This window comes from Aythya ferina (assembly GCF_964211825.1).
Source record: "Aythya ferina genome assembly, chromosome: 5".
Classification (NCBI taxonomy): Eukaryota; Metazoa; Chordata; class Aves; order Anseriformes; family Anatidae; genus Aythya; species Aythya ferina.
Window position 1 is genome coordinate 49,448,433 of NC_140301.1, and position 116,096 is coordinate 49,564,528.

The 116,096-nt window shown below is 38.4% G+C and overlaps 1 protein-coding gene across 10 annotated transcripts; it reads left to right on the forward strand.

Moving 5' to 3' along the window:
- Positions 1 to 1,320: 1,320 nt before the first annotated feature.
- On the forward strand, positions 1,321 to 104,444 carry UNC79 (unc-79 homolog, NALCN channel complex subunit). Of its 10 annotated transcripts, none has more exons than XM_084519949.1 (52): positions 1,321 to 1,454; positions 5,429 to 5,549; positions 11,403 to 11,707; positions 15,080 to 15,250; positions 17,714 to 17,806; positions 18,917 to 18,972; positions 19,602 to 19,731; positions 21,343 to 21,407; positions 23,225 to 23,313; positions 24,494 to 24,534; positions 25,776 to 25,804; positions 26,842 to 27,071; positions 27,359 to 27,530; positions 28,581 to 28,811; positions 31,035 to 31,225; positions 32,097 to 32,220; positions 33,173 to 33,313; positions 34,437 to 34,658; positions 35,269 to 35,496; positions 36,192 to 36,333; positions 36,738 to 36,817; positions 36,901 to 37,049; positions 37,575 to 37,732; positions 38,160 to 38,341; positions 39,608 to 39,809; positions 41,370 to 41,549; positions 42,610 to 42,675; positions 44,753 to 45,039; positions 48,634 to 48,816; positions 49,670 to 49,832; positions 52,991 to 53,143; positions 54,638 to 55,867; positions 58,220 to 58,327; positions 62,974 to 63,090; positions 65,086 to 65,169; positions 66,358 to 66,460; positions 68,320 to 68,460; positions 70,163 to 70,201; positions 71,353 to 71,465; positions 71,552 to 71,637; positions 72,585 to 72,758; positions 74,525 to 74,593; positions 75,222 to 75,332; positions 80,811 to 80,915; positions 85,497 to 85,574; positions 88,728 to 88,817; positions 91,833 to 92,008; positions 93,677 to 93,863; positions 95,480 to 95,677; positions 97,290 to 97,367; positions 103,270 to 103,311; positions 104,088 to 104,444. In XM_084519949.1, exons 1-52 carry the CDS (start codon positions 1,433 to 1,435, stop codon positions 104,286 to 104,288), a joined length of 8,136 nt encoding a protein of 2,711 aa, XP_084376075.1. In that variant the 5' UTR covers positions 1,321 to 1,432; the 3' UTR covers positions 104,289 to 104,444. The 10 variants fall into 10 exon arrangements, 9 of the variants coding, with proteins under 9 accessions (XP_084376075.1, XP_084376080.1, XP_084376077.1 ...); XM_084519954.1 differs by having other exon boundaries at positions 54,764 to 55,867; XM_084519951.1 differs by having other exon boundaries at positions 52,994 to 53,143.
- Positions 104,445 to 116,096: the final 11,652 nt, after the last annotated feature.

Genomic DNA, 116,096 nt, shown 5'->3' on the forward strand with positions numbered 1-116,096 from the left:
AGGGAAGTGGTGGAGTCACCATCCCTGGAAGTCTTCAAAAGACGTTTAGATGTAGAGCTTAGGGAAATGGTTTAGTGGGGACTGTTAGCGTTAGGTCAGAGGTTGGACTCGATGATCTTGAGGTCTCTTCCAACCCAGAAAATTCTGTGATTCTGTGATTCTATGTCCATGTATAAATATTCTAGCATTCATATAGGATAGGAGGGGGGTATTATAGCCCCCCTCTAATACCTCATAAGTAGATATACCCTAATAAATGATTGCATATACAGACATGTTTCTACCCAACAGTAAAGAACAGCTACTCATATGTGCTACTTGTCAAGGTCCAGATGCCACCCACCCACCTTAAGGCACCTGTAAGTTTAAAGATGGATCCTGTAAATCACCAATGCCTTCTGCAATTGATGATAAAACCAGGCACTTTTGGAAGGGGATTCAGATCTCAAATGGGCTGAGCAACCTTCTGAGCTACACTGCTGGATACTGCCATGGATCGCAGGGTTCTTCATTTGTATACTACTGACAGTTTAAACCAAAGATAGATGAACACATGTCCATAGGTTTGTGTACCCAGTAAATTTTATGCTTTTTAAGGGGCCCATTTCAGAACATTTCCTATCCTTTCTCGTCCCTATTGCTATACCACTAGTTCCACTTTGGGAAGGAAGGAGATCCTGCCACCTCTGTGGCACGATTAGTTCCTGGCGATCCGGGTTGTTGGCTCGCTCACAGGACTGGATGGCTTTGTGGCAAGCCTGCTGCTCCCACCATGACTGGTCCCACCCCGACTGGTGTTCGCACCTCACCTTCATGCGGTGCTGACGGAGCCCGGGGCAGCACCCACCGCATGGGAGCGGTGCCAGAGGTGTCACCCTCAGGCCCGGGCTCAGCCCCCAGCTCCTTGGCGAAGGGAAGCCAGGCGCACCACTGTCCCCAAGACGCCGGGCGCGCTATGGAAACAAATGAGGAAAACAAGCCGGGCGCACATCCCGAGTTGCGCCGTGACAGCCCGAGGGGAGGGGAACCAGCCAAGGAAACAACATCCCCGATTAAAGCCGTATTTATTGAGCACCATGCACAGCCTCACGAACAAATCCCTGCCATGTCGCCGCCACCCGCGGCCACCTCAGGGCTCTGCAGCGCCCTCAGAGCCCTGCGGGGACACCCTGCCGCTTCCCGGGGGGGCTCCTCAGCACCCCCCAGCCCCTTTGGGACAGCGTTCCCCGCTTCAGGTGCCTCAGGGCGGCGGGAGGCGGCTGCATCCCTCGCCTCCTTTAAGGCCCCGCTCCCGCCCCGGCTCCGCCCGCCGCCGCTCCCCGCCCCGCAGCCCTGCGGCAGCGGCTCCAGCCCCAGCCCGGCTCGGAGCCGGGGAGCTGCAACCGGGGGCAGGGAGGTGCGGGGGGCCGAGCGGGGCCCCCCCGGCGGCAGCATGTCCACCAAGGCGGAGCAGTGTGAGTGGCGGGGCCGGAGTCCGGGGGCCGGGCAGTTGGGGGGGAGCGGGGGGCGCTGCCCGGCCTCCCCCAGCCGTGGTGGGCATCCCGGCAGCAGCCAGGGGGAGAGGTGTTTTTTTTTTTTTTTTTTTTTTTATAATTAGGGGGCTGCCGCTTTTCTGGCTCTTTCCTAGCCACCATGTTGGCGAGGCGCGGTCGTTTCGCCGGGCCTCTGCCCCCCCCGCCGCCGCCGGTCCTGGTGGCAACCGGTGCGGGGCTGCCGGTGGCCGCGCCGCCGGGAGCCGGGCTCGGTGCCCTCCGTCCTGCCGCCGGCTCCTCGGGTCACCGGGAGGCGTCCCGGCGCTCCTGCAAGCCGGTGCTGAGCTGCTCTAAGGAGGAGGATGCTTGTGTTTTGTCCTTTAGGGCTTGCCGCTTGTTTACCGTGATGGATGGTGGTGCTGTTCAAGTGTTACGTGGGTGCTGGTTTGTTGCTGTAGGGATGTGTGGCTGGCCTCGCAATTAAAGGACGGGCAATGTTCCGGCCGTGCAGCAGCCCTGAGGTGTGCAGCGCTCAGATCTGCACCGCTCTGCGCTGCCTTCCTCCCACCTGAGTTCTGAACTTGTGTCCTTTCCTTCTAATTATGCCTCTTTCACATTGCCCTGTGGGGGGATTTCTGCTGCCCCTTGTCCTACCACTGTCTCTGCCGTTTTTCTTCTTTTCTGTTTTGCCTTCCGTTCCTCCATTCCTGATGTCTGTGGTCTGCTCTATTTGAGCTTCTCTCTCATATTTTTCCCTGTCTTTCCTTTTGATCCCCTTGTACTGTTCTGGAGACTGCGTCTTGGCTCTGCCACATCAGTGTTGCTCTTTGTTTTAAGATTTCTTTGGGATCCAGATTGCAGATCTTTCTTCTTCCTAATGCTTTTTCATGGTGCCTCTAGGTAGAGTATTCAGTTAGTGGAAATACCCTGTGCATTATAACTTCTGTATTTTGTTTACCAAGGTTGCTCTCCTGACTAGTTATTATGGCATTACCAGATGTCTTTCTCTCTATATAATGTTAAGATTCACTCACCTGCAATTTTTGACAAATGGTCTCCAACAAGGATTATGTTGGTGTACGTGCATCACTGTCAGGCAAACCTTCAAACTCCAACTGTTGCTGCTGTTGCTTCTGCCCTGATTGACTGACAGATGAGAACCGGAATGTCTCAAAAAGGAGCCACAAGTTACAATGTATCTGAATTTACCAAGAACAAAACACTGCGAATGAGGAAACAGACCAGTCAATTCAGAAGAGCAAAAAGGCACTGGTCTAAACGTGAATCCATGGCCACCCCACGGCACTTTGGCAGGTTGTATGAAAAGCAGGTAAAATGGTGGCAATGTGGGAAATCATCTTGAGAAGCTTCCCTTCTTTGTGACCACACACATTTTGAATTTCATACTAAGAAATATTGACAGTGGCTTTCATCATTTGACTCACCTCCACAGCATGCCTGAGGTGTTCTTTGTATCAAAAGAGAAATGTTCTTTTCACCTTAAATGACAGTAACTAGCATTTAATTGTGGTAAGTAATGTCCTGGGAAGGCCTGATGCCCACTGTGTTCTTCTCCAGGACAGAGAGCAATCAGAACCATTTTTACAGACTCATAATGGTTTCACTCTTGATTTTGGTAAATGCTTGCATGGGGGCTAGGAAGTTCAGTTAGGTCTGTGTAGATACTAGAGCGATACCTAGCAAAACATCATAGAATAATCTTTTTTTTTTTTTCTCCTTTTTCTTTTTATTTATTTTTTATTTATTTTTTTTCCTCTTTATATGATGATCCTATAACAGTGGCAAAGGAAGTATTTCCACAGAATGATTCTGCATTTTAAAGTGTATCTCTGGGTGCTCAGAAACTTAGAAAATCAGGCCGTTGACATACTTCTGTATCTTCGGGGCTTCCCGAGTTTTGCTCTGGGGCCTCCTTTCAGAAGTGTCTTAGTGTTCTGGCACGCTGTGCTGAAATGGACAGAGTTCTGGGCAGCTCTGGGAGATGAGGCCAAAGCCTTGAGCCTAAAGCTAATGTTAATATTTAGACTTTCTAACTAATAACTAAGTCTTTCTGCTTTGTTATTTTAGCTTACATAATTGTGTGACAGTGCTGAGTAATAGAAAAAAACAGATTTAATTCTTTATGCGAAAAAGATAATTCTAGATTTCCTATACACTTTATTGAAAGAAAGTGGCCCTAGGGAGGTGGACAGTTTTTTGAAATACATATTGACCGGAATTCTGACGTCATCTTTAGCATTTAGCTAATCCAATTCATTTACACATTTCTGGCAGCAGACCATGGCAGCCACAGTAAACTGTGCATCTTACTGTGAATTTTTCTGTGTTGGGTTTTAAGATACATGATCTGTTTCCTTGCAAATATGCCTGGTTTCGTGGTCTTTTTCCCTAGCAAGCAAAGATAATCTCACAAAATACATTTATGAAATAATTATTAAAAACAAACCTAGACTAGATTACAGATACCTTCACCATAGTAAAAGATATACAGTTACCTTTGGAAAAAATAAACACAAAACTGACCTGCACTGTGGGGATCAGAACTGAGATAGTGGGCAGAAAGAATGAAGCATGAGATGAGAAAAAGCAGACTGAAATAAACTTCACCTGTAATCTGGAGTGAAACCCCTGATGTTCAGATGTTATTATCCCAGTAGTTCTGGAGTCTTACAGGAAGCTAGTTCTGACTGGTCTTCCAGAGACGTGGGTAACATACTGCAAAGCATTGTTCGTGTGCCCCAGGCCTGTGTGGTCATTTGGGGGGTTCTGATCTTACTCATAGCTACTCTGAGACAGCATGTGCCCACAGGACAAAACTTCGTCTTCTGGTTTTCTGGGAAGCAAAGAGAAGTGAAGTATAATTAAAATCAATTGATGACACCTTAAAATAATAAGTTTTTAAGGTAAAATGCTTAAAAGTGGGGAGAAATAAACTAAGGATTCATAAGCAATCTTATTACTTTTGCATACGTATTATGTATGGTAGTCTCCCTAGTTTACTTGCTATTTTCTATTAGGCCTCAGCCCTATTGAGTCCTGTAATGGGCTTTCTCCCTGTGATGAAGCAGGGAAGTAGTGTGAAGGAGATGTTTGTCTGTAGAAGCTTCACTTCCTGCAGAATTTGCAAGGGTATGGTCAGTACAGCTGGAAACAGGGGAGAAAGGCTGATCAGGTTAGGGCAATCGAGTGCTGGAAGACTGGGTTTCCCAGTGCAGTTGGTTAGTCTTAAGTAGAGCAGAAAAGAGTTCTGAGTGTGCTCGATTATCTCAGCATGAGACTGGCTTGTGCCAAGTAGGCAATGTCAGGCATCACAACTATGGTGAGTAATCATTCTTCCAATACTAAACAGGGATCTTTGTTGGAAATTGAGAATGCTATTTCTAAAACAAGTAGTCTCAGAAAAGTTGTAGAGCTTCTCCAGCTCTTTGAAATCCCCTCACCTACTTGATCAGACTTCCTAAGACACTTAAATAAACAGCACAGATCTTTTCATACCCACTATTCATTGCATAAAGTAAATTTATGGCATGAAGTAAATTATATAAGCTCTCGCTGTCTTAGCTTTTATCTCTGCTTTGGCTACAGAAATACATGAACCTCCTGTGATCCAGTGAGTCACTTTTTTTATAATGAATCTTGAGATCTTTGGAGACACAAAGATGTGCAGTTTTTATTTTTATTTTTTCATTTGCTAGCACAAAGACAGTCTAAAACAGATGCAGACATTCGCTGCCTTCCTTGCCTTTCCCTTAGCACCTGTGCACTGGGATGTTCAGTATATTCAGTTAAAAAGAGTAGAAAGTTTTTTACAGTTTAATTCTTAAATCTAAAATCTAAAAAGAAAAATCAAGAATGGTAGGAACAGACATGATCCCCTTAACATGTGCAGAAAGCTAAATGCAAGTTTCTGTGTTTGTTTTTTGTCTTCTATGTAGTTGCTTCCAAAATCCGTTACCTTCAGGAATACCACAACCGGGTTCTCCACAACATTTACCCTGTGCCCTCTGGAACTGACATTGCAAATACTTTGAAATACTTTTCTCAGACACTATTGAGGTAAGTTTTAACTAATGCTGTTGAAGAAAAAAAAATGCTAAAGAAGTGTAGGGGGTATTCATTTACTTTGAATTGATTGCAGTATTTAATGGGTCAATGTTCAACCAGAAAGTCAGAGCATAATTGAAGAAACGAATGGTATAAATTCATCTCTTCAGTGGCTGTTGCCCAATTTGCCCAGTTGAGCTGCTTATTGAGTGGCTGATTCTAAAATAAACTTGGTTGATTACACATTTGCTTGGCCCTCCTAAGACTTAAGTGAATGTACAAATATGCTGAACCTGTAAGGAAAGGAGTTAGTGACCTGTAGATTTGTAAAAGTATATACTTATGACCTCCTTGACAGTCCTGGTGCTTTGGGATTGTAGAGTAATGAGCCAGAAAAGCAGGACTAGGTTCTGACTGTGCCATTGTTCAGCTGGTTTCCAGGTTTGGGTTCTGGTTCAGTCCCTTATAACAATATGAACAGACATGAAATTTGTATACAAATCTGGATATGGATGGAAAAACAGATCAGGATTGTTCTGACCAAGGGGTTTGATCTAGTCTAGTATTTAGTGATGATATATAGTGCTAAATACCATATGATTAGAGAATACATTTTGAATAGGAAATACTGCCTCTTGTCTTTCTAAAAAGATGTGAAAAAATGTAAGGCTCAATTAGGAATATATATGCTGCTTTTTTCCATAGTGCCTACCTGGTTGTTTTAAAATTTAATTTTCAAATTGGTTTTAAAGTGGCTTTTGACAGTGAAGATATAATTTTTGTCTGTCAGGTTTTGATTGGTATTAGTTCTTATATCCAGAAAAATACAGTTAAGGCTGCATTTCTCTGTATAGCTTCCTAATTTATACCTAGGAAGGTTGTCAGAAGCTAGTTTGGAAAAACAGCATTTGCCTTATTTGATAAGGAAACATTAATAAAATACAATTTACTATATATTTGTACACATACTCCTATGATGCATACAAGTGGAGAAGCAAGTTTAAACTTGAAAGAATTTCAGTAGTTTGTTCTAACATTCATTTAATGCCAATGTAATGCAATAAGATTCGTGACCCTGTTTATGAGAAGACACAGACAAAAACACTCATTGTCAGTGGAATAGCTATAGTACTGCAATCTTAAAAACACAAAACAACAACAGAAACAACAAAACCTAGAACCAGACAAACAAAGAAACCCAGCACTTATATTAACTTCTGAAAATTTCAAGAGTGGAATTGTTTAACCACTTAAATTTGTTTGCCTTGTCATTGAGAGTGTTGAATAAAACTGTGACAACCACAAGGGCTTTTTTTTTTTTTTTTTTTTTTTTAAAGATTAAAAAAAATGAATTTTTGTCTCATTACACTGTAACAGTGGTGAAAAAGCGTTCAAAGAGTCCTTGAAAAGAACTCTGAGATAGGGTTTTGTTCCCAAATCAGGGTGTTTTAATGGATTATTTTGTACAACAAACACATTTCAATCGCATTTAAGGAAGGCTCTTACTTAAAACAGCCTCTGCTTAAATGTTGTGAACCTGCAAGTCTGACTTTCTTGGTTTAACAGCTTAATTCTGGACATTTTCTCTCTTCTCTTCTCACTGTAACTACCAAGTGTTAGCTACGATGAGATCCATTTCTTTCTGGGCAGAAGTCAATTGAGACAGGGTAGATTTAGAAACTTAAGAAGTATCTCCATACCACCCTGCTGCCTTAATCTTCCGAAACAGTACAGCTGACATGTCCTGTGTGACAAATTCTTCACACTCCATTGACAGTGATGTTTCTGGGCTTGTTGAAGAAGCTTGATAATTACCAGCTATGAGAGCAGATCAGAATCAGGGTAGCAGTTGTACAACTGCTTGGCTCCTCTTCTTTAATTTGTGCTTGGAATGGGACTGAACCAAAATCCTTCATAGATGATGCTGAACCTCATGGGGCAGAAATGCTGTTCATATGTTGTACATAGATTTACACGGTTCACAAATGGCTTTGTCCTTTCCGATCTTGGATCTGATCAGCATCAGCACTAGAAGGATTCCAGAAGTTGCAGCCAGGACTTCGATCTAAATTTATTAAGTGGCCTGCATTCTGATACCTCAGCCAGGTCAGATCCTGGTGACTGGGGAATTTGAACTGTGGGCAAAGCCTTAATGCTATGGTTGAACCAATACAAGTTTATACGCTTGCTGATACTAAGAAAGAAGCTGGATAAAAAAGCAAAACAAAACATACCCTGTATTTAGTGTGGCAGATGGAAAGAAGGAAACTCCCACCCACTGTATGCAGATCTCTGTAAGATTTACCCTAAAACTAAACAGACTGGTTAAGAACTTGTCTTTCTGAAGAGTCTGATCAAACATTTCTTTGAACATTCTGCATGCTGAGTCTTCTTTCTGCCTCCTACACTGAGACTCCATTGCGTAAGTTTTAACATCAGTGATAGAAGTACGTGATGGAGAATAACCTTTCCAGTTTAAGACAGAACATGTGAAATGATTTTGGACTGATCAAAGAATACTGATCAAACAACAGCAAAAACACCCATTGATTTTGAGAGATTTGGGTCTGGCCTTCAGAATAGGTTGCTTGGGATCATCTTCTATTTCAAAATAACTTAAAAAATATTTTCCAGTTTGATGCGTACTCTTATTGCAGCTGAATTTTTAGGATAAGTGTTTCTTGATGAACACGTGTAGTTAAAGGAGTAATGTATACTCCTCAAAGGAGTAACGTATAGTCACAGAAATTCCATATGATGATTGGGTTTTACAGGTGTAGCATTTACTACTTATGATACTTTTTAACTTTCCATGTAATGGGAATGTTGAATGTGTTCTTTTCAGTAGGGTATGCCCACTGTTTTGGATCACATTCATATCTGGTGTCATTCTGCTAGCTATAGTTGGATCATGCAAGGGATTAATTTGTTCCTTTGCTCTGTATGTAGCCTCAATATATCACATGCTTGGGGTGGGGGGATCAGATGTGAAATGACTGAAAAAAAATCAATTCCTTATTTCTATGAACAAACATTACATAAAATCACCATACACGATGCATAGCACATTGATTCATTTAGTTCTTAATTTTCTCTTTGAGCGAAAACATTCCTTTACATTACAGCATGAATTTGTTTCATGCCCTGCTCATTTTCAGTGTTTTTTTTTCCCCCTCATCTGAGGAGTGATCTAAGACTTAAACATATTGCAGAACAGCTCATTCTTTCACATTTTCTTGGAGAAAGGTCTCCACATGTACTTCTAAGTAAAATGTTTTACATAAGGGATAGTTATAAATGCCACTACCTAATTAATGATCAAGCTTGTTTTGCTGCCTTGGTGAGATGCAATTCTCCTGTGGACATTTTAGGAAATCTTTCCTGGAAGATGGTAATTTTGAGATAGATAGATAGGAAAGGTGTACAAATCTTGAAACAAGCCCTGATGGCTTTCATGCATGTCATGAGGCAAGTTCAGTATAGAGTCATGATCAGGTTCTCAGCACGTGCTTTGAGCAGAAACAGGAACAAGCTATAAATATTGGATCATGGTCTTAGGGGGACTTCCTAGATTTTCAGCTTTGACTCTGATTTATTGCCATTATAACATATTGTCTGAAAGTTTAATATTATTTTATCCCTATATTTGGCATGATTGGAGCTGGAATTTGGTCTCACTTCTGTTCCTGAAGTGAACAGAAGGACGCCACTGTCAACATATAAGAATATGTGCCTTGGTTTCTAATCAGACGGGCAATAGCTCCATGTCAGAATAGAAGGGAAGCCTATAGTGCAGGCTTTGCATCACTGCCTTACACTTTTCAAAGCAAGGATTAAATAATACAATAATGTTCTTTCTGGAAGTAAGGGTATTTGAAGTGATGTGTTGGCAAGTAAAAGGATGGATAATTGGTAAAATCTGTTAGAAGACAGAGATGGAATATGATTTAGTATCTTCACATCTATAAGCAAGAGCTGCAGAGTATGGCAAATTAAAAGTCAAGCAAATTAAAAGTTAATATGAAAAAGAGGAATCAGCACTCTGGTCATTTGTTTTTTAAAATCATATTAGATCTTGGGTAATTTCGTGATACAATTTCATAAACACTGTAATAACATTCATCACTCTTCTTGTACTGGACATTGGGTAACAGAAACCAAAATAATTGCCAAATACATAAGGTGTAATAACAATTCAAAAAAAATATCTTAAAACAGACAATTTGACTGTAATCTCTGACTGAAAGTGTGATATGAGATCTGGCTTGTAGTAGCCACTTGGCATAAGACTGTACCTGTGAAAGTGTTTTATATATTTGGTAAATGAATGGCACCTCCTCTTATAAGCACCTTGGCATGAGTTTAGCTTACTTGTGTGAGTCGTTGCATTGACACAGGTGTATCTTTGCTAAGGTGATTATATGGCAGGGATGTCTGTACTGGTAAAGGGGACTGAGATTTCCAGAAGTGCTCCCTCTTGACATAACTCTGCTCTTCATTAGTCAGTGGAAATTTTAATCCCACTCACTTGTCTTAACAGTTTTAATGCTGACTTTGGGAGTGGAGTTAAACCAACAGAAATCACTTTTGGAAATCCTAATTGCTGAGAGATGCGAAATGTGCTTAAAAAAACAAACAACATTGTGTGTGGTTTAATATATTTAAAGTTGTACTATAGGCACATATTAAGATTATGGGCTAACACTATAATTGCCTGATAACTAAAATACAGCACTGCTTAAGTGACAATATATATCTACTTAAAGTAGTTATTAATTTTTCTTTATTAGAAAATTAAATTAACATGCTTACAACCATGTTTACAACATTCTTAAAACAACATAACAAGGTGGTTGACGTATAGCCTCTATTTTGATTCCCACTAAATCCTTTTTATTTTTTGAAATTATCTCTCCTTTAGTTTATAGTGAGTTTTGTTGAATAATAACGTAAGTAGCAGCAGGAATGTATGGTAACATACTGTCTGATCTGCAGTTACGTAATTGGTCTTGCTTGCTTAGCCCTTAGATTTTGAAGGTAACTATTTACCCAAGAAGTGTTTGTATTTGTAAAGTAAAATGTTTCTTCCCTAAACATGAGCAAAATTAAAAACACATAAACAACCATTATCATTAGCTCACAAACATATGCTAAAGACCATCTACTATATATTATTTTACAACTTTTTGAAATGTAGTTTAGTTAACATTTTAGAAATATTATATTATTTCTAAATCCATGTGCCTGTTTAAACTTCATTATCTCAAATGATACTGACTGAGTGGTCATGAAACAGTATCATAAAATACATAGACATTATTTTAATGCAATAAACATGTGATTTTTAAGACTATCTTAACAAACACACATGTTTATTCTTTGCTAAAACATGTTTCTGCAAGTGCCACACCTATATTTTACATGTTTTCAGTTAGTTGGCTCAAAGATTTCATGGCGGGGGGGGGGAGAACACTCAAAATCCTCAAAATATTCTCAGTGCAAAATAGCAATCTGTTTTGATACAGCTATTTTTCTGTAGTGAACACTTTTAATACCTAGAATTTTTCTTAACTGTGAAACATGGGTAGGGCACTGAAACATGCATTTTTATATTTTTGCTCCTTATGAACCAGATAACACATGAGATGCAATGAAAATTTCCATAGATGTCAATTTTTAATTCTTGTATCTTGAAGCATGAAAATGAATGGTTGCTAGATTTGTAGATACACTGGTTTTGGTAGCAATTGCATCTTATGTGGGATGTATCTGGTGTTTTATTATTTGTTTTATAGTGTCATTTCAATGTAATGTGCTGTTCTTTGTGTCTTTGTTGTCTCTTTTTTTTCTTTGTCCCCCCAACAGCATTTTGTCCCGCACAGGGAAGAAGGAGAATCAAGATGCCTCCAATTTGACAGTGCCCATGACCATGTGTCTTTTTCCTGTGCCATTCCCACTCACCCCATCTCTAAGACCACAGGTCAGTTCCATCAACCCTACTGTTACTCGCTCCCTCCTTTACAGCGTCCTGCGAGATGCTCCATCTGAACGTGGCCAGCAAAGTCGTGATGCTCAGTTATCAGACTACCCATCTTTGGACTATCAAGGACTTTACGTGACACTGGTGACACTGCTGGATCTAGTTCCTTTGCTACAACATGGTCAACATGGTAAGCAGGCCCTTGAACCCTTCAGTACGCTTAACTTCAGTGCCGTGAATCCATGAATGATGCATAAATGCAGTAGAAGAGATGGGCCTAAACTGACCTGGATCTGGATTTCAAATCTACCGGGATGTTTATATCCAAGTGTTTGGTTTGTCTTTTTAAAATAAAAGATTATTTATTTATTTATTGTGAACTGTGGATTTGGTTTTGAATTCTGAAGTTGTCTGATTTTCAGTGATATTTTGTGAAGTGTAACTAAAATAATACAAATAGGTCAAAAAAAAAAAATATCTGGAACTTGAATTTGGATCTGCTGGGATATCTTCAAACTGGTCCTATTGGGGTGGCTCTCTAAAGAGGCATGCATTGCTTGAAAGTGTATACATGTCCAATAAGGAATATGCAGATTTAGTGTTTTGGTGAAGGTCCATCTCTGAATAGAACATAAGATATATTTGATTGAAGAAAAACAATGGCTCTAGAGATGGCTTTAAAATATTTCAGGGTAGAAAGGTAGCAATATCTCTGTCTAACTTGCTGAAAAGCAGTATTTTCGTATGTTTTGAATTGGTTCAGCACTAGATTTCTGTGACTGTGTTGTGTTTATATTGTTTTATTCTCAAGTTCTGCAAATGTCTGGTTTGTTAGTCTCTGGCTTTTCATACTGGGGTACAGGAGCTGAGTATTTTTCTCATGTGGTAAAAGTCAAATATTAATTTTCACCATGATATCAGGGTGTATTACATCAAGATGAACTTATATCAGTGTATATAGTTCAGTATAGGAAGTATTGTCATCAATCTCATACACTGCTAAATTCTTTAGCAGGAAATTCTGTTAAATGCTGATTTTCTTTTGAGTTGGCAGCAGCATGTTTTGAATCAAAGATTGCTGCACAAAGAAATGTTATGATCTTGGAAAAAAGGCACTCTTGGCAAATTATAGACCTGTTGACTTTTTCCAGAAATCAAAGTTAATTATCAAAGCAATCTTTTTCTAAGTAGATAACATGGTGGTAATTAACAACCAATGGAGACTTGTGAAGAAAAAATAACACTGAACAAACATAATTTTGTTTTATGGCAGGACAGTGGTTCTCCTGCTGTGGTTTTCTTGTCCTTAGGCAGGCTTTTGTTGCTGTGTCACTTGACATCCTGATGGGCAAACTGGGACATACGGTCACCACTTTAGTGAGGAAAACACTCCAGGAGCAATTACTCATGTCTCATGTCAGTTGGAAGGTATACCAAGAGGGAGTTTTACAGGAGTCTGTGTTGCATCTAGTGTTAATAAATATTTTAAATTTTTACTTGGCTGATAGCAGTGAGAGAAGATGACAATTTACAGGGGATATCAAGATGGTGAATAGCATGTCTCTTATATGAGATTTGATTCAAAATAATCTTGGCAAATTGCATTCTGTTTTGAAGGCTCTTCAAAGAAGAAGTGTAAAATATTATATTTAAGCAAGAGAAATCAAATAAATTAAATGAGGGAAGTAATAGCTTGAAAGTCATACTGCGAAAAGATCTGGGTGTTACAGCAGATCTGAGTCTGACCATAACTCACTAATGTATTAATATTATCCTAACAATATGTAAACACATGCTTTATTAGACACCCAAAGCATTTTTTATTTAGTTAGTTTAATAGCCCTAGCAAGACGTCAGCTGGAGTACAATTTTCAGATTTGTCCATCTGGTCTCAAGAAAGGCATGGACCTTTTGGGAGGAGTCCAGGAAAAAGAAACAAAAACGATCAGAGGTCTAGAATCTGTGAAGAGTGAGGAAAAACTGAAAGAACATTGTTTAGCTTAAAGAAAACTGGAGGGAGACATGATTACAAACATGTAAAGATTGCTGCAAAGAGAAATAAACAAACTATTTGTGTTTAGCATCAGGATAAGGAGTAATGGGCTTGAATTGGAGCAAAGAAAATTTCAAAAAACAGTTTTACAGTAAAGATGGTTAAGCATTAAGAATTGCCAGATGAACGAGTAAAATTTTGTCTTGCAGATTTCTAAGAACAGGATAGATAAACGTCTGCAAGAAATAATTGGTTGACTCATGCTTGGGGCAGGGGAAGGTCACCTGCTATTTCCTATGGTTCCGTGTACAAAGAATTACATTTTGCTGTGGAACTTGTTATTTATTTCTCCCTCAGCGTAGAATTTGACTAAAATATATATGTGTGTGTGTGTGTTTTTTTTTTTTTTTTTTTTTCTTTCGTTCTTTTTTTAATCTGAACAGTCTGTATTGGTTGGGTAAGTACAACTGGTGCACTAGATGCTCCTCAGCTTGGGTCCTGTCAGCCTATACAAAATTGTCAATGCTTTGGCGACAAATATGTATTGCAAGAGCAAATGCTCTCTGGCATTAAGGGTCTAGTTGTTGCACAAGACTAGAATGAAGTGTTAACTTCATATTATGACTCATGATGTTTACATCTACAGCTACAGATCTTTGAGAACTTTAAAAGGCAGCTTTAAATCATCCTAGTTATACAGATGAAGGTCAAGACCTGTGTGTTACACCTTGAGGTTGCAGAGGGAGTCAGTGACAAAAGAAATCCCTCTTTTGCAGGCAGAAAGCCTTATGATGTATTGTAGTCACCATACAGGTTCAAACCTGGGGTTTATTGGGTGCTGTAGTCTTTCTCAGAGGGTTATTGGTCCCAGCTCAGTTCCTCATGTGTAAGATGCCACAATGGCCACTTACATGGCAACTTGTCTGCTCTATTTGGATATTGAATTAATGCATGATACCTTAAGTATCCCTTCCAAAGCATTATATTGTAATTAATCAGAAAAATCTGGAAACTATTTATAAATGGCTTATTCTTTTTAAGCTTTGGGCATTTTTGGTCTCAATGGCTTCCCCTGGAAATAAAATCCACTGTTTAATCACATACTGTTTGCAAAATGCAGTGATGTTCCCTCTAGTTTCTATGTGGGAGGCAATTTGTAGCTTTCTTAAGGGTAATTAAGATCAAAATCTGATTTTGTTGAGAGATAGTATGGGATGCTTTTTGCAAAAGCAGGCCTTCTCATGCTGGAATACTTATCGATTCTGATTGTAATAACACCTTTGCTTAAATGCAGGCTGCTTTATATAGGTGTGTTGATTTTATTGGCTATAGTATTCATATTCATTCCAAACTATTCTAAATGCTGCTGAACAGCTGTTTTCTTCTCTTTTAAGAAGGGCTTCAGTGATGGGTGAAGTCACTTGTGTGTGACTATGGGAGTTAAGTTTCTGAAATACTTTGAGGGGAAAATTTGAATTTAAATGTAACTTTTATGATAGATCTGTACAAAGTACATAGTCATAATTGTTTTTCCATTGTAATGATTATGTATTTCATTTTATTCAACAGATCTTGGGCAATCAATTTTTTACACTACTACATGCTTGCTTCCTTTTCTCAATGATGATATTTTGAGTACTTTACCCTATACAATGATTTCAACATTAGCTACCTTTCCTCCATTTCTGCACAAGGATATTATAGAGTATCTCAGCACATCTTTTCTGCCTATGGCTATCTGTAAGTAGAACTTACTCTAGTATTGTTATGTTTCAGAAAAGTGGTACACTGCTATAATGTCAGACTGTAAGAGTCAGTGTGATCTGTCATAGAATTGTTATGTGACACCAATATACTGTATGTATACAAAAACAATTCCATGGAACTATTTTCAAAAGGAAATACTTCATATGTATGTATTATGATGTATTGCTGTGAATTCTTTCTTCACTTAAAGAGTGAAGATAAACTGTAAAGAAATACAGTTTTCAGACTAACAAAACTTTCAGTGCTGGTAAAGGGGATCTTGAGTACAGAATTGATGGGCAGAACGCTGCTAAAGTGATACATGCAATAGCAACATGTATAATTTTTGCATTTGCACTAAATGTGGATGTACAATAATGACTCTTATCAATGTAATGATACCATGATCAATGATACCATGATGAATTTCTGGTTTTCTCTTTCTCTCTTTTTTTCCATTTAATTTCTGTACTAGATAGTAGTGCACATCTTTGGTCCCTAAGTATTAAAATTGAATCTGACAGTGGCTTCCTCTTTTCTTTTGTTTTGTTAATTTTCCCCTCAAGGTGTGATAGGACTTTGTAATTTCAGAATTCCTGAAGACTATGAATCCTGAAGTGTGTTCTGAGTACCCATCTTTGTACCTGATAAAGCTTGATGGGCTTACAATAGTAGCAGAGAGATTTAACCATGTTCTGCAGACAAAAACATTAAGTTTAAAGTCAGTTTTACCCAACAGATGTTTTATTGTGAGGGTGATCACTGGAACAGGTTGCCTGAAAGGTTGTAGATTCTCAAAATGCAGCTGGACGAAGTCCTGAGTACCTGTTCTAGTTGACCTTTCTTTGAGCAGGGGGCTTGGACAAGATGATCTACAGAGGTCTTTTCCAACATCAGCCATTCTGTAATTCTATGAGAATGTCTCCTCCTTACCTGCATAGCAGACCTTTATGGAAAAAACATGAATTTTTGTACAAAGATCTCCAGTGATGCCACTGAAGAGCATGGAAAATGTTAGAACAAAGAAAGAAGTGTGGTCCAGTGTTTCAAGACTAAGATTTTGTGGAAACTTACACGTAAGGTTTTCTTTGGTCAGTGTTCTTTGGAGAAGTTTCTCCAAGAAGGTCCTCTTTGGATTAAGAGCAGAAAGTTGCACTAAATGTGTTCTCCCCATTGTTGCACTAAATGTGTTTTTCCCAGCTCAGAGGAGCTGATGTAGGTAATCTTCACATCTCCAAAACTATTCTCCAAAACATCTGATTGAGCCAGATCCATAGCTAACATAAATAAATGCTTTGCCCTATTGTGTGTGGATGACTTTCAAAAAAGGTTGAGGTGTAATTAAGAGAGCCATAGCAATGCTGGGACATGTGGAGAAATACCAGACAGAAAAGAGAGAGTCTCCCTTTTCCAGTCATGTGTGTTCTTAAATAGCATCCTGGGCTTTCTCTACTGGGAATGATCTGTCCCTTCACAAGGCAAGTGTAGAACCTTTCCTTTTCCTTGTGTTCAGCTCAGAATCAACTGAAAGGGAAGGGTGCAAGAGATTGTATAAGCAGCTGAAGAGCCAGATGGGAGGGATGAAAGGATCTCACTGAACTGTTAGTTACAATTATGTGCTTCTATCCAAAATGCTGGCAGACAGGCTTGGGATAGAGCTGTAGAATGCGAATGGGGAAGATACGTTCCACATTTCTGTGTAGGAGGTTGCCTGCAAAGCCATATTGCCATGATACAGTTCTGCAAATAAACACCTACACTGTGCAGGGTTATTCCAAGTTCCATATTCAACTATTACTAGTTGATACTAACCATGCAGTAGCAAAGGAGAAAGAACTCAAGCCCCTTTCAGTGAGGTCGTTACAACAGCTTAGCTGCACTGCAGTGCTACTGTGTATCCTTAGCACAATTCACAATAACAAGGGGGAATGATTTTTCTGGTATGTAGCTCTAACTGCAATTCATACCATGTGGTCCCTGAGAAGTAATCTGTGCCATACGCAACAGCCATCTACCGCCAGCACCAATCCTTCATCCGTATACCTCAACAGCAGGCTTTCTACGTTTCTTGTTTCCTTACCCTCTACTTTCTCCTCGCCTTTCCTATGATCCAAGTAGTAGGTGCATGTGACTATATGACTGAAATTGCTCTGACCAGTCTGTGGGTTCTGAAGCAGAATGCCTCAAAAGATCACCTTTTTGGGTTGATGTAGCTCTGAGGAAGAAATCTCACTAATCTGAGAGACCAGGTGTGTGGTCTGTGAAGCAATGCCATTTTCTTAGTCATATTTTTCTCGTAGGGGTTTCACCCCCACCAATACAGAATGGTTCTGTTTATTTTTTTAATTACATGGTACCTTAGAATTTTTTTTCATCACTTGGAATCAGAGTTATATGCTCTTTTTGCCTATTTTTCCTTGTACACTAAAAAATCTTTTTTTCTCCTTTTCTTTTAAGTGGGCTCCTCAAAAAGGGAAGGTGTTCCAGCACATGTCAATTTATCTGCATCATCAATGTTAATGATTGCAATGCAGTACACATCAAACCCAGGTATGTAAACATGCAGTATGGTATAATCCTCTGTGAAACTATGAGTCATGAAGTTCTGTGACAAATGTAATCAAAAAAGTTCAGTGATATAAAATTCCATCTCACAATCCAGTGCAGGATAAAAAATAAATGGTTTCAGTCAAAACTTGTATTTCTGAGCATTATGCTTGAAGTCATCATTATGTAGATAAGATCTCATTGTGGTGAAGAATTAGGATTGGACCCAGGATTGAAGAGTCTGGTCTTCTTCTGCTTGACATCAGAAAATAGTGTTGATTTATAATGTCAGTGTTGGAGGGAAATCGCTATTAACTTTTACTATGAAATTCTATACTCAAAGTTTGTCTTACGTTATGATTCATATCCCACCAAGTTCATGACTGATACCATTTTTCAAAGATGGCAGGTAATGCTGGCTGCAGGCTCAGAACAGAACTATCATTAATCTAATTGTAATTAGAAGTACCTAACCATAAATGCCATTCTCTCACTTCAGTGCAACTCCAGTTAATTCAGTGGGGTCACACAACCAAAACAAAACAAAATTTAACCTGAGGTATCTGTCATATTTCATAGTAGTCAACTACCTCCCATTTTATGTTTTTACTTAACTGGGTAGATGGTGTGTGTGAGGAGGAACCCCACACTGCTGTATGTGCATGAGACGTGTCACGTCATGCTACCCCTTGGCACGCAAAGGAATGGTGTGCTGTCATGTGTGACTTCTATTGCTGCCTTACGATGAATGACAAGATACACATTTACAGCTTTATACAGTGCCAGAAGGACAAATTTTAAGTGAATTAGCAGATATTCCTAAATGAGACGTATCCGAAAAAGATCTCTGTTGCTCTACAAAGAGCTGTAGCATTGTAAGGCTTCTCAGCTTACTGCATTTCTTGACAGAAACAAACTAGTAATATTTTATTTCTGGTCTTTTGTAATAACTCTCTGGGCAGTGATCCTTCAGCAAACCCTTTTAAATAAGAAGTAATTAAATTAAATGTAGAGTTTTGGACTGTCAAAGCAAAGCCCGTAAGTTAATTACATCACTTCTGTAACTTGAGTTTCCACTTCAGTATTATGTCTATACTTTCTTTTCTCTCTTAGTGTATCACTGCCAGTTATTGGAATGCCTCATGAAATATAAACAAGAAGTATGGAAAGTAAGTTTCTGATCATATATACATCGTGGAAATTACTGGATAGTAATGAAAACCAGATGACTTGAAAATTGGACTGATTATGTGCCAAGAATTCTTAAATGATCTTTATATCCAATCTTCCTGAGTTATGGAGAGGAAGGTCCCTCTGATTTTTAGTTTACAGAAGCAGCTCTATCTTTTGTAGAACAAAGCCCTTTTTTCCTACATACTACGTAGCCATGGCTCCAAGTGGCAGAAATTTTAATAACCACCAGTCTTCTCAGTTCATGTGGGACTGAACTTTTCCAAGGACTCTGAGTGAATATTATGAGTATGTGAATCAGAGAAGGAACCAGTTATTTAGCAATAGCACAGATTGTTGCCCCATGGCTAGACAGAGGCTTCATTCACTATATGTTAGTGTGTGGGGGGTCATAGCTTTTGGATGTTTCATTCCAACTCAGAGGCCAGTTGTAAACATATTGTTGAAGTTTGTAATCTAGTCTACTTGTAAGAGGTTACAAAAGAAAATTTGTAGGGCATGAAATGACTATTTTATTTGTTCAGGTATCTTTCTGAAAGAAAATAATACATACTGAAGGGTGTTTTTTACCTTGCAAAATAAACATATTGTACATGTCTCTCCTTAGGATTTGCTATATGTCATAGCCTATGGACCATCTCAAGTTAAACCTCCAGCAGTACAAATGTTATTTCACTATTGGCCCAATTTAAAACCCCCTGGGGCAATCAGTGAGTACAGAGGACTGCAGTACACAGGTCAGTGCAGCTTTTTTGTATAAACCAAAATGAACATAAAGTAAATGGTGTGATAAGAAGAGATTGGACTGTGCACTTAGTCACATGGTCTGAACTTTTGGGTAGACCTGTGTGGTGTCAAGAGTTGGACTTGATGATCCTTAAGGGTCCCTTCTAACTCAGGATATTCTATGATTCTATGAATCTATAATTACATGCTTGCAGTTTTAAAATGTATTTTGAAAACTTTTGTTCTGTAAATTGGTAATTCTGTAAGTATATCAATACAATATCTATTTGTCTGTGTTTTCAAAAGATGCTATGAAAAATAAAAAATGTGATTGTGGCTAATAAGTATGTTGTGTTACTCCAAATGCTAACTAAAGCAGAACAGAAGAAATAAATACAACATTCCAAATGGTCTGTGAAACTGCTTTCTTTGCCTCAAAAGGGTTCTGACTTATGCTCCTTTCAATTATGGCTTTGATTGCTTTTGTTGTGCCAGCTTCTATCTCTGCTGCTGTTGCTAAGGCTCTTTATCTGGCTGTTATTGTCAAAAAAAAATAAAAAAAAAAATCAGGTGATGTCAGGTGAAGCCAGTATAATGGATAAGTTCTCAAGGCTGAATATAGTGAGAGAAAATGTTAGACAAACTCAGCAGTGTAGCTGGAGCTGAGAAGGCAGACAGTACAAAGTCCTTTGTCTACCAGACTCTCTAAAGGTGCTGATGGGGTTATGCTTCAGTGGTTGTGACTCTCCAGCAGCAATTCAGAACTTACTTTTCCCAATTGAATGTCTCAACCTGTCAGTTTCAAACAGTCTGTTGTGTAGCATATGTTCATTTTTAAAATTTACAGAATACAGTATTTTAAATAATGAAAATGAAGGATTGAAAGAGACCTTAGAAGACCCACTAGACTAACTCAAGTACATCTAGGAAGTTCCTGATAGAAGTTTGTACGTAAAGCCTTCTCTTGAAAGGTTGATAGATTTTCTTGACATTTTTTTAAATCATATTTCTTTTACTGCTTTTTATCTCTTGTTTCATGGAACCAGGTCTGTAAGCTAAACTATACCATCTGACCCCTACATAGCACTGGGTAGACTGGAATCATCTTTTTCTATATAAGTTTTCTGTTAATGTATCCCAGGAAGAGTTGTACGTTTTCTGCAATTGCATGGCATTTTTTCACTTCAGGGTATTTCATAAGGCATCCAATTGATGCTGCTGAAACACACCTTTGTTGTTTACTTCTTGTCATTGCAAAAATAAGTCTCCTGTGGCTAAACTGTTCTTCCTTTATTATAATTGTTTTCATTTAGCCTGTGAATGTTATTCAATGTATTGAGTTACTCCTACTATTCTGCTCTGGGAGGGGAACAATAATTAATTAATTCAAAACATAGTGAGATGAGGAAGGGCCTACAAAGGTTATGTCTATGTCTTTCTTTTTTCTTTTCTTTTTAGGTTGTTTATTGTAGTTATTAGGCTTCCTGAGGAATGGCTAGGTATTTTCTTGTATTTATGTAGTACTTATACAAGAGGATCTTGTTCTGTATTGATACCACTAGACACAAAGAATACAAATACCTTTTCTCTGTTGATTAATCTGCTGTATTTTGGTTTTGCAGCCTGGAATCCTATTCATTGCCAGCACATTGAATGCCACAATGCGATTAACAAACCGGCTGTGAAGGTACTGCTGTTTATTACGAGGTCAAATTTGAGTATCTGGAGGCAGGGGAGATTGCACTTTGCCCCAGCTGTATGACCTAGTGATGTGCAGATGACTTAAGGGCAGTAGCTAAGGGTACAGCAAAGCCTTTCAACACTGAAGGTGCCAGAACTATCTGAATATATTCTTTGGATGCCTAAAGCAAGATAGAGTATTTCCTTCAACAACTGTGTGTCAAGTCGTGATACTAAACATGAGTGGTTACAGAGCACTTCATAAAAATTCTAAGCTGGCTTCTGGCTAATCCATTTAAATGTTTTCCTGAACACATGTATGTGTGTAAAATATATACGCAAATCTTTTTATATACATGAAATATTACATCAGTTACATAGGTATATGTTCACCTTGTTATCAGAATGAGGCTATACAATGCATCTACACTTATTCCTTTGCTTGGAATGTGTCTGAAAGCAAATGGCTACAAGGCTTTACTTGCCTCTTTTACAGCCAATGTTTAAGAGGGGGTAAATGATAGCTTTCCTGCTAATACACAAGATAACAAGCAAAATGGTTTGCCCAGGATCATAGAGCTATTCAGTTGTAGTGACAAGAATAGAATCCCAAGTCCAGTGCATTCTACATTTTGGCATACTAATTAGTTAATTAGATTTGGATATACTTAAGTATGTAGATACAACCAATTTTCCCAGCATCAGTTCATATAGTAACATAATTATATTAGTCAAAAAGTTCTTCAGTTAGCCTTTTCCAGAGGTTGCTATACTGATTGTCCTAATGGTGATGCATCCCACAAGCCCTGCAACGGACCACTTTGATGCCCACTTCAATTATTCTCTGTGATCCCTTTCCATAGGAAGAAAAGCTGGAAGGTGTTGCTTCATGTTGTAATGATCACTACAATGAGACTAATCACTGAGCAGAGCAAACCAGAAGCAGTCATGCTTCTGTTGTGTGACTGAAGCAGTCATGATCTGTCACCACGTGGAAGAATGCAGCCTGTTGTCTATTGGATAGACAAACGTAAATTTGATTTACAAAGATGAGAAACATTCAAAAAGGCATTTGTCTTTATAAAGCACTTTGGTGGAGTAAGAAACATTTTAAATGGTTAAGATACTGTGTATGCATGCTACTTTTCAACTTTTCCTTAAGTAGTACAAAGTGCTTAAACAAATGCATGTTTAAGCATATTGGCCTGTAATTGACTGACATGTAGAAGGATAAAAGCTAATGCAAGACGAGGTACATTCTTTTTAAGTTTGGACATAAGTTTTAAGTTTGGCAGCCTATGCTGCCAGGGTAGCTACTGGTCCATAGTCTTTATTCTGTCACTGGAATTGTGCTGGGTAGTTAACAGCTATGATGACTGAAAATTAGATTTTGCTGGAAGAGGCATATATTCAGAGAGAGAAATCTGGACTTTTACCTTGCCTTGCCATGAGCAATGGGTCTTCTCAGTGACTGAGTCTTGGAAAGAATAAAAAGTGTGTTGTGACTATGTAATGTTAATACATATGAATGTATAACACAAAAGATACTTGTCCTTGAGAATGTGAATATCCAATATTGATATTGGAACATGCCTTGTTCTTTTCCCATAGGCTCTCATTTTCAGTTACATCCTTTTCTTTGTTAGAAATGACTTGAGATTCTCTATTGCCATATGCTTGGTATCATCTTTCTGAATACTAAATGCTCTAAACAGTTACCAAAATGTTAATTACATATTTTGTACTAGCATTAATGCATCAAACACTTCCTCAGTGAAATCCCATGGGCAGATGTGTTAATCCTTTTCCTTCTCTGTGTTTCAGATGTGCATTGATCCATCCTTGTCTGTGGCTTTGGGTGATAAACCACCTCCCCTTTATCTTTGTGAGGAATGCAGCCAGAGAATTGCAGGGTAGGTATATATACTAAGAGACAGAAAATGATCAGGTATTGTCAGTTAAACGTTGCAGTTCAGAACAGTCTGTTACAGAAGAGTGTTTGGCTTTTTTTTTTTTTTTTTTTGTATGATTAGCATATGATTTGTATAGTTAACCCCACGTGAAATAAATTGAGCATAGTGAAACTCAGTATGAATAAGGATTACAGAAACTTACCCCACATGATTAGCACTTCTAGCTTGGACAGTAATGAGCCTTAAAGTTAAGATCTCTGAATGAATAGATAGTGTGAGATGAATTAACTGTGATAGGGGAATCTTGTTAATGTGCAAGCTTTTGGTTATTAATTATTTTCTTTCTCCACATCTTTTAGTTGTCATTAAAAGTATGTTACAATGAAAGATCACAGAGACTTTGTTGCTCTTCTGTAGTATGTGCTTCAGATTATTCTCTATCACATACTGTGAAGCAGCAGAATAAAGAATTAAAACTGGTCCAAGCCTGTCCAGTTCATGAAAGGACTATATCCTGAAATTAATTAACCTCACTTACTTTTTTTTAATTGGAAATTTTATACACGTTTTTTTTTTTTTACAAGATCTACTAATACTTAAGGTGACTTCCAATCATTAGTTCCAATGGGCAAGGTTACAGTTAGTTCAGAATCTATATGTACATTATTGTTTTTGTTGTTCGGCCTCAGTTTAACAGACACCTTTGCATCATACCAGCTGCAGGAAGGAGCAGTATTGTGGAAATCATTTTAGTTTTTTAAGTTACTGATTTAAAGCTGCAGGTTAAGTAATTGAATTTAGTAGAAGTGTAGCTTCTGCGGAGACTTACAGTAAATGGTACAAGTACAATTTTTTTCCATGTTTGTCTTTCACTCTTCACTATCATTTCTTAGTCCTCAAACTTTCAGGGTGCACACTATTTTCATTCAATAAATTAGTGACTTAAAAGTAATTTTTAAAAGCTTTGAGCATGAAATATCAGTCTCAGAGTGGTAATTTTCAATAAGTCAGGCACAACAGAGAGAAGTAATGTAAAACAGCTTGCAATTTATGAAACCATGTAAAAATGCTTCTTCAGAATAAAGTCATCCTACCACATTAATTTAGGTAACTTTCCTATGTGCAAAAATAAATGAATGAAAAAGAAATGAAAAGCTAATTAGATATATAATTTTTATAGGGATCACAGTGAATGGTTGATTGATGTTCTTCTACCACAAGGTAAGAGGTATTTCAAGGGTAGGTGCAAACTAAACATAATTGTACAACCCTATCCTCACTGATTTTTTCTGCATACTGTATTACTTGAAATGCTGCATTCTATTTTAAAGGAATATTGTAGAATTTTGAAGTAGCTTGTATTTAATGCTGCTTTATGTCTTTAAAGTACTATAGAGAATTAACTAGTCCTCTACTTGAAATAGTATGCAACTCGTCATGTGTGAGTAAACGAAGACAATTGAATAGATTTTCAATTCTTGAAGTGTCCATAAGTGGGGCCAAATTTTTTAAAAGTATCTGTGTCCAAAAATGGTCTGGTTCTTTTGGTAACCTGGCTTTGATTCTAGAGCTTTTAAGGCTTCAGAAAATTGACTGCATGAACAGAAAGTTTTAGAGAATACCAGAAAAGGATATAAAATATTTTTCATTGATCCACTCATGGTCCATTGACCAGTGAAAGTGTTTGGTATTATCTACCAGAGTGCAGACAAAACTTGTTGACAGACTAAGTAGAATTTCCTGGGCTTAAAGGAGAGTCACATATTCTCTAAATTGCAGTTTTCAAGGGCAGAACAAAGACACTCCCCTCCCTCTCTGTTCTGCAAACTGAAAAGTTTTAGGCAGTGGAGATTTTTCTTGCCATCTCTTTACACTTGTAACATAATCCAGATTACAGAATGTTTAATTTATTTAAGGGAAGTACTCAGCCACCTACATTTACTGAATCGGATATTGCTGGGGCAAACGACTGTGTAGGTACTGACTACAGGTTGAATCTGAAAACATTTCTCTGTGGAGTTAGGGGCCACAGACATGGTGGCTACATCTACATTGTGAGTCTAAATGCACTAATCTTTCTTCCTGCCAGCTTTCACAGTCAGTGTAGGCACATCTGACCCATGTCTCTCACAGTATGCCAATCACATTAGCATACCAACAGAAGTACTGTTACAAGTCTGTCTATGAGGCAGAAGCATGAGCAAGGTGGATGGGATGCACAGCACACCACACTTAATTTACCAAGGCTGTTCTTTCATTTCAGTGCAGAAATAGCTAGTAAGCCCAAGTATACAGTATCATACCTCATGCAATACAAAAGATTTAGAGTTTTCAGTTATATCTGGAAGCACAAGTTTAGCCTCAGCGACTTCCTTGCAGCAATTCCATTTTGCCATGGTTGCCATAGTAAAACAGAAGGATCGTCATTCTGTGTTGATGTTTTGTATGCCTTCCCCTTACAGCTGAAATTTCTGCTATATGTCAGAAGAAGGTAAGATAAAGTCATTTGTGTGATGGGGCATGATTTGATGTTGTGTGTAATGTCATTCCATTCCTGTGTGGTGCATTCTTTTTTGTACCATTCCAAATTTTCACAATTTATCCATGTATGCATTTGTTGGTGGATGGGAATGATTTAGCAGCAAGACTTCTTTTTGTTTGAACTACTGATATTTGATTGGAGTTGAAGGTTTTTATTGAAGTCATAATTAGTAAGGCAATCTAATTATGCAGTTGAGCTGAGTTGTGATTCTAAGTCTGCTTCTGAGGAAGATACAGCACAAGATGAATTTTAAATCTAAGTGTTTTATATGTTCTTGTCTTTCTGAAGTCCCGGGTTAATCCAAAGTTGGACAAAACTCCTATTGTAAATAGTAAATAGTTTTAAATATATGGACTGAAAGTCTTCAATGCTGTAAAAAGACTGCTGACAAAAAGAATCTGCTTGCAAAACATACCAGCTACTATGATTTAATAACAGTTTAATAATGAGGATTACAGCATATAATATATTGGAGATGTGGTGTGGTAAAGAAAGTTTTTATGTTGGGCCAGATTACCAGAGGGCAAAAGTGAAGGTAGAGCATATTTCAGAGGTTTGGACAGTTACTTATGATAAGCCAGATTCTTACGTAGAGTAAACTGATGTGTCAACATTGATTATACTCCTAAGGATCTGTCAGTTGCCATATGAAACTTAGAGACATTACAAGCAGAGGTTAAGAGATCTACTGTAAAATTTAAAGGTTGCTCCAAGCCAGAAAATAGAGGTTGATGACTTAACTTTTGGTTTGGCCTGTTCCTGAAGAAGAGCAATCGTGACATTTAAGTCCAGGCCCATCATTAAGGGCTGAGCTCCTCTTGGAAGCTCAGTGACACTTGGTTCAGGATTCTTACACATTTGTGCTTATGCGTAGTGAATTTGGAAAGAGCCAGCACTTGAGCCAGTTCCTCACTGCAGACTCTCATCACTGCTTTCATTTCCACTGCCTGATACTTGTGTCCTAATAAAATCTCTCTATTTTGCAGAACTGTAGTTCCCATGTCAGAAGAGCTGTTGTTACGTGCTTCTCAGCAGGATGCTGTGGCCGCCATGGCAACAGGCCAGTGCGCTATTGCAAAAGATGCCATTCAAATCATCACAGCAGTGAAGTTGGGGCAGCAGCAGAAACCCACCTTTACCAGACCTCACCACCCCCAATCAATACACGGGAGTGTGGGGCAGAGGAGCTTGTGTGTACTGTAGAAGCTGTCATCAGGTAATGTTATTGGTTATTCAGCATAAAAATGTAAAGCAGGATTGGGTTTTTATCTAAATATTGTCTGCATAGTGCCAGGGTGCAGAACTCCTGCTGCTGTAAGCAGAGCACCAATCATCTGGGAGTGTTGTCCTCATGGAAGTGTTCAGCCTTCAATCTAATCTTACTTTATTACTGTTCTCAGGAAAATGTTGACGTCAGATGTCTTCATCTATAATTATCCTTGATTAGATACCTGTATCCAGTGCAGAAAGGCTGTATTCACTGACCACAAACTTGTTTTGTAGCTTGCTGAAAGAAGCAGAGTTCCATGCTGAGCAGAGGGAGTATGAGCTCAACCGCAGGAGGCAGATGGGCCTCTCTTCTTCCCATCACTCCCTGGACAACACAGACTTTGATAATAAAGATGATGACAAACATGACCAACGCCTCCTAAGCCAGTTTGGAATCTGGTTCTTGGTAAGAAAATATTTTTCTTCTATTTCTGAAGCCTGGATGTTATCTCTGTCTTTTTTTTTTTCTTTTTCTTTTTTTTTCCCCCCATTGTCTGAATTTTAGTTGGATACTTTTCTGATTTGTAGGAAAAACGGAGTTCTGTGATACTCTCGGACTTGGAGATTACAGAACTGGTTTGGATGGACCTTCTGAATCCTCTATTGAGTGTATAATAGCTACTCACCCTCTTCAGCTTTTTATTATCTCTCTGTCTTCTGAATGTCATTTGCTGAATGTTCTCTGCTGAATGCCATTATTTTAACCCTAAGAGGCAATCCCCTTTCCTTTTTTCTTTTTTGGATTCAGTGCAGAACCTGACTTGAAAGTTTCTCGTCTCTAGATGGTAGTAAAAGCTCATCAGTAGATCATTATGGGTTTAGCAATGTGGTTGGTCTGTGAATTCATGTACAAACTTGGTCTCAGCTTTGGGACAGGTTTACAGTAAAGATACTGTTCCAGAAAAAAGTAAGTTAGGAGACAGAGAGAAGACTACTGTTAATCATTCTGTGAGAATTTTTGAGGTCTTAAAGCTCATATTCCTGCCCTAAATGAGGACAAATATATAACCCTTTTGTAAAGCAAAGATCGCTTATACCAAGTAAACATCCTCTTTCAGATTTTTTGAAACCTTTCATTTGGTTTATCTTTACAATTTCTACATTTTGTATGTGTGTTTGTATCATATATTTTACTGGACATTAGATGAACTTTTAAAAGTAATTTCAAAGCTTAAACCAGAATGTTTCAGTTTGTTGCAGCATTCTGTATTTAAATTTTTAGTGTTGAAACTGAGAAACAAAGAAATTCAATGCTTAATTTTTTCTTCTTATTGCTATTTTCTGGTTATGGAAATGTTTTTTCAATTATCCTGTGCCAAGCTCTACTTAAAACTGATCAGCTCACTTGCTGTCTATGTAATCTGCATCCATGTATCTCTGAAAATATGCAAAATATAGTAGACAAGCATTTCAAGTTTCCCACCTTTAAATCTAGATTTGTGTTTCTGTCTTACAGGTGAGCCTTTGCACTCCCAGTGAGAATACACCCACAGAGAGTTTAGCAAGGCTGGTTAGCATGGTATTCCAGTGGTTTCACTCTACAGCTTACATGATGGATGATGAAGTTGGTAGCCTGGTTGAAAAACTGAAACCCCAGTTTGTTACTAAGTGGTTGAAGACGGTTTGTGATGTTCGCTTTGATGTCATGGTTATGTGCCTCCTTCCTAAACCAATGGAGTTTGCCAGGGTGAGGGTAATTTATCTGAAGGTTAATTTATTTGCCATAGACATTAATGTAAAATAGAGTAAGTCTATTTCTTCCCCAACCCTCTCAAGGCAAAAGAAATATTGGTAAAGGAGCAGTGGAGTTCAGGAATTTTTTCTCTTATAGCTTTTCTGGTTTTACTGTGCCAGAGGTGGGGGATTATTTACAGTAATATGAAGACAGAGTGGAAAAATATTTTGGGGATTGAAAGATACTGTGCTTTTTCAATAGCTGTACATCTCCATTATGCTGCCAAAGCATAAAAATTTCTCTTGAGAAACAGGTTTCACATGCCAGCTTCTAGGTATGCGCCTGTCCTTTACTAGTCTGCTTTACTAATATGTTTCTCTGTTCTTTGCATACTTCATCTCTGCAGCTGTGAAGTAAGATTCATGAAATCACATGGTTGTAACTGAAGGGAATTTTGAGCATACTGATAACCTGTAGCTTTGGATAACAAATTTCAGTTAAGAGACTAGTCCGCCGTAGTATGCCTTACTGCTGATGGAAGGAAGGAGACTTACCTGGAAGGTCATTCAGGGTGCCTAAGTGAGACTCCTGCTGGAATCACTCCTAGAAAAAGTCTTTCTTACCATCTCCTTTAATTGTGAAACAGAACTTACCACTTAACTTGGATACTGAAGGCATGCATGAATATTCTGCTATAGAAAACTAGATATCAGGATGAAAATAGGAACTTTGTGAGATGTGTAAGACTTTTCCACATTTATTGCTGCCAGCTATAGATGTGCTTTTGCAGAATTCAGAGACAACTTTCATTTCATGACCTTCTTATGTTAAATGGCCAATCACAGAATCCTTTAGGTTGGAGGAGACCTCCAAGATAATCAAGTCCAACCATTAACCTAGGATTGCCAAGTCTACCACTAAATCCTGTCCCTAAGCACCTCATCTCCATGTCTTTTGAATACCTCCAGGGATGATGGCTCAACCACTTCCCTGGGCAGCCTGTTCCAATGCCTCACAGCCCTTTCAGTGAAGAAAAGTTTTCTAATACTCAACCTAAATCTTCTCTGGTGCAACTTGAGACTGCTTCTCCTAAGACTTGTTCTCTAGACCCTTCACCAGCTTCATTTCCCCTCTTTGGATACATTTTGGACATTTGTTTTATTTCATATAATTCAGTGGCTAGTATAGGAAGAGCCATAAAGACTTGGTGTGATACATAATATTATCAGGGATGAAGCGTGCATCCATAGATTTTTCATGACCTTGTAAATGGGATTTGCTGTGCAAGTGCAGACCAGCATATGTGTAAGTCTTACTCTGAACCACCTCTCTGAAGATAGACCTTGTCTGTGTGGGAAGATTGGAGGACAGCTGAAGGAATTTGAAAGGTGAATGGATGCACTGGTGTTAGAATTGAAGAAAGCAGATCTTGAGTTTGAGACTAAGGAGAGAAAGGGCTGAACCTCATGCTGTAGTCTATTGTGGACCTTTTTCTTGTCTTGGATCCAGCCCTTTTAAAAGTTTTATTACCCCCCACTGCAGTGCTGAAGACTAGACTGACAACTTGCCAGATTTGCAAAGGTTCACTAGAACATGAAGACAAACAGCCATGAAATTAGCTGTGATGAATGGAGAAAAAATAGTTTGTTGGCTGAGATTACCAGTAGTTGCTGCCAAAACAGCAGGCATCTCTAGAGCCATTAGTAAGGAACAGCAGATGTGAGCTGAGGTCAGTTAGAATAATTAGTCTCTGTAGACTAGTTATTTATGTACTCAGAAGTATATTTTTTGGCTTCCTTCACTCAGGACCTTCCCTCAAAGAAATAATAACAAACAAAAAAAAACAAAACACAAAAGGACTAAACTTTCAAAAAGAAAAAAAAAAAAAAGATCCAGCACTCTAGTGGCCCAGAGCAAATACTTTAAGGTGTAAGTTTGACCAAACAAATCTGTCCTTCACTGAGAATTGTAAACAATTGGGGGTTGTTTTGTGTCATGGCCTGGAAGTAAGCATACTTCATCTAAATCTTGGACAGTGCTTCTTAGGTTGTGGGTGAAACTAGAGAGGAAAAAAACAATGTAATCCCCATGGCCGTATTCTCAATTCAGGCTGGCAGGTGCTGATAATCATCCTTCATGATTTCTGGGCTGCAATATGCTGAGCAAATTGGTGCTGGACCAGTTATAGGGATTAGAAATATTGCTCATCAGTATCATTCCTGGAAATGCCCACAGGTTGGTGGATACTGGGACAAATCGTGTAGTGCTGTGACCCAATTAAAAGAAGGGCTGAATCGAATCCTTTGCCTGATTCCGTACAATGTAATAAACCAGCCGGTGTGGGAATGTATTATGCCAGAGTGGCTGGAAGCTATAAGGACAGAAGTGCCTGATAATCAACTGAAAGAATTCCGGGAAGTGTTAAGGTATGTAGGTATTTGTAGAAACCACTTTATAATTATTTATGTTGATTTTTGAGGGTATTAGTGCAATAAAATGTTGACAAAGAATAAAAATGCCATTCAGCCTGCTCTCTGGTGTGCAATAGGCAAGTGAATGCTGCTGAATTTTGCATGAATTATATTTAGACTAGAGCAGTTCAGCTTTGGGAAAGTTTCCTTTTATTGATGCTGATATTCTTGAATCAGCTTCTTTGCTCTGAACAAGGCACGCTTTCCATGGCTTCCTGTAGCATGATGAAGGAAGCATTTTTCTCTTTCTGGCCAGCTGTTGAGGAGATACATTGGGGATTAGTAGAACTAGCACTGAAAGAGAGTTGATTTTTATTGATTTAACTACTATTTTCCCCCATTGAGCAAAGAAAATACCAGAATAGGGGTGGTGACTGCTGGAGTCATAATTTCATGTTTGGTGTATACCTTTCACAATCCAGCTTTGCATTGCTTTGTACTGCGTAAAAGGCTCTGAAACTGCCTGTAATTTTGCATTTGTAGGGACTGATGAAAATGTGTTTAGTGTGAATAAGGAATAGGGATGGAGTGGTAAGATGAAAATTTTCCCATACATTGGATTTTGAAATCAAGTGTAACTGGGCAGATGAGATGTAGTACAAATTCTGAAGGTGTATCAATAAATTCAGGGTGATAATAGTCAATCAGGACAGGTGGTATCATCGACCTAGTGCAACTCCCCTGGAGAATGAGGATGCAAATAAAACACCAGAAGTGTCATCAGTGCTGGTTATGAGATTGCCTTTCTATTATTTTTCTGTTTTCATAGTTTACAGTGTGTATGTTGTAGTAATTCAGTGATGCTTTGTTTTGTTCTCCTTTTCAGCAAAATGTTTGACATTGAACTTTGCCCTCTTCCTTTCTCCATGGAGGAGATGTTTGGCTTCATTAGTTGTCGATTCACAGGGTATCCATCCTCTGTGCAAGAGCAAGCGTTGCTTTGGCTGCATGTAAGTGTACTCTCTTGACAAGTCATGCTGATTGATTTATGATTTTGAGAGGAAGAAAGAAGCCACTTACCAGGGATTATGGAATCTTTCTGCCCCTTGAGTAAGGTGGTTGGTAGACAGGTCCTGGGAATTATTTTCCCTTTGGTTGTGTCTTTAGGGCCATTCAGTTATCTCTGACTTTCTGTCAGCAGAACTCCTTAGTCTCCACAGAATTTGGTCTGTAAATTCCAAAATAATTCCAAACTGTAGAAGCAGCTGTAGTCATTGCCACATCTGAAGAACTGGATCAGACTATCACTGTACCCACCACACTTTCTGCTTCTCTGGCAGTCTCATGGTCTATTTGCCTATTTGTCAATATTCACTGGCATTCACCCAATATTCGTATTCAAATACTACAAGAAAAATCATGTCAGCTTTGGGGACAGTCAATTCAAAAGGCTATAAAATTTTCCACGGCACCTCAGAATAATACCGATAATCTTCATTATTCATTCATATTACCACTGTGATTTGCAGATAACCTATCTTGTCAATATATTGACGTCTGTAGGCTACCATTCTGGCTGGATTCTTAGAATAATTACAGGAATCCTATTTTAGGTAATAATGAAGATAGTTATTCATACAAGTATTTGTAATATTTTTGCTTCACATAAACTTTTTTGTGGAACAGTTTCACATACCTATGTGTTTGTGCATAAAACTGTTCGCAATGTGCACCAAGCATCATGCCAACAAATATTTTGAAAATGCAATGTTTTGCCACTTCTCTTTTGCCCTGATTTGAAGAGAAACCTAAGGTCTCAGCTCACATGAACAAATCCCAAAATTAAATGCATGAAACTTGCTGAACTCAATATGATGTGATAAATATGCTTATAAAGTAGCTGATATTTTTATCAATCTCGAAACTCATGCTTTTTTTTTTTAACTTATTGTCTTTCCTCAGGTGTTATCTGAACTTGACATTGTTGTTCCTCTTCAGTTACTAATCAGCATGTTTTCTGACGGAGTGAATTCTGTAAAAGAGTTAGCAAATCAAAGAAAATCCAGAGCCAGTGAACTGGCGGGAAATCTTGCAGCTCGGAGGGTAACATTTATCCTTCTTATTCTTTTGCTTTGAACAATTTTCCTAACCGAATGCATGTGAAGAATTAAAAAGTTTTATTTATTTATTTATTTATTTTTAACCAACAGTTAGAGTGAATTTTTGTATTGAGGTACAAATTTGGTGGGCCTAGGGATGTTTTGGGAGGATGACAGACCAGAACTTACTTCTGTTTCCCTGCATTTTTTTCCCCCTCCAAGAGATGCAAAAATTGATGCCAAGGAAACTTGTCTGTCTGGAAGAAAATGTTTGCAAACATCTCCTACAGAATGCGTGAGGGACAGCAGAAAGGGTGCTCAAAGGTCAGCTCTTTAGATTTAAGGACCTACGACCTACAGCATCTAGACGATTGATGATTCTTTTCTTGTAGTCCTTCTAAACTCTGATGTAGCTCAGCAGAGAGTACAACTAGCCTGTAACCACTTCCAGACTAAGCAAAAAAAAAAAAAAAAAAAAAAAAAAAGGAAAAAAGGACAATCTTACTATCTGGTATTCCAGAGCATAGCTGGCCTAAAAATAGACTTTGAGTTACTTAACTGTTTATCTCCTTGGAATAACTGAAGGTTCTGATGGTGTTGTAGGTGGTCTGTATGGTGGTTGAATGTAAATCTGTGCAGAAGTGCATGTCTTGCTATTGTTATATCTAGTTCATTTCCAGCTACCTGTATCCTTGGTGTAGTCTTAGTTATACTGCTGCGAGTACTGCAAGGCATCCACATTTATTAGCTTCCTGCTATTGAAGTTGGTATGTCTGGATCATGGGGAAGATTGTTGTAACTTCATGACCGCTTTACTGTCTGCACCAATTTTCTGTTCTGTTTATGATGGTAAAATTCCTTCTTAGTGGAAATAAGGTAATGAATGACAGCCATTTAACCTAAGAGAATACATACATCTGTGCAGAATATGATTATTGTACTTATACCATATTTTATCATTTAATGGCACTAAGGGACATATATAGATTCAAAAAAAAAAGAAAAAAAAAGCTACCAAAGGAAATGATAAGGTTTTCAAAGTTCTTGACATTTACCAGTCTTGTATAGGATTAGATTGCTTAAATGCCTAACATTCATTTGGACATGTTTATTTTATATGTCTTCAGGTAAGCGTTGCTTCTGACCCTGGGCGCAGAGTTCAGAACAACATGCTGAGTCCTTTCCCAAGTCCTTTCCAGAGCCCATTTCGGAGTCCAATACGTAGTCCTTTTCACAGTCCCTTCAAGAACTTTGGACATCCCAGTGGAAAGACAATTGACTTAGACTGTGAGGATGATGAAATGAATCTTAATTGCTTCATTCTGATGTTTGATCTCATCCTGAAGCAGGTACTTGCAGAAGAAAAACATCCATGCTGAGGGACAGTGAAGTTCTGCAGTCACTTTTGTCTCTCCTTTGGTCCTGTATTGAGTCCCTTTATGCTGAGGGAGTGGCATGAAGTACAAGGCATTGAAACCTTTCTGCAGCTTTCATGTGGCTTTACCCATACATGAGTTGTGGGTTCATGGTCAGTGAAGAGAAGGTAGATACCTCCACATCATGTTAGGTGGCTCATATCAATGAAATGAACTTCTCCTTGGAGATACAGTTATTGCTACAGACTAGAAGCAGGGGCTTGTTGATGGCCTTAGATTAGATGCATAATTTTTGGATAGGTAAAGTTATACATTGTGAATCTAAGCCCAAGTGTTTTGGATAACTGTCTCCAGGTAATGTTAATTTGCTTATGCTTGAAATTGTCTAATTACCTTCAAAATCTTACTCCAGCTGTTCAAGCTTTGTCCTGAACACCAGTGGCAATTTAAAATTGTGAGTTGCAGTTTATCTCAGTTCTCATCCCAGTAATGCAATTCACTGGAACAAATGTAGGAATAGGCAGGACTGCGCTCTATTTTTTTAAATAAATAATAAGTCCTTATTCTTTTCACTCCCTTTCAGATGGAACTCCAGGATGATGGTGTCACTTTGGGCTTAGAGAACAGCATTTCAAAAGATATAATATCCATCATAAACAATGTATTCCAGGCACCTTGGGGTGGTTCTCACAGCTGTCAGAAAGATGAAAAAGCAGTTGAATGTGGTCTGTGTCAGTCCAGCATTCTGTGTTACCAGCTGGGTTTTGAGCTGCTGGAACAGCTTGCTCCAAAAGAGGAAATCAGACTTGTGGTAAGTACAGCAAGAAAAAGAACCTCTGTTACTGGCACATAACTCCTCTACTTCATCGTGCTCATTGCATTGTGATGGCATGGAAGAGCTTGGAGGTTAAAGCAAAAATGGCATTGAATTTAAAATCTCCTGGGTTTGAATTGATTTAAAGAACACAGGGAAGATGGCAATATTCATCCAGTATGAATTCTTCTCCCTGTCACCATTGTCTGCTTTGGAAGTACACTCCTATGATACCATCTTAAATAAAATGTGAAATGTTAATACGTAGTGCTTTTCATCTTTTAAAACCTAAGAATGGGTATCTTCAAATGATTAATGACTTTGAGAGAATCAGATGTCAAGTGGGCAACTTAAAAAATCTTAGTTGATGGTTGACTGTTGAAAATGCTGAGAAAGGAGGACAGGTTAAGTGAAACCAGTGTGATTGGATGCCCCTCAGCTCCAATATGCATATACAATAGCTGTTAAGTGCTATCATATAAATCCATGTTTGAAACACAGTCTTATTGTCAATCCATTTGCTGATGCAGAATTTTAGATATGCAGGTGATTTGAATGCATGAGTGTACATGGAAACTGGACAGTGTGTCATTTGGGCTCAGCTTATCCACACTAAATATTAAACAAGAGGATATGGCTTAATGTATACAGAAAACATCAGTAAATGAATTTAACTTACTATGTTCTTAAAGGAGCCCACAGATAACCTTGAGGATAGTCTTCTGTATACTAGACCTGAGTTTATTATAGGAACTGAAGGAGAAGAAGATGACAAATCAGCACCAAAACATGGAGAAAACCCAGGAAATCACACAGAGACCACAGAAAATGCTGGTAGGTTCAGGGTGAGAAGACAGAGTATTTAAGTGAGGCTTTAAATGAAACATTTCACTTGTATAGAATACAAGGTTTTGAAGCATTTTTTCAGGTCCAACAATGCATAGTCACTTTTTTTTTCTCATGCATTTAATTCAACTTATCAATAGGAGGGCTGTATAATGTTGGCTGCAAGTGTGACTGAGTCTCAAAAAGTGTTAGAAGAAATCGTGGCTTTGTGGACATATAAAGTAGCAAAACATTAGATGCCAAATTCTGTGCAGTTGTAACTCAACTGACATCAGTGTTACTGATAGCAAGAATTAATTTACCTCTGATTACTTTCACATTCTCTAGTTTCACTTTGAATTAACAAATGAAGGGAATTTGTCACCAATTTATGTAACTTACTTTTTTAACAGCAATAAAGAATGACACAGAAAGAAAATTTTGTTATCAGCAACTTCCAGTTACCTTGAAGCTCATATACACAATACTGCAGGTAAAATTAATGACGTTTGTTTAGTTTGAATTTTCAGTTAAGCAGTTTCACTGTGTTGAGAGTAGTGCATCTTGCTTACACAGGAAATGTCAAGATTTGAAGAACCAGACATTCTTTTTAACATGCTGAATTGTCTGAAGATTCTTTGTCTTCATGGGGAATGCCTGTACATAGCAAGAAAGGACCATCCACAATTTCTTGCCTATATTCAAGATCACATGCTGATTGCAAGGTAGGTTTTTATCACAAGTTTTGTCTTCATACTTTTTTGATTCCCCAACTATACATTCATTTGTGACATTAAAGAATTTGCAGGTTTAGTAGGGAAAACTAACAGAAGGTCATAAAGAAGCGTGGATATCATAGTGATTTGTGAATGTATGTCACTCATGATGTCAAGGTGGTTGACACGGCTCGTGTGCTGAACTTGGTCATGTTGAAAATGCTGATTTATAGCACAGATTATGTTTCATGGCTGTTGTGCCTTGAATTAAGCAAAATCTTGTTAAATCTAAAATGTTTCAATGTTAGCAATATTTGAACCTGGATTTTCAAGAAAAACTGTTGCATTTGAAGATTTCCAAGTGGCTCTATTCACCTAACAGCAACTCTGCAGTATTCTCATTAAGGCTCAGGATGGCTTATAGAGATTTTCACAAAAAGTGCATTCCCTCTAACAATACAGTATGGGCTTTTAGAAGAAAGTATGTCAAGGGAGTGCTTTTATAAGCGTACTTGCTGTGTTTGGTCTTTCCAGCTTATGGGGAGTTGTGAAGTCTGAATTCTCTCAGCTTTCTTCTCTGGCAGTCCCACTACTTCTTCATGCACTTTCACTTCCCCATGGAGCCGACATTTTCTGGACAATCATAAACAGCAATTTTAACAGCAAAGATTGGAAGATGAGGTTTGAAGCAGGTAAGCCTGAGAAACATATGCTATTTAGTGCTTGTTGCTTCACTGAAGAGCTATAGCTTTCTCTGCTGTAATTGATGAAACTTGTAACGGGTGATTACATCTTTTTGCTGGTTTGGGGAGTTTGGGAGGTAGTTGGATGCAAAACTATGGCACAAAAATGCAATAGAATAGAGGAGACTATAATGCATTCTGGATAATCAGAGCAAGACCAAACTCACAATAACACCTCCCAGCTGTTCTTTGTTGCTACTTTCTAAGATGTGCATATTTCTAGGAGAGATATTTTTATATATTTTTTATATAAAATTTATATATATATATTTTAGAGATATTTTTTAATAATCTACGATTATTAAGACATGAAGGGCATAAAGAAGCCATTGTCTGAATTAATATTTATATTTTCTTTCTCTGGGGGCTGCTACAGTGGAGAAAGTGGCTGTGTTGTGCAGATTTTTGGATATCCACTCCGTGACAAAAAACCACCTACTGAAGTACTCTTTGGCTCATGCATTCTGCTGTTTCCTGACTGCTGTGGAAGATGTCAACCCAGCAGTAGCTACAAGAGCTGGACTACTACTTGACACCATAAAGCGGCCAGCTTTACAGGTAGGTTCATTATACAGGGGAAAAATGCATTGAAACAGGAATTTGAGTTTTGACCCAACATTTGAAATGGCTCACGTGGACAGTGGCATAGTCACTGCTAATACCTCTTTAGACAAGCCTTACAGGTCTTGGTATTTGACATATACACAAAATAGACATGGGAAAGATACTGCCTGAGCCCCAACTTTGATGACTACGAAGGATTACTATGACATTTGAGCTGTTATCATAGAAAGCTGTAAATGTTTTTATAATTTTAAAATGTACTGACATTTTTCATTTTAAAACTAAACGGTTTTACAATTCTCATTACATCCTGTTGAGCTGATAGTGAGAAAATACATTCAAGCAAAACCAAACATGGCCTTAATATTTGCAAGACTTACTTAGACATATAATTTTAAGCATGTGAGAGGCCTTGCCAATGAAAATTATCATGATTAAAACAAAGTGCATATAAAAATGGATCAAAGCCTACATAAACAAATAAGATTTTGAGGGAAAAAAAATAAAAAATCTCATAGTATAAAATTCAATTCTAGTTCTCTAGAGGATGTAATGAAAATGTATTTTGAAAAGTTTAGTGCTGCTGCCTATGAAATGCTGTTAATACTTGTTAATTTTATTCCATATAGAATCTTTTCGAAATAGTTTCCAGAGAACTTGAATTCTTTTGAACTAAGAAAAATAAATGTATAGTTCACTGAGGAACAGAGACTGGTCCCAGCATCCTGCAGTTACATATTTAATGTCTGGATTTACTTTTCAAACATAAGTCTTTACAGTATGCCTAAAATTCTAGTGCAGATAAAATACAGAAGCATTTTATGACTCAAATTCCTTCTGATACATTTCACCACGTAATCTTTTCTCTGTTTGGGATTGGCAATTCATTATTCTTCTAATCAAGGGCTTGATACGGTTGCATAAAGGTAAGCCTTTTCTCACACAGGGATACATGAAAAGAATACTTCGATACTGCAAATCAAATGTGTAGTAGAACAGAACTTTTGCTCATACTTTTATATTCCTCAAAACCTTGGAAACTTCCCATTATAAACATCATATTTGTTTATCTCCTTACTTACCTTTTCCTTTGATATCAGTAGCATTAGTCCTGAATTAAAGGAGAGGGAAAAGAAGCTAAATCTTTATCCTTTAAAAATTGTGGGGTGAAGTTAGAACTTTGACCCTCCTTTGCTATAAAAAATTGTTTATAGTCTTCACATCTCAGTACTGTGTTGTTGTTGTTTTTTTTCTCTATAGGGTCTTTGCCTCTGCCTTGATTTCCAGTTTGACACAGTTGTCAAGGACAGGCCCACAATTCTTAGTAAGCTTTTGCTACTTCATTTTCTAAAAGCGGATATTCCAGCTTTGAGCTGGGAGTTCTTTGTGAATCGCTTTGAGACCTTGTCTCTGGAAGCACAGCTTCATCTGGACTGCAACAAAGAATTCCCTTTCCCAACAAGTAAGCAGAGTCCAAATCAATCTGATCACCTTTTATCAGCTTCTGGAATTTCAGCTGCGTTCAAGGGTCTGAGAGAGATGTAGGCCTCCCTTGTATAAATTGTCTGAAACTAAGTAATCTTGCAGGACAGAAGAGAGTACCTCAAAGTGAGCACGTTTTGAATGCCTGAATGCAGATTAGATCATATTCCATTGCACCTTTGGGCATCATATTTTACTCTCAATAGGATTTGGTTGCCAACCTTGGTTGAAACATGGTATGGTTCTGTAATCACTCAACTGCAACCTGCATTAACCCACTTGTTCTTCTGTAGATGCTTTTATGCTATCAGCATTGCTATTCTCAAAGGTCATGTCTGATCCTGTTCTGTAATGATATGTACAAAGATAGCCCTAGGAGCTGCATGGTCCTTGAAACACAACCAAATACATGGGGCACAGCACAAGAGGTGCACAGATTCTTAGAGCCAGTGCTCAGTTAGCTATTCCTGTAGTGACTAAAGCAAAAGTTTATCCTGTTTGAACTTGGTTTCTTGATGAGATACCATGTCTCTCTCCATTCACTGCTGGGGGAAGGGGGCTAAAAATAATTTGTGCATGATTGTTTAATATGCTGCGTAATGGAAAACTTCCTTACCCAAGTGATGGACCATGAGGCAGACCTATTTCCATGTGATTTGCTTGGAGGAGGTGGGAAACAGCTGTTTGGACAGCATACGCTCCCTCAGCAGCCTTGTGCCTTCTTCTATGCTTTCATGGAGACCTAAAAAAGCCTAGGGACTCCTGCTGCATCCACATAAGAAGTGGAGCTGCAAACATATTTTCTTCTTCATATGTGAGTACCTTGGCACAAAGCAGGGATCTACTGCTGTGGCCTGAGAAGGGAATCTCAGCAGTGGTTTCTAGCTCCTCTAGCTGCAGAAGTAAGGTCAAAAGATACTTTTCAAGATTACTTTGAACCTTTCTCTTTGCCTTTTCAAATGCATAAGTGGTGCAAGAGATGGGGTCACTGACTTTAGTCACTCAGTTATTAAAACTCAGTTTGAAGGCACTCTAGACATAAGTATAGAAAAGTGTTAGTGACTCCATTAAGGCATGCAGAGATACTCCTCGTAACACAACTGTAAACGCATAATCACCCTCATAGCATTTTGGGGGCACTGATCCAGGATGATAGGTGTAGGTAGGACATGAGGTCAGTTTGAGGTAAAACTGGAGGCCACATTTGGATTTGAGTTATCAGCACTAAATGTGATGTGTACTCAAAATAGAGGGCACCTCAAATTCCCATAGCCTGAAATTCAATTTGGTTCAGGAGTCTGTTTTTGTCCAATTTCACAGAAGGAAGGGACACCATTATTTTTTAAACACAGTTAATCTCTTTGGGGTTTTCAGAATGAGAAGATGCAAATGAGTTCCTTGCAGATGGACCCCTTGAGCCCATATGAAGCTTTCTTGACCTGAGTGGGACCTGGGGCCCAGTTGCATTTGGCACTTGGAAGCATTAGGGCCTCACCATGCTGTGGAATGAATCCTAACTTGGTCAATTGCATTTGCAAAGCTATCACTGCTGTCCGGACAAATGTCGCCAACCTCAGTGATGCAGCAATGTGGAAGATCAAGAGGGCTCGTTTCGCACGTAACCGTCAGAAGAGTGTACGTTCCCTGAGGGACAGTGTGAAGGGACCAGTGGAGTCAAAGAGAGCGCTCTCCCTCCCAGAAACCTTAACCACCAAAATTCGTTGAGTATCTATTTATATTTTTGTGACAAGCCTTATCTTCTCTCTTAGGTTTGTATCCTATTGCTAGGTACACAATGGAATTGTAAATATTTATCTAAACAGGATAGCAAATCTAGGTTTTTGACTGATTTGGGCAGTATTCAGATAATAAGTTAGTGTGTTTGACAAGGAACATAGACAAAACGTTACATTTGTCCTGTGTTTGTTTAAAATGCTGGGACAAAATGCTCCAAAAGTAGTTTGTGGATAAATCCTAATTTTTATTTGTGGCTAATAGTAATTTTGTCTAAAATAGATAAAATGTTTATAGAAAAATTCCTTGGTTACACTGATGAATAATTGCAATTAACAAATTAGTATGCAGTATGTGCTTACACATCTTAAAAAGAATTGTTAAGTTCTCGAATGTTCTGTTTGGAATCTTCAGAATTCCTTTGTCAGGAAAACAAGGAAACAGTGTCCATGCAACACATTCTTCCTGCCAGCTTGCATAGGAGGGCCTAGGTGCTCAAAAATCATAGGCCTTTATGAAACAACGTACAGATATTATTTGGAGTAAAACTAAAGCTTACACACAGTGTCATTTAGAGAATTTCTCAAGCATGGAGTTATCTTATATTCGTATTGGACCTCTTGCATTGCTCCTACCCCTATATGGGAACTGATAAAATGTTCAAACCTAGGCACTAGTGGGCTGTTAGGTTAAAAGGTTTATATATTTTCTCCAAACCAGGCAACACCATATTTTGGAACTCTTACATAATCCTTTTTGACCCACTTCTGGTCCTGCACAGGTGCTCCTGTGGGATGACTCTTCCACCAGCAAAACCAAATGATGGAGAAAACTAGAGTTACACAACAGGGTGCACAAAATCTATATAGTACAGAAGTGACATTTCAAATGGTTACACTCACTGCCTGACAACAGTGCATGAGTAAATGAACATAAATATGCTAGTGCTGAATGTATGCTGAAGTTTAAGTCATGAGTGCTGCTTATTTAAACAGAGCTGTTCTTGTTTTTTTGTTTGTTTGTTTGTTTGTTATTTTTCTTTTAAGCTGTGAGCTTGACCAGACATGAGCAGTCTGCTCCAGCACTTGGCGGAACACCAGAGCAAACACCAGGTGGGTGTGAAGAGGAGGGGAGTGCTTTAAAGGGAAAAGCAAATGAAGACACTAGTGCTTGCTTTCTAGCTGACTCATGAGATAAACTTATGCAAGATGAAAGCTATTTTCAAGATCTACACCCTTTTGGAAACAAGCACAGCATGGTTCCAAAAAGTGTAAATTGCAGTTTTGTTCTAGATTTGTATTGAAAGTTGTCCCCAGTTGTATGTACTACTTCAGGGCTGGCGGATGTTGTTCAGAAGCAGCCAGCTTTTGCTGTCAGTGCCTCACCCTCAAAAGGCTATCCTTCTCTACCTGCCCACTGTTTATTATTTCTTTCTGAAATCTTAATGTTGTTTTTTTGAAGGTTTGGCTTACGTTTGTTAACACTTTGCAATGACAGTACTGAGCGTATCTCATCCTTCTAAGGACCTAACCAACTACGAAACATAGTCTGTACATCTGTGGTAGAAAATAATTTATTTTATGCATACCACTTAAATGAACTAGTCCTCATGCTCATCTGTTTTTTCTAGATCTAAAACTAATCCTTGCACAATCCAAATGCAAGATCAGAATTTAAGCTAATCTTACTTGTACGGTCAGTCCTACAAACTTCAGCTTAAACAATTATTGCAAAAGTAAGGGCTATTTCCAATACTTGAAAAGACTTACCCATTAAATGAAAACAAATAGATCATTTTGTAATTCTGCTTCATACCAGCTTGCTTTATCACAATAATTCATTGTAAGATAGATTTTTAACCACAGATTAGAAAATACATCTGAATACATTTTAGGACCAATGTTAATTAATAGTAACAGTGTTTACAGAACAAACTAAAATTAATGATGTAATAAAAACTTAATTTTAAAATGTGCTTGCTTTTGATGCTGTCAAAATAGTATTATCTGTTCTTGGTTACCCTAGCCAATTTTAAAAAAAATTCACATATAATGCATATATAATAGAACTATCATACAATTACATATATATATTTTATTTATGTAGGCATTTAATTTAAATTACTCTTTTAAAATAGAACAAGTTGGAATAGTATTCCTCATTGTGCTCTAGCCATGCACATATTCAGAATGATTTAACAAAAAAATCTGATACAATGAAGTGTGAAATAGCTGCTGCTTTTCATGATTTCAGTTGCTATTGTAGGAACTGTTAGGCACTAACGATCTTTAATAATAGAAAAGGCCTTAAACCTAGGGTGAGATGGAAGAGGGTAACTCCAAAGGCAGGTCTGAAAAATAACAGGTAATACTGCATTTAAAAAATACTGGAATTTGAAAATGAAAATTCATGTCCAATTAGCAACTGTTATGTGCAGTGAGTCTGTTCTACTCGGGCAGAGAGTGACAGCACGTCAGCTTCATTGTGCTTTTTAAGTAGCTTCTAGTCTTTCACCTGACAACAATGCAAAGTACTACTGTTTGATTATTTCCATTCAGTGTTTATAAATGAAGTCTCAAGATTCTTCTCTGGGAACAAGCCACCTAAATTTTCACATATTACATAGCGTCTCAAACATAAACCATTATAATGCCTACGTTTTGGCTCAAGTTATCTGAGAGAAGTATGGACTCAATGTTAAAATGGGGAATTTTCATTTTTTTAATCATTATTGGGTAGAATTTTCCCTATTTCCTACCTTTGCCATTTGCTGCATTCTCAACTGGTGAAGTCTAATGTCTGCTGTTTGCTAAGGAAAACTGGAAACTATGCCAGATGAGAATTTGATGACCATGAAATTTGATTCTCTTTTAATGCACATGAAAGTAAAGGAATGGTAATATTCAGCTTGTCAGAGGGGCACTGGAATGGGAAGATAAGCAGTTCTGGTAAATATGGGAAAGCTGAAAAATGTAATTCAGTATACTTAGTATATATTACTGTGATGTTGAGACTGAAGCAATAGAGGAACAGTGCCCTCAGAAATGCATGCCCATCTCTCCTGTGACATCACCCAGGTGTATTTGGGCAGAAATGGAGCAACTGGCTCTGGAAGAACTTTGTGATGTATTGTGTATCCTTCTTGCAGTCTTTTCCAGTGTCTGATACCATTGTCTCTTGTACTGATAGGACAACCCTCCCCAGAGAATGATAATACAATAAAGGACCTACTGCCAGAGGATGCTGGGATTGATCACCAGACTGTTCATCAGCTGATTACTGTGCTAATGAAGTTCATGGCAAAGGATGAGAGCAGCGCTGAGTCGGATATCAGCAGTGCTAAAGCTTTTAACACAGTCAAGCGCCATCTGTATGTCTTGCTTGGTTATGACCAGCAGGAAGGATGCTTCATGATTGCACCACAAAAAATGCGTGTTTCAACCTGCTTTAATGCCTTTATTGCTGGGATAGCACAAGTAGGTGAAGGCTCTTACTATCTCTTGCAGCTATTTCTCTTTGCCTGTTGTTGAAATGGTGGTAACACGGCTGCTTTTGTACCAAAATAAAGGCTGAGTGCAGTAATCCTGCTTAAACCTTCTTAATGCATCTTGAGTTGGTGAAATGAATTTGGGAGCAAGGACTTTCTTGTTTACTCTTAGAAGGCTCTCTGTAGTCTAACCAAGTGTTTCATGTAGAGTTTTTCTCTGTAGTTAAAAAGTAAAGGGTTGAATTATTTATAGCTCCCTATTGGTACACTAAACTTCCTGCACTGGTGGCATTGTAATAAGGGTTGTGTGTATGTGTGTGATTATTATCACTGTATGAAAAGTTGGAGACTGCTCCAAACCTCTTTGCTCTCTTTACCTAGCCTACAAATGCCTTGCTTTCCTCACATGTCATTCCGTCCTTTCATTCAGGAAGACATGGAACCTTACAAGAATGGTCTGTAAGCTTTTTGACGTTCCTTGTTTTGCAGGAGACTCATTCTCCTCCTTCCTTAGAGTGCACCAGAGCTTTCTGTTCTCATCTTTTTTTTTTTTTCTTAGGGAGTGGAAATGATGAACTGCCTGTACAGCTGTGTTAAATTAGCACTTTCTTGCCTTGTGCCTTCTTGTCTCCATCTTCAGAGTAAGGAGGACTGTAATTTCTTACCTCACAATGCTCTTCTAAGACTTAATTCTTACTGATAGAGCAGTTTGTAATGCTAGGCTGGAAAATATTTCACACTTGCAGAATATTCTTTTTATTTGTGATGAAGCGTAATCATCACTTCCACACTTCCTCCTTATCACAATGTACTCTGATCCACTCATCTTGAGGCATCATTACTATATATTGGTAATGAATAATCTTTCACTTGTAGTTTTAAGCTAAAGAGTGTAAAAGGAATTCCAGGCCTATTATACTGTTTTGAGAGGTGCCAGTTTAGATCACAGGACATTATCTTCCACATTTTTCTGTGTGTTTTCCAAGTTTGGGAAACTCAAACTTCAGTGACCATATTTGACCTGATTATAAGAAGTACTACGTAACACAGTCATCAGTCTTTTCCTTTCGTCTTCCTTTGCCTTTAAAATGTCTCAGGATAGCCAAATTCACCATCACTGTTTGAAAAGCTTCATAGTTGAATCTTGCCTTCCTTGAAGTGAAATAGAGCGTGTATGAGGACTTAAGTAGGCCATGATTTGTCTCCATGTCTAAGGCATAAAAACTTTAACTTGTATTTTCAGGGGATTTTTTTTTTTTTCTGAGCTGTAGGACTGCTTTCTGATGAAAATCTTCGCTGCAAGAGAAATACTATTTGAAGATGCATTTACAAAATGAAAACTCAGTATAATAACTCTTAGAGGTACATTTCAGTTACAGCCCTCTCTCCTAGTTATAGAATTACAGACACCTCCCACCAGGCCAGGCTGCCCAAAGCCCCACCCAGCCTGGCCTTGAACACCTCCAGGGATGGGGCAACCACAGCTTCCCTGGTCAGCTTGTGCCAGTGCCTAACCGCTCTCGGAGTGAAGAATTTCCTCCTTGTATGTAATTTAAACCTCCCCTCTTTTAGTTTAAAATGTTACTCCTTGTCTGTGGGCCCCCTTTAGGTATTGGAAAGTTGCTGTAAGGGTAATAAAATAAATATTATTTATTGTATAAATATATATAATATTATTATATAATATATAATATTATTATATATTTGCTTTCCACAATTAGCTCCACAAAGGGTAGGACTGGACTAACTTGCTGGTTAAAGAGTTTTGATTCAAAACTAGGTTGTAATGGCCAATTCAAGGAAAAAAATCAAATTTTTGTTTGTGTCATAAAATCTGAATATTTTGAGTCCTTGAAAGCACACAATTTCTAGCAGTTGAAGTGGAAAAACGTTGGTGTTTGAAGGCAGTTCGGCGTTGTCCCGCATGGTGGCAATGTTGTACAGTCGTGTCTGGTGGGGAAGTACAACACTTACGGGGACCTACAATGATTTGCCAGGCTCTGCCTCCCAGGCTGAGGTCTGCTCAGCATTTGTAACATCATTTATTCCACATCTTCCTGTGACATCTTAAAAAAAATATGTCTGCTCAGCTTAGGACCATCTGTGTTACATTACGTGCTGTGTTAAGGCAGGGTTCTGTCTTCCTTGTATGGATGATCTTTTCCTAACCATGCTATAAAACTGTATCTCAGCCTGAGAGGACCATATTTGGTGATTATACATCATCTGTTCAACAGGCTAACCCTACAAGGATAGATAGAGATGTAGAATTCATCTGTTTAGGTCCATGCATGTAGCAGGAAAATTTGAGGCAACTTACAGGGACAAAACTCTAATCAGCTTGTTCAGTAGGGAACTTGAGAGGTAAGCTTTGTGTTTGTAAATTAGGTCCCTTGTTCTAATAAAAGCACAACTAAAAAAAATAAATAAATACAGACTTGAAGGAAATGGTTGATGTGGAAGAAACTGATGTTTGTGTCTGTTTAGGTATACAGGGCTCCTGATAAAGCACCAACTCCACTTAAACTGCAGGAAGGTGATAGATCTTAGGGGATGTGCTGGAGTTTGCTTTGTTGTACCTTCCTAGACATCAGCCATTCTGGGTCAGCGCCAGAGAGAAGGGATCCTTGATATGATCCAGTTCAGCTGCTGATTCCAGGACATACGGCTTTAAAGAAAAATAATTAATGTTGAAAGACTGTTAGGAAAATAATCAAAACTAATAATTCTCTTTCAATAGAAGACACAAGACTGTGTTAGGGCAGTGAGAATATACGCCTATACTGTAGCTAGTCATCAGGATTCAAACCTGTAGGATAGGCACCAAATAGCATGATGCTCATCAGTGTTCATGAAGGAGGCAAGGCTTATGGCTAGTAGTAATAACAGTAACCTGTCTTCAGCAACACTCCCACTTAAAAACAACGAACATTTTATTTATAGCAAGATATTTTTCATCAGCTTTATTCTTGGATCATCCTTAAAGAGTTGCATGTTTAGACTTTCTGCATAACATTACAGCTACAATGGAATTCTTGGCTCATTACCTGATTCCAGAACATGTGGTTTAAGAAAAAAAACAGATAGCATTGCAAGACTGATGAGAAAATAACGAAAATTGTCAGTGCAGCGTTAATTGAAAAAACAAACTGCCACCACCAGATAACCCACAATTGCATCTTGTCTGTTAAACATGGGATATATGTCTAGCATGGTTTTGTCTGTTAAAGTGTGATCAACTTGCGCCACAATATAAAGCTATCCCAGCGTAATATATGTATGTATATATGTGCATTATGTATGTATGTATGTATATGCATATGTATATACATTAAAAGTTAGACTATGCAAGATGAAAGGCTTTCTGAATGCATCTTGTTTTGTTTCATTTTACCTAACTAGCTAAAAATAGAGCCTGACAAACTGGCAGAATTTTTTAATTGCTGGTAAGACTTTCTTAAAAACATTTATTTCTTTTCACTTAACTAATATCTAAACTACATTACTTATTTTGCTTTATCAAAAGCTATTACCAATGGAGTTGATTTTAGTGAGCTAACTCCTGTGCTGATGTTCTTTTCAGGTGATGGACTATAACATCAACCTGGGAAAACATCTTCTTCCTTTGGTGGTGCAGGTACTGAAATACTGCACTTGTCCTCAGCTAAGGCATTACTTTCAGCAGCCTCCTCGCTGCTCGCTGTGGTCCCTCAAACCTCACATTCGGCAGATGTGGTTAAAAGCTTTACTTGTTATTCTCTATAAGGTAAGTGGTCTTAAAAAGGTGGCATCTGCCTTAAAATCCACCTTCAGAGTGAAATTTAATTACAGGGAACAATATCTGTACTGCAAATGCTATAAAGAATACGTCTGATTTGCATTAAATGTTTAAGTGTTTCATTTCAGTGCCTGAAATAGTTAGGCTTTCATCTGTGCTACAGACCTGTTACTCCTGCTGTCTGTATTGTCTTTCCCATTGTTACCTGAAAAAAAAAAACAACAAACAAAAAACAACGGATATGCAAAGAGTAAAATTCTATATGAAGATCTAAGTGCTAATTAGAAAGGTCATGAATAGTATTTAGGGTAACCTACCCTGTTTTTTAAAACAAATTTTAACTTTTAAATGAGGGGTCAGCTTAATAGCTTGTAATCTTTAAGTGATGCTTTTTTTTTTTTTTTTTAGGATCTGTTGTTAAAATATAGTGTGTTTACACACTGAAATGGAGCTGTGAATACTTCTGATATTTCTTGCAGGTTTACAGGGCATAGAAGGAAGTAGAGATGCTAGAAATGAATGTTAAGATGCAGGTTGAAATACAGTGTTGGGAGAAAAGTTTTGATAAGACCTTTTGCATTATTATAAATGGTTGATTTTATCATATAAAAGTCAAGGAAATTATATATTGAATCTTATTAATAGAAAATCTTTTCAAGTGTCTGCACAAAGCTGAAAACAGTCCTGCTTCTCAACATGTATTTAGAAATCTGCGATCAAAGAAAGGGAAGGGATATCTAGCTGACAATATTCTTGTCATTTTTCTATTTTACTGCTTAAATGCTTATCCATGGAGAAAAGTTGGGTTTTAAGCTGAAGTTTTTCCTCTTTCACTGAACAGTACCCCTACAGAGACTGTGAAATCAGCAAGACTGTACTTCACCTAATCCACATCACAGTCAATACCCTCAACGCTCAGTATCACAGCTGCAAACCCCATGCAACTGCTGGTCCTTTGTATAGTGACAACAGTAACATAAGCCGATACAGTGAAAAGGAAAAAGGTACTTTAAACACTCTCATTTATCTTACAGTCATTGATTTAATTCATTAAGTCTCACAGATGTTGTAGAAATGGGTATATGTTGTTTGAAATTTAGGACACAGTAGTCAGAATTAAGGCCAAGGCATAATTTTTGTATCCAGCTATAGCCATCTATAATAAAAGAAATACGCTTACTGTTTCTTTGTAGGCTAAGCATAGCACAGCAGAGTAACTTTTATCTTGAAGGGAGCGTAGTTTAGGCTGAGTAGCTGAGTCACCATGCCTGGGTAGTGCTTAGCCTTTAAGTGAAAATTTTTACTGGTCATGCTCACATAAAAGCGTTGCAACCAGCCTGTCACTGCAGTCTGACTATTTGGATATGGTAAGTGCAATTCATCTGACCAAATACAGACATGCAAGTGCTAGCTGTCCAATTAGCAGAAAAACAGGCACTTCTGGAGTGCATTTCATCTCATCCCACAGCAGATGTTCAAAATACTGTGTTCTGGATGATAGCTGCTTTATAATAATAACATGGCTTAGTACTAAATAGTAAGAAGTTTAAAAGTTAAAGTGATGAACTCAGTCTATAGCTTTGTTGCTTTTTTTTTTCCTCCTTAATAAATGGAGCTGAAGTTGAGTAGCTCCAATGCAGACATGTATGATGCTTGTGTCTAAAGAGAGAAAAGTGGTTCAACCCTTGGAGTCTGCATCTGGTTGTTAACTGTACTTTTCTTGCTTGTTATAGCAGAGATACTGTGATGGTGTGAGCTGGTGTAAGGTTAGAACTTGAAGTTACATGAGGTCACTGAGAGTAGTTCCCTACAACTGTGAAGTTTGTTATGTGATAAGTATTTCTGATCAAAGTTTGATGGGTTCTTTTGATGCTAATCTCTAGCTGCCTTTTATTCACTGACTATTTTCAACCTCCTTTTCAAGCAGTCTTCCTGAGTGTTCAGCAAACTCTTCTTCCAGAGGAAGAAGAATATAAGGAATACTCTGTCTTTACATACATATCCTTTTCCTCTTTTGCTGTTTGTACCTCATTGAAAAATATCCAAGAGAAGAAGGACATGAAATTTTGTTTACCTGAACACCCTATTACTCAGCTCTAGCAAATTAAAGCAACTTCAAAATAGATGTAAATGAAGTATTGCATATTCTTACTAACTTGGCCGTTTTGTATTGCTAGAGGAAGGCCAAGAGGGCCTTCCCTGTGGAACTTAATGCCTGTGGAACTTACGGAACTTATGGCCTGTGGACTTAATGGTGATTTTGCCTTATTTTAGAGCTGTAGAACTGAATTAGGATGACTTAAGAATGCTGAGGGTAGTAGTAACATTTATAAAACATAGTCAGTTTCTGGGTTGATTTTGAGATATTTCTAGGACAAAGTGAGGTGCCTAAATACCAATTTTCCTGTTCAAAGTAAGTGCCAAGTTACATTGAAAAAACCCAGTGTTCCAGTCCTGTGTCTGACACTGATTCCTTGGGTGGCCTTGTGTGTCACTTCATCATTGTTTCCGAGTGTTTAAAGAAAGGAGAATAATGTTTACTTGCTTTCCAAAGCTGTTGTGAAGAGCATTGGGTTGCCCAGAGGTTAAAGACCATAAATGGGCTGTTTTTATAAATGCTGATTTAATTATAGGGCTGAATATTCTCCTTTACTGAGATGCTGGAGAAAAAATAAAGATTATGTAGAAAAGGTGTCTTTCTCTCTCTCTCCCCCCACCCCTCTTCTACCTGCAAGAAGCAGCCAGCATAACTCTATAACGTTTTGGAACCTTTTCTAATGAGATTCTGGCTAGGTGCATTGTGCACTGCCATCATCATCAAAGGTGGTATTTAGATGACCAACATAACAGGATATTATTGTCAGGCAACAAGAATCCCTATGCAGAAGATGGTTTTCCCACTATGTAACAAAAAAATTATAACAAGGTTTGAAGTTTGTGGTGGGATTGTGGCATCTGTACAAACCGTTGTAGAGCTGTTGATATATCCTGTAAGAAGAAGCATTTGTTGCCAAAGGGAAAAAGAATTGAGAGACACAGGACATGAGTTTAAAAGCGATGTACCAACTTATTAAGCCCAGTTCCTGTAGATGTTCATGTTATCAACTTTGATTGATGTTTTTTCCTGTTTTCATCTTAGCATAAGGGATAAGAAAACTAATTGATACCAAGTGGCTGTTACAAAGCTTCACATCTATAAAAATGTTCCATCAGTTTGAAAGCTAAAGATATTAATGTCTAGTTTATGTCTTCAATTTTGGCCATTCCAACTCTTTGACTTATTTTCCTCTACCTTATTCCTCAACTCCAAAAGCATTTTCTCTCCAGGTCTGCTTCCCAGAATAAACAAAGCAAACTTATTCTTGAGTTCTCTATTTTTCTTATTGTCCCAGTAGTGTTTCTTACCTCCTTGGAGAAGCCTCACTAGACACATGATAGATGAGGATTTTTTTCTTTTTCTTTCTATCTTTTCTTTTTTTTTTTTTTTTTTAAATCACTTTCTTTTTTTAAAAAAGAAATCACTTTCATACAAGTGATGTGATTATTTTTTGGTGGGTAGGTAGACTTGGATCTTTCTATCTGGCATTTCTAAACACTACATCTCATATTAGAGCTCAATGTTTCACTATTACTACTTAGGTCAATAATTTCACATTTCATATTCATAGGTCATTGTATTGCTATTAGCAGCCATTCAAGATTATCATTTTCCTTCTTTTCCACTTTTCTATTTTGCTGGTTTATTACTGACCTTGCAGTTGTACTAGGTCCCATCTCCTGCAAATTACCATTTCTCACTGAGTGCTGTAGACAATTATTTACTCAAGTCAGTGTCCAGATCTCTTGTTTTTCTTCCATCTAAAGATCTAATCTGTGCTATTAGTAGTAGGAAAAAAATCAGCTCAGAATGGTAAAAACATTGGCATACTTCTGCTGTATTGTAACCCATTTTCCATTTATCAATGTCCTTTCTGACCTTAACTTAAGATGTAACAAGAATGGCAGTTATATCTGTTTCTGTAGTTTTTCTTAAAAGATTCAGATGATTTTTAATTTTCCAGTTCAAAGTTAACTGAAACTAGCTGAGGTTTTATCATGTTGACGGCCTTTCATTCAAGGAATTGCACTCTACTACAAGTAATAAAGTTTTTTCTTTCTCCAGCAGAGGAAGACAGTGTTTTTGATGAATCTGATATTCATGATACACCAACTGGCCCTTGCAATAAAGAATCTCAAACGTTCTTTGCAAGACTGAAAAGAATTGGTGGCAGCAAAATGGTGAAATATCAACCTGTTGAGATGAATGCTCAGAGAAGTATGATTTTTTTTTATTGCTATAAACTTGTGTAGAAGTACAATTTCCTACTCTAGTTTCAGGCTATCACCTTTGTAGAGCTTATTGCAATGTATAATTTGAATACAAGCCCTCTGTCTGATTTTTGAGAGCAGGTACTCTTCATTTCTCTGTATGAATTCTCTTATAGGAATCTCAGATCTCTTACAGGAATCTCCAAAATGAAAGTATCTAAAATCAGTAGTTGTTTCCTGAAAACTTAAGCTCTTTTGAATGTCAAAATGTTTAAGATTTCTTACAACATTCTCTTACAATTGGGCTGGAAATTTTTATTCAAAATTACGTTTTTTTCATGGAAATTGACTTTTTGATGAGGTAGGATGATTGGTCAAGCAAATTTGTTGCTGCTGCAGCAAATATTATGGTTTTCCATTGGTAGAAAAGGTCAGCTGGTGGTTTCCAAAAATAGAAAGGAGTTTGTTTTCAAATGTAGAAATGTAGAATTCTGAAGTGAACACTCTAAAACAGAACAGAATTCAAACATCAGAGTTTCTCTACCTCTGCCACCATCCCCCCTTTTTTTTTCTTCCAGAAATTTTGCATTGGAGGAAGAATGTTCTGAATAGGAAAATGCTTTAATTTTTCTCACTGCTTTTTGATTCATATGTGGAGCATTTTGAAATATGGGGCTAATGATGATCAAGAATATTCTCAATTACTTGAAAATATGTCATTAAGACCAACAACAGCGACACCAACACGAACAAACTTAAAAAATGTTCTCAGTGGGTGTGTTCACATAGCAAGATACAAATGAACTGGTAGCACCAGCAAGTGCAGTAGTAGCACCAGCTGTGCTTGGTTTACACCTCCCTAAGTTGGGGAGGTCATACTATGTGATGCGATAGTGGCTAGGCTTTACTGGTGTCTAGTATACGTGGAGAAACAATTCTCTGAACACCTGTCTGAGCTCAAGCTTGTGTTGCTGCATCCTCACTGCTATTGCTACCCTTGCTTCTTGGATTAGAAGCATCCTTTTAAAGCCTACTTTGTTGCTATAAATGACATGTAGGCGTGCCCTAATAATATAAGCTCAGTATAAGAATATGTAGATGTGTTCTAATATACGTGTGTGTGTGTGTATAATGCTCATATATGAATAATGTCCCCAGTTACTTTGAAACCTCTTCAACATGGTCTATGTAGCTCATTCCTTCTTTCAACTCTTACCCCTAATGAAGCCATACCATAAGCTTAAACAGACTATCTGCAGGGTACAACTGTTCGGGATTAGTAGAATTTGAATAAAGCCTACTATTTGGGTGTAGGGTGTGTTTTGTAATTGTAAAAGTGTACGTAATGTGGCTGTGAGGTGAAAACAAATTTTAGATGATTTTGACTAATACTGGGTTTGTATTTGAAATGCCAGTCATGTGTTGAATTGTGAGATGAAGATGAAGATATCCGTCAGAAGTCTGCAACTAAGGTAGTATTAGCTCTTTCTGTTTTAATCAGGTGAAATAGAGCTGGCTGAATATAGAGAGACGGGGGCCTTACAAGACAGTATTCTGCGCTGTGTGAGAGAAGAAAGCATTCAGAAAAAAAAACTGCGCTCTCTAAAACAAAAATCTCTTGATATAGGGAATGCAGACTCCCTGTTGTTTACATTAGATGAACATCGCAGGAAGTCCTGCATAGACCGGTGTGACTTAGAAAAGCCACCTGTCCCCGCTGCTTACATCATACACAGACAGAGTGACTATGGACGATCTCGGCAGAATTCTTCTACCAAAGCTGAAAACATAGAAATACAAGAAAATCCTCCTCCTACAGAGAGTTTCCAGGAAACAAGAAGACCCGTCATACCAGAAGTTAGGCTAAACTGCATGGAAACCTATGAAGTGAAGGTAGACTCTCCGGTTAAACCTGCTGGTCCCAAGGAAGACTTAGATCTGATAGATCTGTCCTCTGACTCAACATCAGGTCCTGAAAAGCATTCGGTACTCTCCACTTCAGACAGTGACTCTTTAGTCTTTGAACCACTTCCTCCCCTAAGAATAGTGGAGAGTGATGAAGAAGAAGAAGCAACAAACCAGTTAAATGATGAAGTCTCTGGTAAAACTGCTGTGTCATCTCCCTCAACTCCGATCGATGTTTCTGCATTAAGCCTCAGCACAACTCCTCTGGTCCAGTTCAGCATTGAAGATTGCTCGAAGGACTTTAGTTCTAAGGATGCGAGCAACAGTACTTCAGCAGGAATAGAGGAGTTGCTTTCAATTTCTCCCAAAGGTAAAAAGGACTCTACAGAGTTAGCTAAGCCAGAGGAACTTCAGGACATACCCAGTGGGAACTCGCTAACACTGAAACAGAAAAGGGACCTGCTGCAGAAATCGTTTGCCCTTCCAGAAATGTCCATTGATGATAACTCTGAACTGAGTGTAGAGGAAATTAGGCCTAGTGGAGCAATTCCAAGCCCAAACATAAAAACAGTCCTTATTAAAGTCCCCGAGGATTCTGAAAACCAAACAGAAAGTCATAAACTTGCTGGCTTAAACAACACAGAGTCTGACACTGAGCAAAACACAGAGCAAAAACAAGAGGAGGAGACTGAGGAGTCAGAATTTAAGATTCAGATTGTTCCCCGCCAGAGAAAGCAGAGGAAGATTGCTGTGAGTGCTATTCAGAGAGAATACCTGGACATTTCCTTTAACATCCTTGACAAGCTGGGAGAGCAGAAGGAGGCAGGTGAGCTCAACCACTGACCCAATGAAAAGGCTTATTATTTTGTGAAGGTTTTCATTGCAGGCCAGTATAGAGAGAGATGTGTGATCACATAGCAACTGATGTGGTCTGAGCTAGCTGAATGCTTCCAGTTTTTGTTTGTTTCTTTGTTTGTTTTTCACACACGGAAGTGTACCAGCCATACAGGTAACATGCATGTGCAAGGGCCCATTAAAAAAGGTACTTGGAGCTCAAGGACAAAAATACTGGTTCTCATATCAAAGTTAATGCCTCCAAACTCCATGGCCTCTTTATGCAGGGAGTCAGTAAAACTGTTGTTCCTCTATGCCTTATGTCCTGTTAATCTGATCCGTGTTACACTGATTCTCTTCTCTGTATCGTGATTTTTCGTCCCCTACTTATTCTGCAAACATAAGGCAGCAGAGAGGAAACTGGATCATGAAATGCGAATCTGAGCAGGCTGTGGACTGCAGAGCTAAGAGTACTTGGAATTAACTGCACATTGCATTTACGATCAGAGACAGACATGTTTTTATACACTAAAAACTCTCTAGCCTTTTTTGTAGTTGGATATCCACAAAATTTACAAGGCTTTTGTTTAAAGATTTCATGGGGAAAACTATAGAGTATTTCTGTGTATCCCTATTCTTTCAGCTCATTTCAATACAGGGTTTTGTTACCAAGTTTGTCATGTGGAGAGAAAGTGCATTTTATCTGCTCAGATTTGAATTAGATGTTTCAAAAAGTGTTAAAAATGTGTTCTGCTGCCTCTTTACTTCTGTGGTTATTTTTTTTCAGGATTTTTCAGTTATTGGATTTTTATCAGTTAAAAAAAAAAAGAAGGAATCTTTCAGGCCTCATTTCTTTGAAGATGGGGTAATATTTTTGTATTCCTGACCTCACTTCTTTCTCAATTGCTTCAGAAGGAACTGTAGAATAATTTCCTATTATGATTCATGAAATTATGGTATCACAGTTTTACAAGGAGAAATCATTCAGTGTGATCATGGCTATGCTGTTCCCTTTATTTTTGAGGCCTAACATCCCATTTGTTGTACCAGTAAGTTGATGAACTGCTGGAGCATTTTAAAAACAGAGGAGAGACCTTTCACATAGGTTTCTCAAGAATAATTGTCACAAAAATATTTAGACTCAAATGCATTTTAGACCATTACTAAGAACCACTAAGTTTTCATGAATCTGCTGACATAAACACCCTTGAAACTTCTTGGAAGAGCTGTCCCAGTTCTGAAACACCCCATGGAACCTGGGATTTTAGCATATAAGATGGTCATTTGGCTGCATGCATCTACATATGTCATCCAAGTGGAGCATAAAACTTTCACAATGACTTACTAAGTGCTCACATAGTGTTACCGGTTGATACAGTAAATCTGGATAACTAGGTAATTTAGTTACTTGGATAGTTCAGTCTCTTTCTTATGCATCTGCTTTGCTTTGTTTAGCCTCATTGATTTGTTTATTTGAGAACATGTGTTGTAATTCATTTAAGTAGGCTTAATATTGCCATCATAATATGCTGATTATAATTTCAAAGCCTTGTTTGAGCTTTGTCAGACTATTATGCTGCCATATGTGTGAGAAGGGCTTCTGACACAACTGATTTCTGTATTAAATAGCCAAACGGATTGTTTCTTCAACTGCACAGTTCTGGAGTACAGGGTTTCCCACTTAAGGCCCTTTACAGCACAGATACATACTCATTTTTATAGGATATGCCGAAACCTTACGTCAATACTTGAAATTTTCTTTGCTTTATTCTTCCCATATCAACAATATTAGTTATAATGAAACAAACCCCTCAGTTTTAATGTTTTTTTTTAATTATTATTATTATTATTATTTATTATTAATATTATTATTTTTATTTATCTTTTCTTTAGTGACAGATTTGGCCTTCTTATACTCCTTGAATCTTTGGGACCAATTGCTAGAACAGCAGACCTTTGAATGAAAGCTGATAATGTGTTGGGGATAAGACTTTCAAAGAATGCTAACATATCACAGACTAGCTTTAAATCAGTGGTACCTCTCTTATTTCCATGTTGGGTGGTCCCTTTAATCACTTTGTGACTGGGATCAAAATCTACATGCATTTCATTAGTTCTGAGCTCTAAATGGGCATATGTACAAATCTCCAGCAAAAAGTAATTTTAAGTAATAGATCTCTATGCCTCTACAAACACTACCACTGAGTCCTTTTAAAACTGCTGGGAATGCCAGATGGTGAATGGATGATTGAAAAGATGTGAAAAAGACATCCAGAGAGAAAGCAGATGGAAAATATTTATTGATTCTAAATACTGACAGTTTAAACACAATTTCCGTATGTAGATCCTGCTGCCAAAGGACTTTCAACTCTGGAAATGCCAAGAGAATCATCTTCTGCACCAACGCTTGAGGCAGGTGTCCCAGAGACAAGTAGTCACTCTTCCATATCAAGTAAGTGAATCTCTGATTTAAGAACTAAATTGAAAATTAAATCTGTAGCATATTTGTGCTTCAGGTACATATCATGTATAGTAAATGCTTCCCCCTGAGTGTTATTGATTCTTGGAAATACAACTGTGGATATTGTTAGGTCTTTTAAATCTGTGGTGGTCAGCAGGATGTTAGCAGTTAGTGGCTGCCAGGTTCTCTGTTGTGACATGGCAAATTTGACAAATGTGTTTTTTTTTTTTTTTTTTTTTTTTTTTCTGAATTAGAGTAGGTGGCAATTAAAAGCAAACATTTTGCTTCAGCAAACTTCTGTTTTACAGCGAGAGAAAGCAATGTCAACTGTCAGTGCGCAGAAGCAGAGGGTAAGGTCTTTAATAGGGCTGTTAATGTGGTCAGCGTGTTTGTTAATTTACCATAGGAAAACAAAACAAAACAAAAACCTCTTGCAATTTTAAGAAATGCTTTGAAATGCCACTTTCTCAGCTGCTCAGCTGAAATGCAGTAACTACTCATCTGAGAGTCCCTGTACCCATCCCAGGGGAAGTGAACAAAGTTGGTTTAAGCAATCATTGGCTTAACAGAAAAGATGTAGATAACATTGGAAGGTAAAGGCATCCTAGAACAGTTCAGTAAAATCCAGTATAGTATGTCTGGTTCAGTAAGGTTAAGTAACACATCTGAAGGTGGGTGGGAGAGTAATCTATGGCTAGTAGAAAAAGGAGGGAAAATCATGTCTTTTGATACCAGTGAGCTGCTAGATCAGCTGAACAGTCACACTGAACTGCAATTTCAGATTGCTGTAGGAAAGTTAAATGTTGATTCCTGAAATTCAGCATCTGCTGATTTGATTGGATGGGATATCTGGTCTATTAAAGGATGGTGTTATTGTGACATGCAAATTTAGCAATTGGAATAGAGGTTTCCTCTCCAGTTTTATGACAAGCATCTTGTATGATGTGCATCTCATAACGCTGGATGGTCCTTGGCGATCTGATGACATCGAAGCACTTAGGAATGCAGCTGAAGACCTGCCAGTTAAGACCTATCTCTGTCTGGTTTCACTGTACGCGCTGTGTTTTTGTAAGTTCCGATACATGAAATCTGGAATCGTATCCAGATCATACTGAGCAGCTCAAAATGACAGGAAGCCTCATGAATCTGTCACTCATAGCATCGGCAGTGGCAGTGCTGAGAATAGCGTGAGGTTTATGAGGTCTCAGGGGGTGGTTGAGGGGGGTTCTGAGCCCCAGCACTGTGCTGTGTGTGGAAGCACTGGCCAGCAGGCAACCGTTGTCACAACAGGGGCAGTGCTCCAGGCTCAAGATCCCTATGAGCAAGAAGGCAAGCAAAGGAGACAGGAGACCTGCATGGATGAGCAGGGAGCTCCTGGCAAAGCTCAGACAGAAGGAAGTTTACAGCATGTGGAAAAGGGACAGGCCTCTTGGGGGCGGAATATAGAGACACTGTCAGAGTATGCAGGGCCTAATGTTCACCCCAGTGTACTGAAAGAGCACAGAAAGAATTAGTGGATGTTAGAGCTGTCCCCCTCTCAACAATTTACCAAAGGTTTGGGGAGGTCCCTGCTGACTGGAAGATAGCTATTGTACCATTCTACAAGATGGGCTTGAGAAAAGCCCCAGGTGATGACAGACATCAGTACTTGGAAAAGTCATGGAGAGGATTGTCCTGAGGAGCAGCTCAACAGAGAGGGAGCTGGGGCACTGGTTGGCAGCAGGCCCAGCACAAGCCAGCAGCGTGCCCTGGTACCTGAGGGGGCAACCTGCATTTTGGGGTTCATTAAACCCAGTGTAGCCAGGAGGTGAGCCTGTGTAGCCCAAGGAACACAGAGGGAGCTCTCTGCTCCCAGCACTCGATGGCAGGGAGGGAGGGAACAGCACAGAGCTGTGCCAGAGAAGGGTCAGACTGGGCATTAGGGAAAATGCCTTTACTGTGAGTGTGGTCAGACACTGGGGCAGACTTCCTAGAGAGGTGGTTGGTGCCTTGTGCCTGCCAGTGCTCAAGGGGCATTGGGACAGTGCCCTCAGTAATGTGCTTGAACTTCTGGTTAGTCCTGGAGTGGTCAGGCAGCTGGACCAGATGATCTGTGAAAGTCCCTTCCAACAGAACTATTTGATTCTATTCTAAATTCCTTTTGTAAATATTTCTTTCCTACTTCTGTGTGCCTCAGTTTCTAGCTGTAAAATAGAACAAAACACTTTCCATTATGTCTCTTGCATATTTAGATTGAAATATTTTTAGCCTTTTACTATGTGCCTTTACAGTGCTTTGCTTAAATCCTGATGAGGATTGTGCATACGAGGCACTTCTGTAACACAAATAGATATCATTACATTTTCAGCCAGTGCCTGGCTGCAGAAAGCATATCATTAATTGTGATTGGAACATACTGGCTTTGGACTTCTCTTGCTGAGTAGGGAATTCCACCGCTCACCAAATAATATATGAAAGTTCTCTGTCCTCTCATGATTCTTAGATTTCTTGTAGAAGACCTGATCAAGAAATGCTTCCCACCCTTCCCACCCACTAGTCATTTCTAGACTGAAAAATTCACGTGGTAGTCCACAGCAATCAGCCTGGCTCCAGCATTATTCAAAGGCTGATAGCTATCTGGGTTTTCTTTTTTTTTTTTTCCTTTACTTACTGACATTGGAAATCTTGTCTGTCCATGGGAAAATAGGTAAATACAATAGAAATATAAACCTGCTTAATAGTAGCCTGATGATGTGAAATATGCATTTAAACTTTAAAGTTATAATTGCAAAAGCTGTTAAGAAAAATCAGGGAGATAATTTTCTAAATTTTGACAGTCATCTGCACTCCAAGCGGTCTTGTCAGCTCTAACATTAATTGCTGTTCTTTCATCAGGAAATTCTATGCTTGATAAAGTGATAAAGCATCTATTTAAAATCCTTGCCCTGGAAATGATGGAAATTATATTTTTCTCCTGATTTGCTGTGAAAGGCAGCTGCAATATAACTTAAAAAGTGAAACATGGAAGGGTCTTTTGGCCTGGTTCAGTTTCAGAAGTTCAGTTATACAAGGACAGCTTTGGAGCAATGCTGGAGGAGATTGTGCTTATACCAAAAGTAGTGTTTAAATGCACTCTGATACATTGAATGGATGTAATGAGGAAAAGCTTAAAATCTTCACCTAGTGAAATAGATTTAGAGTGCAAATTCCCTCTGAAGTTGTCTTTGTGTTTATTATTACTCAGGGCAAGTAGATGTTTTGTTAGGATGTATCCTGCTTTCTCTGAATTTGAAACTCTTAGTTAGAAACTGAGCAGAGCCAGTTTAGGACCAAGGCACTCAGCCCATCAGAGATTTCTGAAAGTTGTAGTTTATCCCATGTCTGTATTTCTTCATCACAGTTGTGAATAGATTGGGCTTGATAATCATGTGAAAGACTAGGTTTATTTCAAAACTTATCTGGGTACTATTTGGAATTTTAGAAGTACACTGCTTGATATTGTGTTTTTTAAACAATGTTGAATGTAGTTACTGATGAAAATAATCATTAGAAGAAGATTTTGCTTTGCTATCCTTGCTCAGGAAGGCACTTAAACATAGACTTACGTCAACAGTTTCTAAGCTTTCCTGCATGGAGATGCACGTGGGCATGCCTTGTTCAGTGACAGCCTCTGTCTTCATGCTGTCAGCAATGAGTTTGGTTTCAGTGGTGGAAATATATTGCTTGGGCTCAACTGGCAAAGCAAAAGTATTATGCTTATTCCATATGAATTTCTTATGAATGGAGAGAAAAGTAAGAAAATCAGGAGTATTATATGTCTGTTTTTTCTTCCAATTAAGCACTGAGAAAATACATGAACTATAAGTCTTAAATAGTTAAGTCCACAAGGAGTGCTTTATTTTTATTTTATTTTATTTTTTTTTCACTGGACAATGCTCCCAGGAGACACATCCTTAAAGCATGTGGTAACACTTGTTTAAAGAAGTATTATATTAAGAAACAGCAGATGGTTGTTGCTCCATGTAAGAAAAATGTCAGGGAAGTTATAAAGGGGACCCACCTTCAAAGGCTTGATAAAGTGACATCACATTATCACAATTCAGAGAATGGCTTCACATTTCAGAAGAATGTGCAGGTGTTATGCCTGAGCAGGTATTTAGGAGGCATGTTCTGACTGTTATACAGTCAGCCAAACCTTTTTTTTTTTTTTCCCCAATAGCGAGTGTAGATAGAGCATTTCTCTATACTTTGCTGGGAGGACACTTAGTTTCCTTTCTCAGTATGTAGTGCATGAGTGAGGTTGAAGTATATATTTATCTATCACCTGTTGGCATGAGAATTTGGGGGTGGGATTTTACATTACACAAATACCAAGTGCTTTGAAGAACTTTTGTATTATTTGATGACAAAAAGGCACTGACAGTTGACACAGTGGATGAGATCCTAGATCCAAGTCACTCATGACTGATGTTGCTGGGTCCAGAATTTTACCCTCTGTAGTTGTGTGAAAAGCGTGTATTGACTTGATCAAGATCTTTGGGGCAGGCAGTTCATGTCCTGTCACTATTTCTCTTGTTCTGACTTGTAAGATCAGGAAATAAGAGTAGTTTTACATACTGTTTGAGCCCCTGAAATCCTTTTGCATTTCTGACTTGCAGCTCAGTTCAGACAAATGAAAAGAGGCTCTTTGGGAGCTCTGACAATGAACCAGCTAATGAAGAGGCAGCTGGAACACCAGTCTAGTGCTCCCCACAATATCAGCACTTGGGATACTGGTGAGCTGCGTTTATTGTTCCTTATTTCTGTTTCCTTAAACCAATTACTTTCTGTATCAATCCATTAAAAAAGAAGTATTTCTAGTCTACTACTGCAGATAAGTCATCAATCTCAAGTCTAAAGAGAAACCACATAGTGAGTAGCAGTATCTCATCTGATATGAGTTGGAAGATACATATTTGGGATACAGCCCCTCTGGTACAGTGGTGTCCCCATAATGTTTCATATTGGATTATTTCCTGACTTCCTTGAATGGAATGGAAGAGTCATTGTAGATTTCATTAGGTATAGAATTTCATCCTTGGTGTGTGGAATCATTAATTTCCATATATGTTTGCAATTGTGTTGGTACACAAAGGATTTGCACCTTATGCCATCCCGTCTCATTTCCCTGTAGCGCAGGTTCTGTTAGCTCACACTGAACACCTGAAGTTTCTGTTCTGTTACTGACCTGTTTTTTCACCCTTTAAGATGAATGTGAAGCAGACAATGAAAACTGAAATAAGCACATCATTTCCTCATTAGTCATTTGAAGATTTTTTTTTCTTTAAAATATGTTCTTTTATGTCCAAATTCATAGCAGATGTCACTAAACAGTGAACTCATTCTAGTTTGTAAAAGGCACTAGGTATTTCATTGCCCATCTTTGTGTTAGTGATGTTATGGAATTGTGCTTCTTAGGAATCATGAGCAGGTAGGTCCAGGTGAATCCAGAGAAAATAATACTTAAAACTTCTTGTGGAGCTTAGCATTTTGAATGGATGTCTAACTACCAGTTCTGGACAGTTGAGCCCAGATTTTTATTTAATTCAGTCTTCAGCCTCAAATCCCATCAAGCTAAATCTTGTAGCTGAAGCATGGCTAAAGGTACAGTGTATAGCTCAGGTTTATCCTTTCTAGTCCAGTCTGCTGAGTAGCATGCTCAGCATGAGATCCTTAAATCATAAAGGGGAGAATTTGTCAATGTTAACAATGTTTTATGTCCTACTTGTAAGTTTGTTTGTTAAAGAGAGTTAGTTCGTATCACCTACTTTTCATGCAGGGTTTTAGAAGTGGAAAAGTTACTACTTTTGTGAAAAGTATTTAGCCTGTATACCAGAGCAACAAGTCAGTACTCAAAACCATTTAGGAACTCAGTCTTGTTAATCTTGTTCTGACTCCACTAAATTTCTTCACAATATCTATGACTTTTCTCTCTTAACATTCATATCAACTAAAGACCTCCAAGTATGGAGCGAAGTAAAAAGTTCTTTACCAGAAAGCTTTGCATCTCTCAGTCTCTTTTTTTGACCACTAGCTTTTAAAGAAAATTATTATCTGGACAGATTAATTTTTTTTTTTTTTTTTTTTTTTTTTTGGGGAGAGGGGGACAAATGCTCAGTGTGACTATTTGTCACACCATGGTTTTGGGACTCATTATGTTCAAGTATAACAACTAGGAAACAGTCTTATTCTGCAGAAGTTTTTGATGCATGCTTGGTTCACATATGCTTTCTATTGTTTTAAACACTGATAGGTACCATGTCTCATTACTTATTTCATGCTTTTTTTTTTTTTTTTTTCCCCCCAAGCTTGTTTTCTGTAAAATAAAAATCACTGTGTGTATAGCTTGTGTCAGCAAAAACTATACACGAACTTCTAATGTCTCAGTATTCCTAAACATTAATTTTCTCTTTTTGGGGCTTTTATATTCCCTATCTTGTTGAATCTTTACAGTCAGTACTTCCTTTCTTCTTTAATGACACTTCTCAAAAATGCCTTCTTTGCTGTTATGTAATCTGTCATTTTCTTCCTTTGCAGGCTTCTTTTATCTTTCTCTTCCTTCCTTTTTCTGTTGCTCTTTTTATGCTTTAAAAATAACGTTTATTGTATTTATTATTATTATTTTAAAAATAGCTGTTTTAATTGTCTTCCTCTTGTTTTAACTGTTTAAAACTTGTGCTGATGTGCTGGATTCATAATGTTAGAGACTGAAGTTCTGTATTTATTCACAGAGCAGATACAGCATGGAAAGCGGCTGTGCAATGTCCCTGTTTGCTTAAACCCTGACTTGGAGGGACCACCACTAAGAATCAGAGGTTAGTTCCCCATCTTTTTGACCTGATATCTCAGCTAAGACTGCCAGGATGGTTTCCCATTAGTACCAAAGGGTGGTGAATTTTCTGTTCCATTCAGCTGTATTAAACCCCTCAACTGTCCTGCAGAATGTAGATTATCAAAAAGTTATTAGATAAAGCATTTCATTCAAGACAGGGACAACTGATTAAAGGCTGAGGCTTTCCATCTACCCAGAAGTTGACAGTTCAATTCCCTCATAGTCAAAATACATACAGACTTAAAATCTTGCAATTGGGCAAAGACCTACCTTCTTTACCTAAATGGTGTTTTCTCTTTTGTTCAGTATGCTAGAGGACATTTTTAAGTAGTTAAGTCTTATTCTGACATTGTAGCCTACATTATGACAGCTTTTAGCATTTGCATGTTGCAAAGGGACTTACATCTAGAAAAAATGACAGCAAACTTCCAAAGTCAAGGTAGAGGGATCTTCATTTGTTTGTGAGGGGAAAAATAATCAGCTATAAATATATGGAAAATCTACTTCTATTCTTTGTATTCTGGATGATATCCTATGTTATTGAAGAATATTCTGGACTTTCTGGAGTGTCTGTTTTCATCCAGCTAAACCTCAGGGGACAATTATGAAGTACTGAACTCTGTATGTAAAAGAAACGTAAAAAATTCCTCCCATGCTTTAGTGAAATGATTGTCTTTCTTTTGAAACCAGCTCTCAATACTCCACATATTTTGAGTTCAGATACTGTGGGAGTTTCTTAGATTACTTCACTGAGAGGTGCTATTAAATTTGCTTTTCCTGAAGTAACTGGGATTATCTTGTCATAAATTCTTTCTCAACCTAGCTTACATGGAGAAGCTAACTGATGTTTCTATTGTTAAATATCATCAGAACATGCTAATGTTAATATTAAAGTAGATACAACTACACCTGCCCTTCCTGGAATTTTTGTGCTTTACCTTTTTTTCACGGACTTTGTTTTCTTTTTTCCATAGTTCTAGGTAATTGGAGTAATCTGGTAGAAGCAAGGGATGTACTATATCTTTCCGCGGGCATATTTTCTTCTGTACACATTAAAATCATAGCTGATCTTTATAAGTCTGATCTTCAGACCAGTGCATTTTGGATTTCTGTTTAGTGATTTCTTTTGCTTTTTTGTTTGTTTGTTTTTATTATTTCTTACTCCCTTAAGGTGCCACAAAATCTAGCTTGCTGTCAGCTCCCAGTATAGTCAGTATGTTTGTACCTGCACCAGAAGAATTTGCTGATGACCAGCCCACTGTGATGACTGACAAGTAAGTTTTTAAGTTCCTTTTAAAGAACTAGTTGACCTTCAAATAGGTCAAGTTAAGTATAAATATATGTTATGGAAATACAGAGTCCATTCTATCCTTTATCCCTATACTATGTTTTTATTTATTTTTTTTTTATCCCAAGGTAAAAATTTTCTGAACACTGCCAGCAAGATGTGTTTTTAACTCAGTGGGATATGAGTGAGTTTGCACAGGTGAAATTATGACTTGTGCTATTGTGTGTATGTGGAGAGAAAGAAGTGCTTTCTACCCTCCTTTTGAAACTGGATATTTATGTGGTTAATATTGTACAATATATGTAGCCTACTAAAGACATTTGGGTAACAGAAAGTTTGGATTTTTCTTTAATTAAAGCTGGTTGTGTAAATAGGTGACATTGTACTGTTCCATATTTTAAATCAGTGGCTCCTTGTGATCCATTGGAAATCACTTTTGCCTTAGGGAAAAAAAAAAGATCAACTCTTTTTTGAATTTCTTTTGTTTTCTTTTGAAATATAAAGTCATGATTATGTATCAACACTTCTGTTACGAATATAGCACTGATCCCACAAGCTTTTGCAAACATCTATTTGCTTGTTAAAATGCCTCTGAAGGAGGTGTTAAACTTAAGTGTACTCATTTAATGGAGAAGTAAAGCAGTCAGTAGGGAGGCATACATCGATTTAGTCAAAAACTAGGAAGAGCAACTGTAAGTTCTTTCTTGTGTTGCTGTGCTTAGTCCACTAGACAGTCCCAGCAAGATGAAGTAGACCTTATTGTGTGACAAAGTGAAACGTCCCCAAAGTTAGGCTTATCTTTGGCACATCCTTTGACCAATTCCCCAAACCTCTAGCACCACTTATTAACATGCAGTCCAGCTGAGCTCAACTTTCATGACTTCGATGGCATATTTTCCTTCTGTTTAGTCACAAAGGCAAGAAAATTGCCTGTACAATTCCATTAAGTTAAAATATCACAATCTGTTGGAGTCATTAGCAACTGATTGACCAAATTAAGCAAGCCTTCCTACTGGGCTGAGATAAGCCAGTTTTCCACATTGGTTTGCTTTTTTTGTACAGTTGTGAAAGCCTGTCTCATATCTCCTGAATCTGACATCCTCTTTATAATTAGACATTAGAGAGCCCTTTCAGAACTTTGTTGGTTTTCTTTTAACATTTCAGGAGGGATAAGTGACTCAGCAGCAAATGTGCCCTGGGAAAGGACGCTTCTCTGAAAACTAAGGTTCTGTGCCCCTGAGAGGTCCTTTCATTTCCTTCTTAATAGCTCTAACAGCTGTGGGAACCAATCAAATTATTGTTTCCTAATTGCATAATTTGTTATTCATAATTCATTACTGACAGGAAGGACAATATGAAATTGTTCAATCTCTTTGAGATCATCTATGAGTGTCATTGTTTGTGTCTATACTGCAAAGTAAAAGCCTACTGGGACTTGAGCCCCTGCCTGAAACCAAGTAACACGAACTGGCTGGTGTTAACATTGCTGAGGGCAGGTCTTTACTGCAGTAGGGTTTTTTTTGGATAGTGCACATTGAAGATGGCCAATAAAGAGTGTGGGAAGTAGCTAAACATGACCAATGAAGGACCCAAAATGTAGACCTATTCTGTGGCCCTCTTTAATTTGTCAGTGTAGAAACAGCCAGTGCAGCTAGTGAAAAGCTTTATTAATGTTTGAAAGCCATGGCCTTTAGTTATTAGAAAGATCACAATTACGTTATTTTCTAAATTAATTTTGAATAGAATGTACTAAATAATTGTACTTTAAAAAGTCATAATATGTGTGTCTATATGTATACTAATGCTTTATTTTAAATCTGTTCACATCTGTTTTAAAAACTGCAGGTGCCATGATTGCGGAGCTGTTCTTGAAGAATATGATGAAGAAACACTAGGCCTGGCCATAGTTGTGCTCTCAACCTTTATTCACCTTAGTCCAGACTTGGCTGCTCCTCTGCTGTTGGACATCATGCAGTCTGTTGGACGGTAAATTCAGGACTTTCTCTTGTATGATTAAAATAACTTTCGTACTTGGAATTGGGTTTACATAAAATTCATTATATGGAGTTCTATGCTTTAGAACTTTTGAGTGAATAACATCAGGTTCTGGTTATTTGGAGAACTCGTCAGGCTCTTCAACAATATTTTGTATGTTTATTAAGACTAATTAAAGAGTTGCATCTCCTGGCTTCCTAACCAGCTCCTCCATGAGATTATCTCTAATAACGTCTTAAATATAGGCGTTTGCTATTTTTCAGGTGTGGCTTTCACCCAGTGTGCATGGGATAACTCAAGTGCACCATTATATTGCAGTACTTGTCATTGCTGCCTCAGCAATTGCAACTTCCTTTCCTAAGATGTGTGAGGGATGTGTTAGGATGTTTCAGACCAAACTTATGAGCAGTGCTACATGTGCAGAAATGGCATACACCTCTCCTTTTCCATGTTCCTCTCAGTGTCTGGAATTAAAGTTGCTTGACTGGATTCTGTAGGTGCATGGCTCTTCACAGCCCTGCCTCTATTCCGTCTCCCAATTCTATCTAAACACAGCAGCACTTCAAGCCCTCCATTTCCATTAATTCCAATGCTGCAATTCCCTGCTGTCACTGCTAATGAACTCTGATGGAGGCAACATTTCTAATTGAGACAGATGCTTTCCATTCTGTGTGATTCTTGTAAATATAGCATTACTAAAGGGTCATAAGAAGCCACAGAGAGTAAATCACTTGGAAGATGAGGATGAGGGCTGAGTGGGCTACCTTTTTCTGTGCTTCAAGGAAGAGTGGATTTTGCAGTAGTGACTAGAGAGGAGACCAGAGTAGTGACTGTCTTCTGAGGCTGACAGAGGATTGAGCAATACCTAAATCCAACCTAAAAGGATCTTGAATCAAAGATAAACTTTGAAGGCCAGATCATCAACTGATGTAAATTAGCCTGCCTCTATGAACTTTTAGTACAGATACATAAACTTTGCAATGATACAAACCTGGGAGGAGTGGCTGACATGCCAGAAGGCTGTGCCATTCAGCGAGACCTGGACAGGCTGGAGAAGTGCATGATTTGCTTTAAGACTGTGTTCAGTATTTTCGTAATTGGATGCTCATATTGGGCTTCCAAGTCTATATTCAAGTACTGAATTAAATGACCTGATTTTTGAGAACCCACTATTTCTCATCTGACTTTGCAAGAGTGCCTAGGTACTTATTGTTTCTGGAACGAGGCCATTTATTCAGGTGCCAAAATCTAAAATTAGAAGCCTCACTTCAGACTGCCAAGTAGATAATTTTGCCTCAGTCTATGTTGCAGTGTTAATCAGAAACTATTAAGTCAGTAGGCAGCTTCTGGCAAACTTTTTTCTCCACATCCCTCTGAATTAGTAATTATCCTAGATGTGCATGTGACAATAGTTTTACTTCATTATCATCATTCTGATCCAGGGAGGCAAGTAGAATTGTCTTTGGGGCTGGTAAGTGTGGCATTGTAAGACTGAATAGAGTTTCTGTGTTGTTCCAACATGATATGCCTGCATTTAAGAGCACTTCAGAAGATCTTTCTGGTGATGTTTTTAATGTTCTTTTAAACTTGTTTATTTTACTTTTTATTCTTATATAGGTATTTCAAAATGGAACACAAAAAAGCATATGAACCTCAATTATTATTACTTTTTTTTTTTTTTTTTTAATTCCAGGTTGGCATCAAGTACCAGTTTCTCTAATCAAGCAGAAAGGTATGGTAACAAAGGATACCATGGCCAAAATCAGGCAGTTAATCTAAAACGTAGAATCATAGAATCATTAAGGTTGGAAAAGACCTCCAAGATCATCTGGTCCAACCATCCCCTTACCACCGATATCACCCACTAAACCATGTCCCTAAGCAGCAGGTCCAACCCTCCCTTAAACACCCCCAGGGATGGTGACTCCACCACGTCCCTGGGCAACCCATTCCAATGCCTGGCTACTCTTTCTGAGAAGCATTTTCTCGTAATTTCCAACCTAAACCTCCCCTGGCACAACTTGAGGCCATTGCCTCTGGTCCTATCACTAGTTACCTGTGAGAAGAGGACATTATCCTCCTTGTCATTAAATCAGATTTAACTTTTTTTAAAATAAAAAAATAAATAAATAAGTTTATAAGTAAGGAAAAACCTGCCCTTTTTCAGTTGTTTCAAATATCTCTTGCCTTCTGAAGATGAATAGGAACCTGTACGCATATGTACTGACTCTGAAAACCCTCAGATTCAAATTAATTTAAAAATGCCGCCTGGTTTCCACAGTTTCACTGCAGATCTTTCTGGCTTGTCCCATGTTCAGTATCTGTTGTGATAAACTGTCTCCATACATTCAGTGAAGTGAGTCATCCTTGGCCATGGACAACCCCTCCTAGTGATGTCTCTACTTAAATCAGATATTGAATAGGATACATTCATTGTGAGAAGCTGCAAAAAGTGCTCAGAAGTGCAGTTAACGAGTAAATAGGCAAATTGATATTGTAATGTGTATGTTTACCTATTTTTCATGTGTTTTATGGTAAATCCAAGAACCTTATTTTGTATCACTGAAATCCACAAGGTGAGAGCAGAATTGTATTTCAAACCCTGACAATTCACAAGCACAAATATATGGACAATAAGGGAAAATGCAACTATTTATTGAGAAAAATACTTTAGATATGTGTACATAGCTTTTTCATCTCTAAATAGTTGAGCTGAAGCAATAAAATAAACTTTTTTTTTTGAATCAGGAAAGTTCTGACTGTCTCATAACTGAACACTTTTGTAATTTAAAAGAATCTTCCTTATTACCGCCATACAGTCAGCTTTGAGAAATGTTTCATCTACAAGGCAATTTCTCTCTTCTTCCTTCCCTTTCATTTCAGCATGATGATCCCTGGAAATGCTGCAGGTGTGGCCAAGCAATTCCTCCGCTGTGTTTTCCATCAGCTGGCTCCAAATGGCATTTTCCCCCAGCTCTTCCAGAGCAATATTAAAGGTGAAGTGCGGCTCCTGAGTGCATTTCTGATCTCTTCAAATATCCCTGTATTTACACTCAACACAAAAATGGTATTTCAATTTCAGATGGAAGTTTTTTACGGACCTTGGCCACATCTCTTATGGACTTCAGTGAGCTGAGTTCTATTGCTGCTCTGAGCCAGCTATTAGAGGTATGTTGGCAATCAGCTCTATTAATGTTGATAGCTTTATTAGCATTATCAGGCGTATGGAGTCATCTCTCCTCATTCATTAAGAGTTCAGACTTACATCACCCAAAGTAATGTGAATTTTTCTTTTGTTGTCCCTGTAAGCAGGATTTGGCTGTCCTCACCATTTTTCTTCTGGATTTTGCTCTTGCTGATAGCATTTGTTTTTTTTCTTCAGACTCAGACAGCTCCCAGAGCAGTCCTGCTCATTGGCAGGATAAACCATCTCTTTCCCAGCACTTTTTCTGGTTTTCAGAGAGATGTCTGCTCCTAGGTTTGTTCTTTCCCTTGTATCTGATGGCAGTTTCTCTAAGTAGTCCAAAGATCCATTGCCTGCCTTTCACTGATTGCCTTCTGTGCTCTTGGCTTACTTTTGTTGTAACTTTTATCTTCTGGCTGGTACTGGTCACTTTCATGCATTTTCCTGCTCTTACATCGTGGTCGCTTCGTTCAAAGATTTTGGCAGGACTTTAAAACTGTTAACATCTTTCTAGGCAAGTCCCTAGTACATAAGGCAAAAAAATTGTACTCAGTCTACTGAATGTTAGTGAATTCATCTTAGTAGTAGCCAGAGGAAAATATAGACAAGCTACTGGTTAAAACAAGTTTTGCTTTCTTTTTACTGCCATGCCAATGTAAGCAGGATGTGAGTTAGGACTTCATTTAAAAAAAATTGGCTCAAAGTTCTACATTTTACACTTTTGACATTGACATTTTTTGGTCAGTACGTTAGGAACTGAACTTAACTGTTACATGCACAGTTTAAATTCTCTGCACAAAATGTTATTTAGTATTATGGAAGAGGTGAGTAGTATTTGGTCTGACCAAATTAACCTCAGTATTTCCAATTATCGTTTAAAAGGCCATGTCTGCAAGTGTACCTTTGTTTATGATTCTTATTTGTTTCCCAGGGTTTAAACAACAAAAAGAACTTGCCAGCAGGGGGTGCGATGCTACGCTGTTTAGAAAACATTGCTACCTTTATGGAAGCCTTGCCGATGGATTCACCCAGCAACCTGTGGACTACAATTAGCAATCAATTTCAGACCTTCCTTACCAAACTCCCTTGTGTTTTGCCACTTAAGGTATGATATATAGACATCTGAAATGAGCTATATTACCATTGGTCAGGATGTTCAGAAACTGTAGGAAAGCTGTGGATGAGAAATGAGAGCCAGAGTACAAGTAGTGGTGAACATTTTCTAACTTTTCAATTAATGTTTCCAGAGGAATGGACTTGTCGTATACCCGATCCATCCCTTTAATTATATTTTCCATGTGTAACAATAACGACTCTGACTAGAGATTATTCTTCCACTCTTTGTTGATTTTTTTCCATCTACGCTTTCCATACCCTACCTTTGTCAGAATAGGTTACTGTGCAGAGAGAATCAGCATTTTGGCAGTAAAAATTTATCTGGCTTTAACTGTTAAAACTATATAAAACTCATCAGAAGAGCATCACCACCTAATTTATTTGCTAAAAGTACACAATAGGCAGAGAGGAATGTGAGACTATTGGGAATAGTCCCAGTAGTAACTGGGCCTAAGGTGTTTGACTGTCCAGGTTATAGTTCCAGCTGTAATGAGAATATGGAAACTGAATCTAGAAGCCTTGGGCTCTGATTTCTGAGTGCTCAGAGGACATACAGAGAAGTCTTAACTCCCGCTGTGTACATTTCCAGATGTTTTTTAAGTAAACAGCGAAAACTTTTCTAAGTCTTTCCAGTAAACAAGGGATTCTGATACCCTTATTCTGACTTCATTTCCCACAATGTGAATTTCCCACGACGTGTCTCCTATGCAAAGATGTGTTGCTCAGTATGAACTGAGAGATCAAAAAAATCTACCTTTGCAACTTACAATGTTGTGTTTAAATTGGGTGTTACTCCCAAACTGTATGAAACATATTAAATTCCTTGTCACCATCTGTTAAGCAGTAGTCAGATCTTGACATGTCTTCAGGTGTAGGTAAATTGAGGCACTATCCAGCAGCATTTACTAAGCCAAACAGACTTTCTTTTTTTGGGTAGTAGCCACTCCAATCTGTTGCATTTTGCGTAATGTAAAACAAATGAAAATCAATGAAATGAATCTTAATAGTTACATCTGCATATCAGTCATTCACAGAACATTTAGATGGAGTGTTTACTATGATTTCCCTGTTATTGATGGGAGGTATCATTAGCGATATAAGTAAAACAATCACTTGCTTCTGAACTTTCCTTCTCCCGTTCTTTCTAAGGGGTCATAAATGACTCTACTGTTTTTAGATGTTTGCAGCTGGGGCAAGTCAAGACAATGGATAGATCCTGGAAAGTCCCATTCACTGCTGCAAACTGTGTGATGTACACAGAAGTAAAATAAATTACACCACAGAGAACAGGGGGGCCTCTGGAGCAGATTTTTGCCAAGGCACATTCTGATGGCTCTGAGTTGCAGCTTTGTCTTGGGGCATGGGGAAATGTCAGCCCAGGACAATGACAGAAATGAGGTAGATAGTACATACCACATGCTAACCCACTCTGTTTTTAAATCCATTTTCATTACAGTGAGAATGTATTTCTAGGAGATGTTTGTCATAGGAAGGAAAAGGTAACTTTTCTAAACTAGCGCTTTTGTGAAATTTTCTCATTTCAAGGTCCATGCTGTGGTATGTTACCAGTGAGGGTGGGGTATGATTGTGTGTTCAGGATTAAGTCAGTTTAGGCAAAGTAAGTAAAGATCAGTCTCCAGGGATCATTTTTCAGACTTAACCTATAGCTTATTAATAGCTGCCAGCAGTAAAAGCAAGAGATATGCACAGAAAGGTACTAACTTTTTTTTTTTCCCCCTTCAAATATGTTCACAGTGTTCTTTAGATTCTGGTTTAAGAATAATGATTTGCTTGTTGAAGATACCTACCACTAGTGCCACCAGGGTAAGTTCCAAGAAGATGCAACTCTCTTGCCTCATGTTTAGCCAGCCTGCATTATTCTGCAAATGCATTCTGATCCTCTAGCTAGGAAAATATTATATATAAGCATAAAATTGTTCAGTCTGATACCCTTTGGATAACAGTAAGAGCTTTGGAATCTAGGTTACAGTAAAGAGCGTGTGGTATTACATTCCTGTGTGGGTGTTAGTGTATATCTTAAAGATTTGATGTTCTCCTCTTAAAAAAAAAAAAAAAAAAAAAAAAGGGGGGGGGGGGGTTGTGGGGAGAGAAAAAAATAGTAATGAACTTCCTGATTCTGTAGTCCACTCACTTGTACAATTCCACTGAGGTCCGTGAGGTTTTCATGCATAAACACCATAGAGTCTCTGATGTCTCATAGCACTGTGTCAGAGATGAAACTGTCTTCTGATTTGTTGCTTCTAATTTGTTGTACAAGAATGAAGGCAAATGCTAGATAGAACAGCAATTTGACTGAAACAGTGTAAATCACAGCAAAATAGCCTTTGAGCTAAAGATAATGATGCTTTTCCATTCAGACATTTCCAAGTTGGAGTGGTTTTTGTTTTGTTGAGCAACTAGTTATTGATTTCCCTAAATCATGTCATTGCAGAGTCTTCTGGAACCTTTTTCAAAATTACTAAGCTTTGTAATTCAGAATGCTGTCTTCACTCTGGCCTACCTGGTGGAACTGTGTGGTTTGTGCTACCGAGCCTTCACTAAGGTAACGAGACTATATCTTCCATTAGAGACCACTGAAAATAGGACAGACAAAGTCCTACTTCCCTCAAGTAGGATGTTTGTAAGTAAAGATGAAATCAGTGTCAAGTCTCAGACATGTCAACAGTTTTAATGTAGTTTGGCTAATCAAGTAGTAAAGGATGATTCAGTGCCTATTAATACTGAGTTTCACAATCCCACTGTAGTTAGTGATAAAGGGAACCTGCTGAAAAAATTGCTCAGAAAAAAAAGAAGTATGATTTCATAATTTTTGAAAATGTTTCTCTTGTAGAGATGGTGGTTGGTATTCATTCATGATTTAAAATGTCTGTGTAGTCATACCTAGTGCACAGATTCAGCCACGTAACTTGTGCAGCAGTAAAAACTTAAATGTTCCTGGTAGTGCCACTTCAGAGCAAAGCTATGAGGGCAGGCAATAGATAGCTGATTAAAGTGAAAGACTCCAAGTTAGGAGCTTCACAGCTTAGATCCTGTTTTATTCTGTATTAGGTATCTCACTTTGACGTGCATGGCTGTTAACTGTGTAGAAAACAGGACTTGTCTACCTTTAAAAAGTTCTTAAGGTTCTTGTCTGTATATCTACGATATACAGAGAGCACTCGGTTATTAGTCAAGTTCATTATTCGCACAGTTGGTGAGAAGTTAACCAAAGAACCCACAGAAAACAACCAAACCTTTTACTAGGGCCTTGTATGCTTCATTATGTAAATTAAGGTACAACAGTAATTGACCATCATGAAACATTCTTTCATATGTAGCTACATAATTTTCTATGTTGGTATTGTACAACTGGAACGTGCATCACTTCAGTCAGTAAGACTTAAAGTATCACTGGACAGACAGTGAAGAGAAAAACCAGTGACACTCCCAAAGAAAACCTGCACCACAACACAAAAATATTTCACTGGATGTAATGGTTTGAAGCATTAAATAGAAACTGCAAGTTTAACTACAGTAAGCAAATATTCCCTTTTTTGTCTTACTTGAAAGAGTTCATGAAAGAAAAAAAATTGCTGAATACAAAAGAGACTATCCAGCTATTGGAAGTAATTTTGAATTAAATCTATAGTTCAGGCTTTGGGCAAGGCGTAGTAAAGTGAAGAAAAATGTTAACTTAGAATGAGGGAAGGGTGTTCACTGAAACAAACAAACAAAAAAAGCCCTGTTTAGAACTGACACAGCTGTTGCATTTGAGATCTAATAAGACTGTTTCATGTATGCCTTCTAAAGCAAATTTTGAAATACAGGAAATGTTTCACTCCCATCAAACTCCACAGTTCCAGTTACTTTAAGAAAATTTTATTAAAACATGGTATTACAAAAACCAAAACAAAACAGATTTTTTTTTCTTGAATGCTTCCTTGTTCAATATTCTATAACTGTATTTAGTACTTAATTGCACACAGGAAACTTGGATTATAGCACTTGGTAAAAACTCCTTCTTGATTTAGTTTAATGCAACCTGGTGACCCAGAAATGGAATCATTAGCGAATGTTCTCCTGCAATTTATATCCACAAAATGCTTAATTTAGTGGAACTCCACACTACATTATCCTTGTTATTGCTGAAAGCTTGCCATGGCTTTGCATTAAAAATATCAAATTAATGACTGCTGTTAGAAAGAACAGGCTAGTTGAGCTATTTGTGTTTCTCTACAATGGAAATCACTAGAACCAAATAGTGCTGTTTGTGATAGAATACCATGTAGAAGTGAATTCCAGAAGGAATATTATTTGTGAACACTGAAACTATTCAGATTTAATTATTTGTTTTGTACCTTTGAATGTACTGACTTGAACAAGTTGCCATGTCACAACATGATACAACTTTCAGATATGCTGTGAAGGAATCTTTTTTCTTTTCAAACAAGCGAGTCTAATATGTAACTCATAGAAGTCAATGCTGCTCGACCACTCCAAATCTTTCTTTCTTTATTTTTATTACCAACATTTTCCTAACACCCTATGGCAGGAATACTTCTTGTCGGTGAGCCTGAAGACTCACATCAATCGATATTTCCTTGTCTGAGTTTCTGTTCCAGATCAGCAATGTGATTTTTTCAGTGCCTTTGGAACTTGCAGTTGAGAGAAGCATCTCTTTTGTGTATTGTTATTAACTTATCATTTTTGCTCTCAAGTCTCTTAAGGTCCTAAATGAACATGTTTTGGCTCTCTTACCTCCTACAGCAGCTGAAGCTTAATCCTAAACTTAGCATTCTACTAACATGTTGGCCCTTATTAAATAAATGGAGTATGCCACTGAATTGTACATGGGAAGATTTTGATACTGAATTTTTAAAGAACATTCAGATGGCCGATCTTCAATATTTTTAATTGTTGCAATACCAAAGCAGGCAAATAAAAAGGCTTTTGCTTTATCCTGGCTTGTTCGGATGGTAGCATGCTACTGCATTAAACCAAATTTACTGTTCTTATTATTAAGGGCACTGAGATACTGTTAGAAATAAACTTCACATTCTACACATACACCTCTGGCAAGCCATAGTTTGAAGGCTGCAATGCATTTGTTTTGTAGGGATGCATAGACATTTGAGAAAGTTACTTTGGCTGAACAGAGACTAAAGGGGTTGCAGTCTTGACTCTTTGGTTCCATGTTTACAAACAAGTCCTCCAGGCTTTATTCTCATGGAACTAATGCCACTTCACTGAGCTGTGGCAGAGTATAGATTTCTTAAAATATGTAAAAGCATAATTTATACATAGTTATCACCATCAGAATGATAAGAGTGAAGAGACATCAGTAGGAAGGGTACTCTGGGTCACTGACTTCAGTGTCATCATTTCCGATTTACAGTGCAGAAAGCAAGAGGTCGAAAAACATTTTGCTTGATTTTCCTTAATCTGTCTGTGCACTGCGTGTGCTGGACAAACATTGGGAGTTTAGACAGTGAGTTAAGAGTCGTTTGAGAAGAAGTTTGCTTTCTGTTGTATTATCCTTAAAGAAAAGGAAAGCTGGGATTTGTGAAGTCTGTGTTTCCTCCCCAGTGTTCTGACAAACTAATTTATGATGGTCCAATTGTATTTGGTGTAGTACAGGTGTTATCATTTTATACAATAATTTTACCTCTTTTCCAGTATGTGCAGGCTGCTGTACTGGATTAATGATAGGAAATTCTGTCAATTGTTTTGGGGGATGCAGTTGTCAACCGTCTGGGCAAGTCATTGTGTTGTGTGACTCAGGAGTGTGAAGGCATGTGAAAGTAGGAAGGCTCACTCTTGCTGGGGAATATATGTCATCAGGGTCCCCTTGCACCTTGAGTACCATGCACCATTCTGGTTCCCCATGCCCAGTAAGGATGTAGTAAAACTGGAGAAAATTCAGATAAGGAACGCAAGAAGGATCAAACCATGGAATAAACTCCATGCTCCAAAGCAACTAAGTCAGCACTCTTCGATCTGAAAAAGCAACAACTGATGGGAATGTGACAGAGGTCTGTAAGGTCACAAGTGACCCAGGCAGGGGTGGGTAATTTCATGCCTGCCCAGTACAAGAACGTATTAAGTTAGTAGGAACCAATGTCAAAGCAAGTAAAAGGAAGTGACTTTTTTAAACAATGACTCCTTGCCAAATAATTGGTGCTAAAAGTTGACATGGTGCAAGAGGTCAGTGGACACATGTGGAAGAGAAATCCACTGAGAGTTAAGGATTATACAGAAATGACACTGACCTCAGAAGTTCCCTGAGCCAAAAATAGTTACTGGCTATGAGAGTGATAGTGGGAATTATACATGCTTGCCCTGTTTTTCTTCTTCCTGTGGCATCTGCCTATGGCCTTGATGGAGATGAGCTACTGAGGACATAATACGATCAGAGCACCATTCATGCATGTGGGATTTGTGACTTGAGTGCTTGTCCCCTCAAGACGTTGTTTCATAATACAGCTGCACTGATCCAGCGTTTGCTCTGCTGCTGTAAAGGAATGGACTTTTTTTCTTTTTTTTTTTTTAATATCTTGGAGCCTTAGCTTTCTGTTAAGTTCAGCAGCTTGACTGCTGCAATGTGTTCAGAGAAGCACCACTGCAGTGTGGGGCCTGTTCCATCAGCTTATGTGTTACCTGACCACAGTCAATGTAATTGAAGATCAAAAAAAATTCTGCTTGTGTTGGGCAAAACAGGAGCTTGAAGTAAGGTCTTTTGATTCACAGACTGGTGTTGTAATCTCTATGACAGACATGCTATACTGTTGTTTTGGTGCCTTCTTCCAAACGAAAGACTGATATTTAAAATCTCCTTTCATTAAGAGGCATGTGGATGCCGTGGGAGGCACTCGGCATTCCTGTAAGCTTTGTTTGGCTGTGTGCTACCCAGATAAAATGTGGTGACATCAACTTTCTGAGGAACTTAGGTCTGCAGTAACCAAAGCTCAGTCTTACTTCCAGCCACTCACCTCCTCCAACTCCTTCCCTTTTAGTTGAGCTTGTTACTGTATGCAGCTGGAGAAGGGCTACAAACTGACTGTCACTAATTAAACCTTGCACGATTTCTTAGAGGAAAAGGCCAGCATTACTCCATTTTGCAGTAACTGAGGCCCTGACTAAGAGAAAAGTTACAGGCATTTAACTTATTCAAGTGAGCAGACAAATGCATGAGATTTACAAGATAAAAGATGCTAATCTTTAAATCTTTATCTCATTTTGGATGTGCTCTCTCTATTAGACATCTTTTTCTTCTTTAATGGTCATTTGAAAGAGAGCTCGATGTAAGTCTGTTAGCTGATCCAAATGTTTGAGTTGCTATGGTCAGTAGCAGGCTATGCATTTGTTCCACATTTTTATCTTATCTTTTAAAGGCAGAACGTCAAAGTATGATGTGTAACAGGCTCCTCTTATCTCTTGCACCTCCTTGCTGTTTCAGCTCTACAGCTCTGCTCTTAGGCTTCTGTAGTCTAATCTCCATTGGCTGATTTTCCCCCATGTGTTTTAAAACGTTTCTGTTGTAGCAGCTGTAGCCAAGATAGATTTTATTGTGTAAGTGGAAAAGTACTGCTTACTGCAGACAACCTTATTTTAAGGGGAATGACAACTGTAAAATACATGGTAAAATCTAGACCTTTTTTGGCAGGTTTAATGAAAGAATAATGCTAAATACTATTGCCAGTTTTGTTCTGTGTCAATCCTTGCCGCTTTTCCTTCTCCCTTTATATGTAACTATGCAGGGAGATCTACCGTGCATGCCTGGGCTGTATGACCGTCTGTCTGTTTCTTGTGAAATACCTTGCAAAGTCAAGCAAAAATCATATGCATATTCTTGTTTATGTCCATTCCACCTGATCTGTAGAATTGGATAATTGATGAATGATGTCAGCCTTTTTGTAAGATAAGAGCAAAAAGTGCACTTCTATAACTTTATTTTTAAATTTAGATAAAAGTATTGTTATGGTTTACTAGTGGGTGTCAGTGAACTTCATGCCATTCATAATTCTGTGTTTTTCTCTTTTAGGAAAGGGACAAATTCTACTTGACACGCAGTGTCATATTGGAGTTGCTACAGGCACTGAAGTTAAAGTCACCCTTACCAGACATGAATCTATTGCTGTTGGTGCAGGTACAGGAGATCTGACTCATGTTATTCTCACATAGATTCTGTCTTAACTGAAATTCAGCAAAAAGAATTTTCAAGTCCAACATGGTTGCAAAAAGTACCAGCATTATCAGGGGAAACACTTTTTAAAATTTGAATCCAGTTACATTTGTAACCATAGGTGCATACTGCTAAGACTCCCACAGTTTGCTTGCTTTTTTGTTTTATTCTTAGACTTCTATTTTCATTCCAACCGAAGACCATCAGATTCAAATAACTTAACCACCAACCTCTTTCTGTCTTAAGCTGTAGTGATGCAGCTTGATACCATGGGCATCAGTGTTGAGCTGACTTCTTCTAGATTGCAGTATAAAGTAACTTTTTTGTACTGCTCCATTATTTTGCACAGCTCAGTCCTATGGTGAAAATGATGGGGAAGCTTAATTTTCATAGTCTAGTCAATCCTGAAGTCCTCATTTGGGAACGCAAACATACTACTTCAGTCTTGGCAGTGGAATTTGGAACTGGTAAACACTTGTCCTTAACATTCAGTCAATCACCTGATAGAGTCAGTAAGGAAAACTTTCTCTTATATGCTGGAAGTAAAGGCTAAATGATAATTGCCTGGGATTTCCTCCTAGCACTGTTCCCATATACTATGTTCGCTTCGGGATTCATTCATACCTTCCACAACAGCATCCAATGTGGTTGTGAATGTCTTATATAATATTTCAGAGGCTGATGAAGTAAGCCATATTTCCTGCTGTCCGAAGCAGCCAGCTTCTGTTTTTGTTCAGTCAATGGTAAAGAAGAGGGGTTGTATTCAGACTACCTGCCATGGATGCCTACTGGAGGGATGGTGATGACTTCTTCCATTGCCTGTGCAAATTGGAAGCTCTCAGTACTGTGTGGTCTGAAACATTCAACAGCCTCTTGAATTTGAATACCACGGTAACCACTTAGATATATATTTGTTTTTACTAGCAGGTTTCTCAAAATACAACAGTGCATAAGGTGTATTAATTGCTTTAATTTTCTTTGGTGTCATTAATGGAATGGAAGGCTTTGCTTACCTCTTTACCATGCAAGGCCTCTACAGTATTCATTCAAATTGTCTGGTACAGTTTTATGGATTCAAAATCAGAGTTAATGTAGCACCAAATGGAAATTGTTTTCATTTCCAAGACAGCCCCTTATCCATGAACATGTTAGTCTTTATACAAGATTCTATGCAGACAGAGCATACAGAATACAGAGATTCAGTCAAAATGTTCAAAATAACAAAGGAGCTAGGAATACTTTATTTCAATGATAGATCAGTTGTGGGCTGTCTAACAAAGGAGCTCCTAGGAATGTACATTTGACACCCACATTGATTCCAGATTATATGGTGCTATCAGGGTGATTGGTGACATCAGTGCTAAGATGAGAGTATCTTTAGCCCACTTTACAAAGAATGAGAATTTTAACCAGATCATCCCAATCCTGCATAGCTATTCTGGATGATAATGGGCACAAAAAGTCTGTCTCCTTGATTTGTCCTAGCAAATGAAGGCCATCATGTACCTGCTGCTCTTCCACGGGTTTCCACAGGAACAGCTTCTTCACCCAGCATTTTGATTCCCAGTACTGTTCTTATGCTCATATTTCATCAGTGTACATCTTCAGGATTTTCACTGACTTTAAATTATATTAGTCTCATTAGGACTTGTTTGTTCAGTCAGTCCCTAAGGTTCACTATATCTGACCTGTTTTGATTAGATGACTCCTATTTTCAGCCAGACCTTCAGCTACTGTAAATCAGTGTAAAGCTCGTGGTTCCAATTTATGTATTTGTGAAGATCTGCTCTGCTAATTACTGACCAGAAGGATTTAAAGTTACATATAATACATTGCTAGGAATATATACTTTTACAACTCTGATTATGAATAGAGATATCATACAGACAAACTATTATATAGGTAATTCACTTCATTCCACAGACTTTCCCAACTGAACATTATGCTGTATCTCATCAGACAACCTTAGGAAGATGCATGACAATTATTTGCCCATTCCTCATGTTTTTGCAGTGTGGGAATACTCTCATTTCCTATTTTCTTTACACATGGCTGGCATTGAATCTCTTGCCAGTAACATTTTAACACCTTAGAGTATTTGTAGTAGCAGCCAACACAAATGACAGTGGATTGGACTGGAAATAAAAGAAATTCTTGTTCTGAGTCTGTTTGTCCTATCCTCTCTTGACTGCATTGTGACTTGAGGAAGGATCCTTGGACTTGGTAGTCAAAAGATGAGAAAGATAAGCTAAACAAGGCCTAATTGTTCATTAGAAATGGAATGGAGTTTCTCAGCTGTTTTTCACATATAAATTAATATCTTGTCTAACCCAAACTCCTTTACTCCTTTGTGCAAAAAATATAGAAAGCTTGCAGGAAACCAGTAGGAGTTCTTTTAGCTGCTGCTGCTGTTTTTTGTTATTGTTATTAAAAGAAAATGTCTGAAATAAATGACATTTCTCTTTGTCAATTTTTTTTTTTTTTTTTTTTTAACTTCTATGTTTAGTGCTGTATAGTGTCTGTAGCAGTGCAATGCATTCACTGTTGAATGCTAAATATACGCAACCAGATTATTCAGGGAATTTTAGTGCTTTTTTTTTTTTGCATCTTGTTGTACTACAAGGGAACCCTAATTTACCTGCAAATGATTGGGAAATCCTTCACACAGCAAAACAGCATATCTATTCTCCAACAGATCCAGCATCAGTATTGCTCTTTCTGATACAGACACCATTAGGAGAAAATCTGTCATCTATTTGCATAAGTCCATTAATGGGTCTTTTGTTTAAAGAGAAGTGGAGAGTCATGGTTACTGCTAAAACTAAGACAAAGACTGGATTGACATAGCCCATAACCCTAAGGCTTTTTTTTCCTTTCTGAGTGATCATTACAGCTCTGGTAAGAAGAGTTCCAGGCTACCTCTCAACTGAAATATGAGTCAGATTCTTATTTTATTTTTGTTTGGCTTATTCTGGTGAAAAATAATTTCTAAGCAAAAGAAGTCTATTGGAGCCAGGCCTATGTCTGAGGATACCTAATTAGATTATTAATCTAAACTCAGATATGTATTTCTGGTATTTATCCCAAAGAACAGACTCTTGGTCAAGACATAGGTTTGATACATGAGTTGTTTCCAGGTCTCAGTAGGCAGTCTTAAGTTCAGAATAAATCTATCGTTGAAAGGTAAAGGTCGTGGAAGCACAAGAATAAATTCTAGGTCTGTGAAGTATATTTGATATATTTTCAAAAAGAGTTCCAGTCATTGAGAACACTGCTAATGCATACATTAGACAATTGTAAAGTATATTGCGTAGTCAAATCTGTCTCAGTTTGTGTACCACAGTATTCATTATCAAGAAAGAAAATCAAGGCTTATACCTTAGTTTATAAGTTCTTTTCTGTATTCTCTTTGTTAGAAAGTTACTTTGCATCATCATTGACAGATATTGCTCAACTGCAAATACAGTATTAGCACAACAATTTTAGGCACAAGCACATCATCTGTGTGGTGTCAAATATATTACTAAAGCTTATAAAGGTTAAATAACAGTAATGGTAGATCTAATGCAAGGGTGATGTGGACATCAGAGATTTTGGGGCAAGAGATTTGAAACAGAGTTAAAAAAAAGGAAATCAAGGAAAATAAAAACATAAGAAAACTACTTAAGAAGGTATTTAGATATAACAGAATGATACTGACCTTGTCTCAGAAACAGTATGGATTTTTTTTTTTGCTTTTATTATGCTAAAGTTAAACTACACTATACCAGTGTGTTCATATTAAATCATTGATGAATTGGTTAAATTAATTGATTAAATCATTGCAGAACTCTATTGAAATGAAAGCATTGTAATCACAGTAAAGAACATGGCATGCTGCCTTGTTTTCCTATATCTTGTTTTAAACTGTAATGAAAGATGTTTTGGAGGTCAGTCTCTACTCCCAGGCAGCAAGTGATAGGACAGGAGGAAATGGCCTTAAGTTATGCTAAGGGTGGTTTAGGTTGGATATTATAAAAAATTTCTTCTCTGAGAGGGTACTGTGGCATTGGAACAGGCTGCCCAGAGAAGTGGTTGAGTTACCATCCCTGGAGGTATTTGAAAGATGTGTAGATGAGGTGCATAGCGTTATGGTTTAGTGGTAGACTTGGCAGTGCTAGGTTAACAGTTGGACTTGATGGTCTTAGAGGTCTTTTCCAACCTAAAGGATTCTATGATTGTATATATCCAAGGAACGGCAAATATAAATATTTATGCTTATAAAGGAAAACTTGATTTATTACATAATGTTCTTAAAGTTGCTTCTGCACAGCATGCACATGTTCAAGTATGTAAAAGTCAATTTTTTGTCATTGAAATTGTCTCATTTATAACAGTGAGCAAACTGAATTCTTTATAAAGGAAGAGAGCTCTAAGGGCAAATTACGACAAATATAAGCAAGAAGAGATCTGAAGTGATCGTAATGAAGTCATGAATAACTTATTAGGGTTTTCAGGTTCCTCCACAAATAATTCAAAAATAACTCATCTTTAATTTCTTCTTAGTTTGTTTGTGCAGATGCTGGAACTAAACTAGCTGAGTCAACAATCTTGCATAAACAGATGATTGCCTCTATGCCTGGAGTAAGTATTGAATCAAACACCTCTTAGTTTTGGCTTTTAAAAATATGTCTTAGCTCATTATGCTTTGTTTGAATGTTCTTTTTATTTCTCCTCTGGCTAGCAAGCTATATTGCAGGCAGAAGTTGATACACTTTTTCCTTGTTATTAATGTTGAAAAGTTTTGGACATGATACTGCTTCCCTTACTCTCACTAATAATCTTAAGTCATATGTCTGCCTTTAGCTGGAGCCTGTGCTCAAGAAAACAAAATCTGGAGAACAGACCAGCTGAATGCCTCAAAAAATGACATCAGAGTGGGAAACTACAAGCCATTGCCTCCATTCTGACAAAAGATAATTTGGTTAAAAAATTGAGTTAATGGCATTTTTTTTCTGGTAATATAAGGCATTCATATATATCCTACTGATGAATGTAGTTTAATTATCAATGCTCATCATTGGTTAGGTGTTGAAAATATGGCTGGTGAATGTGCAAGGAAGTAGCACAGTTGTAGGGCTTGACTTCTTCCATGACATGTCACTGAATACCCCAACAGCTGAATGAAGTATAGCCAGTGGTTGTTTTACCCTGCAGTTAATCTCCACCACAACTGCTCTCTTGCTCCCCTTCCTCAAAAAGAAGAGGGGGAGAGGAAAGTATGATGGAAAGAAAAAGGCGTGAGGCAGTTGAGATGATAATTTAATTAAAGGGAAAAGAGACAGGAAAAAAAAAAGTAAGTGCCACACAGAAGCAAAGAGGAAAAAAAAAACAACACAGTTATTGTCTACTTCCCATCAATGAGTGATGTTTGGCCGTGTCTGGGAAGCAGGGCCTCAATATGTATAGTGGTTGTTTGGGGTCTTCATAGCTAGTGCCTCCCCTTTCCTTCCCCTTTCCCACCTTTTATTGCTGACTGTGACACCGTATGGCATGGAATATCCCTTTGGTCGGTTTAGGTCAGCTGTCCTGGCAATGTCCACTCCCCACTTCTTGCCTACCCTCAGGCTTTCTGGGGATTTCACAGAATCACAGAATCAAGTCTTGTTCTGTGCCAGCCCTGCTCAGCAAGAGACAAAGTATTGGTGTGCTTATCAGGGCTGTTTTAGCTTCAGGTACAGAGCACAGCACTATATGGGCCACCACAGGGAAAGCAAACTCCATCCCAGCCAGACCAAGACCTGTTTCCATGCATGTGTTTGGCAGCTTTAGGGGTAACCTATCAGGCCTTTTCCTATATATCTTCTGAAGTGTTTTTTGTGTGTGTGTGTGTTTATTTATATTTTTTGTTTTAAATTCATATCTTTAGTAAGACCTTTTCTCCCAGTGGAAAGTTTTAGCTTGGTTTAAATAGATAGAGATAACATCTTTAAATGGATTTTACAAGGTATGATAGGTAAGTGATAATTTCAGAAGAAATCATAGAGAACCTTGAATGGAACAAAAGGCTGGGGAGAAGTGTTGCACCAGAACATTTTTATTCAGAGGTTTGAGTATAGTATCTTTTATAATTATGTCACTCAGTAATATAGAGCCCATGTGGGGTCCTTACTCCACATAAACTGGATGGAGGATATGCTTTCAGTGACCTTATTTTACTGTTTTTTATTCTGTCAAAGGAACTGACTTGCATAGCATTTGAAAAGCCAGAAGGTGTTATAGTTCAACACCATGTAGATGGATACTAACTTAGAAAAATGAGAAGCACTCAGATTAGTTCCTTAAAAATAGAACATTAACAGTTTTTTTTCAAATTTCAGCCACTAAAACTCAATTATGGCTTAATACTTCTGTGATCAAAACTAAATTTGATTCATTTATATACTCAGATAGTTTTGTGTTTCTGTGTTTCAAAGCACAGGTGATTAAATAAAGGTCAGAGAAGAATATTTTCCCTCTGTAAGCATTTTGCAATATTTTGTCCTTAGCCTATGACTTGGTACAATAGTGCTTTTTGCCACCTTAAGAAGAATAGCCTCTAAAGTTAAGCATTGCTTACACTTGGCCCCTAAAAATAAGGTGTATATAGACTAGATGTTGAGGAATGTTGAACATTCATAGTTCCTCTTGAATTCAGCTAGAATTATCTTCACCGTAGATTGTTAACATATAAACATTATATGGTGGCTCATGGGTCAGTCATATCACCTTCTGAAAGCTTTTCTCCAGGGTTCTCTGGTCTGTCAGAAGCCTTTATTTAATCTGACGGCTTTGTTCAATTGACTGCTTTGCACATCTTGGATATGTCTTGTACTAGCTGAAGGCCAGATTGGTGTTTTTCACTGATCTAGGAAAGGAACTATGAAAATGTGTACTGCGGGAATACAAGCACCACCTTGAGTCCTTTTGTTTTCCCTTTGTGGTCGTTGGTCGTTCTTACTCTGGCACAGACCACGTCTCAATGCTTACAACTTTAGGGTCAAATAGGATTGGATTCATCCCTTTTAACCACCCGTGCATCTTCTTTTGAAAATTGCAACTAGCTTGAGTGCCATTAAAATGCCATATGACTTCATAACAGGAATATCCCAAAAACCTTTGTTAGTGTAAAAAAAAAAAAAAAAAAAAAAAAAAAAAAAAAAAGTACCAAATTCCATCAGTGTTCATTCCAGTGATGTTTGCACATAAAATTCATGAAACCAGTCACTTACCCTGTTTGTCTGTCATAATTCATGTGATTGTGAGGGCATCTGTTCCTGTGATTGCATTTTGTTTTCTGGGATTGTATCTGATTGGTTTTACTTGCAGAAATGCTCAGCTGGTTGAACAACTGGGTTGTTAAACTCTCATTGACTTTTAAGACTTTGATTCTGGACTGCTGTAAATTTCAGATGCATGACAAGTATATTATTGAAAGTTTCATCAGTTGATCTTTCACTGCTGTTACAGATAAGAGTATTTTATGATTCATGAAGAAGCTACAGTGCCTGGTCTGTCTTTATGCTATCATCAGATAAGAGGGCAAATGCAGTGAGAAGAAAAACATCAAAGAATGCATATTCCTAATTAGAGTAAAGTAATCCAACTGAAAAGTAAAACAAAGAACTTGAGTCAGACAAGAACTTGTGTTCTGGTGAACAAGAAGCAAAGAGAAAAAACATTAAGAGATTCAGAAATTGGTGCTTAAACATATTTCTTTTATATATGGTGCTGAAATGTATTTCTTTTTCTTACAAGTGTGGAACAGCAGCAATGGAATGCATGAGGCAATATGTTGGGGAAGTGCTGGATTTCATTGCAGATATGCATACCTTGACCAAATTAAAGGTTGGTTATGGGCATACATGATCTAAAATACGTATATGTGCGTATCTGTTTTTAATATATTTTCTGTAAGTAACCTGCCAATGGAAAAAACCATTGGAAGTCTTTGAGGAAGACTGACTTTATATTATTATTACTATTGTTCTTATTAATTAAGTGTTAGAGCTGTTGTAGATTAGTTGGGAGCTGTTTTCCCGAGAAATGAGTATGGTGTTTCCCTGAAAGGGCCTCTACTATTGCACTAATCCTGATGAAAGTTACTGGCAACACACTGGAGTGTTTCATTCTGTGAGTTCATACAAAATTTCTGTTACAGGCAAGACAGGAAAAATGGTAACCTGTAGTGGATTTTGATACTGGAGGTTTTTTTAATGAATCGATGAGGTTAGAATTTTTACCCTATTGGTTTATCTTGCATGTTTGCTTGCTCACTCTCCCATTGCCCCCTCGACCTCACACCATGCCCCAGAGGGTACACTTCACTACAAGATAATACCATAAAGGAGGAAGAATCCCAGAGGAACTGAAAATGACATCTCTTGAAACTCACAGTAACCTTGTTCTTCTGGACAAAACACCTTTTTGTAAGTTCTTACCCTGTTGGCCCGATGCCTTGAATCCCATTGAGCTTTAAAAGAAATCCTACAATAAAGAGAAGCAGCCTTTTGTGCTGGACTAGAAATATACTTCAAAGTACAAATGAATTAATCATTTTAAGCTCAGTTGGATTGCCTTTGCACTGTATCTTTTTAAAGCTATTCACCCATTTCTCTTCCAGTTCAGAACTGCTTTCAAAATTGGCAAATAAATCATAAATGAGATAGAAATACATCTCATTTGCCACTTCCAAAGAAATGGGGAATGGTAAAATTTATTTGTAAATACTTGCAGTTATCCTATCTCCTTTGTAAAAATTTTCTGTAGAAAGATCTCTCCTACTTGCACTTTTTCTTTGTACCCCCTTTTCCCTTGAACTGTAGCCTGATTTTTAGAAATGCTCTTACAATGATTAAGTCCATTATGTTGATTACTTATGCTTTTTTATTCTTGGTAGGACTATTTATTTATGACATTTTTGCACCCAGATATAGCTAGAACATAAATGAACACTTTACCCAGTTCGTCACATTTATGTTTTGAAATTAGACAAGAAGCTCCCCAGATTTGTACTCTGTAGCATTTAAAATGAAATCAGAACCAAATGGTATAAGTTTTATGTTGTTTTGATTTGATTCCATGTAATATGAGTCCATGTAATACAGGACTCTAAGAAAAAGGTGAACTTAACAGAATCAAAAATGGCTGTAATTTTATGTATAGTGAAGAATAAGCTTTGTCTGTCTTTGCAAAATGAAAAGGCATTTCTTATTAAATAAGGCTGAATTTCAGAAGCCATATTTTTTACTTTTGGATTCTGGTAGGATCTTTAGAGAAAGTTACACGTGCTCCTGTGATAGTCGGGAAAATATTGCAAATGATTCTAAGTTTAGAAATAGCCAAAACTTTAAACAAATTCACAAAATCTAGATTCACTTCTTTTAAAATGATTTAATATAATTACTTGTGTTTCTGGGTTTTATTCACATATGTGTTCTTAGGAAGTGAGTTCTAAGATCATCCAGTTGTATAATTTCTTACTATGAGTATGTATTATCAACAACATCTGGACTACCAGATTCACACAAAGAATGTCATATGCTTTATAGGACTAGTTGCAGTCAAACAGCAAAAGATTAATCTTGGTTCTCAAATTTTGAGTGATGTTTTGCAGAAGAAAAAACACAAGAACTGAGAAAAAGTTATTAAATGCTATTATATAATAAATATATGTAAAAGAAAAACCATTATATAGGAATTCAGCAAACGTGGTTAAAGTTGTTTATTCATTTCTGGTGTCTTATTTTGTGCGTCTGAGAACAGTCGTTGTGAAAGAAGTTAATTATTTGCAGTCCTGTATATTAACAACTATTGCATTATAAGCAAAGTTTAAATGTTAATTCTTAAGATAATCACGTTCCAGTTTACTGTTTCTGTTCACATTGTTGTACTTTGTTTTTTTTCCTTAGGGATAATATTTTAATTGATAGAGCTCAGATAGGTTTTTAATTAGAAAATTCCATTATTTTTGAAGAATATATCTGCCTGCATACCTTTCTATCCTTCATACCTGTCTCTTTAGCAAAATCATTAGATATACATGCTGATACATTTCTTTTTTCTTTTGAAAGTGACTTAAAGTGATCTTTCAGAGTACAAGTTGGTGGAGTCAGGTCCTTATCTTTTATAAAATATTACCGATCCACTGATTTTTATCCTGTTATAATAATTCAATTACTGATAGCCTGTTTTTTCTTGTGCAAAGCATATGTTTTTCATTTAAGTATGCACATGCACTCAGCATGTGTTAGTCCAGGGACAGAAGGTAATGCAAAGTGTGCTCAACTAGAAGTACTGAAGGATCCCAAGGATCATCAGTGAAACATTCCTTACAGCTGTCAAAACAGGGTAATTATCTTCCCAGGGAGAGATGTATGCAGGTTTCTTGGTAAAAGGTTTAGTACTTATATTTCCAGGGCTTAAAGGTATTTGTAGCAAATGAATAGAGCTACAATGTCATACCGTTGGTAAATGATAGACGGCTTTTCTGTACATGTAAATGAAATATCACACAAAGATGGCATTTCCTGCCCGGAGTGCTACCTTGTTACACAGTTGGATTCTTTGATCTTCAGTCTGGATGTGCAACCATTAGTTTGTACTTATCAGCTGCTGAGTTTGCTGGTACAAAAGGTGCTTCTTCATTTTGTATAATTCACCTTTTGTGTGGTCTCTTGAAAATATGGGCTCCATGGAAAAAGCTGCATCATAATATTGTTACTAATATAGGGACTGGATAATTTTTTTAGACCTATTTCTGAGTTTTGCAGTTTTATAGACAGGTAGAGACCTTGAGAAAAACTGCAGGGAAGTGAAATAGAATATTCTTTTCAGGTATGAAATAAGGTCTTTGCTTTGCAGAGTCACATGAAGACTTGTTCTCAGCCACTGCATGAAGACACATTTGGTGGGCATCTGAAAGTTGGTTTAGCTCAGATTGCTGCTATGGAAATCACACGAGGAAACCACAGAGACAACAAAGCTGTGATCCGATACTTGCCTTGGCTTTACCATCCTCCTTCTGCAATGCAACAAGGGTGAGGATGCTTTTCCACAAATAGGAATATTAAAATGAATTAGAAATCTTCATGGAATTCTGTTTATTGATGGATTGAATAGGTAGGATGGACAATTTGGGAGTGGTGGCTATGGGACATCGAAACAGCTGGTCAGCAGCAAACAGGATCCTTACCAGAGGAGGTCATCAGTGCAACTTTTAAAGTACAGACCAAAGAGACAGTGAAAGTAACTCCTTTGACTTGACTGGAGTTCACTGGAAATGAACTTGATTCTTGATCTAGATACAGACAGTGAAAAGCATGCAAGTACTTGAGTAGTCCTAAACTTGTATAAAATATGGTGGGAGAAAAATGAGAAATGTTCATTGATATTACTGAGAACAAATGAGTGAGATTTGTAAACATAAAGCTATTCAGGTGTCAGTAAAAATACTGACTTCACCTAGTGAAGTTAGGTGAGAGAAATCCTGCTCTTCAAGACACGTTTCTTATTTTTGTTCGCTGTGAGAGTATGCAGTGTCGTATGATAAGAAAGAAGGGCAAAATACTGTCCCTTGTCTTACAGTGATAGCAAATGAGATGTTTTGAGTGTAGCCCACTGGACTGTGTTTTAACAAATCAGTATTTTTGTCCCAACTTTGTTCCAGACTTCCTGCCCCAGGCTTCTGGGGAGTAGGCTGCTTGGGCTCCAGTCCTACAGATATGTCTGCCTGTACTTCTGTGTACATACCTAGTTTTGGAAATAAGGAATTGTTATCTCTTTGGGCTTCTGTTTCACACGTGTAAAAATTGCATTATACGTTCCAAGGTGAAGATGGGGAATTCCTGTGAGACCCTGTAGGTACTTGAAGATGAACATTTTATCAGAGTCTATACAAAGAAAAAAAAAAATGGAATGCCTCTTTGGTTCTGTGAGTCCTCGACAACAACATGAAATTAGAAATGAATAACAGTAGTGAGTGGCCTCCTAGGTAGTGGTTTCTTGATCTAAAATCAATGTATTTTCCTAAGCCTATGAATTTAAATGAGTATGTAGTTTGAATTTTTTAACAGCAAGGGGATAGACAGGATGATACTTGAAAAGTACTATTCCTTTTCAGATTGTTTAAGCACAATTGCTTTACAATTGAAGATTGCACTACATGAATAATTAATAAGTGTCGCAAAAAAGCATAGTCTGTCCCTGCCCTTAAAAGCATGCAGTCCAAATGTCCAAGGAGAGGCTAAGGAGGAGAGAAATGAGCTCCACTTTACCTGTGGAGAAGTGCAACACAGCAAAAGTAAGGTAGGGCATCTGTCTCGGAGTGAAGAATTTCCTGCCATAGCCTTCTCAGCCATACACTGTCTAGGGGACCTGGAAGGAGCACTTTCCCTTGGGCAGCTCTTCTGATTTGATGATTTCGGTGTAAAAAATCACTGTGTATGGAACCAGTGAGACTGTGCATGTTCTGGTCTTTTATAGAAACCATTTCTTAGGCCCAGCCCACCAAGTGTGTTCTGTTAGACTTGTTAAAGGTTGTCGAGTCCACTAAGTTCTTTGTGATTCTAGTCTTCTTGTAAATTCTGCCAATGATTTGTGCCTCCAGCACAGTTAAGACTGCATCTGCAAAGTGTTTAAAGAGGCTCTTTGTTTGGGGGAAAAATAGAAAACTTTGCAGCATTATAAAATCCGCTCTTTCTTGACAGGCCCAAAGAGTTCATAGAATGTGTTTCACATATTCGTTTGCTGTCCTGGCTACTCCTGGGGTCTCTGACACACAATGTTGTCTGTCCAAATTCTCCATCATCTTGCATGCCTATTCCACTGGATGCAGGTTCACAAATTGCTGACCACCTTATTGTTATTCTGATTGGGTTTCCAGAGCAATCGAAGGTAAGGGATTCTGTGTTTTAAGAGGAGATGTGGTATATACTGGCCTTACTATTGAAAAATATTTATCACTAACTTGTATTTTTATTGTGATATGAAATTTTAAACTTTTCTAAATATCATCAAAACTAAATTATGTAAACTCATGTCCTGTTTAAAACGGCTTGTATTTCCAGCACAGTATCCCATGGACTGCGTTTCTGAAGTAATTCACTAATACAGTTTTAGAGTTTTAGAACTGTTTACTTTTTTTATTTTATAAGAAAGATCCCACTGGATTAAAGTGGACAACATGGGAGTATTTATTTCTTCCTAAGATAAAAAGAGGGGTAAAACTATTAAAAGCTGAAATCAAGGGAAAAAAAGAATCTATAATTTTTCTGCCATAGCTAGCTCTTCATGCATAGTAAACTGATGATGAAATCACTACAAGTAAGTTTGAGATTTAACTTTTTCAAAATATCTCAGCACAGGAATAAGGAAGGAAAAACTGAATTCCAAACTGAACCTTTAGCGATGACCATCTCTGCAGCAAATCTCTAGAGAATTGCTTATTCTTTTCCACGTGTATAGTAGTATTGGATAACCTATAAATGCTGTGAGTCAATTACAAACTATGATGGTTCAAGCACAACTTTTTATTTTTCTGAAGGTGCGCTTGACAGGAAGTGTTATTGCAAGTTGTAAACAATTTGCAACAGCAGCTTAACACAGATACAGAAGTACTCTGACTCCAAGCAGGATTTGATTAACTAAAGAAGCAGAATGATCACACATTTGTCTGATACTGAAAATCCTCCCTTTCTTTCCCCTCACCCAGCCAAGGCACTGGTGCTTCCATTCATGTCTTCTGGCTTTTTTTTTTTTTTCTTTTTGAAATACCACTTTTCAGTTACCAAGCAACCATTGCAATGTTTGGTGCAGTCATACTGCCACAGAGCATGAATCATTGTTGCATTGTTAAACTGAGGAAAGTATCTCTGACCAGCAACATCTTTCTTATAATAGAATAGTTAATGTCCAGCACTTTTGGAGGCTCAGACAGTACAAAATATGACACTTACTAGCCAAGTCATGCTTGAGTACACAGGATGAATTCTCTGTTAGCTTTACATGGACTGAGAGCAGTTGTGTCCCAGTGAAATAGAAATGGATGACAGGTGTAAGATGTTGTACTTTGTATGATATCCTTCCTTGCAGGTGACCAGACTTACTGATGTACCCCAACAGCATCTTTGAAATGGAGATGTAAATGTCCCAGCTTCCAGGCCTTCTGCAGATGGTGGTGGGAGTTTTCCATCAAGAAAGTCTCAGGACAAGTTCTGAGTTGCTGTTCTGCAAAACTAACCTTTTCTTTAAAGGGACTGACCTTAATGTCATATATTAAGATTGCATGGGACTGTGTTTTTAGTTATTAGTTATAAAAACAGTTTTTAAACATGGAGAAGATGTTATCAAACATCCTTGGTTAGTTCCTAATCAGAGGAAAACATTCTGGAATGAGGGGCAGGACTGCAGAGTGCAATGCATGACGGAGGAGTACTTCGATGAAAGCTTCTGCACTATACCTGAATACACTTATTTCAATAAACATTGTCCTCTCTTTTCTATTTTTACAGACATCTGTTCTGCACATGTGTTCCCTCTTCCATGCATTTATATTTGCTCAGCTCTGGACAGTGTATTGTGAACAAACGGCAGTAGCTCCGACAGTCCAGAATCAGAACGAATTTAGCTTTACAGCCATCCTTACAGCCCTGGAGTTCTGGAGCCGAGTGACACCTAGCATCCTACAGCTAATGGCACATAACAAAGTGGTGAGTCAGATGCTGTGCACAGATTCAGTACAGATTAAACTCAGAGGGCTTGGCTTTTCTTCCATATTTCAGTGGAATACATCAGACGCTGAATAACTTTCTAAAGCAACTTTGATGCTTTTGAGAAACTAAAGCGAAAGCTAATTTGTGGTGGTTTAACCCTACAGTGGACCTGAGGCAGGATCTATATATATAGCCAGGATCTGCCAGAAACAGGGTCATGGCATTCAAGAGCTAGAGTCACTGCTTGCTGGATTAAGAGCTCCCTGCTTCAAGTCTCATCTTATTTCTCTTCTTCAAGTCTCATTTTATTTATCTTCCTACTTTTCACATTGGCCTTATTGTTTCATCTTACTCTGCCTTACAAGAGCAACTGTTTTAGGAGAATTCTGTGAATAACCATTTTGATATTTTTTACTACATGATGGTGAAAAACAAACATTGCTGATATTTGACTACTCATAACCCATTGGTTCCTCAACAGAAATAAGCCACATAGATATCTCTGGAAACATTTTTAAGCAGTGAATGACTTGAAGAGGACATCCCTAGAGATAAAGTTTGAAAATGTTCACCTTTTCCTTCTGTCTTGTCTATATTAGGCAAGGAACACCTAAAGTTGTGTTTAAATGATATTTTAGCCTCTGAATGGGAGCTGTGCATAGTGCTACTAACTAGACGGTTGTTCAGTCAGACGCAAAGGAAAATGTCAGCCCTCCGGACAAGAATATGACCTGGAATTCCTAAGTTACAACCCTTATTCTGGGAAAGTGTCTCATTATGTGTCTTTAGTGCAAGTTATTAAACTATCTGCCTCAGTACTTGCTCTCTGAAATGTGATAATAATACTTGCCCATCTCACACGGGTGTTATGAGGTTAATTAGTTAGTATTTGTAAAGCACTCTGAAGATAAAAAAAAAAAAAAACCAAAAAAAACCAAAAAACAAAAACGTGACATAAAAGCTAAGGTTATTATTATCTAGGGGAATGTACACACAGTTCATGCCGGCACTGTAAGTACTTACTGTTGGCTGAAGGTATTTGTCTTGTACCTATGAATTTAAATAATATAAAACATAAAATGCTGTCTACCTCCAAATAAATGATATTTGCATCTGTCATAATTTATGGTACAAATGGAGAAATTATGGACTAGCTGCCAGTTCAGAACAATAAATTGTCTTTAATAGGAGAGGGGAAAAGAGATGCTTTTCTGTGGCTCCGTTAATTTTCAACAGATTCAGTAAATAAAAATACCAATTTCTGACACCTTGATTGATGAGAACTACAGAGGCATGAAAAAGGATTTATGATGTCTGAAATGAAGAAAGCTGAAGGCAACTTGTTTTGATGTGTGATAGGAATTAAAATGCATTCAATACTTTGAAATATTTACCAGGTGCTGCTGTATCAGGGGAAAATTAAATAAAGAAAAATATGCCCTGTATGTACATGTAATACTTAATCTTATGTGTAGATGATAAATACACATCTAGTGATTCATTGTAACTGCCAAGCAAATACAACAAGATTCTTTTTAGGGATTGTTGTCTTAGTGTACAACACTGGACATTAATTTGTTTTTGTGCTTTACTTTTTTTTTTTTTCAAGATGGTGGAAATGGTGTGTCTACATGTGATTAGTTTAATGGAGGCTTTACAGGAATGCAACTCTACTATCTTTGTAAAGGTAGGCATACCACATCATGAATATTTAACTAAGGGTGTTGTCTGTCACAAGTCGATGGGGCCGGATGGGATCCACCCAAGGGTACTGAGGGAACTGGCAGAGGAGCTGGCCAAGCCACTGTCCATCATTTATCAACAGTCCTGGCTATCGGGGGAGGTCCCAATCGACTGGCGGCTAGCAAACGTGACGCCCATCTACAAGAAGGGCCGGAGGGCAGACCCGGGAAACTACAGGCCTGTCAGTTTGACCTCAGTGCCAGGAAAGCTCATGGAGCAAATCCTCCTGAGAGTCATCATGCAGCACTTGAAGGGGAAGCAGGCGATCAGGCCCAGTCAGCATGGCTTTATGAAAGGCAGGTCATGCCTGACGAACCTGATCTCCTTCTATGACAGAGTGACGCGCTGGGTGGATGAGGGAAAGGCTGTGGATGTGGTCTACCTTGACTTCAGCAAGGCTTTTGACACTGTTTCCCACAGCATTCTCCTCAAGAAACTGGCTGCTCTTGGCTTGGACTGGCGCACGCTTCGTTGGGTTAGAAACTGGCTGGATAGCCGGGCCCAAAGAGTCGTGGTGAATGGAGCCAAGTCCAGTTGGAGGCCAGTCACTAGTGGCGTCCCCCAGGGCTCGGTGCTGGGGCCGGTCCTCTTTAATATCTTCATCGATGATCTGGACGAGGGCATCGAGTGCACCCTCAGTAAGTTCGCAGATGACACCAAGTTAGGTGCGTGTGTCGATCTGCTTGAGGGTAGGAAAGCTCTGCAGGAGGATCTGGATAGGCTGCACCGATGGGCTGAGGTCAACTGCATGAAGTTTAACAAGGCCAAGTGCCGGGTCCTGCACCTGGGGCGCAATAACCCCAAGCAGAGCTACAGACTGGGAGAGGAATGGTTGGAAAGCTGCCAGGCAGAGAAGGACCTGGGAGTGATGGTTGATAGTCGGCTGAATATGAGCCAGCAGTGTGCTCAGGTGGCCAAGAAGGCCAACGGCATCCTGGCTTGTATTAGGAACAGCGTGACCAGCAGGGCTAGGGAGGTGATCGTCCCCCTGTACTCAGCTCTGGTGAGGCCGCACCTCGAGTACTGTGTTCAGTTTTGGGCCCCTCGCTACAAGAAGGACATCGAGGTGCTTGAGCGGGTGCAGAGAAGGGCGACGAAGCTGGTGAGGGGCCTGGAGAACAAGTCCTACGAGGAGCGGCTGAGGGAGCTGGGCTTGTTCAGCCTGGAGAAGAGGAGGCTCAGGGGTGACCTTATCGCTCTTTTTAGGTACCTCAAGGGAGGCTGTAGCGAGGTGGGGGTTGGCCTGTTCTCCCACGTGCCTGGTGACAGGACGAGGGGGAATGGGTTTAAGTTGAGCCAGGGGAGTTTTAGGTTAGATGTTAGGAAGAACTTCTTCACTGAAAGGGTTGTGAGGCACTGGAACAGGCTGCCCAGGGAAGTGGTGGAGTCACCATCCCTGGAAGTCTTCAAAAGACGTTTAGATGTAGAGCTTAGGGATATGGTTTAGTGGAGGGCTGTTAGCGTTAGGTTGGAGGTTGGACTCGATGACCTTGAGGTCTCTTCCAACCTAGGAAATTCTGTGATTCTGTGATTCTGTTTAATTGTGATTTCTAGAGACACTGTCCCTTGCTTTGCTGCAACTCAAAACAAACAAACAAAAAAACCCCACAACCTGAGATTGATTTTTTATTGTAGACATAAAATCTAGTAGAGCAAAACAGACAATAAAATCTCTAGTAAGACCAGAACATAATCTCAAATCCAAATTCACCTGATTTTTTGGAATGAACTTCTGATCCTCTTTCCATTGTTGTACTGGTCTTATTCCTCTAATGGACTCAACTGGTGTCACTGACCTTATAAGAACTTCTAGGAGGTACTGTCTGAATTTTTAGCCAGTCTGTAACGTTAAACCATCACAGATCCTTTGGAGATCCACCTCATTGTTCAGATCCTTACATTCTTTTAGGTTGATAACAAAGCCTTATATCATAGTCGCTTTATTCTTAAGTGCCTACTTGGCTTTCTTAGTCAGATACTATTTGATAGTGAATCTTCTTCCCCTAGGATGAGTGTAACAGGCTACTCTTTGAGTAAAAGAGATCAAATAATTCACACTTCATCCTTTTGAAATCAGCAGTCTTCTGTGCATTTTTTATGCTACCCAGATTGGAACAGAATAGATGTTCAAAGGATCAGGGTAGATGCACAAGCATGAATCAATTTCACTAGCCTTTTTGCATTTTTTCCCATCATATTATTCTGAAGTTCTTTTTTTTTTTTTTTTTCCCAGAAAATTGTAAAAAAAAAAAAAAAAGTAGTTAAATGCAACTGATTTTTTTTTTTTTCTGAAATGAAATTAATCTAGCTGAAATATATTGGTTTATATAGTTCTTCTGTTGCCATAAAGGAGACTTGTCACTGTTGTTTTACTCTAGTCTTTTATTGTCAAGGAGGAATAGAAAATTTAGTAGCTAAAATTAAAGGCTTTAATGTTAACTGGCCTGAAAGTATTCACATTCATTGTGAAAACATACATTTATTGTCAGCAGTGACTAAATTCACTACAGAAACCGTCAGCGTAGGACATCAAAGTGAGTGTGGCTCTCCCTAGAGGAGCAGTCCAGGATGTCCAGAATTTGACAAGGATATGTCTTTAAAGAAGATGGAAGAATGGCTTTGAAGCTGTAAAAAGAGAGGCCTTTAGGGCTAAATTCCTGCCACCATTCAAATGAACACTTCCAGAGGTTTGTATTTCAGAGTATATCAGTGATCTGATTTCAGTATCGATAATATGCTAGATCAGGTTAAATCAGGTTTTGTTACTATAAAATCAAGCTTGTAAACCCATGAAATTCAGTTAAGGTGCTAAGCTTTGTTTCATGTTCAGTAGATTGGAGGTGAAGGAGAAGAATCTGGACAACTAAATCCCCATTACTTAGCCCTAACATGAAATCCTGTGGGAGCATCTGCAGGCATAATAGTATTAGAGGATTCATAGTCCCAAGTTACTATTTTTTTTCCAAAGCTAATTAATTGTATAAGTATTTATCCTAGTTTTTCCCCACATTCTTTCAGCAAAAGTGATAATTCCCAATGACATCCTCTTGGAAACAGGCACAATAGCATTGTTAAATCCTGATAATTTATCATTCACATAATATCTACTGCAATGTCTTTTATTCCACCTGAAGAAGCCAGGTGCTGCAAAAACTTTTCTTGTTAATGAAGTCATTGTGTAATAATGCATGATCCAACACATACATTTCTAATGCACCGCAATGAGAAGACGTCACATGATGCCAGGCTGTTCAGGGGATAACTGTTCCAAGCGGCCATTTTCTGAAAATTTGTCCTGAAACAAGAGAGAAAGGGAGGACGTAAACAATTCATTCCTCCTTCACTGAAAGAAGTGCTTTCTTTCTTTGTGCCTGGTATAAGCAGTCCTTCATCTCCTGCTTGTTTTGATACTTATGAGGATTCCTCCTCCTGGTACTGTGTTGGCTATTAACCTCATACTGAGCTTACTGAGACACGTCTTTAATTGCTATCTATGGTCTTTGAGCCATTTCCTGTTTTCTCAGAGGATGATTTTTGGATCTGACTTTAGACCATCTTGACTGATCTGGTGAGGAAAATGAAGTCTCTTTCCTGTGAATACATTTCAACCATTATGTGTTTATTTTCCTTTCTAAGTTGGACTGAGATAGTGCACATACACACACGTGTATGTGTATGTATGGACTTACAAAGATGTATACATACTCACGTATATAATTTATCAATTACATTTTTCTCTGAGGAAGGCACTTCACTTTAGGAGAACTGAAGTGATAGTGTTCAGCTTTGCTTCTGGTTTTCTAGGTCAAAGAAAGTGGGGAAAATAGCTATTGAAGGACAGACACTGATGCAGATTAGCCTAGAGAAGAGAAGAGAGCAGTTCAGCAAACCACAGAATCATTTCCAGAGACCCAGGGAGAATAGGCAACTCTCCATTGGCTGCAAAGTAGATTTCTAGAGACCTGGGCAGGCAGCAGAACTGGGGAGCCAGAAAGGTACAGCAATCAGTCTGTTCTCCAGATAGGTTTCTATCAAAACTTGCACTGGCATCAACATGATCCTGTTGAAAATACCAATTCCAAAAAATTGACAGTGTCTGACAGCAATGTGTTCTCCCAGCTGTTTTTTTCCTTTGTATTATTCCTTTGTGTGAAAAAGGCTGGCTGTGGATTAGGTCATAAAACTGAAGCACTTCAATAAAATTTCTTCTGTCTTATTTATCTAACTGGCAGCTGTAGGTTTACTTTCTTGTTCCTGCAGTGGGATGTTTAGTTTCCCTAAGTGTGTCTGGATCCTGAAAGACAGAAGTGGTGCTGGATGACAGTAGTCATACCTGACCTTAGACTTCTACAGCATAAATATCAGTGTGAGCTAGTTCCTTAGAAAACCCTTTTTAGTCAATAGATATAAACATTTATTTTTAGGTCATGATTCATCTTTATCTGCTTTAGATATCTGTCTTGTTCCAAAGGAGGTGTGAGAAGTGTGTATTTCTCCCAGCTGACTGTAAAAGACGTCCAAACTGTTGGTTCAGATGCAAAAGGGTGCCTTGACCCTGAGGAATTCCCTTCCCTGGGTTTTCTGCCTAGTTTCCTTCTTGCTTGCCATGTTTCTGACACCAGTTCTGTCCCCACTGGCTAGCTCCATTAATGCTGAATGAAACTTTAAGTGACATTTCTGATTGCAGAGGGGCATGGAACATAGCTTCTCACTACATGTACCTATTTCCACCTCTCCAAAAACCACATCTTGACCTGGGAGCTCTGGACTTTATTAAGCACTTCATCTGGTGTGAAAGTCCACAGAATGATACACAGAACTCACACATCTTCTGCATCTGGCTGCGTTCCAGCTGTTTTGGCATTCATCTTTCTGTTAATGCTGCGGTTTGAATATGGTTCTTCATTTGGTAGGCTAAGTAATCAGTCCTGACAGTGCTGCATATGATTCTCTAGCAAAACAGCAGTGAAATTGAAACAATTATCATTCCTTGCACAAGGGAAACAGCACTTTATCTAATGTTGTCAATAGTGATTAGGTTTAACTTGCAGCTCCCGGTAGCTTAATTGGTAAATTGCAAATTTTGATGCCATTTGGAGGAACATTTTAGAACCTCAGTGGTTAAATTAATATTGGATAACGTGAATACTTTTGCTAGAAATGCCTGTCTGTCTTCCAGAAGCTTGTCATGTTATGCTTACTCAGAAATAAAAGTTCTCTGAAGGGCAGGAGACTGAAATTAATATCAGCCATGGGTGACAGATTGCCAGACCTCCTTGCCTTGTCATTTTGGATATTTAGGAGAGTTTGTCTGTGCTTCCAGAACTACAGGTCACATTCTGCAATGAAGCAGTGGCACTGACTGGTGGTTTATAAAATGCTGATTGCCATTTGAATATCTGTCTTATTAATAGGAACTTTTGCTCTATGTTTTTTCAGTTCTTGATGTGCACTTCACAATGCAGAACATATACTGTATTCATTCCAATATTGCTCACTTACACATACAAAAACACCCTCACAGGAAAATAAGAAGTGATTTCCTTTAACACCTTTTTTATTATTTTGTACTCTCATCATTGTCTAAGGTGATTCTTAAACCGTGCTATCAGTAATTGCTACTGGTGATTCATCAAGCTGCAAACAAAGGAAGCTGGCTTCTTTACCTCAGGGACATCCGCCCCTAAAACATACACATCATTGGAAAATAACCACATTTGAAGATTTATGGTTCAGTCTGTGTCCATTCTGACAGTTAAATGGGATAGAGATACCCTTCTGTCTCACAGTAACTGGAACATGTTTACAGTCACTTGTATAATAACAAAACGTATCTCTTCTTACAGCTAATACCCATGTGGTTGCCAATGATACAGTCAAATCTAAAGGTAAGTTGTTTCTAATAACTTGTCCTTTTATTCTCAGTGTTATAAATTTCTGTAAATTCTGGAAATAAGGTCAGTAGACTTGGTCTCCAAACTATTTGAAAATAGGTCATTGTAGCACATCCAGATGCACTGGATAGCTCAGCACTGAAGGTCTTGGGCATGAGCGTACGCAGAGCATCAGCTACGGTACTTGCCCTGTACTCAGTGCTGTTCTCTGTTTCTTTTGACACACTTTCCAATAACCAGGTTCTGCTGCCCAGCCTTTCCACACTGTTCACTGAAATGGTAGCTGGTAGGTTTTGTGTTTTGCGTTTGAAACTTTCTTCACAGATAATGACTGGGAGTCTTGACTCAGAAGATGGATTTTTGTTATATATAAAAATGAATATATTTTTATGCATACATATACATATGTGTGTGCATATATATGTATGTATCAGATATTGTGGGACTACTTGGGTAAGACTGTGCCTGCTGTCCCTATTTGTAAGGAAGAGTGAGGTGGACCAGTGTGGCTTGCCACTCAAGATTTTTATTAATGGATATAAAGGTGCTGGATGTGGCCTAAGTATGTAGTTGGTTTTGATAAACATGGTGATCTTGTAGGCATATTTGTCCTTCATGACAATGCTGCAGTATAGGCTGTGGAAGAAAGAAAGGTGACATTGGGGCAGTGGAGGAAGTTCCTCTGACCAACAACCACCGCTTGATGACAATAAGTACATTTACTACTAGAGTACATTAGAGAAACTAAATGTTTTACATTGTTTCAACAGCATTTATCTGCTGGACTCCAGCTACGCCTCCAAGCCATCCAAAGCAACGTCAACCATCACAGCCTAAGAATGCTACAGGGGTCAGGACAAATGAACAATAGCTCGTCTGTGCTCCGCAAGTGGCTGCAGTGTACCCAATTTAAAATGGCTCAAGTGGAAATTCAGTCATCGGAAGCTGCATCTCAATTTTATCCTTTATGATTAATGTCAATTGTTCCAAATGTTCATTTTTAGTCTAGCAATAACAGGGTGATAGCTGTAGAACACCTTTTTAAAAAAAAACAACACAGTATACAGAGCATATACTGTATCTATACTTTTTAGCCCAGAACAGATTGTGGAAAGGTTTATGTGAAGCTGTGAAGCTAAGAGCCTGACCTTGCCAGTCCCTAATTACACTTACTCATTTGTGCTCAAATGAGCAGGATCAACAGGTATTCAAGTCTGTAGTTATGAACATATTTGCAGGATTAGACTCAAGTCTATCACATTGTACATATCTCTCTGGTCAGTGAAATATCTCGTTAATAAATGTTTCTTTACATTATTTTTGAAGCTAAAACAAAAAATTACTTTTCTTTAACTTCTATTTTTTTTAAAACTAGAGTTGTAGCTATTCACAAACATATGGAAGTGCTATGTTGCTATTTTTTGATGATAAAAGAAAACAGGGTTTTTAGGAACCTTTATAGCTTTTGGGGGAGGTTTTTTTTTTTTTTTTAGAGTCACAGCTGGCAATGCAATAAAACCTGTCACTACACAACAGTGGTATTCTAATGAGGCTTTTTGTCATCATCTTCTGGGAAAATAGCAGCTTGTAAGGAGAGTTATTATAAAGTGCACTTAGAAATTAGGTTGTTAAACTGTGCCAATTCATTTGTCTTGTTTTTTTTCAATACTGTTTTCCAAAACTGCCAAATCTAATTTAGTATTTTTTGAAATATTGCTTTAACTTCATTGATTCTGTGCTGCTTTTTGTAGGTTTCATAGAAGCCTCTCTGATTTTTGTGAATACTGTATTGCATTCTTCTGTAATACTTGTATACAATGCAATTAAAAATGGATAACCCAGACCTATTTTTATTGATGTCTACAGAAATTGCATTACAAGACTTCAAGAGGAGTGTGATTGGAACTGAGAGTTTGCATAATATTAACAAATCACAACATTTGCATACTACTGTATTGAACATGATTTTAATAACAAATGCATTTTAATATCTTTAAAGGACTCAGCCAAAGCCTGCTGAAATCTAAGGAGGAATCAATAAATTCAGAGATTTTTGCCCCAAATCTTAAGAGCACCATAATTTACCACCTCTGGTAATTTAAATCTGCGCAATCACAGTTTTATTTTCTGTACTTATTACTGCAATGCACTGATTAGAAGAAATACAACATAAACACGTTTGTTAATTAGAAAGCTATTATAAAGTCTTTACTACCACTCTAAGAATCAACATTTTTCCTCCCTGATTGCATGGAAGTAGAAAGGCACACCTGTGAAGAAGTGATTGAGTATGTTTCAGTTGTTGTGGAGGGTCAATCTTTCCTCAGTATTATTACCAAAGAAAAAAGTGGAAATGTTTGGAGATATTCCATTAACCTAATACTATGCTGAAAACAAACAAACAAGCAAAAAACCACAAAACAAGCCCACCACCACGAAAGGTAGTAAAGCATGCACTAGCTTGCTTAAAAGACCCCTTCTAGTGTTTTTAGAGGATAGGCATTGATCTGGTTTTCCTTCCTTCCTAGATTCATACGTTAATGGAGTTTAAGCTCAGAATAGGCCATTCATTATAAATAAATAAATAAAATCAATCAATCAGTCAAAGCAACAACAATGAAAAACCTAGCAGATTCATCGTAAGCTGTTTAATTGCAGATAGTTTTTCTTGTACTGAGGTCAGTGACTTGCATCTGACTAAGGCAGAATTTTTGAGCTTCTGGAAAGCATTTCTGTTTTGATTTGAACATTATTAAGCGGTCCATCAGAAGATATTTCTTAGTGCTTCAGGCATAGCAGTAACAGAGGGAAATACCACTTCCTTTCTCCAGGTTTTGACTGGCTATTTATAAGAAAGTTGTTCCTTGCCAGGTGCAGTACTTTGCACTTCCCCTTGTTGATCTTTATGAGGTTCCTGTCAGCCCATTTCTCCAGACTGTCAAGGTCCTACTGGATGACAGCACAACCCTCTGGTGCATCAGCCACAGCTTTGTGTCACCTGCTGACTTGTTAAGGGTTTGCTCTGCCCCGTCATCCACACCATTAATGAAAATGTTAAACAGGACTTGAGCCACTGCTGACCTCAGGGGTACACCTGTAGTTACTGGCCTCCAACTAGGCTTTGTTCCACCAATCATCACCTCCTGAGCCTGGCCCGTCAGCTAGTTTTCAGTCCGCTTCACTGTCTTGTCAAGTTTATTCCCTGTGCTGTGTGCATTAATGCACTGGCACTTCAGAGAGACACCCCCAGCATACTGATTTCACAGAAAGGGTTTGGGAAATTTCTCTGTAATGGTGCCTTAAAAGTGTTTTGTTGCTTTGTAATTCCAGCTAAGCCCTGCCTGTTTTGTTAATTTTGTGATCCTCTACTGTCACATCATCCCAGGCCCTTTGCTCATAGACCCTGTCTGTCACTCCCTTGCAGCACTGCAGTTAAAAACTAAGTGGTAAGCAGTTGTAACTTTGACTTCCAGGCAGAAAGGAGCTGTGGATTGTGGTTTCATTGGGTTTGGCTCCTTTCTTTCCTGGGCTGTATCTCATTCATGCTTGCGTCTGTGATACAGAAGATAACTTTGCTGGGCAAGCACAGAAATAGGGCCCAGGCTCACCTGTTGTGGAATCTGGGGTCACCTCCAAGGAATGGAAATGGTCCTGTGAAAGCAGGATATGTAGGAGAGAGATTTCTGTATTTTGCTCTAACTCCTCACCACCTCTGTGCTACTGTTTCAGTGACTTGGTGAGTCTGAAATACAACTGAAAGGCAACTGTATGAGGGCCTTGGCTGTGAGAAAAAGGGGGAACTCAGGTGAGCACAATGGAGGTTGTGGAGACACAGAGTGAAGGCAGATCGCTTGTAGGGAAGCGGTTTGTCATCAAAAGTCACTTTCAGAAAGTAGATAACGTGATCAGGCATCCTGTGGACAGCGAATGTAGGCAACATGGCACAAGAGTTTTCCCTGCAAAGCAAAATCTCTGCCTCTGAGGATTTGGTATTCAGAGTGGCAAAACACTAAAAAATGCAAATACAGTGGTAGGTAGTTAGTAGAATTAAACACAGACATGCTGAATTCAGGTCCATAACTAAGCTCTTTCAGATTTTGTGGGAATTTAGATCTGGTTACAGCTCAGGGTTTAGAGATAAGAGCTGGTCACAGAACCTGCTTCCATATTTGAACATAGGGTTTAGGGATTTGGCATGGTTCTTGTAGAGCTGTCATGCGTAGTCAAATTAAGACGAAGTATGAATTGAGCAGCTGCACTATCACAGAGAATGTAGCCTGGAAGAGATTACGATCGATGATTAGCATGTGCTGACTAATAAACACAGCTTGGCCAGATGTGTGTGGTTAAACACCTCATGAAAATCACTAAATGCACTGTAGACTTCTTCAGAAATACACAAATCTGCATTAATTGTTTTTAAAAACACAGTAAAATATATCTTTTACAGTGCTTGAGGTCAAGGTGCAACTCAAGTAAGTCACTCATTCTCCCTCTGAAATAGCCCAGAGCAACAATTCTTTTTATTTCCTATGCAGATTGGGAAGCAAATATTTGGTGTTCTGTGTAAATGCCAGCACATAACAGAGGCCACAATCCAAGCATGGCTGTGTCTTTGGGGCTGTGCCTCCAGGAGCCAGGCCGCTGCAGCAGAATCCAGCCTCCCTCCATCACAAAGAGCTGCGGTTTGGAAACAGTATTTAGTCATATGTTGTGATAAGCTGCTTAAAGCACTGCCTGTTACTGGGGCTGACCTAGTAAAAGAAGCAATTTACTGTGCACTGAACCATGAGAGTTTCAACAACGCAGGGCATTCGGGATGAAATGATGGTAAAAACCCACATCGTACGCGGTGCGACGTGTGGGTAAATTACATAACGCTCTGACCTGAAAGCGAGGTTAACATCTGCACCGAATCCCTCGTATTGCCGGGCAGGCCTTTCTGCAGCCTATTAAGAAAGCCACTATCCAATCTACACGCAGGGCTACACAAACAAAAAGCTTTTTCAGCACATCGGTTACTACCCACACACATGCCTTATCTTATATGTAACATTTCTGTGACATCTAATTAGAGCCGCAGTTGGGTCAGATGCCCTAAACCCACACAGTCACTTCCCTGGCTCTGTTTTTCTTGATATGATAGGACGTGATGTACTGTAGGACTGACAAATGTTCTGGGCCTGAAGATTTCTCTGAACTCTGGCCTGCATCGCCTTCTTTCAAGCTGGATGAAGATTACCAGAGCCCAGGGCTATTTCGTCTTTGCTAATGTGTCCTGGAAAAAGCTCTGAAGGAAAGGTTCCTGTGCTGCTCTCCACTTGCACACATCTCCGAGAGGGTTTCATCCACAGCTTTTGTTGTTGCAGCTTAATGTGACTTTAGCAGAGCCAGAGCCTATATTCTTTCTGTGGGATCCGAATCTCAACTGCACATTGAATTTTTAGTCAGTGATGTGGGTCTTCATTTTATCAGTAGGCCTAATAGCCCGCGAAGGCAACAGAAATGCAGTTGGCTTAAAGTTGACACGCCACTGGTTGGACTTGATGCAAATTAGAAAGGAAGGGCTCTGTGTCTGTTGATTTATAACTCTGAATTACTCCATTCACTTCTTCCTCTCCCTGCTGAGTACAATTTCAGCTGGAGGCCGAGCAGCCAGGGACAGCAGTGAGAACAGCGAGTTCAAGGGAAGGTGCCCTGCTGCCTCTCAAGCTGCAAAGGCATCAGGAAGAGAACTTGAATCTGCCCTTGGCATCAGCCTCTCCAGGGCCTGCAGCAGGGGAGTCAATGACCACCACTGGAAATGCTTTTGGTCAGGTAACAGAAGGCCACGCAAGGACGAGGCAGGCCTGATATGGCCTGGTGAGCTGCCTCAGTGCCGAAATCCTGCAGTGGGTACTATGTAGTTGTTGTCTATCCCTGTGTGTGGCCTGTGCATCGCCATTCTGGAGCAGGACGTTGCCAGGAGCTAGCAGTACTTGGGAAGGGCACTAGTTCCTCATTCTTACTTACAAAGCATTAACATGGAAAAACAGAAGCCATGACTCAGTAACTGGAAGTCTACATACTCAGTCACTTTCCAGTGTTTTGTAGGATTTGATAAGACACTGCAAGACTGCAAACTGACTGATAAGCAGCCTTCTGTGGACAGCCCCAGGTAACCTACTCTGACATTGTGTTTAACCAGCTCCCCATCAAACATGGGGAAACTAACAAACCGTGACTGTGAGCTGGGAGGCTCTGCGCTTGATAGACATAGTGTAATGCTAGGTCAATTTTCTCTATGTATAATTCAGCAGCCGGGCAACAAAACTGCTACGGCTGTTTTACTATTTTAGATTCTTTCAAAAAGGCACAACAGCACATCTGTGACGTTTTACACACAATAAAAATTTTGCAGGTAATCCTTTCTTTGGGCAGATTAGCTTTTCTGACAGTGCCTTTGCTTTCATGTGAAGTCAAATTGATTGCAGTGAAGTTCTTTACAAAAGCTTTTCTAAACCTGTGAACCCTATCCATGCAGGAAAACATCAGTAAAACAGAATATAAATGACCACTATGTAAATAAATAAACAAACAAATAAATAATGATACCCATTTTACATTACAGAGAAAATCCTGTGTAAATTATGTTGATTAGTTAGAATCAAAGCAAGAATAAACTGCCAGAGATTTATTGAAATCTGCAGAGCCACAGATTTATAGCCATTAAGTATCAAACCCAGTATTTATAGCTCACAAGAAACAAGGATTGATGCTGTGAAACAACTGGGCAGCGGAGGAATACTTGTTTCTGGTGCTAGGCTGTTCCAAAGAGGTGCCACATGAAACTGCTGAAGTGAGGCAGCCATGGTTTGATCTTCTTCATACTGATATGTTTATTGAAAAGCAGATTTTACCATCACTACACTACCAAGTGGACAATGTTGGTTTTCTTTGCTGTGTGGGGAACAGCATGTTTGTTCTCCTGTGTTCATCTTTGATTTACTCTGATCACACACACCTCAGAGCTCAGCATCTTCCCAACTCATCCGAGGACAGCTGGTGCTCCAGAAGCTGCAGCTCTACTTTTGTTCAGGGGATCATATTAATTATACTTGACCAAAGCATTTTTAAACCTTCCAAAATCATTTAATATAATAGTATTAGCATTCCCACTCAGGGATTCCTACCCTGATTACAATGATGCTCAAATATCAGATGCTTATCTGCTCCAAGTGTGTGTCACTTCACACAAATAGCCCAGGTACGTTTCCAGGCTTTGAGAGGAAGAGTGTGAGAGGGCCATGTAGATTATTTCACCCCTGGTATCTCAGCTCCATCAACATCTATGCCTGGATCCCAATCAGAAAGTTCTCAGCTCATCTCCAGTGACTATTTATGATCCATTGAGAGCTGTCAGGGTGATGAAAGCTGTACAAGCCAGGAAGAAAATATGCTTACCGCTCCAAGGATTTTATGAAACTCAAGCATATGCATCCCTGCAAGACAAAATCTTCTGTGTAGGAACTGCCTTCTTCAGAGCCTTTTCAGCAGCATTATTTATCTATGTTTCATTGTAAGTAGTTTAATATTTGTTAACATTTCTGTCACAAGTGAATTGCAGCTGATTCACCTACTGTGTAATAATTTGCAAATTAATTCTATTAACGGAGTTAGTCTTAATTAATCTGCACTGTCCAATTATTCATCTGATTCACCCACCTACATGCAGAAGATAGCCTCAGAGGGTTATTATTCTGTCCCTTTTGAATCACAAAACAGCTGCTAGTTTTCCCCAGCTGTGTGGCTGAGATCAAACATCAGGGCTGCTGAAGATGCTTTGCCACAAATCAGGGTATTAAAAGCAAGGAATTTAATGTTCCCTCATGTGTCACAAAACAGAGCAGGATGACATGGCTGGGAAGTTAAATCCACAGCAGCATGTCAAGGCTCTGCTTGGTCCCATTTTGAGGGCTGTTTTGCATGCACTGGGGCATTGTGCTGGGGTTTCATGGGGGCGATGTGCTAGTTAGGGTTTGGAGAGATGAGGGGGGTGAATAACCATTCCCCTATACACCCTCCATTGATGTACCAGCCCCGGGAGTGACACAATGCTACTCCCTCAGCAAAGTGAGAAGGGGCTTGAGGGGACTTTGGCCTCCCTTACCTCTTCATAAAGGCACAGAGCAAGGCCTGTAGCGACATGAAGACCCAAGGAGGAGCTGTTCCTGCCCTGTTCTGGAGGTAGGTGGGAGAGGCCACATAACATGCTTCGGGATGTGCAGGTAGACATGTACCAGTCTGAGGCTTTCCTGATCAACTTTTCCAGCTGGTGTTTTACTGAGAAACCCGAATCTTAAATTTTAGCCTCCATTAGTCTCCAGGTCTCCCATTTGCCCACTGCTAGTGACCATTGATATATCCCTGCAAAGGTAGAGGGGATAGCTAGAGGGTTGGGTGTGAAAAGAACACAGGGAGCCGGTTCCCTCCTGAGGGTACTGTCTGGATTGCTCAGCAGCTGTGCTCATGTTCAGGAACAAGGATGCAGCAAGCTTTCAGATCTGAAGTCCTCCTTTGGAAGACATTAGTTACTTTGCTCAAGAAGGGTGTGCATATGCTGTGTGCTGGCTTTTCCTAGCTGTAAGGGCATAACTTTTACAAATGCAATTACCTCCCTCATTTGTTAATTATCTTTGAGTAAATGAAGTCACTTCAGCTGTATGCTTGTCTCAGGTGTCATCTGCAGACAGGAGGACTAATTCTGACTTTTTCCTCCCTTTTAGTTGAAGTGAGTCCTACTGGAAAAAACAGGACTGAGCTTTTTCCTTCCCTGTTCAGTATCTCAGCAGATAAAAACTGTAGGTCTTGACAACTCTGACCTGTAGCAAAAGATGTAGTGAGAACAAGATTAACTTGGAATTCACTTTTTTAGTAATACATAGTTTCAGAGTTTAATAACTGAACCTTGGGTGCTAGGACATTTATATCCCTTCTTAACCTTTGCAGCTAATTTTACTGTGCCAAGCTACTTGTTTTTTCTCTCTCTGCCCAGAGGTTTGACATGAGAGAGCTATCTGCTTGTATCCAGAGCAGACAAGAAATCTCAAACACGTCTGTGTAGTTTGGCTTGAGCTTAGATCTAAAGTTAGCAGGGACTCGTGTCATAACTAGTGCAGAAGGAGCATTTGAATTTATAGTCACAGGAAACATGCAGGATTCTTGCATTATCAAATAAAAATCTAGATATCATTTAATTTAATGTCTTTAAAGCCAACAGCATCTTACCTGAGATCTCATGTGATACTCAAGTGGGTCCAAGTCTTACATGTCCCCCCTTAGCTGTTATTATGCTGTTATTTATCTCAGTAAAATATTAATTGTCAATGCTGTAGTAATATGAAAAACTGAAAGTACCAGTGAAGACTATTGATTTTTTTTTTTTAAGTGCAAAATGAGTCTCAAGGGAGTCTGGATGGCTCAGAGGATTGCATAAGATACTGAATCATCTGTCAGCCATTGCTGTCTCCATAAAAGAATGGTAGCTTCTGTCTGTACAGTGATGCTCACTTTTGACTCACTCTCATGGAATGAAAACCTTGACCATAGAGGTTGCTGGGCATTTATTTCAAAGGGAGTTGGCACTTGAAAATCATTTCAGTTCTGGGCTAAAGGTCTTCAGTTACTGCTTCATACTTAAGTCTTTTTTTTTTTTTTTTTTTTTTTTTTTTCTTTCTCTCCTTTTCCCTTTTATTTATTTATTTATCTATTTATTTATTTAATTCCCTGGGTGTTCTGTTGCTGAAAATTTCTGTTTAGGAGCCTTCATAGAAATGGATAGCACTTTAAGAACTACAGAAAATAAACTATATTTCCACCATTGAGAGGATTGATTTTTGTTTTCATTTTATTTTTTTTATTTTCAAGATAAAAGGAATGTTTCAAATACAATTACTGATTTTCTTCCTTAGTATGCTTAAGCAACAAGATGAACATAGCTCAGAAAAATTGCAAGGATGTTCCCCAACATGTCTGTAAATAACATCCTTTTTGTGCTCCAAGTAGAGTTCTGCAGAAGCAGTTAAGCTTTTCAGAATAACTTTTTAATTAAAGCAATAAAATGCACCACTCACCGCAGAAGTGGCCTCCCCTTTGTCTTCTAAATAGGAATTATGATTTCAGCTTTTTTGTCACCACTTATACCAAGCAAGAATCAAAAAGCAATCAAGACTTGAGGGCCATATGAGTATCAGATTAATACAATCAGCCTGACAGTAGGGAGACTAGGAAGACTTTTTTTTTTTTTTTTTTTCAGTATAAAAATAGCAAAGAGAAATGCCAAGTAAGTCCTTTTTTTTTTTTTTTTTCTTTTTTTTTTCTTTTTTTTTTTTTTTTTCTTTTCTTTCTCTTTCTTCTTTCCTTCCCCACTTGTTTCACACCATTAAACGCTTTGGAAGAAAGGTACAGTAACTGCAGCTATTATAGGTAAACTTTAGATGAATGTACCTGCCAGAATATAAATGAAATCCTATATCACTTTGCTCATTTTGTTTTGTTTTCCCCATCCTAAATGAAATTAGAGAGAATTAAATTTTTGAAGCATGACCGTTGCACAGAGAATTATTCAGCTAAGAGCTGGCCACCTGCAAGAGGTTCTCTCCTCCCTCCCCTTAAGCTTGTTATTCATTGTCTCTGTTACTAATTAGGTTTTCTGATTTAAACTTAGTTTGCAGATGATGGATTTTAAAGAATATTGTAAGGGACAGGACATCAAGGTCAATATTCAAAACTGGCTGAGATGTAACCTTCAGAGTGCTTATGCTCTGTGATAGCTCCAGAAAGGGAGAGGCCATGTGCTGAGCTGACACTCTTGTTAGCTTTTTGTTGTTTTTTATCCACAGCATGCAGCAAATAGTGCCACTGCTGGTGGGTGACACCATAGCTATGAAAGTTAAAGGCACTGCCCATTAAAAGCGGCACCTGCTATGTGTGAAGTTTGACCCTAGGCACCCAAGACATGCTTCCAGGGTGGGTGAACAATATATTTTCTTGCAGCCTGAGGGCTAACTGATGAGGAGCACAAGGGAGAGGGAAGCACTGTAAGCATTTTAGATAAACATCAACCACTTTATTGCTGACCGTGAATTCAGAAACGGAGCTTTACAAGACTGAAGGGAGAAGAGTCATAATTGGATCCTTTGCTAATTCAGCAGCAGCGTGGCTCAGTCACAGCCTGGTCTCTCATATACATAGAATGGAAAATTCCTCTTCAGGCCAGTTCTGGTGCTAGATCTACTTTAAATAGCTCTTTTCTCCTTCAGTAGGCCTAATGGCTTCATTACAGTCTCTCGTGAATGAAGGCAGTGCTTGGAGCAAACAGGGTGATCAGAGATGGTCCTCTATGGGTTTCACAGCTCAGGAAACCCCCTCAGAAGCAGACTTTCACCATCTGGGCTGGGGGGACTAGGAACCTACTCGAAGGAGGGGTCTTCTCAGAGGATAAATCCATAGTGAAAAAACAAGGTCTTTATGATTTTTTGTTTTTAAGTACCTGCTGAAGTTATGCAGTACTTTCAGAGGCCTTGGCTCTTGTAAATGGCAGCATTCCTGCAGATGTCAGAACTTTACTATGACCACAAGGACATCCACAGGCTTAAAGCATTCAACAGCAAGCCATGTTCTAGCTGTGCTGAGGTGAGCTCATTTACATAGGGTAATTTTTCCCATGAGGGATGGGAAATGTATATTTTGATAGTGGGCACCTGTATACCAGCTGCAGGACTGCTCCAGTAGAACAATTCTACACTCAGCAGTACTTTTTCTGGAGCCTTGTCTCATGGATCTCGGTTGTTCCTTGGGACAGGTTGGGCAAATTTTCCTCACGTGGCTGACATGGTGATGCTGGGCTTGTTCTGAAGTCTAGCTGTCTTCTTCAGCTTCCACAGCACAGTCTTTTTCTTTTTGTCACAGCAAATTCCTGATACAAGGCACCATTGCTAGAGGCTTTCCTTCCAATGCTGTGAATCTACAATGCCTTTGTCCCTGGAGTCTCTTCTTCCAGCATCAGCTGTGGTAACAAAAGCATACAATCTGCAAAGACTTTTCTAAGACTTCTTCCTATACAATGCAGATGGTTGGGGCTAGAGCCTTGAGATCATTCCTAAGAAATGTAATAAGTCGCAATTGTTATGACTCCATTCATATACAGAGATATACCTGGGATGACACTCTGAAACCAGTTGGAATCAACATTCAAATAATTTACCAAAATTTCCAGTAATTCATGCATTACTGAGAGAACAACATGGGTATTTCAGGGCATTATTGTTCCACATTTGCTTGAGATAACTTGGTATTTAAATATGCAAAGGCTTGTTTTGTCACACTGGGATTAAGTGCTGGGAATTGCTAATTTCAATCAACCTTACATCTGCAATAATTCAGCTCTCCCCAGCAGGTTGATTAGGTTCACTGGGTCAGACAGCTGTAGGATATCCTGTGACAGGAAAGAATGACTGTTTGCTAAAACACTGCTGTTGATGGAGGCAGTTCATTTGGGAAATGTCAGCAGCGGGTGAGATGGAAAGGATGTTTCTGAAAGCTTAAAAGCTAATCGTGGGTTAGGCTCTTTGATGCAAAAGAAAGGAGAGGGATTGGAGTAATTGCTAGTTTTATTCCAACTTGCTCTTCTTTATTGGATTAGCCAAGTTAAAACCCCCTCTAAACTAATGTTTAGGAACAAAGCATTTAGAATAAAAGAAATAATATTTATGTAATTAAATTAATATGTCCTCAAATTC

Bases quoted from the DNA above. Each gene is read 5' to 3' on its own strand.
- UNC79 (XM_084519949.1), top strand. From the start codon at position 1,433: ATGTCCACCAAGGCGGAGCAGT. The intron at 17,807-18,916 runs GTATGTAAACAT...TTTCTCTCTTAG, and splicing joins GCAGTACACATCAAACCCAG to TGTATCACTGCCAGTTATTG. The intron at 55,868-58,219 runs GTGAGCTCAACC...TTCCGTATGTAG, and splicing joins GGGAGAGCAGAAGGAGGCAG to ATCCTGCTGCCAAAGGACTT.